Source organism: Anas platyrhynchos, chromosome 27 (assembly GCF_047663525.1).
Source record: "Anas platyrhynchos isolate ZD024472 breed Pekin duck chromosome 27, IASCAAS_PekinDuck_T2T, whole genome shotgun sequence".
NCBI classification, from domain to species: Eukaryota; Metazoa; Chordata; class Aves; order Anseriformes; family Anatidae; genus Anas; species Anas platyrhynchos.
The window spans coordinates 3,577,624-3,699,442 of record NC_092613.1 but is presented as its reverse complement, the minus strand read 5'-3'; the positions used below and the strand labels follow the sequence as shown (position 1 = coordinate 3,699,442).

At 46.4% G+C, this 121,819-nt stretch overlaps 7 protein-coding genes, 1 long non-coding RNA gene and 1 other non-coding gene across 23 annotated transcripts; 4 read left to right on the top strand and 5 right to left on the bottom strand.

Moving 5' to 3' along the window:
* Nucleotides 1–9,962: 9,962 nt before the first annotated feature.
* On the bottom strand, nucleotides 9,963–41,826 carry CEPT1 (choline/ethanolamine phosphotransferase 1). Of its 4 annotated transcripts, none has more exons than XM_072028419.1 (9): nucleotides 41,377–41,826; nucleotides 38,390–38,791; nucleotides 34,637–34,784; nucleotides 33,513–33,654; nucleotides 18,992–19,076; nucleotides 14,208–14,339; nucleotides 13,175–13,333; nucleotides 11,757–11,882; nucleotides 9,963–10,766 (listed from the first exon to the last, which is right to left on the bottom strand). In XM_072028419.1, exons 2-9 carry the CDS (start codon nucleotides 38,783–38,785, stop codon nucleotides 10,647–10,649), a joined length of 1,308 nt encoding a protein of 435 aa, XP_071884520.1. In that variant the 5' UTR covers nucleotides 38,786–38,791; nucleotides 41,377–41,826; the 3' UTR covers nucleotides 9,963–10,646. The 4 variants fall into 4 exon arrangements, with proteins under 4 accessions (XP_071884520.1, XP_005026861.1, XP_027300853.1 ...); XM_005026804.6 differs by having other exon boundaries at nucleotides 41,246–41,386; XM_027445052.3 differs by lacking the exons at nucleotides 18,992–19,076; nucleotides 41,377–41,826 and adding exons at nucleotides 26,150–26,234; nucleotides 40,235–40,330.
* TRNAE-UUC (transfer RNA glutamic acid (anticodon UUC)) lies at nucleotides 31,846–31,917 on the bottom strand. The gene has a single exon. It is a non-coding gene; the product is annotated as a tRNA-Glu (tRNA).
* DRAM2 (DNA damage regulated autophagy modulator 2) lies at nucleotides 40,320–54,861 on the top strand. Its single transcript, XM_038168185.2, has 10 exons — nucleotides 40,320–40,457; nucleotides 40,891–41,033; nucleotides 43,486–43,578; nucleotides 46,067–46,225; nucleotides 46,930–46,997; nucleotides 47,560–47,699; nucleotides 50,136–50,313; nucleotides 53,009–53,091; nucleotides 53,994–54,086; nucleotides 54,520–54,861. Exons 4-10 carry the CDS (start codon nucleotides 46,095–46,097, stop codon nucleotides 54,625–54,627), a joined length of 801 nt encoding a protein of 266 aa, XP_038024113.2. The 5' UTR covers nucleotides 40,320–40,457; nucleotides 40,891–41,033; nucleotides 43,486–43,578; nucleotides 46,067–46,094; the 3' UTR covers nucleotides 54,628–54,861.
* A 2,671-nt stretch (nucleotides 54,862–57,532) lies between these two features.
* On the top strand, nucleotides 57,533–59,878 carry LOC119713955 (uncharacterized). The gene is made up of 2 exons (XR_005261104.2): nucleotides 57,533–58,012; nucleotides 58,106–59,878. It is a non-coding gene; the product is annotated as an uncharacterized lncRNA (long non-coding RNA).
* A 4,697-nt stretch (nucleotides 59,879–64,575) lies between these two features.
* Nucleotides 64,576–75,192, bottom strand: LRIF1 (ligand dependent nuclear receptor interacting factor 1). Its single transcript, XM_027445043.3, has 4 exons — nucleotides 74,945–75,192; nucleotides 68,699–70,211; nucleotides 66,960–67,238; nucleotides 64,576–65,657 (listed from the first exon to the last, which is right to left on the bottom strand). The coding sequence occupies exons 1-4, from the start codon at nucleotides 75,007–75,009 to the stop codon at nucleotides 65,193–65,195; spliced, it is 2,322 nt and encodes a 773-aa protein (XP_027300844.3). The 5' UTR covers nucleotides 75,010–75,192; the 3' UTR covers nucleotides 64,576–65,192.
* A 10,749-nt stretch (nucleotides 75,193–85,941) lies between these two features.
* LOC101801596 (cryptochrome-1-like) lies at nucleotides 85,942–104,520 on the bottom strand. Of its 5 annotated transcripts, none has more exons than XM_027445045.3 (11): nucleotides 103,619–104,517; nucleotides 101,060–101,489; nucleotides 97,998–98,114; nucleotides 96,141–96,288; nucleotides 95,678–95,818; nucleotides 93,745–93,915; nucleotides 93,441–93,581; nucleotides 92,764–92,915; nucleotides 89,713–89,810; nucleotides 88,056–88,166; nucleotides 85,942–86,910 (listed from the first exon to the last, which is right to left on the bottom strand). In XM_027445045.3, the coding sequence occupies exons 2-11, from the start codon at nucleotides 101,470–101,472 to the stop codon at nucleotides 86,813–86,815; spliced, it is 1,590 nt and encodes a 529-aa protein (XP_027300846.2). In that variant the 5' UTR covers nucleotides 101,473–101,489; nucleotides 103,619–104,517; the 3' UTR covers nucleotides 85,942–86,812. The 5 variants fall into 5 exon arrangements, with proteins under 5 accessions (XP_027300846.2, XP_038024382.2, XP_027300847.3 ...); XM_038168454.2 differs by lacking the exon at nucleotides 103,619–104,517 and adding an exon at nucleotides 102,397–102,617; XM_027445046.3 differs by lacking the exon at nucleotides 103,619–104,517 and adding an exon at nucleotides 101,802–102,276.
* A 357-nt stretch (nucleotides 104,521–104,877) lies between these two features.
* On the top strand, nucleotides 104,878–109,664 carry UBE2T (ubiquitin conjugating enzyme E2 T). 5 transcript variants are annotated; one of them, XM_027445078.3, is made up of 7 exons: nucleotides 104,878–104,964; nucleotides 105,338–105,492; nucleotides 105,845–105,914; nucleotides 106,909–107,014; nucleotides 107,468–107,566; nucleotides 108,003–108,086; nucleotides 109,375–109,664. In XM_027445078.3, exons 2-7 carry the CDS (start codon nucleotides 105,384–105,386, stop codon nucleotides 109,498–109,500), a joined length of 594 nt encoding a protein of 197 aa, XP_027300879.1. In that variant the 5' UTR covers nucleotides 104,878–104,964; nucleotides 105,338–105,383; the 3' UTR covers nucleotides 109,501–109,664. The 5 variants fall into 5 exon arrangements, with proteins under 5 accessions (XP_027300879.1, XP_027300878.1, XP_027300877.1 ...); XM_027445077.3 differs by having other exon boundaries at nucleotides 104,883–104,940; XM_027445076.3 differs by lacking the exon at nucleotides 104,878–104,964 and adding an exon at nucleotides 104,976–105,122.
* Nucleotides 109,665–109,813: 149 nt separating this feature from the next.
* Nucleotides 109,814–114,502, bottom strand: LOC106019325 (tetraspanin-18-like). Of its 3 annotated transcripts, XM_072028414.1 has the most exons (8): nucleotides 113,760–114,502; nucleotides 113,261–113,340; nucleotides 112,860–113,054; nucleotides 112,253–112,327; nucleotides 111,875–111,973; nucleotides 111,498–111,677; nucleotides 111,123–111,206; nucleotides 109,814–110,668 (listed from the first exon to the last, which is right to left on the bottom strand). In XM_072028414.1, the coding sequence occupies exons 1-8, from the start codon at nucleotides 113,959–113,961 to the stop codon at nucleotides 110,621–110,623; spliced, it is 963 nt and encodes a 320-aa protein (XP_071884515.1). In that variant the 5' UTR covers nucleotides 113,962–114,502; the 3' UTR covers nucleotides 109,814–110,620. The 3 variants fall into 3 exon arrangements, with proteins under 3 accessions (XP_071884515.1, XP_071884516.1, XP_027300884.3); XM_072028415.1 differs by lacking the exon at nucleotides 112,860–113,054; XM_027445083.3 differs by lacking the exon at nucleotides 113,760–114,502 and having other exon boundaries at nucleotides 113,261–113,736.
* Nucleotides 114,503–114,698: 196 nt separating this feature from the next.
* Nucleotides 114,699–121,580, top strand: ADIPOR1 (adiponectin receptor 1). Of its 2 annotated transcripts, XM_027444677.3 has the most exons (8): nucleotides 114,699–114,848; nucleotides 115,027–115,244; nucleotides 115,845–115,961; nucleotides 116,554–116,725; nucleotides 117,444–117,630; nucleotides 118,754–118,941; nucleotides 120,235–120,428; nucleotides 120,734–121,580. In XM_027444677.3, the coding sequence occupies exons 2-8, from the start codon at nucleotides 115,101–115,103 to the stop codon at nucleotides 120,860–120,862; spliced, it is 1,131 nt and encodes a 376-aa protein (XP_027300478.2). In that variant the 5' UTR covers nucleotides 114,699–114,848; nucleotides 115,027–115,100; the 3' UTR covers nucleotides 120,863–121,580.
* The last annotated feature ends 239 nt before the right edge of the window (nucleotides 121,581–121,819 follow it).

Here is a 121,819-nt window from a genome sequence, read left to right as displayed (position 1 = left end):
TTATTTCCATGTGAAAAAAAGAAGTAAATGCAACTTAGAAAATTCTAACTATATTATCTCGCTGTTACATTTTTTCCCATTTACTAAGAGCTTATGGCTAGAAGCAAAATGGAGAAATCAGCAAGTGCTAAAAGGCTGGGAGGATACAAAAAGACAAAGCTTTGACCATTCTATTAAGAAAAGAGAAATACACTAAACCTACAAGTAAGAAAAGAAGGGAAGAAATATAAGAGGAAGGAACAGAAATGTGGAGAAACATTAGATGATACACTGCCAGCAGGCAATCTGGGAGGCAGAGTATGCCTGCTTAGTTATTACGGAAGACAGTGCTTTGATCAGTCACCTGTAAAGTATCTAGTGAAAGTACAGAGAAGAAAAGCAGATTTGGTATTTACAGTTAGCTGGATTTTTTAAATGAAGTTCATTCTCTTCTGAACTTCTAGCTCGGTGTTCTTATCCTTACTACATCTGACACAGTGAACTGAAACTGAGAAACTCTTCTGTGCAGGGTCATCTGCAGCTACAGGAGGAGGTAGAAGCCTAGTTCCAAATCTTTAGTTTTTAATTTTGTCTTAAATTATATTAGTAATCAACGCTCTTCTCACAAATTTTACATGAGGGCTTTTTCTAACTTCAGAAAGCATTGATGGCATCTTTGGTGCCTTTGGTTGCTTCTGCCTTAAAATACTTGGCCAGTTGGTGCTTGTTTTCTTCAGTTGGCAACTACAAAATCTGCACCTGGCATTTCTTGTGAGGTCACCCATTTCAGGTCTTTCAGTGAAGGAATGACAACTTCTGCTTTAGTTGAATTTGCAGCATTATTGTAAATACTTTTTTAGAGCATCTGTACATTTTGTCAGTAGAATATTCATGTGCTGAAGTAAGACAGCCTCTCCATAACATTTCTGCTCTTCAACTGAGAGCTGATCTCTGTCCTGGAGAGCCCCCTCAGACAGTTGGGAGTTAGAGAAGCAGAGATTATTGCTTTGACATTAATTCTTTCTCTCCCTCCCTTTTTTTTCTTTTTCTCTGTTGTGAGTAATTATATCTTTTCTTAAAGAAGTTGTAAACTTCTTCAGAACAGCTAGAACTTTTTTCCCAGTAAGCCCTTCATATATAGGTTCTCTGATCTGTTGTTGTAGGAAGTGTATTAAGGCTTACGGATTTGTGTTATTTAGGAAGTCTTACTGTTAATACTTTAAATAGCGATGTGAAAGCCTGAATGCTACTGTCAGGTTTTTCATTTGCTTTAGGTTATGTGTGTTCACTTCTAAAAGTAGTGTTTGCTTGGTCAGATTGGAGGTATCAGTCAATGTGATTGACCCGTGTTACCAGAAGAGTCTGCTTTCTTTTCCTGGGTAAACTCGTTAAATTGGAGACATCACCAAATTCAAACCTCTCTAGTAATTAAATGAGAATTCTTTGTGGATTGGCTACACTTGAGCAAAATCTCCACTTTGGGAGTGCATAGAAGTGTGGATGAGGATAAAAGAATAGGCTTGGGGAGAATATGAAATGTGGTTGATCAAGGAACACTGGAGCAGTGAACCTATCAAAAAAGAAAAAAACACTTGTGTACAAGTTCAAAGAATGAGATGTAGAAAATGGTCCTCAAGTGATGCTAAGCTAAATGGCTTCAAGGCTTTGCATGTTAAAAAGAGGGGAGGGTGGAAAAAATGTTCATGTGAATGGGTGGGGGGTGTACTGAGATTTGCGTAATGTAAGGCAAAGTTTGTATATAGTTAAAAGTTTATAATTTTTTTTATATAATGCATTTTTTCAAGTGTATTTTGGTCTTTAATAGATGCAATTGTAAGTACTGTGTACACTATCCAGCTAATAAAAATTTATAAACCAAGAACCAGCTTTGGCTCCGCTACTGCATCCTTCTGCTCCTTGCAGTCCAGTGGCAGAAGTGGCAGTGTGAGGGCAGGCAGCGGTTCTGGCACCATCGAGGCATCCTGAGGCAGCTTGGTCTTTGCCCCTGAGCCTGGCTGCTGCCCTCCTGCCCTGACAGGACTGACCCAGGCAGCTCAGCACCTTGTTTTGCTCCATCCCCATCCCACCATTGCCTGAGTGGCTGCAGGTGGAGGCCTGGAGCCCTACAGGTGGTAGAAGCCGACTGACTGAGGGAATCGGGCCTCCCACCATGGGTTCTCCTTGGGTGGGTATTGCTCTGTGACACTTCAGCTTGGGTGGTAGAGAAAGCCTCCATCTTGTCCCGCTGCTTTCCCTCACGGGCTGAGGCAGCCTCAAGATGGCGGCTGTGGGGTGGCCTGTGTGCAGGCGCTGGGTTGTGTGAGGGAGGGCTGCAGGCAGCATGGAGGGCAGGCCCAGCCCTCAGCCGTGGAGCTGGGGAAGCTGCTGAGACCCTCCTGGAGTGGCCTCGCTGGTCTGGAGGAGGGAAGGAAGACTTTGACCTGGCACCAGCGTGCCTTTTGTGCGTGCGTCGAGTGTTAGGTGAATCTCTGGGCTGTGAGCAAAGCTGCACGCTCATTAGAATGGTAATTTTTGATTGAAACAAAATAAAGGGAAATACCATCCTGCTTCTTTAGCTAGCCAGTTCCTGGGTGCCCATTGGCATAATGCTCAGGGTGACATTCCAGTCTCTTTCATGTTTGTCGCAGGAGTCATTGTACACCTTGAATAATTATCCCAGAAAGGTAGTACAGAAGAATCCAGAGGTAATACAGAAGGGATTGTCCTGCAGGTGCAGTGGTGGAATTTGTTCAATTTGTTCAGGGTTGCAGAAGTGTAAGAGATGACCGTCTAACTTTGTTACCCAAATGCTGTTCTTTCCAAGACATTCATTCCTTTATATTCTTGCTTATCTTCCAGAAAGGCGGTTTATTCTTGTCCCCAAGCTCCCTAGTATTGATATTATCTTTTTTTTTTTTTTTTTTTTTTTTTTTTGCCAAATATGACAGAATGGAGACCATTAAAAAGAGCTCTGTTTTGGTGCAAAAGGAAATTTTCCTCTTAAGAGGATTGAGCAGGCTTTCAAAGCTTTAAGAAATACTCAGCTTCCATGTCTGCCTACTACTACCTCTCAGACATACCTGCTGTTCCTTCCATATGTGCTGCTCAGGCTCTCAACAGCATTGGAACTTAAATGTAAGCAGTGAAAACATAAATACTTTTATCAAGCCTGAGGTCCTGCACTGTTAGGCAGTCTTTTTGTGTGGTATCATCAAGTAGTTGTATGTTATCATAGTGTTGTTGAAACAGTTGTTGTGTGTGTTTAGAGTTTACAAAGCTCTATGGGATAACAGCCTAATAATAAATAATATTATTATGTTCAGCCTGTTCCATTTCCTGTGTTTTGGGGATGTACTTTGTTTTAGAAGAGATACACCAAACTTTGTAGGTATTCATAGCTATATGCTGTGTTCTTGGAAGAACTGTAAGCACTCCTGTAGTTCCTGGAGCCTGGTTCTGCTCTTGCTGGTGCAGAAGCAGCTCACTGCTAGGAGAGGTTGAGAGCACACATGAGCATCGCCAGCTGGCAACAAGCAGAACAAAAAGGGCAAGTTTTGCCCCAAGCGCTGTTGTGTTTCTCTCTCCTGTGCTGGATGCCTTAACAATATTTTCCACGTGAACCAACTGTGGGTGACATTTTTATGCTGTGAAACAATGTGGGGATAGTGAATGAGTTTGTATTTAGGTATGCTGAAATGGTCCCAGAGCTCCAGCTGAAAATTAGTGTACTTCAAATGCTGGTTATAATGGGGTGTAGCCATACTGCCTGTATTAAGTGTCTAAATTGGGGGGATGGTGTCCACAGAGGTGAGGTAGGAGAGAATTAACCTCCAACAGGCAGTTCAGAGCATCCTGAACAGCAGTCCTGCTGTTTGGGAGTTTTCTTCTGAAAAATTCCTTTTTTCTCTCTCCTAAGTAAACATGATCTGGCCTCTTAGCTTGGACAGTGTTGTGTGCTGCAAAGCCCCCACGGGCAGGCACAGTGTGGGTCCTGAAGAAAGCTGGCTGGATTTCTGATACTGCATTGTTGGCAGCTCTGCAATCACAATGAAATGCAGAAATACTAGAAGTGTGATTGTTGGTAAATCGAGCAGAATCATGAATGCAGAAGAGCATGAAGGGCAGTAGCCCAAGGGACTAAGCAGACATCATGGGCCTGGAGGGAATGCCCGTAGCATGTAATAGGTTATCTGATTACAAAGCCACTCATATACTGATTTTTACAGCTTTTTGCTTTATTCTTAATTCTAAAGTCTTTTCAGTTCCTTAAAAAGAACAGGAGCAGACTAATTTAAAGCAGTCTCACACATTGGAGAGAAGTTCCTATATCTGCTAATCTTGGGCTAATCATGGTTGCCAGGATCCTGTTTATGTTGCTTAGCTTTCCTTTCTGGCATTCTATATTTTGCAGTTGCTGGGGATGGGAGAGAAGTAAGGCATGAAGCAGAAAACAATCTAACAGGTATTCTAGAGTGAATAGAATGAACAAAACTTTGTACAACTAATGTGAAGTGGATATGGTTGATGTTTCTCTATTCTTTACATTCCTCATGCAAGAACACGTTTCTGATTCTTTGTATTTTGAGGCGCTAGAGACAAACATGTTCCAAAAGTGTTCTTGTGTTTCCATGATTTCCAGAGGAAAAGGAAAGGTATGAAGGAGCCAATTTAATTTTGTCAGCAGGATACTCCTTGATCTCTGTAGTTTTGCTCCCAAGCAATATAATCCAAAAATCAGTTTGCTTTCCCATTTTTGTTTGTTTCTTTTTTTTTGTTTGTTTGTTTGTTTGTTTTTTGTGGGTCTTTCAGGACATGGAGCAGAGCTGGATGGTTTTTATAGTAGCTAATAAAACATTATGCTTTTCATCTGTCTTTTGCTCAAATCTCTGTGGCCTCTGATCCATATGGCAAATGTTACCCAATTTGTAAAACTGCTGCTGGAAGGCATCTCACTATAGTGACTGTAGCAGTATCTCTAGAGTATAATTTATTATATGATTGTTCTGTTCTTAATGTCCTCTTAGGGCAAGAGCCCTTTGCAGTGAGCAAATGAAGCTGCCCAGCTATTAGTCATATGGACATACCTTTACTGCCTATTAGAGACCAAAACACTCCTCTTACTGTTTACTGCTGTTGAAGTGGATAAAGAAGAAACAAATATTTCAGCATAGGCTGCAGAGTCTGTTCCATCTGCTGATGTGAATGTTAAATTTCATTAGTCAATGAAGCCAAACCAGACTGCCTCCCTCCCAAGAATTAGCTGCAATTTCTACCGTTAGTAAGTATCAAAAAATCCTAGAAAGGAAATTTGGGAATTATCTGTATCTCAGGAAATTTCAAGACTCAGAAGAGAGCTCTTTAACGTTGCCCTGGGGTCTTTCTTGTCAAGTACTAAGAAACTGCTGACTTTTAGAGGATCGTCATTAATTATTTGATTACCCAAAACTTTCAGCATGATCCTCTTCAGTAGTTTGTTTCTCCCCTGGAAATGGCTCTCAAGATGGTATTCACCTGAGTCATTAAGTTGATTTTTTCAGCCACACTCTAATCATTTTCCATGAGAAGTCATTCATCATTTCAGTCCTTCCTACTTTAATGATAATTTGATCAGTGTTAGCTCTGATAAGAGGTTGACATCTAACTTGGGGCAGCGCTTTGCACTACTTGAAATGTTGAAGCTTCCCAATGTTGACTGTCACAGAATAGGAGCATTGAAGGAACAGGGATTTCCCTTTCTTTGCAAATGTCATTACAGGTTCTAAAGACAACAGAGTGGTGATTCATTAGAGGGGCAAAAGACAGGAAAATGCAATCCCCACAACACATCTCACCCAACAAAGGAGCACAGCAAATGTTAGCACAAAGAGAACTAGCAGAAGATGTGGAAGTTATTGACCCTGGTTCCAGGGCTGTCGTTGCTGTCAAATCCCCCAGGTGCTGTGACATGGAGCTACCTCTGCAGTGTGTTCAAATTTAGGAGGGTGTTGCTCCACCTCACAAGTCTTTTAACACCTTTAATAAGTCAGCTACTTGGGTTATCAAAGCCTTTCTGTGTGAAAGGTCTCTGTGACTGGGAAATGCTTTTAACAAAGTAGATTTTGTACAAAAAATAAGTGTTTTTTTTAGTTTTCACCACCTTGTCTGAAATGTTTCTGTCCCAAACATAAACACAGGTTTTTGGTTTTGATGAGTATAATCCCACAAAATTGTATTCATGGTTTTTGATAGTAATTTTTTAAACAATGATTTCTTTCCCTTTGATGCTTTTAGATTTCATACAGGAAAAAAAGTAATTTCTTGGCCATTTCCACCTCTAGATACATGTACATGCAGACACATACTGTGGTTTCATATTGCCCTTGATAATCTCCGGTGGACTCTCTGTGACCAGGACGATGCCATGCATGGTTAGGATTAATCCCTTCTTCTTAAGGGAAACTCAGGTGTAAGACAATATTTTTCTGATAGCGCCTTGCACCAGAATTTCTCCTCATGTAAATGCTTGTGTACATCCTATGAATGGTTAGCTCTGCAGGAGTCTCCTTCTACTTGCAGAAACACTTGTGTGTGGCATGCCACCTGGCATGCATGATCCGTTCAAAAAAGGAAAATTCATGCTAGAACTAATCTCACCTTAGTATCACTTTTTCTTACGTTATACCACGAATATCACTGGGACTATGAGAAGAGCTATTTAACGCTGCAGATTTGCATAAACAAACATCCATGCCTAGCCTTGAAAAAAGGGTGCCACTACCCTTTTGCCATTGTTATTCAGATTGTTTCTCTCTGTGGACTTTTATTGGCAGTAAGAAAGCAAACAGCAGCTAGCCTGTCTGACATTGCTCACAGTACCTCATCCATCACGTATCTGGAGAAAGCAACAGATTTCCCTCCCCATGGGAGCACGGACACATCCAGCTGGGCCCAGGTCACATTGCAGCGTATCAGCAAAACTCACAGCGTATTTTTAAAACCTTCCTGCTCAGGATCTGCCTAACGATTGAGCTAAGTCTGCAACAGTAAATACAACAGTGCCAGGAAATGTTTCCCTGAACTGGAAAGTGCTCCTTTATTCTGCTAACCTGTTAACATAGCCCCCAGCATGGTATTAGCCAACTCGCACTCGCACAAACAACTCCTAGGCATGGTCTGGGAGTCAGCTCAGGAATCGCTCCTGATTTGCGGTTTCATTCCTGCTGCGCCACTGCCCTGCTTGGAAGGTACATTTCGTGTTATGGCATGTGTCACGCTCTGCCAGCTGGCCTCAGTGCCAGCAAATAGTCCTGGGCATATTTAACCTACCCGAGGCAATGCAGTCGTTATTTCAAAGTGCTGTCAGATTACTCCAGTACAATAAAAGACACAGCTCCTGCCTTAGAACACTGCCCACCTGGCTGTGACCTCTGAAAACTGCAGCAGCCTTCACCTCCCGCTCTTTGGAAGTGATTGAACTTCTCCATAACTCCACTCCAAAATCAAAGATGGGGCAATGGGGCAAAGCAGTGTTGGATTACCTGGTGCGTGCAGGGTAGGAAGAGGAAAACACTGGTATGAAACAACTGGCACTCAGACAAACCAGCAGCAGGGCCTCAGGGATCTCAGCCTGTCTTCTTCAGGTGCCAAACACCTTGCCAAAGCCAGGGAACTCCTTTACCAACCACTACAAGAGAGAATTCCAACACCAACCTGATTTTTTTCAGCTTATTTTTATGGTTTTAGGGGAAAACTTGTTATTTGCTTTGAAGGATGTAAGGTTTATACTCAGACAGAGGTGTTCCAGGAAGCTCAACAAGCTGCTGTTGCAAAACCTTTTCTTCCTCCGTGTCTTCTGAATGCAACAGAAAGTGAAAAAGCACGTCACAAGATCAGGCTAAGCATAAAAACTATTCCCCTTCTCAACTCCTTGAGCAGCCCTAGGTCTACAAGCATATCTAAGATAACCTATGATCACAAACAACAGGACTGTAATATACAAGTGCCAGGGTAAAGTTCACTTACTCCATTATTTATTGCAGGCATTTATACAATGCCTATATCCATAGTGATGCTTTACGTGGTTTGGATTACAAGCAGGAGCATTTTTTAAGAAGGGGAAACTATCCCCTGGTAACACAAACTTTATTGGGACAGAATTGGGAATTTTTTTCTGTCTGGCTGAAGACTGTGGGCACTCAAGTTTTCAGGTAGCTCAGGAACAGGTACCACATCACATTTCCCGGATGCTTCCTAAAAGACAGTTTGGTCCTAGACAGCCCCTTGAAGATTTGGATTCTTTACCATATCAGTTACAAGAGTCAGTGATAAGTTATTTGAAGGAGCTTAGCCTTAAAAACACTTGATGACTGACAACGTGATTCTCTTCATCTGCATCACTGGACCACTTACACACCAGGGAGGGACTTTCCAAGCTGCTGAGTTCTGTGTGCACTTCATGCTGATGAAAAGAATCACAGCCTGTGACAACAGACTCTCAGCACCTTAAAATCCTTCCAGTCCCACAGACTCTGCCGTTCTCACTACTTAAAGTGCAGCAGCAAGAGGCTGGACTATCCGGATCAAACCTTCACGCAGATGCTGCCTCACACACTGGAGGTGCTCCCAGTACCACAGCACTTGCACCACACTTCCAGGACACTTCAGCACTGTGCCCTGGGTGTGCAGTACACCATGAAGGAACCAAACTCCTCCAAGCTTCAGCATGGCAAGGGCTGGGGAGTTCATGGGCCCTCCAGGCAGCAGGAAGGCCTCTGCTCATCTCCTCTTCACCCTGAACGAGTTCCTCCCTTCTTCAGCACCCCTTCCCAAGGCACACTCCGTAGGCTCATGTGAACAAATCTCCAACTCACTTGTTAAAACAGTATCACCATACAATGAAAGCTGCCAGACTCTTCTAACCAAGAAAAGTATAAGACTGAACTTTCAGCAGCTGGATAAATCAGCAGCTCAGCTCTACCTGCTGCATCTCAAATAGGGGCCAGCTCCAGTTCTTCCCTCTCAACAAAAAACACCCCAGCTAAACTAGAGCTTTTCTTGCTCTGCATTCTCTCTCTTCAGCCCAAGCAGCCCAGCATCTCTCCAAGGATGACTTGGGAATCCTGACCCCTCTGTCACTGACACTAGGTCCTCCCCTAGGGAGATAGATGAAGGGGTTTAAAAGCTATCTAGGCTGAGGAAGGAACAGAATTTTCTCTCTACTTCCTGCAAGAGTTTTCTAATCTCCAGGGTGTCATAGGAAATACACATCACCACTTCCCATGGCCAAGGGAGGTTTTGATTTATTTTTGTTGCTTTTTATTTATTTAAGTGAGCTGTGTTCAATTCCTTCACAGAACAAAAAACTCAACTGTCTTCAGGTACTGCTGGGGCTCTACAACCCCAGTAAGCAAAGGCATTTTCCTACCATCTTCAGTAAGATACTTTGTGGTCAGAGCGCTAGGATTTCAGCCACCAGGTTCCCAGCATTTCTTCCCAACTGTCCCCAAAGCAGATCCCCAATAGCCAGAGCAGACCCTGCTCCGGAAGCATCCCTGCTCCATACAGCAAGCGTAGGCACTTTGTTCAGGGTCTGAAATTCCCCTCAGTGTCAGCGCCTCTGGCACACGTTGCAACATTTCACTTCTGCACACTTAAACCATCCATTACATCTAACTCAGTTCACCATACTGTAAATGGTATTAAAAACACCAACCAAAAAAGACCTTACTGCAGAGAAAATTATTGGGAGATCCCGGAATGACAGCACTTAACAGCTAAAGCATTAGAACAGTGCTTTCTAAAAAGCAAGCAGGATTGTACTTCACTAGTTTAAGTACTTCACCCAAGAGGACAGAGCAACACACACATCTGAAGACAACTGTTGCTCTCAGAATTCTTATTTATTAAGAGCAGAAAGGAAATTTCGCTTAAGTTTTATACATAAAAAAGTAAACAGTAAAATCTTCTTTTTAAAGTCCTTCCACTGAAGAAAATTGAGAAATAAGTTGTCTTTTAGATAACGTTTATTTAAAAAAATAAAATTAATTGACAAAGATACCACACTATTTTGCATGCCGGTCATCCCTTCTAATTGCAGAACCCTGTTCAACATAATCTTCAGCAAGAAACTGCTTTCATCAGCAATTCTTAAGCAAATGAACCACATCAGCCTGGACTCAAACCTTGACAGCTGCTTCAGCTACACAAGCTAGTGCGATATCTGTTGTTACCAGCTCAGGTCTTTAGTAAATGAATTTCAAGTGGACACTAAACAAGTATTTCACTAAGAGATGATGAAATATTAAAATTAAAAGCAAGTCATATTGCAGCTGTAATTATACTACATTAGAAACTTCAGTTGTTGGGGATCCATTCACCATATATAGATTATTTTGTAATCAAGGTAATTACAAAGAGAGCATTACTCCCTGCATGCTTTCCTGGACTTGGAACCAACAGAGTTGACTACATGTAGAGTTGACTAGGGTGTACTTGGAATTCACTCTCTCAGGCAGGAGACTAGTTAAGGAGTGTTACTGATAACAAAGAATAAAAGTTATACAACATTGATTATTATAAATTATTTTGTTCTTATCCTCTTTTTGCCTTAGTCTCCTACACATCTTGACATCTGTTCATGTAGAAAACCAACTCTTTTCTTGTTTTTCCTTACGGTGACTCCCCATTTATTAATGGTGATTAGAATGCATTGAGGAGGACTTGATTCGGAATACGTGGATGTGCAGATGGGCAGCAATCTGATTGCAAACACTGACGCAGTATCGAAGCAAATCAAAAAGAGAAAAGATCTGCCAAAGGAAAAGGTACACATTTAGATCTATGCTTTCAAGACAGCGTAACACTATTTGTTTGCTTCAGAAAAAAGCACTGGGGTCTTTTCAAGAGCTGGATCTCAAACTCTGTAGGAATAAACAATCATTGTAGGCAGTTTCTAAAGATGCTAGACTATCTTCCAGCTTTATAAAATACAGACTAACTCTACAGTCTGAGAGGGGAAAAGTTACAGTAGCTAAACAGATACTGAAATGCCCCATTAACTCCAAATGGGGATAACTATACATGAGCTGCCAATTTTACTAAAAGATTAACCCTGCATTTTGGTAGATACATTGAGTGCTTGATAAGCACATACAAGTTTAATGTTACGATATTTTCCCTACTGTGTGCTACTGGTAATGACAGATGTACATGCCTGGTGACATGATGATGGGGAATGGGCTAAAGTTGCACCAGTGAGGTTTAGGTTGGCTATTAAGAACTTCTTTACTGAAAGGGTTGTTAGGCATTGGAATGGGTTGCCCAGGGAAGTGGTGGAGTCACCATCCCTGGAGGTCTTTAAAAGACATTTAGAGCTTAGTGATATGGTTTAGTGGAGGACTTGTTAGTGTTAGGTCAGAGGTTGGACTAGGTGATCTCGGAGGTCTCTTCCAACCTCGGCCATTCTGTGATTCCATGAAGAGATGAAAGCACAGCCATCCTTGCACCACACATGATATATTCCCTTGCTAACAGTGCATCAACACAGATTTTCAAAATATCCTATTCTAAGCTCTGAATATTTTCTACATTGCTCTAACACCATTTAAACTATTCAACAAGCAAACCCTGTTTACCTCTGTTTGCATAACGATACTTAAAAATCAACTCATTAAAGCAGGTTCCCAGTCCCATCATCCTCAAGATGAGTCAGCTCGGCTCAACCAACACAAACAGAATTTAGGAGAGAACACACAAATGCTTGCAGTGATTACTGGCAAACATAGTGAGTCCACACTTACCAAGGCAATCCAGAGTACAATATACTCATCAATAAAGCTGTTAAAATACTGGTCCAGAAACAATAGTGCTGGGCCTATGAAAGCTGTGTCCTGCAGATACATTTCACTTTTGGTCATATGTGCAACCTGCATTTAAAAAAAAAAAAAAGGCAGGTTAAAAAATAAACATCCTCCAGCCAAGGTAAAATGGTTTCAAAAATGCACAAAGCCAGAAAAGTTACAGTTCAAACCACATTACTGTAATATTAGCAAATATTTAGGTAAAGTGGCAGCAGCAATACTATTTTAGCCATGGAAGTCTACAGCTAAGCGAGATGCAAGGTTTGGAGAAGTTTCCTTTCATTCAGAACAAAACATAGCTATAAAAAAAAAAAAAAAATAACTTTTCCAGCAAACAACTTCTTCCTTTGCCAGAAACAAAACAGTAAAATGGAAATAGGGTGGTAAATTTTAGGTTTAGCTCAGCCTGGAAATAAAATTTCTCAACTACAAGATCTTCAAAACCAGAGATAATCGGTGCCCATCTCACTCCACCTATTAATTTCTGTCCTGCAAGGATAACCACCTTTCTGATTATCTTTGCAGGACAAATCAATAAGTGCAGAGAGACGAGCACAAAAAGAGCAAGGCTTTTTATGATCAACTGCATTCTTCACACTTTCCCCAACATGCACACCTACACCCTGTGCAAAGGCTGTCCTACACCACATCCTCACTTCTACCAGCACAGCTGTTGGTGTAAATGCATAATACACTAGTCTTGGTTAGCAATAACCTTTTCTTCCATTGTGAGTTACACCCAACACTGACTCAGTTCATGTGGCAACACAGGGTATGCCCATGCATCTGAGATGCTGTGTGGCAGTGGTTGCTTAATCCCTCATTCACTCTGTTCAACAGGGGCTCCTATGTTCCCCAGTACATCCCTATAAATGATTTTTAACCGTTAATTCTCTCAAATTGGAGAGGTTAAACCCTGAGCAACTGTTTCAAACTTCAGTTCTGTCCCTTTCTCTCCTTTCCCCAACAAACTTCCCTCCCTTCTGCACGTGCATCTGGGGAGGGTTTCAGCCAGCTCTGTTCCAGTCCTGCTCATTGCCGATGGGCACAAACACACTGCAGAATTGCAAATGAACAGCTGGGAAAGGGGAAGAAATATCTCAGGCAACCGAAAGCTGTATGGGCACTGACTGTATAACCACTGCATCAGCTTGACATTTACCTCTTCAGTTTCAAATGGAAGACAGACTCACATTCCATTCCCTGCACCTCCAAGCTACTGAAGTAAGCGTCAAATATTGTATCACTTCACCACACAAAATATGTGCAAGTTAGTTGATGGAATAACCAGGAAACTTTAAAAGCTACAAGAAGTTTTACTGTAATAGCTAGGAACTCCAGGGTTCTGGGGTACTTACCACTAGTTTGTTTGTTATCTTAGCAGATACAAAACCAAAAGTAAGTATATATAAGCAGGGGTGCCTTTCAAAGAGCTGCACAGCAGATTTCTTGTAGATCATTGCAGCTAGTGCGATTACTGACCCAATATGAAGAAAAGGTGAAAGGACACTCGTTCCCTACAGTGAGATAAAGTTAAAGAATTAGGTTGACAAAACATGCATGTTGCCAAGAAACCCCAGTAAGCCGAACATTCATGTGGTATACAGACAGGTTTTGTTTTTTGTTTTTAACTAAAAGACACGTTAAAAACATGTCTTTCCACATACTAGTAATAACAGGAACAAAATGCGGTAAAACTTAAAACAGGCACAAGCTGACAATGTGGTTGAACCTTTCTTGTGCTGGGCAACAAAACAAGGTTTTTAGCCAGCAAGAACTGCACAGGTCTGACACTTGCCACACAGGCAACAGTGGATGCTGTTAGCAAGCAACAGGAGACAATACTTCTATCTTTTTCTGTGCCAGCTAGAAAGCAACAAAAACAGCCTTCTAAGAAGCTGGTATAGAATGGCTTTTTGGAAAACTCCTTGGACTTCAAAATCAATTTCCCGTAGTAGCAGAAGGTGCAGATACCTCTAATCATATATAATATATATATTTACAAGTAATATATTACAGATGTTCTAGAATGAGCAAAGCCATAGCCAGTCTTCTTGAACAACTTCCTTCTGCACTTGACTTCTGTGAACTCTGTGGGAGTATGTATTCACATAACCTGTTTTATATGAGTAATTGAAAAGTAAATATCAAAACACTAAAGCATTTTAATCGCTCAGTTTTAAAACTCTTGACTTCTAAAACAACTATTCTTATGCAGACAATATTAACCTTTTCCCCCATACCATCACGGAACTGAACAGAAAATATTTCACAAATTGAACAGAAAATATTTCACACATTGGAGTTATGTCAAATAACAACTGAAGTCATGGCTGGAAAGCCACACAGAGTGCTACAGAAGAACTAAAAGCAGCAGAACTAAGTACTCACTGCTATAGTGGATCCGTTTTTGCCAACTCCACCTGTGAAGATTACACCAAAGTAGTTTGTACAGGAGAAGAACGTTCCTGCGACAGTACAGAGAGCCGGGAATATTTTCACCTGAATATTCAGTATTGGAATCTTTAATGGAAGAGATGAAACAAGTTAAAAGATGCACAAGTAAACTAAAGCAGGGTTTAGTACTTCTAGCGTACTCAAGCACTCCACTTTCCAACACCACATTTGATTTTCTTTCTCTGCTACACAGAGATTGAAATTTTTATAAAGCACAGAAAAATATGTATTTTTCCAATAATACTTCCATAAAGCTTCCCACATAGTTCTTTTCAGGCAACTAAAGGTGAGTCCCACTATCAAAAGCAAAGAACTGGTAGAAACTAAAAGCTCCCTAGCTTATAATTCATCTATCAAGAGAAATGCATCAGTAATCTTTTCTGAAACTGGCTGGAAAACTCACAGCTACCACCCAAGATCACTTGGGCAAAGCAAGAGGCATCGGAGATGATTAAACAAAGACCATTAAGAAACTGGATTCTACCTTACAGGCAAGACAAGGGGAACAAACAGATCAGACAAGTCATCTTGGAGTCAAGCAAGCTATTGGGTTGCTAAAGATAAAAAAAAAAAAAAAAAGAGCACAGTCAGATCTGAAAGGCAATCGTTTTCTTCATGTAACAGCAGTCTTGTGAGCAGAACAGGGGAAACCAGAAATGAAGAAAAAGTTCAACATAAGCCACAGCAAGCACGTTATGGAAGCAGGTGCTGAGACAGAGCTACCTAACAAAGGTTTTCCAGCTTCTGTCTATGCAACCACTGAAAGTCGTCTTCTTCTCAGGCTCTAAATTGAGGATCTGCAGTTGTAGCCCTCAACTGAATGAGCACAATCAGCTCCCAAGCAACACGTCTAACTACAGCCCAAATGAGGTTAGGTTGTTTTTATTTTACTTCAGTTACACTCAGTGTAGCTTTTCGTAGATAAAGATTACTATTTTTCTATTTTTAATCATCTTCTGCTGTGCTTAAAAGCTTTCTCTCTTGATCTTCTCAGGAATATGCCTGGCACAAGAGGCAGAGCCAGCGTTAACTCTTGGTGCCTTGCTTTGGGGCAGCCTCCAGATGAGCACCCAGCCCACTCCTCCAGATCACCGCCAACTTCCAGCTGGACAGCGTGGTTTCATGACACTCCAGCATATTTCACCCTTGCTTAGGCCAAATATTCAGTATGGGATCAAAAGAAAAGCATCGAAGAAAGAATAACTATTAAGCAAAAGACAGAGGTCCAAGCTGTGGCAATCTAACCGAAATAATCCATGAATGTTACAAGGCACAGCACTTCTGAAGGTCTCACCTCCGTCTGATAAAGGAAGGCACTTAAGGAATGGGGTGAATTTGCTCATCTACAGGAAAAGGAAGGCAGTCATGAGCCTCATACAGCAATCAGGAGATTAAAGTTGAGGTTTTTCAAAGAAAAAGGGATTCGTTGGGGGAAAAGGTGTCTCCAAACTACTACTAACACAGCTGAGACTGATGCTCAGGAGAGGCAGAAGGATGAGCCCATACTGCTATAACATCCAGTTTTGCTAGTTACACCTTAACATATTTTTGTTCCATGACAGTTGCATCATTGACAGGTATTATTTCTGCCAGGTAAGTGCAGTCTAAGTAAAAGGAAACAAAGCTACATACAAATATTTGGCAACAGCAGGTCACGGGAGAATTATAAAAATGCAGTGCCTACTAAATTGCCTTGTGTACAAAACAGAAGCAGCAAGGGCAAGGAAACAGCATGGAAAAAACTGAGCAGAGGGAGGGATGGAGTCGTGCTCAGAAATTATCTTACATGCTGGCATTGCAAGCCCCTGGCTTTTTTAATAAGAGGACACCATAGGACAAACAACAGGACCTCCTTGTCTGGCATTCCATCGTTACCATCACTACTGTCCATGCAATCATTCTGATTTCACTGGTAATTATATGAGCTTCATCAGAAGTCAGAAGCAGGCAGAACTTCACAAGACGACATCCACAATGCAGGAAAGCATCACAAACCAGGTCTTCTACAGACAAGTTATGTTCTCTGTTAAATCCTTTGGAGTTGAAGAGAAATGCTACATTGCACAGAAAGCCTTTGAAACAGGGCATATGCCCTGATTTAGCAAGCACACCAAATTTTGACTGGAAAAAACCACGCGTGTTAATAAAAACAAGCAGCAGCAGGCAAAAAATAGATTAAAGAACGCTTGCTACAGAATGGATTAAAGTAAAACATCCAACAGAAAAATGAATTTGAGGCCTCTAAACTCCTTCTTGATTCTTCTAGATGCCATCAAAGTTTTCTGTAACACATGAATGGATTTAAAAAAAAAGGATAACAGAGCAAGAGCACATCTGGGCTTAGGGAAGCAGCAGTGACAAGCAGATAGGAGAGCACACATCCACACAGTGGCACTTTCTTGGTTAGCTCAGTCAGACACCACAGCCAGCTGTGCAATCACTGCCTCCTGCTGCTCCTTCACACAAAGCTGGGCTCCAGCTGCAGTTGAGCTGTAGGCATGTGTGCTTCAGTCACATCTGCAAGAGGAACAACTCAGTGGGGAAAAATCAAGCTTGCTGTATAGTTGTGAAGTTTGTATTAAGTCGTGGAATAAAGCTAAAGCAATTGCAGCACTTTTCTCACTTCAAATGAGGAAGAAACCCTTCATTTAATCAATGCATCAAAGAAGCTGCACCAAAGCTTGCTCGCTTTGCTCACATTTTACAAGTGAGGATCTCAGCTGCAGCACTACTCACCATCCACTGAAATTACCAAGCTCCAGGAGCCTTGCAAAACAGCATTTTAACACACTTTAAAGAAAACCTACACTGACAAAGAAGGAAGCCAGTACAGGTATCCACTATTTCACAGAGGAAAAAAGAAAGCTAATGAAAGCAACAATTGACAAAATACACAATTTTGCATTCAGCAAATTCAATTTTTTTTTTTCATGTTAGTATTAGAAAGTGGAATGTTTGAGTATACAAGTTTTATTCCATTAATTTCCCCCAAATAGAAACAAATCAATAATACCAAACCACCAATTTTGCTGTCACAGGAAACATTAAAGGAATACAGGCACTTTTTTCTGATATATTTTGCTCTGTAAGTAATAAAGTGTTTTATTTCTGTGAATAAAAACAAAAATCAAGTTGAATGAAAAAGGAAAAATCTTAATTGTCATAGGAAACTTGATGAAGTTTGTTCTCTAGAGAAATGCCTCCATAAAACCAACACTAGACTTCAAAATATTTTAATCATTTGGGAATTTACTTAGCCAAATGCTGCTACAACACAGAACTTCAAATATATTAAGATTTTACTGAAAAATGTTTAATAGCACAAGGGAACAATTATTAAGCTCTTGCACAAACTTCATCCTGAACTGAATTGTGCCAGAGCTTACTGTTGCAGCAATTTTTTTCCCCCTCCTCTTTTTAAAAAAGGGAAAAAAGGAAAGTAACAGCATGAATTGGGAAATCCCTTTTTGTGGTGCCTAACAATAGCTGTGTGGATGTTGGCCACACTGATCTCTTTGGAAGAGTTTGGCACCAATAAGCCAACTCGCAATCTTGTTTTTTAAGAGATAATTCTATCCAGACATACTCTTAAGGCAGGATGCACTTTGCAGCTTAGTTTGTGTGGGTAGGAGAATGTTGGTGGTTTTCAATGTTTTTTGTTGTGTTTAACCTGAAAGTACAACATGTAGCAAAATTGAGGTAACCAAGGTTAGCTTCTTATTCTAGATATTTTCTACAGCATTAGAGGGTTTGTTTCTCTAGTTTTATGAAGCAGATTAGAAATTCAGTGATTTGGGGGTGACAAGGTTCAGTAATTTTTGACCATCTCTTGGTTTTATTCTTTTACTGCAAATCAAGATTTCTTTATCCACCTTAAGAACTGGGTTCATCAAGTACACAAACAAGATTAATACTCAGGAAGCTTTCCAGGAAATGAATCATTTAGAAGCTATTTCTCAACTTCTGTTTTGTTTGTGATATATGTACAAAATGTATGTACATACATACTTTATCTCGGTAATGCTGTATTCAAATGCCCAGTGGGGCTTCATGAGTGCTAATATAACAATATATAAAATATGACAACGTTTAAGACAACATCAACTTGCAACAGCATATAAGCTGCCAGCTGATTTAGCCAGGTGAGCCTCTACAAAGTCCACAGGATCTCTAGCTTCCTTGATCTGAATGATCCTTAAAAGAGCCACATGGCTATTTGTTTTTTGTTTTTTTTTTTTTCCCCCCTCCTCCGTAAGAGCTGACTAGCACGCTCAAGCTGAATTATCTCCTGATGGTTACACCAACTGCTTGCTCTCCAAGAATCTCCCCCATACCAGCAATCCAATTTAGTATTCTTCTGTTCCCGATTTAGCTTGCTGCATGAATTCATTCAAGTTTTGGCCAGCTCACTCAAAGGAGGCTGGACGTCAGTGAAGGTATATTAAGTTTGTAAATGTTTGATAACTTTCTACCTGCAAAATAACACAAGATTTAGAATAATAGTTTGTTTGAACAGCTCCGGGAAAACCAGAATGCATGGTTATTGCCATTTGCTCCATTCTCAAAAGTATGTATTTACTATGAGGAAAAGTAAGACCCTTCCCTCATAAGTGAAACCATGCTACTGGAGGCAGGTAGTTCTTCCAGGTACATACTAGATTATTAAAAAAGGATAAATTAATTTAAAAAGGATAAAATAAGAACATGAACAAAATTACCAGAGATTGCCAAAAAGGCGGTCCTCCAATCACTGCCAGTAAATGCATGATTATTATGAAGATTTGCACTTCAGTCACATCAATTCTGATTAGGTACAAAAAGCCAAGAAAAGCAGAATTATTCAAAGCAATTTCAAGTCAATTATTTGCAAGCTTGGCAGCTCTCCTCTATCATGCACAGTACAAAAACTTGAAAACACAAGGAAAATAGAAGACATCAATACTTTGGAAAGCAAAAATATATTTTAGTTTTCTTGTTAAAAAGTAAGAGCCATGCTGTGCTATACTTTTTTCATTTTGTTTTTTTTAATTTCACAATGCAATAAAAATCCATTTTATCAAAAGGAACTGTTGGAACTTTTTACCTGGCCATTGTCAGTCACAGGAATAAGTGTTCAGTTTTAACCTTGCCCACCAAAACAAATTGATTCCAGATTGTAAAATTCATTTAATATTTTTAGTCATTATTAAATTCCCTATATTTATTTTTAAATGAATGTTCTGTCCGAAAAGCATCAAGCTTGAAAACAAAACATGAATTCCTGAAGACCTGATGCACATGTAAACTGTACAATCAGCTGCATTGCTAGAGATTACACACTTCAGTATCCAGCATGCAGCAAGAAGAGAAACCACTTCTGGTTTTAGCATAGCCAGTATCTCTTGTAGAAGGGCAGGAAGGAAAGGCTTATAGAAAAGACAGATTTTAAGGCATTGTTTAAAAGATCATACCAAGTCTGAGATAGCAAGAAGGAAAAGCAAGGCCACATGAGTCAATTCCAGAAACAGGAGTCAAAGGAAAAACATAAAATACAATGAGGATGGACACGTGGGTGTTTATCAAGCTATGTAATATTGTCTCATGCTGGAATACTGCATCAAAAATAATCCTTTGGGCCAACAGGAAATACTTCTGCACATACATTAGCTCTAATCACACAGTTCTACCTAAAAGACTCAAAATCACTTGTGAATGCATGCTTAGCTCTTTTAAGGGTACTGTTGAAATTGGTAACAGCTGCATAGGCTGAGAGTGAAAAGTTTTTTGTTTTTTTTATGTTTGTTTTAAAAGAGCAACAAGACCACATAAGCAAGTTTAATATCATGCCTGTGTGGATGATAGAGAGGTCTACAGCCTTTGTTCCAGCTTTGGAGCAGATCCTGTCACATGAAGATCTCCCAGCCTGGCTAAAACACATCTTTGTTGCAGCAGCAGCGCGCTATGCACACAGGAAATGCCCAGGAAGGACCAAGCCAGACTGAGCATATAGCAGGGTAGAGTTTGGTCAAAGCAAAAGGTAGAGAATATGCCAATAAAACATCGGATTTCCATGCTAATTCTAAAACCAATAAAACATCGGATTTCCATGCTAATTCTAAAACCTGGGAGGAAGCAATTTGCAACTAATGTGTTTGCGTGTCCAACCAAGGAAGGGCTGAAGAAGCTCAGTCAACCTGCACAGGTTAAACATGAAGCTGTTTCACTACTTCTGGCAATGACCTTAGATGAAAATAAAGCAACTGAGAAAGCTCAGACAAACAGTGGCTAGTAATTAGTGTACATAATTCAAGTTTGCAGCTTTCCTTGGACATTAAAACAGGTTTCTTTTGACTGCAGTCAGTGTAAATGAAGTACGGTCACGCATTAGAAAACATCTCAGATTACAGAGGATGAGGTCTTCCGAAGGAACTCTTAACCAAAACGGGGAGCCAGACCAAATCTGCAGAAGCAGCTCCTGAATTCAGGTTAGGGAGACAGCCCTGCCTTGCTTAGACACAGCCATGGCACAACCTTCACTCCACCGCCCTTAGGTCTGCCCCTCTCCAGCTCAAATAAAAATAGCTAGAAAGGGTTCAGCAATGAACTACAAGCCTGTTTGGTTAAAAAGTCCTCTCTGGCTTGCAGTAAGAATCTCATATTGCAGAACAAATGAGTTTTAACTTCAATTCTACATAAAGAGATAATTTTTAGCACTAGACGCCTCCTTCAGACAGAAGGCAAAGATACAAGAATCACTCAAGCTACCTCTACGAACAGTCACGAGTGTTTAAAGTGCAAGTTCTTAATGTTGAGGGTGACAAGTGACTGTGAACATCTTACCTAAAGGGGATTCTCTTATCACCTATACTAATTAAAATCACTACTGGATGACTTTTTAGAGGATACACTGTATCAATGGAGTACAAGCCTGATACTGGAATTACCCAGTTAATTATTATTAATTATTTATTTATTTTTACAGAATACCGCTGCCAGATGGCCAATACCTAGAAACCTCCAAATAGAGGAATCCAGCTGGGCAACTCCTGGAAACTCGACCACAAAATGGAACAACATTAGGAAACTGGAGCTGGGTAAAAAGGGAAAGGAGCCATGCTGTTCCTCTACTCATGTAACTAGGATTCATGCCGTAGATGCACGAAGTGAAAGCAATCCAGGCTGCTTTTAAGAGGTGCAGTCCTCCTGACATCTCCAAAGGCCAGCCACTTTCTCCCCCAAAACCCAGCTGCCCAGGTCTGCTTTCCCCTTTGTGCCAGCCCTAAGGTCTCACACACACCATTGACTGGGTCAGGAAATTGGCTCAGCTAAAGTGACCCAGCCAAAAAAAGAAAAAGGACAGAGTCCCTACCCCAGTTTCTAGCATATCAGCTTTCCTTATGCATAGTGGGTGGCCCCAGGAATGACGCAAGCAGTGCAGAGGGCAGGGGAAGGTCTGCACGGCCTCTCTTGGCAGCAGGACTGCACGCTGGGGTAGAGCACACGCACAGCTCCAACTACAAGGGAGAATAAGTGGGAATGAGTTCAGGCTTCTGAATGTAATGCAAGTGGCCTGCTACTGTTCATAAAAGCTTTAAATGTATCACAGTAGTAAAACAAATTGAAAGAAAACACTCTGCAATTTAAACTAAAGCAACAATGTTTTTTGTCAAGAAAGCTACTGAGAAAAGGCAACGCACAGCACTGCCTGGAAAACATGAGCAAATGCCAGGCAATCTGGAGGACATTCATTCCTAGACCTTAATGATTAACCTGTATTTATGAATTGCTTCAAGATAAAATGTGCCACTAAAAACCGTCCATAAACTGCCTCAGTCATCATATTGTTTTTAAGCTCTGGTAGAACTGGAAAGGTACCTAAAAGCGACAAGACAAAAGCTGTGCAGCAGGAAAAGCTGCTTGAACATAGACTAAAGCCCTTCTGAACTACCCATGCTGACCTTTTGAGTAAAACATATATGTAGTCTGCTTTGAGGGTTAGGGAAATTATCTGCAAAGCAGGGGGGTGAACAATTCCTGCCTAAGTATTCCGTAAATAGAGCCTTTTTATTTTTAGGCAAAGTTCTGTTGCACGTTGAAGTGCCTCTTCCTATGATAAAGACTGCAGAAAGTGTGAGATTGAGTTGTGGATTATTTATTGACCAACAGCAGAACAATATTTTAGCTTGAAAGTAAAAAGATAGGTGACATACCACAAGGAGAAAAAGAAGCTTTTGGCAATCAAAACCGGGGAAAAATCCTTGCACACTGCAGACCTGCAATACTATCACTGCAGCTGGGCAGATGGATGCCCCCAGTAGCCCCGTGCCATACACAGGCTGCAGGAAAGCAGAAATATTTCAAAGCAAGAAGGGAATCAGACAGTTCAACGTCTGACTCATTTTTCTCCTTGCATTTGTATTTTACTTGTTTAAATGCTACAGTGGATATCCTAAGAAAAGCAAATGGAAAAAGCAAGCAGCCTAAGTTCTGCAGCTCAAGTAAGGGGGTTCCTAAAGCCTCTGAACTGGGATATCCTCATCAGTCACTTGGGCCACACTCCCCCTAACCTGACAGCTTTTTGTCTGATGTGCCTTGATGAACTGACTCATGGCAGCACTGCCCAAACAGTTTATGTTGCTAGGATGATGCAGAGACATATCATAGCAGAGCCCTAATACCTATGAAGTGAGGAAAATGAAAGACGTTTCCTTGAGACATGCCCACACTACAACAGATGGATGTAAAGTTACTGCAACAGTTCCTCAACGCACACAAAGCAGTCTAATTCCAAAGACCACCTTTTCAAATAAACCAAGGGCCTTTTTCATCTTCTATAAAATAAACAGAAGACCCTAAACCAGGCTTTTAAAAATCAGCAGGAACATCCAGGCAAAGAACAAAGATCAGACACTGAAGCTATAACCAGACTCAGTAGTTTAACACAAACTCAAGATGCCTAGACAGAACATTTAACTGCAAGCCTGGGAAAACCATTGAAAGTGACCTGAAAAACACTGATTCCACAGCAAACTGATGTTAAGAAGGAACAACAAACAGCACCTCTGCAGAGCAGAGGACAGCAGGGACTAAGTCAAGCAATATCAACAATGGCAGCAGGTATCAGTGAGAACTAAAAGATTGTAAGTGAGAACACCCAAGTGTTTCAATTCAGATAAAGTCAAAAGCATGAAGTTGTGCATTTTTAAATGCACTTTTCATCCCTTGCTGCCTGTCTGCCCACATTCATTAAGATAGCAGGATGTAGCAGCATGCCTCTGTAGCTGCAGAAGGCGTTCTCCAACTCCTGCAGTGAGACTGCAATGAGTTTACCAGAAGTTGCAATGCATTTTACTTGTTAATCTGTCCTTCCCTGTCAGGCCAAACATAAATGTGGGTTACTTCTGTTTTCTATCATAACAGAAGATTATCAAGAATGCAATTATTTTAATATTTTCTGTAACAGGCTGAGTATTTGCCAGGTCCATCCATTCATCTTCAGCTCCCTCATTTGTGAATCCACTAGACGTAACATATGTCATGCTGAACTGTAGTATCACAGTTATAACTGCCCACTTCTGGTTCACAAAAAACACCTAAGTGTGAGGTAAAACATTACAAGCACTGAAGGATGACATTGCAGAGCTGCAAGAGGTAGGTATGCAGAGCTGAGGCTCTTCAGAGATCTGCAGCATGCTCACACTCAAATACAGCAAGTCTGTTCTAACATAATTCCCAAAGTCTTTGAGGTTTTTCCTGCTTAAAAAGCTAGGTGATAGTCTCAATAAGTTTATCCAAAGGCTAATAAAAACATAAGCAAACCTCATGAACAGTTTTCAGGATTTTGCTCCTTGATTAATTAAAACATGCTGGGTACCAAGGTTTGAAAAATACAAGGTTAATCTATGGTGCTAGAATCAGAACCTATTCACTTCGTATTTTGCCAGGTCATGTAGGCTGTATTATTAGACTTTTTCATTAAAACTAACTGCCACACGGAACAGCTCAGATGAAAAACTGTGTGAATATGTATTTCCTGTAGCTTGCTATGTTTCTGAGATGGATAACACTGAAACAAAATCTGTACCACTGACCTCAAGCTGTAAGATAATTATGATGCTTTCTGTGTTCCAGGCAAGTTACTTGGAAGCAGCATCATCTTTATTTATTAGTTAAGACTAAAAATAGAGATGCCAGAAGGCATCTGAAGCTACATATGCAAGAATTTAAGAAGATGATTAAATCTATTCTGTAATTCAGTATGCTTAATAACTGTCTAAAATTAGTGTGCCTGAGGGAAATTGTCACAAGCAAACCCTTAGCACACTGTTGCTGGAGTATAAGTGACACAACACCCTGCCTGGCTCATCCGCTACACTCACCAGTTCCACCAACCGCTGTATTTATTTGTGAAACATTTCTTCTTTCAAGGCAAAGTCATTCTTTCTGAAGAGACCACAGATGGAGTCTAGCATTTGAGATCTCGATCAGTTCCAGGTCACCTGTGGGAAAAGTTAGAACTCTCCCCGCTCCCTGCATTAGGCAGGGATTTATTGCCATCCATTTAAATTGATTCAATTTCATTACAGAATTTGAATTGCTTCCTCCCGCGTAACTATCATACAACTGGTGACCTTGGAAATCTCCACATCTTTTGAAACTTAGGAAAAAATATTTTCCTAAATGACTTCTCAGGCATGGTCATAATGCTGTTATCATAACAGGATAAAAATCCCAATTAAACTTCCTTCAAGTTATTAGTCACTAGATTGCCATTCCCTGAAACTAAGCATTTCCAGCCTTTCACAGACTGTCAAAGTATTCAAAAGTGATGTCACCCATCTGACCCTTCGGAGCACACCCAACTGACCCTGCACCTGAGGTGTCAGACATGACGCACACTGAATTGCCAGGTTTTTGCTTTTGGTGGATTTAAAGTAGAGCTGGTAATTAAAGACTCTTTAATAGCATCTTGGAAGCAGAGATGGTGATGAAACCCTGCACGGGGAAGACAGCATAAAAAATAAACAGTTTTATTTAAAACCTGCGGCAATTCTGAGAAGGCTATTAAAAACTCATCCTTTTATCCCTGAATATTTCAAAGAAACCTCCTGGCTAGTAATCCAGGAAGCACGAGAAATTTCAAGGAACTTAACTCACTGGTAACTGTACCATTTCAGCGGGGAGGCAGGGGGACCACCTGTGTATACCATATTAAACAAAGCCGAAATAAGGAACAGAAAGTTCTTTTGAAGAGTAGCAACCAAGAACAGAGAAGGGCACAGTTAGCACAGCCATAAGGAGAAGCATTTCTCAAAATCCAGACAGCCAGGAAATGAAGTTACTTAGCAAGGAGGCTACAAGCACAGTTGAGAGACTGGACTATGAGGATGAAGTGGTATCGTTCAAAACAGGCATTTTTAACCAGTAACTGGCAACTTTCAATTACTGCACAGCACACAACTCCCTCAACTAGCCAAACAAGTCTTTTTTTCCTGTGGAAAGGAATTTAAATAGAAGTCTGTATAGCTTTAAGAAGTAGTTCCAACACAATTTTACACCCACGCACATAAAGCTGCTTCCACAGCCCTCATTGTCTTTTAGGTGAAGCCAGAACTGTGACAACACAGTAAAGCTTAAAGCAAGCTCTTCTGCTTCGCAGGCAGTTTTGTTTTGTTTTCAAGTAAAAACATGATGCTTCCAAAAAAAATCATTTCCAGTTAGATTGGATTTTTACTGCTCATTCATACTTTGTAAACATTTTTTCCCTTCGTATTAAAGCACTTGTGAAATACCCTTAGAAAGATGCTCTCATATCCCAGTTACTATGTGCATGACAAAGGTGCTGTCGCTGCTTAGTCCATGCCATTTGTGCTGGGTAGCATTAACGTTCGCTTTACCGTGTAGTTCCAGAACCAGGGCCCCAGAGTTCCTGTGAGAAGCTGGATTGCTATCGTACAGAGCATAGACTCTGTAACATCAAATCTACATGCAAGGGAAAGAAACATTTCAAAACATTTTCCTGAGCACTTCAGCTAAGTGAACCCATCAGAGCAGATTTTCATTCATGTTGTAAAATAAGATCCAGAAAAATACAAAGCAGCATTACAACAGTCACTGTTGATAAAGTTTGAAGGGTGAGAGGAAGGGAATGAGCAACCTCAGAGTGAGTGTATTAATTTAAAATATTGTAACCCACGTAGTGTTTTACAGACTCAAAACTCCATTCAGAGATGATACAATTTACAGTTTTACAGTTCTACTCCAACACATGGGCAAACTCAATCATTACTGTATGGATGAGAAAATAAATTCCCTGCTTCACATCACAACAAATAAAACAATTCAAGACCTCACTCCCTATCCCATGCTCAAATGACACTGAATACATGTATTTTTCATATATGAAAATATTTTCATATTTTTCAAAGCAGAAGCAGGGACTGCAGCATCTCCAGTTCACCACCTGAGGGAGAGCCAAGCCCTTCCCCTCCCTGCTTGTGCAACTCCTTGGCTTCTCAGCAAATAATGCCGAAGATGCCAAATGAGCTCTAGATCCCCGTTCAGTGGTAACTGAACTGTTCTGTACACATTTATTTTCCACCCCTGACAAAGAGATGAAAAATAAGCTCTAGCCAGCTGAGCTACAGCCATCATAAATAATCCTTATGGTACACTACAGATTTATAGCATTTTAGAACTCAAGTATTTTGAGAGACTATCAAATTAATTACATCAAACCATCCAATCAGAAAACATTTCAGCAATAACAACTTCAGTCATAACAGGTCTTTTTCAGGGCAGTGCTTATCAAAGTTCATTAGAACAAAAACATGCAGCCTGCCATCAAGTTACATGCCAATTGACTAGCAAGGTACATCAGAGAAACAAAGTTCACTAATTGCGCTGTCAGAGCTTAACAAAAGCAGTATCTTGTGCAGTCCCATGCCTGAATCTCCATGTGATAATCATTTTCTGTTTAATTATAACAGAACATAATATAGGATATGCTTAGAAAAATATTTCTTATTTTAGGAAATACAGGAAGAGAGTTACACATACAACACAGCTAACTGGTACTTTCAGACAACTGCAGTTTCTTTTCTTTTTCTCCCTACGTTACTTAAGAGAGATTTCCAGATTAGATGTGGCTTTTTCTCTAAACATTATCTGGGAAAGCTCAAAAAGGGACCATCGACCTTGGCATGTGCTTAACTCTACTTAGATGTTGGCAGCGACAAGTCTTTTGTATGCTGTCTGCTTTGCTAGGTTCCCTTGACAAGCTGGTAAGAGCTTGTAAGAGCCAATTAACACACAACTGATTAGTCATACATAGGGAATATACACTTGTCAGTGTTGATTTATTGAGCATATTCAATGTGCAATTTTTAAAAGGTCCTGTTTGATTAAACAAGCCATTCGACTTCACAATTCCTACCCTGAATCAAGTTTCAAAGTCTAGAGACAGAACGGTGAACTGAACGGATTTAATTCAAAGCTAAGAGATTTCCCAAGAAAGTGAACCAACCAAGAACAACAGGGAACAGATACTTATGCTGTAGATTGCTCCAAAATCAAGTCAATCAGTATTAATACAGCCTTTTTAATACTGGGTAAAACTAATGGGGGGAAGCATTTATGTACCCTCCTCTTCCCCAACATACAAGATTCCTTGAGATAGCCCTGAACAAAGCAGACAAGAAAAACGCTCATGCCTCATCAGAAAATAGAACTTATGAGGCTAGGAAACTTGATGGGCTACAGTTATAATTAAATACTCCGCACAGCAGCACTCTGGTCTGAGAAGTGATGATTCTCCCAGCTGTCCTATCCATTTCTGAGTGTGCAAGTGGGATTACTCAGGCTGGGCAACGAACTACAAATCTCAGCATCAGACTAAAGATTGCTTTCTTAAGGGAAGCACTACACCAAGAAAAGAATGTTCATCATCACAGCACGAGAGAAAAAGGCTAGAAGTCACATGCTAGAATTCCAAATGCTTAGTTTTTAAAGGGTGGTATGGAGTTTAATCTTAACCCATTTCAATCTAGCATTTTCACTTGGACGTAATGAAATATAAAATCAAGCGAACTGTAAAGAAGAAATAAAAGCTTAAGTGTATTAAAACTAATGCCAGCTCAGGAAGTTCATCTTTAGGTAAAATAAAATGAAAAGTGAGCCCAAAGCTTTTCAACCCTCCCCTTCTGTAATACACTTTGACACGTCAGTTTTTCCTTTTGCCACTTGTTAATGTAGAATAAAAGCCGTGCTGTTCAAATAACAAAGTGAAGACAATGGTTATAATGCTGGAAATCAGTTTCACAGAGCAACAAGGCTGCTTCAATGGTAAGGGCAGAAAATCAGCATCAGCATCTCAGCTCTTAACTGCTTGGTTCCTGATTTATAACACTGTGAAGGGATTTGTGACAGGGAAAGGAAGAGGAAGAAGAGGATAGTGATGTGGAAAACCACCCTCACCATTAACTGCAGCCCTCAGGAATTTAAACTGTATGATCATGCTGCAGCAAGGCACTTATGCATATTTATGACACACAGAGCACTAGTGAAAGGCTGCCACAAATGGCAATGAGTAACTGAAGTACACAGAAGGCTGGCTGCAAGCAGCAAACGCCACCTACCACAACTGTACTTCAACACATACTTCCCGCAAGCATAGAGAAACAAAGTCCTCCCTGACATCAAGACCGAGCTTCAAACTCCCCTATGCAAATAACAAGTGTTGTTGTTCTTCAAGAACTGTTGGCAAAACTCAAAATTGCACGCACTGAGCACACACTGATGATGGCAATTACTGCCTTATCTCCTGGAATCCCAATATCCTGGAACCGTTCCCTACAGCAAGTACTCCATGTGCTAAGTAAGCTTCCTTGGCTTGGAAGGCTTCCATCTCTGTATTTTGACATTTGGTGTGAATTGTCTATCTGGGACAACACACTAGCTCCTTCTCTAACTGCTATAAAGAAGGTTTGATTTTAGTATTTCCTAAAATACGGCCTTATTTACTAGTCTCTCCCATCTACCTCAGTGGTAGTACTGACAGGAGGGCTCAGATTAACCAATTCAATCTTCCTCCCTTCTGAAACCATCCTGTTATCAAGTGGGCTTTTACAAGTGCTGCAGCGTCACTGAAGAAGAATGTTCCCCCAAGTTCTCCAACATTCCTCATTAATGGCTGTTTCATTAGACAGCTTGAATTCTTCTGCTTTCTCTAGGGATTGTTATTCAAGCAGCGAAGTAACATTTTTAACTTGTCAGTTCTATGAAAGCTAGTAAGAACTGTTCCTTCCTCTCAGTGTTTACTGGTAAGTCTTTATGGGCATTAGTTTCTAAGGATGTTTCATCTCGTTGTTTGTATATATAACATCTACTATTGCCAGCTTTCCATATTTCAGTTAAGAAAGGTTGGGGTAAGTCAGATAACCCACAGGAGAAATGCTGGAAGTGACGGTGCAGCAGCACCCTCTGACGGGTGCCCACTGGGTTTTTACAATATGATTTTTAGCTTTGCCCAGCCCAGCATGGCCAAGCATACAAGGCCCTCACCTGTCCTTCTGTGCCATGAGCTGTTGTTCATGCCCCTTACGGCAGCAATTGAGGTGCGTGCAGTGCAGAACCTGGCTCAGCTCTGACGGAGCCTGATAGCTCCTGCTTCACTTCCAACTACCATGGATTTGAGGCAGCTGCTGCAGTCAGACTGTCTGTGCACTGACAAGGTTAAATGCAGAACTGAACCTGTGTAACTGACATCTCCTAATACATTTCTTAAAGCCAGAGCAATGAGCAGCTGCAGAACAGAATCCAAGCAACATTAACGCTGGGTCGAGAAGAACCGGAGCCAGTAAGCAAAACAGGGCTCCAGATAATGGCATGCAAATTCCTTTCAAGGTTTGTGAACAATATCCCTGAATGCTCTTGATTTTGGCATGATGTTCCTAAAATATGAGAACTAGTTCTACCTTGACACATGGCAGTGCAATTGGACTTACCAGTTTGATTTTTGTGCAAAAATGCACTTTTTCCAAACCAGAGATGCCCCAGTTATGCTGCACCATTCAAGACTAAGCCTGAAACAAAACTCATTCTGTATTGTGCACAGCTAGTCCACAATCCAGATAAACCAGCTACTGTGCTGAAAAACAGGACAGGAAAAGCAAATGCTTGGACTGCTTCAGAACTCAATATTCTCCTGCATTCCCAAACCACTGTTTTATTTCTTCAAGAGTACAGCACACTCCTGCTCCTTCATGAGCCCATTCCCAGGTGAGATGAGATGCCTGCTTTTCAGCAAGGCTTCCACTTAACTCTATCCGGGCTGCGTCCTAATCCCTTTGCACTGCTGATGTTACTGCGGTGACTTTTACTGTTACCTACCCAGTTTGTTTTAAGAAAAAAAACAACTTCCTTACAGTGGATTTTTACACAATGCTGACCTCTAGCTATTTTTTGAGTTATTTAACCAATTCAAATTGCTCTTCGAAAAACGCATCAGCTGCCAAGATCTAATAAAAGTATAATCATCATTTAAAGATGGAGACAGACCGCTGGGAACAAGCCTAGAGCAGTCCAGGGCAGCCCTGATGCTGTTAGTAGGAAGAAAAAGAACCAGAGTAGTTGGTGTATTCAGTAATTGGGCACAATTAAACTCATGGTTTTCCTGCTCCACCTGCAATACTCTCTAGGAATTTAGCTGAAGCAATCCCATTTTCTCCTCCTTCAGGGTGAACACTCCTGCTTTACAGATGGACTTTTTCAGTAAACCAAGCCAATTATATACTTAACTGTTGAATAGCATTTAAGGAATGAAATACTAACCTGTCTTCATCAGCCTGCTGCTGTGTTGAGCCATTTATGGCTTGCCTACTGAGTTGATCTCTAATTAAAGACAGTTTCTCAGTTACTACTTAGGATACACAGATGGGAGCAAGTCACTGTGCACTAAGACCTTTGCAGCCCCTTTCAACAGCTGTCTCTGATTCCACTTACTCAGGAGCAAGAATGCCTAAGCCTGCGTTTACCTGTGGATAGAAACACAGAATCGTTAAGGTTGGAAGAGACCTCCAAGATCACCTGGGTCCAACTGTCCCCCTACCACCAATGTCACCCACTAAACCATGTCCCCAAGCACCAGCCCCAACCTCTCCTGGAGCCCCCCCAGGGACGGGGACTCCCCCACCTCCCTGGGCAACCCGTCCCAACGCCTGCCTGCTCTGTCTGAGCAGAAATGGCTCCTCATTGCCCACCTCAACCTCCCCTGGCACAACTCCAGGCCGTTCCCTCTGCTCCTGTCCCTGGTTATCTGTGAGCAGAGTACAAGGGGACCATCACCTCCCTGGCCCTGCTGGCTGCACTGTTCCTGACACAAGCCAGGATGCTGTTGGCCTTCTTGGCCACCTGGGCACACTGCTGGCTCATGTTCAGGTGAGCACTGACCAACACCCCCAGGTCCTTTTCCTCTGCACAGCTTTCCAGCCACCCTGCAGTGCTGCGTGGGGTTGTTGTGACCAAAGCACAGGACCCGGCACTGAGCCATGTTGAATCTCATCCTGTTGGCCTCTGCCCATCAAAAAAAACTCTTTTCCCTGACCGGGAATCGAACCCGGGCCACGGCGGTGAAAGCGCCGAATCCTAACCACTAGACCACCAGGGAGGGATAGGATGCACACATCAAGCCCTGGCAGGGTAGGTACAATACTGATGCATTTCCAGTTTTACATCTGGGGAGGTGGAAGTTTCAGAAAAAAATCATACCAAAGTGAGAAGTGGTTAACAGGATCTCAGATCTAATCTCAGATTTTCTTGCCACAGAAATGAACGTCAGCTTGTGGCAGTCTTAACCTTATGACACTGTGCAAATGAAGAAACAGATGTGTTTACAACATTATCTGTTATCTGAAATAATGATACATATTTGTGTGTTTATTGCCTTCTCTACATATCAATGGATCATCAGGTTTTCATAATATACAGCCATGCAGAACACAGGATTCGGTGTCTCCAAATATAAAGATTCCTCACAAAATCTAAGAACAAACATTACAGTGAACACAAGGAGCAATGCACCCATTTGTCTAGAGCACAAAGACAAATCAGGTAGACTTGCTGCTTGCATCTGTACAGTCAAGCACATGCCAAGTTTTTTTTTCCTGTTTTCAGTCAAAAAACAAGAACTTTCATTATCAGGGCCCCATAATGTTGAAAAGGAGCTAAAACGCATTCAGTATTGAGAGCTCCATTACAGCATAAAAGAAAAAAAGCCTAAAAACATACAGGTTATGAGTCAGATGTCATCAAGATCTAAGTATCAGAAACTATTGACTGAAACTACTCTGCTTTGGTACAGTCAGAATTAGAACAGCAGTTTAGAAATAAGCTTCTCAAGAGAATCTGTATTAGTATTCTGCCAATAAGAGCTGCTACAGACTAGATGTCCGTAACTGAGCTGTTTTAGCAGTATCTGAGATATGAATAACTCAGTAACAGACTAAGTAAACAGTGCACATTGTAGCATTGTTTCAAAATCCCACACTAGGAGCAAATTTCAGAAGTTTTCAGATGCAAATTCATTCTGCAGCTTGTTAACTGGAAATATATTTATTAGATTACATGACACAAGTGCAGAGGTAGAACAAACGTATGCTTCTGCATGAAGCTTGGTGAATCCCACAGCTCACCGAGTCCTTGGGAGCTGTTTGCCCACCTACCTTCATGCACAAGCAAATGAGACTTTGGCTGTTGACTTTCTAGGCATCGCATTTCTGCACCATTATTAACAGAACCAATCTTTACTAAAACAGACTCAGATTTTCAACTTTCAGCCACAATGTCAATTAATACACTGTATTTAAGAGTTATGCTTAACAGCAAAGATTAACTATACATCATCAAAAGTCAAGGAAGATCAAGAGAGAGATAGTTAAGTCAGTTTGCCACCATCTGACAAAGGCAGCCAAATATCGGGGCTGAAGCCCCATGTATTTTCCCCTATTTAGGTTTAAATCACATCATGAGCTCTTAACGTGGAAAAAAGAAACTTTACCACTCCTAGAACAAGCTAAGGAACATTCAGTATTAACTGTGCATTCAACAGCTATTGAATAATGCAATAATAGGTAATAACTATTACAAGCTTTAAGCACATAAACAGTTTACTACCACTCTAAACAATCTGAACTACAGTCACAAAGAGGAATTAGACAGAAAAGCCATTTAACTTTCAGTTTTATTTTCAGCCAAGGTACTTACATGCCAAAACGCAGCGTTCCAGAGACGTACGTCTGCCAGTGCGCGCAGTAAAACATGAACGTTCCAGCAAAACAACAAAAGAACATCCAGTCAGGGTTCGTTCCCAGCTGCACAGCAATACAAGTTCCCAAAACCACAAAGACTGCAGAAGAAAATCAGTCACATGGTAAAAACATAAAGTGTGTATGTGTGTAAAGATCCTTACCAAAAGCAAATCTAACAAAGGACCCAGACAGGAGCAACAGCGCGCAGGTATCCTGATGAGTTTTACTTCATAGACATTTATAAGAGTTGATCACTTCCATTGAAAATACAGACTGTAAAGAGCATATTAGAAGTCTTATCGGTTTTCAGAAGTCCTCAATTTCAGGGTTTCTAAGTCTCTTATATTTTCACTGAAGTTAATGAGATTAGACATCAACAGACTTGAGCAATTTATGCAGTTGGAGCCTGTGGACAGTTTGGGGGTTTTCTCTTGTATCCAAGGTTTGCTGAACGTGTTTTTCCCCATTTTCTGAAGTTTTATGCCACTAAGAAAATCCAAGGTTTACCACTTAAGATTTGTAAGGTATCTATGCATTTGTACTTATTTTAACACGCAACTTTGATAAAATACTAATAGAAATATAATTCATAAGAGCTCTCAGTTATTTAAATTCTAAAGCATCCGATCATTCTTTTGCAACGGGATTAAACTTCAGGCTGGCCCAATGAACTCTACCTACCTAGAAAGGAACTGATCTGACCGACACTAATCAAACTCAGACTTCTACTGTCCCATTGCTCAGGCTCCATACGTGCAATTGTTCTGTATAAATTAGATCTAAATTAATATAGAAGAGCACTTTAGCTTTTTTTTTTTCAGTAAATTTTCAGAACCAAGACTGATAAAGCATACACAAAAAATTGCTGGCTCAGACTGAATAAGTCACATGCTTAATTTTCAGCATAACACAAGAGAAGGCATTCAGTTGATCTATCGAAAGAAAGTTGATTGAGAAGCTAAACCACCAGAAACATCAGTGGTCCACTTCTTCAGTAAAGGAACATTTTCTTCTATTCCAGATTTGACCCCCTGAAATAGAGTCACTTAATCCTCAATACTTAAGTAAAAATGACAATACCTGTGGAAAGCGAATCACAGCCATGATCAAAAAGCTCTCCTAACGGAGTACTGCTATTTGTCCTTCTTGCTTGTTTCCCATCTATAGCATCCAGAGACTGGTAAATGAAAAGGCCACATGCACAGGCAATGTATGCCCAGGGAGGTGCCTAAGAAAGAAATTATCAGTGAGGGTAAAAGACAGTTTAAAGTTAAACTTAATCCTTCTGGTTTAAAACACCTTAAACTCATTTTACAGCTTTGCATTTGCACACAATTTCTTACCTAGAAATCTACCAAGTCGCATGCATGGGCCTTCCAGTAGCTGGCCCGTGCAGGGGCAGGCAGAGGGGGTTATGGCATGTGAAATGTTAATAAAACAGAAGTTACAGCTCAGATTAACAGGTATAGTGCATATTCTAAAGCAGGAAACCGCTCTGTACATCTGAAAAAGACAGAACTGCATATGCAAAGCGGGGCACAATTAAGCTCTTGTCTAGTTTCTATTTCCTGTAGAGGAATTTGTAAGTTGTTTTGAGTGAGGTAGAGATTTGCATGCTTTCTTAGCCCCCAAAACATGCAGCTGCCTCACAAACGCTGAGCTCATCTTCACAAGACCTCAACAAGGTGTCACGTCCCAAAACACTGCCAAATACAGGGCATTACCAGGCTGCAGAGGTATTTGAGAGCTACGTGACCGTGTAGTGCTCAAATTGTTAGACTTCAAGTTGAGCCACCGTGTTTCCTGAGACCTGTAAAGCTTCAGGGCTCCCTAGCGCAGCACCTCTACTACCAAGTATTTTATTTTTGACTACCACACATCAGCAGCTTTACCAAATCCATGTTAATAACTCTTAATACCCATATCATGTCTAGCAATTGTTACATCTGCTGAAGAAAGCAAGGTATCAAATCCCTGCTAGACCAAAGCCTACAAATCAAGCTTTTTGCTGTTCCAAGCATTCACCACCACCACAAAAGCCAGAGGGCTGCCATTAGTTACTCACTCTCAGTTTTATGGGTGTATAAACAGGTATTATTGGTTATTTTGCAATCTTCACATTGACATTTATAAAAGTGATCATTTCTGAGCAGCTGTATTTTACACCTCAACAAAGCCCAAACAGAGCTATGAGGCTTAATCAAGCTGCCTGGCCTCTCATAAAGCTCTGAGGCTTGCATTCTTTTGGTCTACACAACCTTGACTCATTTGTAGCCCATCACATTATTCTCTTGCATTGTTCCTGCTACAGTAAGCAGCAAAACAGCTCCTCCTGCCTCAGAAGCTGGCACCACGCTCTGCTTTTAGCGAGGCACCTATACAAACTAGCACAAGAACGAGAGATAAGGGGATAATGCGTGACCCAAAAAGAAAAGGAGCACGCGTGGGTACATTTCTGTTTCTCAGATGTAGACTTTTTACACAACATTCAAGTTTTCTTTGGTGTCATGCAATTTTATCTACAGATTTCAGAAGTCAGACTGCTGGCGCTTTCATCACCAGCGTAGGTATTTCTACCTAAATGATATTTGTATCTGTTTTAAGATTTCATGGTTCCCCTTTACATGAGTTTTTGTTTGTCCTGTTTTGTTGGTTCCTGTTTTGTTTTCTTAAGAAACAAAAGCGCAGGCGTCTTCCCATTGCTCAGAGCTTTGCTAGGTGAGGTCCCCCAGCTCAGCATGCAGCAGAGCAACTCGTCTCATTTCCTCTGGCTACCAGTGGAGCTGCAAGAGCTACGTTCCCATGACTCTTCCTGTTGATGAAAGGTGTAGCCAAGTTGCTTTTGAAAAAAGCAGAGCTAAGACTGAGCTACAAGGCAGACCCAATTTACATCTGAAAGCAATAGCGCTTTCAGAAGAAAACTGTTTCTGGAAGCCCGAAGTCCCATTTTCTTCCCAGACAGCTACTTGACACTTAAAAGCAGCAGCTCACAGCTCTGCCACTGAGCTGGCATCCTTCCTGTCATGCCAGCACGCAGGGCTGCAGTGCCATATGGCAAACTAGATCAGGCTGGAAGCTACCTCAGCAGAAAGTTATTTTGCAGCTAAAGTGAGAAGACAAACCCATTCAATAAGCACAAAGCAACTCTCAAGCTGTTAAACGTGCAATAACTGTAATTCAGCCAGCTAGAGCTCTATCACCTTCCGAACCGCGTAGCTGCGCATGTACTTCCAAAGTTTTATCACCAACCAGAACACAACCATACTCAGCTTTATGCTCTGGTTCTGTGGCTGATGCCTTTATCGGAGTAAGAGGCAAGTTAAAACAAAGGTGTGTGGCAATGGCACTGCCTGAACAAGGAAGGAGCTGCTCCAAGCATTCACCACTCAAACTTAGTACTCACTTAACACCGTACACCTCCTAAATTCCACAATTTTTTTTTTCCCTAAAACTACCCATTCCAATGGATCGCTAGAAGGCAAACATCCTTTTGCTATGTCATACATGAACAGGATGTGCAGGGCTGAATGCACCAGCTTGCTTTTTGTTCTTTTTTTTTTTTTTTTTTTTTTGAGAGCTCACATAGGAAGAAGCCACATGCCACTTGACTAAGAAGCATTCTCCCAACCTGAGTTATCAGCTCTGGTTACAAAGAAGCCTAGACATTTCAAAAGCTAGAACCCATGAGATCTCCTCCAGCTATTTGGTGTGTAATATATTTCCTGTATCAGATAAATCCTTTTCATTGCATTCACATATGAGTATCCTTCAAGACAATAAACATTCAAGTAACAGAACTTTTATAGTGCTCAAAAATGAAAGTCTTCTCCCATGCCTTATCAGGCAACTCTGAGTTTTCTCCCTAGTGAGGGAGAAAAAAAAAGTCTTTGAAGCTAGTAACTTGAAATCCCTTAGGAAGACTTTGTACCCTTGAAACCAGGAATTACATGAAGTTGAGACAGTTCTGACGAGGACAGGTCATGAGCTTTTAGTGCATCCAGAACAAACACAGCCCTGGCTTTCAGCCAGCCTTCTCACATCGCAGACCACAAGTGGCTCACTGCTCCAGGAGACTACTGCGCGTTCCCACACAGCGTCGTGTCTGCAGCCCTGACCTGAGCTACTCGGCAACACGGGGCCTGAGAAGGATGCAGAAGGGCACTCGCTTCATTCAGGACACGGGGTTTGGGCATGCCAGCCACAGAAGGAAGCTCTCTAACTCCTGAGCTACACCTCTCTGGTGCTCAGTCTGATCTAGGGCTGCTCGCTGTGTTGCAACTCCATCTGGGTCGGCAAACAGAGCTAACTGCCAGCCGAGTCACCTTGCATTGCTCATCGTGTGGCAACTCCGAGAGCTAAAGGTGACTAACCCAGTCACAAGCAGAGAAAGCAAACTGCCAAGAACTCCGCACGCCATGCACGCAAGAGATGTAAACCCATTTCTTCATTGTCTGCACAGGGACTCAAGCACATCCTCATAGCAGAGCTGCTATCAGAAGAGCTGCTTTGGTACCAGGCCCCGTTTCAAGTTGGGACTATTGCCCCATGGCATCCCTTCCATCAGCCCTCCGGGGAACCCAGTGAACATCACTCAGCAAGCAGCATGCTAACCCCAAATCCCCACGTGCTCCTTTTGCATGCAGGCACTCATTTAGATGCCCAGGCATTACAACCATTCACAGAGAACAGCCTGAACGTACCAGGGCCGTGGGCTAGGTAGGGAAGGAACAGGAGGAACAGCTCCCACAGACACAGGAGCCCACCAGGGAGCAGAGCCAACTGCTGCCCGATCGCAGCAGCTGCCCCAAAGGCCGACAGAAGCCCACCACTTACCTGCTCTGTAGCTGTTGGGCAGTAATATACTAATAGCAGAGTTGTAAAGATATTTATTAACAGTCCAATGATGGTGATCAGATTCGGGGCAATCCAGGCTGGAACTCTTCCAACTAACCATTCCCAGTAACCTTGCATTAGAGGTTCAAGCAGCGATCGTCCAGCGCTCTGGTATTTGTGTTCTTCTAACCGTTTTAGCTGGTGCTTTGACAGGGGAGGTGTAGGCAGCTGAACTAGTTTGCTTAACACGCAGCCAGCGGCAGGACCATGTCCACAGCCCGCGGGGGATTCCAGATGTGACTCCCCACATCGCCTCTTGAGGTTTCGATGCCCGCTCATGGATCGGGTGGCGTCAGAATTTTTATTTGGCAGATAACAGCTGTTACGGAGAATCATAAGACCCTGCAACATAAAGGGGTGAGACATACTGAAGGTGAAGAACATGGGGGTATTTAAAGGTACCAGAAGTTTCTAAGCAATGCTCCACAGAGCGTTTTATGTGCCAGCAGCAAACCAAAGAAGATTTTATAAGAGCACTCTCTTAGTTGGTGATTGCTGAGGAAAGACAGGAAGCAACTGTTCTCAACAAAGTTATAAAATAGTAAGTTGCACTTGTTCTCCTTTCCTGCTGCCTACTGAAGCAAATATCCTGCAATCACCAGCCTAAATTTCAGCAGCAGCTTACACCACACCACTGACTTGCGTTACAGACTACAGCACACTCAGCCCCGCACATCGCTCTCCTGGGAGCGTGAGCGATGTGTAACCGATGCGCCCTGCTTAGCTTATCAATTGATAGCGCTAAGAACTGAACAAATACAGAGAAATCTTAAGTTAAACAGCTCTGAAGCAGCTTTGCCTCTTTGCTGAGGAGCAGCAACCACTTAAAGGCAGTTATAGGGAACAGCGATCTGAGAAATGCTTGTATCAGTTTTGCCATGGTGGCTCTTTTCTTGTCCAAGTCCAACCTAAATCAGGTGAAAGCTCATTGTCTATTCAACACTTAAGACAGGCAAGAACATGCCGCAGCTGTGAAGCTTTAGCTGGTCAGAGGCAGCCTACAGACACCAGCTGCGAAAAGATGTGGGGCCACAAACAGCATTCCCAGCGCCAACAAGGAGCCTTGCGGTGCTGCCTCTCTCCTGGCAGCAGGTGACCAGAACCACGTAACTCCCCACAGAGACGAGCAGAGAAATAGAAGGAAGGGAGGCTACAAAGGAAGGTCTGGTATTTATCTAGTACAGTCAACCTAAATAAGTAAATAACCCTAACTGCTAAGCAGAATGAAGTCCAAGAGAGGAAGATAAGTTATCCCTGGGACTGTGAGCAAGTCACACACCGGGCAGGGAAAACAAGCTAAGTAAACCAAAGGTCAGCTGTGGCACAACACCAAGCGCTCTCGCTTCCACCCTCCGCTGCTTAATTAGGGCAATTTCCCACGGAGAAAACCGCGAGGGGAAGAGGAGAAAGCCAGCACACAGAGCCCTGCTTCGGCTGGAGCCCAATAAACCGGGGACCCGCCTCACCCGGCCCCCCGGGGGGACCGGCCCCAGGCCGAACCGGGCCGAGCCGCCCCGCGGGGCTCCCACCGGGGGCAGGGGGGGGTCGGAGGGGGCAGGGGCGGGGGGCGGGGGGCAGGGCCCAGCCTCGGGCTCAGCCCCGGCCCGGGGGAGGCGGCCCCGGTGCGGTGCGGCCCGGCCGGGGGGGGGTCGCCCAGCCCCGTGCCCACCTGCAGCACGGCCCCGAGGCCGGTCCCACCCGCCCTACACCGGGCCGAGCCCCGAGCCCCGGAGGAGCCGCGGGGAACCGGGAAGGGGAAGCGGGGAGGAGGCGGCCGGGCCTTACCTCAGCTCCTCGCCCGGGCGGCGCCTTTGCGACACCTTTTGCGACAGCCGGAAAGCGAGAGGGGGGGCGGGGGGCGGGGCGAGGGCTGGGAGGGGGCGGGGCTGGGGGCGGGGCGATGCTGAGGGGAGGGGGCGGGGCTGGGGGCGGGGCTGGGGGCGGGGCCCTGCGGGGGGGGCGGGGCTCGGGGCGGCACCGCCGCGGGGCCGGCGCGGGAGCGGCCGAGGTAAAAGCGCTGGGGGGGGGGGGGGGGAGGGAGAGCCCCCAGGGGACCCCCCAGGCCCCCCCCGTCCCGCCCAGCCCCCCTTACCCCGGGGTCTCTCCCGCCGGTGACCCCCAGCCCGGCCCCCCCCGGGTCCCCCACACCCACCCCGGGCTGCCCCCGAGACCCCCCCAGTGCCCCCATCGGGACCCCCGCGACCCCCACCTCAGCCCCCTCCTGCTGCCCCCATCCCTCTCCTTCTCCCCCCGCCCCCCCCAAGTTGCCCCCTCCCTCCTCAGCCCTCCCCTGTTGCCCCCCCAGCTGCCCCCCTCCCACCCCAGCCCTCTCACTTCACCCCCAGCCCTCCCCAAACCCCCCCCAAGTCCCCCCATTCCTCCCAGTCACCCCCAGTCCCCCCAGCGCCCCCAACCCCACCGTGTCCCCGCTCTGCCCGCAGCACTCCCGGACATCAGCGGCTGCCCCCCCGGCAGCCCCAGCCCGCTTCATCCTGGGCCCGAGTGCCCGAGGTCAGCCGGAGGGACGAGCTGCCACCGGGACGTCACGGCTCCAAAACCGGCATCGACACCGGCATCGGCATGGGTACGTCCCGGCAGCACGGTGCCCGTGCCCCCCTGCTTCTCCCCCGGCTGTGCCATGGGCTCAGCACCATGTGTGGGTCCTGGCCTCGGCCCTCTGGAAGCTCAGCCGCATGTACAGAATTAATAGCGACTTTTTTTTTTGGCATCTCTACTAAGAAAACTGCTCAAAACGAGTCACCCGTCGTTACCCTGCAAAGCCAACACGGTTCCTACCTCCTTGCTCCTAGTCCCTGGGGATTAGCGACCTTTACCCGCTGGTGCCGGGCTGACCCCGGCAGTAAGTTGCACAAATGAACGTGTCCAGGTCCCTCCGTGGCTCGTCCCCGTCCAACCTTTGTGCTCACCTGGGAGCGCACGCAGCAATTTGCTTTCTCTTTCTTCCTTCAACGCAGCCCTGGAGGGTTTTGCTGTCCCTTAGCGTGGCCTCACCTCTGCCTGTGTGCTGGGAGAGCAGGGCAGAGGCGGGCTGACAGCCGGGTTGTCAGCGTTAATGTAGAAATTCCCCAATTTCCACACATACTTTCAGCCGTCTTTTCAGCATTACGTTAACTTTCTGCCATGAATAGTCTCAGTCGCCTTTCGTTTTCATTACATCTGTAGTTTCTATTCCACATGCTGAAGTCAAGCGTGTGCAGACGCTGGTGCACACTTCCTGCATTTAAAGAAAAACCTCAGAGATACTTATTTTTAAAACGCTTGACTTGCTCTTGGTAATAATTTAATAATATCCACCACAGGAAGGACCTGTGACAGTTGATCTGGGGCTTGACCCCCTGCTTTAGGACACAGAAATGCCTGCAAATTGGGATAAACATTTAAGAAAGCATACTTGAAAAGAGAGGCCAGCCATTGCCATTATATCATCAGCTGGCAAAGGACCTAGCTGAAAAAACAAGGAGGTTGCACGTGCTTTATTTCCTACTGTTGAAAACAATAGGGCAGGATGAGGCGCTAATAATAATTTATCCTAGGGCTGTCCAGCTGACAAATTGCAAGGCAATCCCATCCTGCTGCCAGTGCTCTGAGATGCCTTTTTGTGCAGCTGTGCCCGCCCAGCCACTCCTGCTTCAGAGCCCCGTGAGCTGGCAGGGACACGACGAGGCTTCAGCTTTGTTGAGCAGGCAGCGCCGTAAGCGCATGCAGTGCTCTGCGTAGAGCAAAACCCATGCCCGGTGCATACAGTCTGCCCACATAACGGCGAGAAAAATGACTTGATTACCCTGAAAAAGCTTCAAACGTCAAAGAAGATGAAAGGAGATGAGAAGAATTCGGGACAGACCTTGACAGAGATGAGAAGGAGAATTTAGCGGACAAAATTTACAAAGCGGTTTTATCATCAGGCGGGTTTGGCAGGGGCTGTACCCACGGAAGGGCAGGAGCAGGGCACAACCCAGCTCTGATCCCCAGGCCGTTCAGGTGTGCCAGCCCACGGCTGTACGCACGGTAAGAAGTCTTCCTGGCCGCAGCTCTGAGTGCTCCTGCAGCAACCGCACTGCTCTGCACACCTGACCACATGAAAACGGTGGTAATTTGTGCCCAGGCTGTGGCTGCAGGCTGTGACGGGACGGGTTGTGATTCCCGGTCCTGACCGACGGAGGCTGGTCGGCAGCAGGGAGCAGACACTGCTGGTGAGCATGGACACCCTTCTGAGTGGGGAGAGCAACGCCCAGGGGGCACATCAGGAGCAGCGGCTCTGCTTTACTAACCTCGCCTTACCCAGATTAATTTACCTGTCTACGTGTGCAAATACTCCAACGGGCAGAGAATTTGCCTTGTGTCACTTACCCCAACCAGTCCGCATGGTGCTGGTACCCCAAAGCTGCCCAGCACCCACCAATTGCAAAGAGCTGTGCAAGCTCACAGGTATCACCAGCTATCAGGAGCACAGCGCAGTGTCTCATCTCCAACAGCATCCCTGGTGTGTGAAAACGGCAGCATGTGAAGAGAAGACGGGAGCTGTGGGATCTCTGTTTAAATGCAGGTTGTGTGCTGCCGTGCTTCAGCACCCATCCTGCCACATGCTTAGCACAGCACCAGCATCACGTCAGGACACCCATTCACAATGAAACAGGAAGACGCCACGCTCTGTCCCCTTCCTCATGTGAAAAAAAGTGATGTAGGCATTGGTTTTAGTTGCATTGGAACAGTTGCGGTCTATTTTTTTCCTGGAAGCTTCTCATTTCAAGTTAAATCGTTCTATAGGAAGGTCCTGTGAATCCAAAAGTCCTCAACACCCATTTTCGCTCATTGCTACCATCCCACCATGCACATGCTTCATTTTTTAAACCACTGGGAACATAGAAAAAACTTCTTGAGTCAGGCCAAAAGTCCATCTAATCCAGTATCCTGTCCATGGCAATGACTAATAGAAGGTGCTAAGAAAGAGAATAAACAATATAGAGTAAAATGTTTAGAAGTAACACATCTTGATTCTTTTCCTTTCTATCTCAAAGATTAAGGAAAAAAATGAAGCAAACAGAGAACTTCAGGAAGATGACTTTGGATTACTCTTGAGGTGACATTTCTTTTGACGTCCTTATTCACAGGTGTGTGGCTGGTTGGTTGGTTGGTTGGTTTCATGCAAATCTATTAGCTCAGAAATAAATCTAAGGCTATAAACATTTAAACGTTAAAGGAAAATTAAAATCCAAGCATCAGATTGACCACTTGAAGTTTTGAGTTACATACCCAGGCATGTAACATCTGTAACAGAGAATGCTGTGCAAAACACACATTTCTCTTTCATGCAAATTCCTGATTTATTCATATGAGAGATGTGATTGTGAACCTATATTGATTACTATTTTTATTGCATTACAGTCATAAAATAAAAATCAACATGAGAAGGCAAATGTTATGTTGTATTTAGTAAAAAAACGAAAGCTTAAGGGTCAGAAAGTAAGCAACTATATCACTCCATTCTTATTAACCACATCCTTTGTTTATCTGTTACCTAACATCTTCCTGACAAGCAGCTGAACCTTTAATTTTATGTAATTACATATTCTTTTCAAGGGCTTGAACCACTAATTTTGTAGGCTTAAAAGAAGCACAAACACAGGACAGCAACCAGTTTCTGGTGAATGAGCAATGTTCGTTATTCATTGTTAGGCATTGTCTGATGAATCTATTGAACTGGCCTCCTACAAACTCACCTAGACGTGCTTACTAGAGCAGGTCAGCAAAACGATACGCCCTGGAAAGACATACTTGTGATCAAATAGCAGCTGTGTGCAGTACGGCTGCATCAGCAGAGAGCTGAGGGCTACAAAGTGAGATGTAAAGAAGGTGATCGGCTCTGCTCTGGTGCAAGATTCACCCATTTTTGTTCCAACTTCCTTTTTCCTCCCATGAGACTTTCTAATCTTCATGCTTCTTACCCTTTTCTCCTTTTTTTTTCCCAGTCTCTCACACTCCAAGCAATTCACATCTCCTAAGACCTCTCAGTCCTGCACTTATTCCTGTTTTGTCTTGTAATGTTATTTTCATTTTCTCACAGTGTCTGATCTTTGGATGCCCTTGGATCTGTACTCTATTATTTGTTCTTCTCATTTTCCCTGTCTCATATTGCATTCACAGGCTTCAGTTTCACCTATGCTTAAACACTTCCTGTACTCTCTTCTCAGTGGTGTAAGTTTAAGGGAATGCTGTCAGCAGAGTATCATTCTGTGCATAAAATGCAGACCCCAGCATAGCCCATAAAATAAACCCTCTAGAGGGTTCTCATCAATCCGTACAAATACCTGAAGGGAGGGCACAGAGAAGCCAGATCCCGGCTCCTCTCTGGTGCCCAGTGCCAGGACAAGAGGCAGTGAGCACAAACTGAACCATGGGAGGCTCTGTCTGGGCATCAAGAAGCGTTTCTGTCCTGTGAAGGTGACTGAGCACTGGCACAGCTTGCCCAGAGAGGTTGTGGAGTCTCCTCCTTGGAGATCTCCTGAAGCCATCTGCACATGGTCCTGGGCACCCTGCTCTGGGTGGCCTTGCTGGAGCAGGGGCTTGGAGATGAACCCAGACATCCCCACCAACCTCAGGCATTTTGTGATTCCAAAATCAGAAAGCAATTCAGCTCAACTTCATATCTGAAGCCAGTAGGAAGCTCCTTCCCTCTAGCAGCAGTGCAGAGAGGAGCCTGGTTCTGTGAGCTCACCGGGGTGACACCGCTGCACGTCACTGCTCTGACTGCTGGTGGCAGAGGCACGGAGCTGCTCTCAGGCTGGGGCTTACAGAACTGGACAGAGGTAGCAGTGCAACACCACTGTAGATGGGCCCTTTTCTCACACCTTTAAAGACAAAGCAGCTGCTACACTTCCACCTGGAACAGGCAGTCCTCGAGGCTGAAGGCTACAGATGGTAGCAGTCAGCTTTTGCTCATTGATATCTGTGAGCTTATTTAAGTGATGCTTGTAACAGATGTTGAGTCACACATCATGACAGGTACTAAATGAATACAGATATTAAAATAATTTTGGGTCATTTTCTACCCAGTTGTTTGCTAGTGGAAATTTTAGGCTTTACAACAGCCGGTATCATTAAATTGTCACTATTGGGACACATTCTCTGTCAGCATCACTAATTCTGACATGGTGTTATGACTTGGTGATCCTGAAGGTCTTTTCCAACCTAGATGATTCTGTGATTTTATGACACAAGGGTAAGAAGAAAATAATCAGTTATTTCCAGGTATTTTATACCAGGAAAAGGTCAAGAGAGTCACTACAAATGCTACAAATGCTGAGATGCACAGTAAAGTGGCTCTACTGGTTTCTTTTCTCATGGTCTCCTAAGAATTTCAGAGTGAACACTTCCAGATATTATTTCTGCTTCTTTGTGATTGCTTCTGTACTGTGAAGTCAAATCTCACTTTTTTGCAAGACAGTTTGCAAGACAGGTCTGAGAGCAACATCAAATCCACTTCACCTTGGCATAGCCTTTGTAGAGAAGAGTCATCCTTGACAACAACGGTAGACTGTATGAATAGGCAGCTTGCCTCAAAAAAAATCTCAGTAAACCTTTTTATTCAATTCCTCACAGTGTTCAGAGGTTAGAAGTCAGCTCTGCAATGTGGTGGTTCCAGCAAGGACTCTCTTTCTTGCCTGCGTCTTTGGTTGTTTGGTCAGCTGCATCTTTTGTGTTTTCATACATCACCGCTATCGTCCTACACCACGTTGACCCTTTGGTGCCCTATATCAGGTTAGTAATGTGCAGACAATGCCCTGATAACCGTATCACAGTATTGAATTGGCCTCTCACGCTTCTGAATTCTTCCCCAACTCCAAACTTTAAATACCAGCTTTTACCCAACAGCTCCAGTTCTAAAGTTGCCTACAAATCGCTAAACGAATTTGTAAGTCTATTCAAAGCTCTCTGTCTATCTAATCTGTCCTTTATGTTGTGGTTCTATGAACGTATCCTTAAAATGATAATGAACAAGAAATCTGGGGGTGAGTCTCCAGCCCTGTTTGGAGAACAGCATCTTGCTCTCTCCAGGCTTGGTTTTGTCAGTAAAGCTGTTCTGTAATCTACAGTGCCAACTGCATACCATCAAAGCTGTACGTATGGCCTTAATTTTGGTCTTTCAGATTTCCAGGTTCTTCATTTCCCAGTTTTAATACTCTTTATTCACCTTTTATTGTGGAATCAAGATCAGAATAAAAGGAATAGCTATACCAAGCACGTTAATTTCTTGTTCTAAGGATAGCAGTTTTCACTGTGCTTACATGTATTTCTAGAGCTCTAGAAACGAGTACAGTATTGTTAGAGTAATGAAAACAGTGAAAAATAGCCGGGAGGGTTTTTACAAGCTTTCTTATGCTTTCTTTGTAGACTGAAATAACTAAAGTTGTATTGCAAGTATTTTTAATATAGATATGTATCACTCCATTTATCTCTTCCAGTGATACAGGGACAATACCTCCAGAAAGATGCTTGTTTGGGATCATGTTAAATATTTCAGCTTTCTTGGGTGAGTATAGAAAGCTGTCCATGGCAAACTGCATGTGGTTCTGGGATGCACAGCATTTGAAATGGTTTCCTTATTCAAATCATTAAAACATCCCATAATTCTCATCAAAAGCTAAATTTTAAGCAATTAATCCTAGTTCTCTTAAGTAATTCAGAGAAAATTATATTGCAGGGATTTACGCACAAAGCCAGCATGACAATTGCAGATTCCAGAAGGCCAAAAATACATTTAAAAAAGACAAACAAAGAAACTGTTATGAGAAATAGAAATGCAGAGTTAAGGCAGTCATCTTACTTGTGCTGCAGTTATGGAGAGGGGAAAAAACAATACGTTTTTCAAGTGAAAGAGATAAGGTATTTTCCAACCTTAATGATTCTATGATTCTAAGAAAAATCCAATAAGTTATTTCAGTTTTGGCTTCCAAATTCTCAACTGTCCTATTCCTAAGACAGTTTTGGTATTTTAAATAGATGCTACTGTCACTCAGCATCTTCGCAGTTCAAACAAAACAGTTTACTTGACAGCTTAAAATCTTAAACACATTTGTGATTTTCATTTGCAGGTGCGGCTACCATGTATGTCCGTTATAAGCAAGTTTATGCTTTGAATCCAGAAAAATCCAAGATCATCAAGCTTAATAAGATCGGCCTGACTCTAGGACTGATAAGCTGTTTTGGACTTTGTATTATTGCAAATTTCCAGGTTTGTGCTTTGCTTGCAATGTTTTGAACCTGTCCAGAGTTCTGTGTTTGTTTGTTTACTGAGATACCTGGTAAAACTGGGGCGTTATTAAAGGCAAAACTTTTGAGGAAAAACTTTTTTTTTTTAATCAAATTCCCTATAGAGAACTGTTAATAGTTTGGAATTTCTTTACATATTTCTTATTTGCTTTATCCACTGGAATTTGTGAGCAGACATTCACAAAATTCCAAGCCATTTAAAAACAAAAATCAGAAGTTTTGCAAGAAGCAAACTCATCTTGCATCTCCTTGTAGGAGATTTGAAAGCCTTAACTCCAGATGAGAAGACCACAATTATATCATATTTTAATACGGGAGAATCAAGTGTCAAATAGTCAAAAACTGTTAGAACTAGAAGTAAAGCCAGCAAAAACACCTAACCCCACAAGAACTCTTACTCTGAAAAATCTTCCCTCCTACGTATCTTTTCCTGCAAAACCTGTGCAATTGTTGAAAACACTGCAATGTCAACCAGCTTTTGAATTTCTCCCAGTGTCTCTATGTTTTTTCCTCAATATCTTTTTTCCCTTGCTTTTTCAAAACCAGATATTCTCACATATCACACCATCAGCAGGACTAGATTCAGGATTGCTGGCTGTTACATGCGAGACGGTTGTGTACTTGCCAGCCTCATCATATTAATTACGAGCTGGATTTTTCAGGGGTCTGTAGTAGTGCCTTTAGCCACTAGAGGCTGCAGTGGCTCCTGATGGATTAGGGCCAAGGAAAAGCGAAACAGAAAAACAGAAAAGCTCCAGGAAATCTCCACCTTTTTTTTCTCTCATCTCCTTTCCCCACAGCACAGCTCTCCCAATTTTTTCAGCATCCCATGTCGCAGAAACTTCAGTATGCTGACTTTTTTTTTTTTGAGGCCTCAATCTATATTTTTTAGCACTCTAGCCAGACTCGCTGGCCACAGCCCCTACCAACATAACCACCAAGCAAGAGCTTCCAGGTTGTGTCTAGCTGCATGATTGTCTTCCACCACTGGTCAGGAGAGGTTATATCTATGTCTTGTAGATAATCAAAATGTAGAAAGTGAGTGTTCCTTTATTATATAGTTTCTGTGACATTTAATCTTGAGCAAGAAAAAAGTGGAAATTATGTACCTGCATACCTGCATATCCAAGTGATGCTGAGGATTGTCTAGAGGCCACCCCAGAAGCAAAAGGAGCTAAGGCCTATGAAGTCCACTAGTTACTGAAGACAAATGAATTTGAAAATGTACAAAGATGCTTAAAGGGAACAGCAGAACCCCAGACAGCTTTCACTGGTTGGGAGTAAAAGTGATGGCACAAGGCTCAGAGGGGATTTGATTTATGGTGTTCAGCCAGTGCTATGGCTCAGTTGTAGCTGTGGCTATTGATTTCTCACATCGGAGAAAGATTTCTCTCTGCTGACACCTTACTGAGCAGCACTGGACACACACTTTTACAGCTTGGCTATTCACATGCAAATTGTTACACTGCTGTGGATGCAGCAGTTAAATATCATTTAATTAATCTGCGCACAGAGATTGTGAGGAAAGGGTGATTCCAATTCCTGATCTTAATAGCTATTCAGTAACATACATAGTCTCATTCATTAGAGCATAAAAGATTACTTGCAGAATTGGATTGCAGAGGGGCTGCCAATGTGTTGTACAATTGACAAGATGCTTTTTATTTGCTGTGTTTGGCTACTTTGCTCAGTCAGGGATAAGAGGAAAGGACTGAGTGTGACGTAGTTTGTAACAACATAAATTTCGAGTTTGATTGTTTTTCTTGGAATAGCTTCTAGGTTTAATGATTATTATTTGACAGTTGATTCTCCTAACGTGTTTATTACTGTTTGATTCCACCTTGTTCCCTCTGAGTATTCGAAGATTCTAATTTGACAAGCAAGGCTTGTTCAAACTGGAGTCATTCAGAGCAGCGCTAAACCTCATTATCTTTAACTTCTTTGCGGGGGACTAGAATTGTGCATCATGTTTGTCCTCTATTGCATTATCCTTCATAGATGCAGAAATTCCTGGGATAGAAATGTTCAGCAGGTAGCCTGTTGTCACTCTTGCTGCCTTCGCAGCTGCAGGGATTCCGCCATCCAGTTTCTATATTATCACCCAGTTTGGTAGTGAGGGCAGCTTTTATGAATTCCTGTAGTTAAGATATAGTTGTGGTCTCTAACTTAGCCCCAAGAACTTGCCAAAAAACAGCAATACAGAGAGCTGGCAAGTGCTGGCTTCCAGCTGACTCTGAGATTTCCAAGAAAATCCACATGCTGATGCAGTCCTGAACACTTTAGCTTGGCATATGAGAAGATGATTGAGCGGGTGGAGTGTCAAACATTTACAAAAGAAAATATTCCCCAAGTTTAAGACAAAACCAGGTTCTATACAAGCAGTGCTTTCTTTCCCTAGAAATCTGTTCTGTACTACGTACACGTGGTTGGAGCCTGCCTGACGTTCGGAGTTGGAGCCATTTACATGCTGGTTCAGACCGTCCTATCCTACCTGATGCAGCCAGAAATTCACAGCAAAGACGTCTTTTGGATCCGTCTGACCGTGTTACTCTGGTGCAGCTCAAGCATTGCAAGCAGTATCCTTTTGCTGCAAAATGCAGCAACATTTATTTAGCCTGCCAATACGACAGAGTGTGCCACAGAAGGTCTGTCATCGTTAGACACACAGCTTGTATCATAGTATTCATGTTCAGTTTTGCAACCTGGGAACTAGGAAGAGGGGAGCCATCAGGTTAAGCCAGGTAGTGAGTCACAAGCCAATAAAAACGGCAAGAGCAGTCATCATCCCCTCTCCTCTCCCTTCCTCCTGCACCTAAGATTGAAAATCGCAAAATAAGAATTCACAAAGAGGCCTGACTGTAGACTGTGATTGTTAGGGAGAAAGGGAAGTGTACTTCAGAGACTGATGGTTTTAATGGGGGGAAAAAAAGCCAGGTAAGAAATGAAAGTGTCAGCTCCCTGATGACAGGAGTGCTGCAGCAAGTTTTGTAGTTGGATATACCTAGAACGGAGAAGTACCGAATGCAGCATAGAACACCAGTAACCCAGCTGTGTGCAGCAGTAGTGCACCATGCCAGCTGGCACACGGAGCATGTTTAAAGTGCTGGCATTTATCAGAGTGACAACTCTGGAGCACACTGCCAAGGTGGAGTCAGAAGAGCCATTTGACCTCTGAGCTCCTCCCCTGCCCATCCTGGAGTTCTAGATCCAAGTTTCTGACACACATTCCTTACAAGCTTCCCTTGGCTCTGGAACCCATCCTTCCCCTTACCTTTGAATTCTGGGTGCTGGAAGCAGGAATCGATTTTGCAGAAACCAAGGCAAACCCATTCAGAAAGAGAGGCCTTTTCCTGTCCAGAGTCATTTACCACTCAGTAAACAACCCCAGCAGTTCTTCTGCTCACCCTGATGGACCTAAACGTTGTGTTTTGAAGATCGTGACTCAGTTGTGTCAAACAGGACTACAACACTTAAAGCATTAGGCTTTACATTCCAAAGACATGAGTCCAAAATCATTGCCTAAATGCTGTCCCTTCTGCAGTTGAATCAAGGCCACCTATTTAATCCCCACAATTTTACTTATTTCTAGGCTGACAGCCAAAACTAACACTGAACCATATGCCCATTTCCCACTGACAGACCATCACTGATCATTGAGTTCCCATTCCTACAGCAAGATGATATAATCTGGGCACAGGCTGGTTTTCCATAAAGAAGTGAGAAAGAGGAGGCTGGATACAGAGTAAGGAAGTCATCTGTGAAACTTCAGAGAATTGCAGTCCATAACAGAAAATGTTGGTGCCAGAGAACAGTATTTTTGACTTTGAACAGTTGAGGGACGAATACAATTGGAGAAGACTAAAATGGAACAATATGAACTGATTCAAGTTAAGAGCCTTTTACAGATGCCAAAAAATCCACAAGCCCAAAATCTTTAGAGGTTTTTAAATCAATATGGTCTAACCAAAATTAGAGGGAAGTAAAGACAGCTGTAAAAATAATGATATGTACATACATTTGTATATGGAAGGGGAATAAAAGTGAAATGGTTAGAGTAGTTCCTAAGTAATGTAATGATGTAATAAGGGAAGGATAGTAAGAAGTCTAGGGCCATAGGTAAAATAGTTGTTTGGTTGTTTCTGGTACTGAATGACAGAATGTATCTAAAAATGCTACTTATCCACTGCTGGAGTGAGACAGAACTGTTAACACAGAACAAGCAAAACAGTTAATTACCAGCTCTGTAACCAGTGGAGAACAGGAGCCAGATATTTTGTATCACAACCATTAAATTCTTTTCATTGTAGTAGTAACTCAGGCAGAAAACTAACAGCTACTAAAGCTGCACATTTTAATTAGCTGGGTATCCTGCATTCAGATCAGTAACAGAGCTCCCTTGACTATTCACATCAATGTTTTAAATAGGCTTTGAAAGTCTGAGCATTCAAAGATGTTTGTGCCAGTACGGTCAGCCTCGTTCACTGCCAAAAATAATCTTGCACATCAGGAGGCTTTTGGTGTTTAATCGCATTAAGGATTGAAGAAATTAATAGTTATGTGAAAACCAGATCTTTTGTAACTTAATGTTCTAATTTTCACTTGCAAAGGCAGTAGCACTGGTGTAGCATACTTTCCTTCTGTAAGGTATTGAAAAAGCATTATCTTATTACCCTAGAAATACCCCAGGTCTCCAATGAAATGAGGAATCATTATCATGTAGCATTTCTCCTTGGCTGCTGCACCAGACCAGTTATCGAACCCTGGGTGGACTGAAAGAGAAGCAGGAATGCTCGTAGCCTCCTTGGCACTGCTGCTAACAGTTCACTGTTCTGGCCTGTAACCCACACACCAGGGGTTCAAGGTGGTTGAGAAGCTGAAAAGCAATCAAAGAAAGGGAGGCACACACTATTAGCCTGGAAACTACCACTGCAAACCTGAAAGCACTAAGCATGGTTCACATAACACAGAAATTTTATGTTAGATCAAGGTATTACAAGGTGCAGTATACAGAGAACAGGGATGATTGACGTAGCTTAGAATTAATCTTTTCCTGTGACATTAATCCAAATCAACTGTTGGAACAACCTACAAGTTGGAGAGAATGACGTGAAGCTGTAAACATCACCATTACTATTTGTTATGCTGAGGAGACCTTGTGGAAAACACACAGAAATCTCCTTACGAACCCAGCTTGAAACAACCCAGAGCCAAGTGTGACATTTCCAAGTTGCTCAATCTTTGTCTTGAATCTTCCTTAACATATTTCTTTAGTGTTTGTTTCCTCACTTGTCTTGTATAGTGGCCTGTATGGCACAAATCTAGTGCAAAAGTTGCACTGGGACCCAGAGGAAAAAGTGAGTAGAAAAAGAAAACAAAACACAACAGAGCAAAAAAAAAATGTGTGTTTGTCACAGGGTAAATAACATATCTGGGAATTTATTGCAGTTGTAGATAGCTAGGTGCTTTCAGGACATGTACTTGGAATGGGGGAGGACAAGGGAGCCTTAGCAGTTGAGCCAGCATGCAGCTGCTTGCTGAAGTGCTGTCCTGAGCAAAGCAGTTGCAGCTTCAAGCATCACTTTAAATTAATCTCATTGATGGGCAGTAACTGAACTGCTTCAACTGGTTGTCAGGATAGCCACCTACCTGGTCCACACTGATCAGAAGTTCCCAGTTACTGTTACAGGTAACTGTGAGCAATGTGACACCAAGTGGCATGGAGAACAGGGGCTAGGGCACATAGGTCTCAGTGGCTCTGCCTCCATCCCTGGCCCTGCCCTTCCTTCTCCAGTCACTGCAGGAGGCACGGGAGGTTGCTGGAGAAAATATCATGCAGGCTGCTTTTGGAGGGCTTTTCCTCCCTCCCTCTCTGTAAAGCACAGAGTGTTCGTGAGGTTTGTTCACATCCAGGGAGACCCTCAAACTTTTTTGGAAGATGGGATTACTTCTGTAAAGGGATTTTGTTGCTGGCCACATCAAGCTTTTAATGAGCCTTCATTTTTTGCGAGGTGGATATGCATTTCCCAGTGGGAGTGATCTCAGGTGTGTGGAGCTGGTGTTTTCCTGGTTATCCTCACTCTTCTACTGAGTGAGCAGTTCATTCCGAGGGACTCCAGATACTCTAAGGAATTTTGTTTTCTGAATAGAATAGTTGTGGATTCAGGATGTCATATGTGCGAGCTATCTTTGTGCCATTACAGAGTCAAGAGGACTTTCTAATACTGACTTTTTCCCCCTCTCTCTCGCTGTTATACAGGGCTACACAGCTCACATCATCAGTACCGTCTCAGAGTGGTCACTAGCATTCTCCTTCCTCAGCTTTTTCCTCACCTATATTCGTGACTTTCAGGTAAAATGAATGTTAACATTAAGCGCTCTGCTTCTCTGAGCTCTAAATATCCTGACATGGTGCAAGGTGGGCTGTGTTCACCTGCTTCTGAGCTAACCAGTATGGGTCAGTTGTTGAGGCTGGAAGAGCCGCATGAACAGCATTAAATGGTCCTTTCATCCTCCGTAGCATCTATTCCTACTGTGTTAACACACAGATCCCAGCCCAGGCTGGCTGTACCCAGCTTCACTTGCAGGATCTGTCCCAGTCATGGGGGAGGTTTGCTATAGGCTTGCAAGGCAAACTGTGGAGGCAATCCAGGACAGTATGGGAGCCAGTTTAGTAGTTCTTGAGCTGATCTGCATTTTGTTGTTTCATCTGACTATTGAAACTGTCCATGCTGAGCAAATGACAAGCCTGGTAAGTTGTGGTTTCTTTCTTTTTTCCTGCACAGAAAATTTCCCTGCGTGCAGTTGTTAGCTTGCATGGACGAACCCTCTATAACACACCACAGAGCTTTGTGGCTGATGAACAGACACTGCTGACAGCAGGGAGCATCTAATGAAGGTGAAGAGAACATGTTCTCAGCATAACTCAGGAATTTAATAGCAATAACAGTTCGCACTTATTTTATATTTAAAAAAAATAAAAATGAAGTGATTGTATTCTACTTGACATGAAGGGCTTTGCTATTAACCCACACAGCAATGCAAATGTTATCAGTATTGTAAACGAGCCTGTAACATTTCTACACATGCCAATGTCATGAAAGAATTAAATGAAGGTTATTAAAAGACTCACGTGTCCTCATCACTTCCCTTACACCCAACAGAGAGGCAGCACAGAATTCGCCTCCCGCAGCCCCTTGCCCTCTTCTCTCCAGTGTTCCTCGGGCCAAATCCTTCGGGAAGCACAGAGCCCCCAGCCCTGCCTAGAGCTGGGCTCCAGCCCCAACTTTCTGTACCTACAGCTCCCCCACTGGGGCAGCTGGAACTGACCCATGACCAGCACACTGCACCAAAGCCACTCTTAAGGAAAGTCCTCTTGGCACCACAGCTGGACAAGAGACAGCCAGTAGCAAGAGCTTCCCCTCTTGCTACAAGCTACCTAGCAGCCGTTTGGGCTGATGGACAGGTTTGTTCAAGGGTTCACATGCAGAGCCATCCCCATTGCACAAGTCTAGGAAGATTTGGGCTATGCAGGCGGTGTCCTGCTCGCTCACAGCAGATGCACCAACTCTTAAACATGCACAGAGTACAACACGGTGTACATCCTGGTAGCACTGACGTTCCTAATGCTCCCCTGAGACAGTCCCCAACCCTAGAGCCATCTGCTCATTTCCCTTGCTGCTTCCAAATGCTGCCATACAGCACACTGCTAGTCCTCAGCCTGACCTTGTAGCGTGTCAGTGTGCTCCAGAGGCTGAGCTCCACCAAGCTTTCAGTGACAAGACACCTGAGAAGTGCCAGGGCGCATATACTGAGTGTTTTCTCACAATCACACATTGATGTCACACCCAGAAACACACACTTGATCAAGTTCTTCCAAAGCATAGCAAAGTAAAGGGTTACATGTATTTGTTTATGCACAGACGTACCATATTATCAACAGCTGTCTTTGAGACCTATTTAGCAGCAATGGCTCAGCTTCCTTCCAAAACATGTAGCTGTAGACTTAGGCAATAAGCTCTAACGTGTTTTCTCCCACACCAAAATAGCTTGTGCTGACATCCTCTGTTCCCTGGTGGGGCAGGTGAAGGACCAGGAGCAGAATTTAACCTGGAGACCTGGAAACCACAGCAGCTGCCCAGGGCAGCCTCCTTCTCCCAGATTAAAACTGCAGTTGGGCTTCATTAGCACTTGCAGCCCAGCTCAGCCTGGAGTTCAGATAGTTCGTTGTGTGAAAACAAGTTTTGCAGCCAAAAACCGGCCAAACTACTGAAGACAGTGGGGTAAGAGGTCAAGCAGACATGATTCAGCCCAGAAGGTCATCTGCATCCTGGGCGGCATCAACAGAGGTGTGACCAGGAGGTCGAGGGAGGTGACTGTCTCCCTCTGCTCTACCCTCATGTGGCCCTACCTGGAGACCTGCATCCAGGTTTGAGAAGAGAAAGCTCCAGGGAGACCTCATTGTAGCCTTTCAATACTTAAAGAGGTCTTATAAAAAGGATGGAGAAGGACTCTTTACTCAGGTAGATAATGATAGGGCAAGGGGGTATGGTTTTAAACTAAAAGGAGATGGATTTAGATTAGACAGTAGGAGAAAATTCTTCACTGTAAAGGTAGCGAGGCACTGAACAGGCTGCCCAGAGAAGCTGTGGATGCCCCCTCCCAGGAGATGCTCAAGGCCAGGCTGGACGGGCCCTTGTCCAACCTGATCTGGTGGGTGGCATCTCTGCCTGTGGCAGAGGTGGGGAACCGGATGAGCTTTAAGGTCCCTTCCAACCCAAGCTATTCTATGATTAACAGTGAGTCACTGAGGCCCAAAGGGCTCTACAGCTTAGGGGAGATTTCCCCAAGTATTATAATTTAGTTGCTGATAAATTCCTAGGGATCGAGGCCTCCCTGGAGAGTGGCACACTTGGCTACATGCTCCCTAATGAGGCAATACATAAACCCTAGTGTCTGGTCAACTGCTACAACCCAGAAAACATTAAGTTCGAGCTAGCAGAAAGCACTTTTCTATACCTTATTTAAGTCTTATTAGGTGAACAGTTTAACCAGATCATCATAACATGATGTCCTGCCCTGCCCTGCCCTGGGTGTGCAGAGCCCTGCTGGGAAGGAAGAAGAGAGCCCCTTTCCTAGTGCTGAAGGCAGAGAGGCAAAACCACAGGTCATTCATGCAGCTTCTAAAGGCAGCTTCAGTAGGGCCCTGCCTGCTCATGGGGCTTTTCTCCTCTTTCCCTTGAGGTCTGGCATCACTCTCCTTTCTCCGCTCTCCCATGGATCACCATTAGGCACAGAGGTTATTTGACATGAAGACCCAGACAAGCTGCCTGCCAGGAGCAATACCTCCAGAAAGCCCCACATTTCTCTGTGGTGGCACCACTCGGATGACCTGCCAAGGACAGACCAGCACTTGAGCAATTAGCAGTGGCAAATTAAAAGCTCAGCAAATCTCACACCTCTGGTCTCAGCCACTAACACCTTACTAAGTCCCCTCCTGAGCGTGCATCACATCATTTTCTAACCCATCAAACAGGACGAGATCCCCACAGCTTCAGAGTCTGAGTGCTCAAAAATGTTTGAGTTCTACCTAAAACATCACAATCTTCAGTGTGGGGAAAAAAAAAATGGGGAAGAAAAACAAAAAAACAAAAAACAAAAACATCTCCTCTCCCAAACCACCCTCAGGTTCCCTAAGTACTTCCTAGATTTCTTGTTTGCAGAAACTTCTCCTCTTCCTGTCTCTCTGCTTACTAAAGGCGTGGGGATCGGTAACACCCAGACACACCTGACCGAGTGCTCTACTTACACCTCTCCATTGTACCCCCACCTCTTTCTGCATCTCCCACAAGTTGCTGCCAAGGTGGCTGCTCAGTCCCCGGAGGCTGGGCTGGGTCCTGTCCCCTTTAGCGAGGATTGTGGCAGCTGGTGTCCCTGCAGGGAAGTCAGCCTGTGCTGGCTGAGGATAGAAGATGAGGAAAGTCTGAATGCTTAAGCAGCCAACCCAAGGCCCCTTAGAACCTGCTTCCCTTTCTACAGCACTAATAGGGCCCTGAGGGCATTAGTGTGCTTTAATTGCCCTGAGCGACCTCACCTGGGACCTCCTCCCACCTCCTCTGAACATGGCCCCTGAGCTCTGCTTCATGTCAGGCCTGAGCACCCAGTCATGGTGTGAGCAGCTGGGTTTGTCTTCAGTTCTGCCTCCAGCTTTATTTCTCGGCTGTGTCTCAGATTGTAGGTGACTTTCCCCCAGTCTTACATCCTCCATGCACATCTGGTGTAAGTTTCATCCTGTCTCTGTTCACATCTCCTGCTGCTCCCAAGTACTCTGGGATGGACCCAGAACTGGATTCATCATCTCATCTTGCTTAGGATTACCTATGGGTCCTGCCATCAGCACCCTGCCCTGGCCCAGCTCCCTGGACAGCGAGGGCACTGCCTGGGCTGCAGCAGCCCCACTCCCACTGCTCCCTACACGGCGAGATGTTTCTGACCATGCCTGGGGAGTTCCTCAGCATTTCCTTAAGGAGCAGCTGCGTTGGTGCTTCTTGTCCTTGCCAGTTCTTGTGAACTTGTTCTTTCTCAGCTCCTGGCTGGCTGTGGTACACTACAAGCTTGGGCTGGAGAAACTGCTAGTTTGGTGACCCCAGTGTCTTCTTGTGAGGCCGTAGCTGAAAAAGTTCTCATCTGTCTGCTGGTGTGCAAGGTGGCTCTAAAGCTTACTCCTGATACAAGAACCACAACCTGCTGCAAGGACAGAGAGGATGGTGGCATCTGCCAGCAGCTAACCATGGGAGATGGAGCATGCCAAGGAGTCACAGCCCAGCTAAGATCCACAGGGATGCCAACACAGGGCATCCATCAGAGATAGAAAAGCCTGCTAAGCTGGTAACATCCAGCAACTGCTCGAATTCTCGGCAAATCCACTTGGATTCTTGGGCTTCAGTTATTGGCCCTGCAACTTGGACAGCCCAGATTTGTCAGACTGTTGAGCTTAAACACCACTTCTCATGCGTGATACCTGGAGTACAAAAATCAGCATGTATTTCTGCTCAAAGCCAAATTGGTGGCTGCTGACTGGCTTTGGTGAGAGAATAATATTGGAAAGATGAAAAGGTGGTGGATGTATTGGGGAAATGGCAGGTATTGTGCATTAATTTTAGAGAAGCTTGACAAGGAGATGGGGCAAGAGCTAGCTCGGAGTTTGGAGTGGGATGGAGTAAAACTGTTCTAGGTGGTTCATCCTTTATGCATTGAAACAAGGTTTTCTATGTTCTTAGTCTTCCATTTGAAAAATAAAAAAAGACCAGAAACTGAGGCTACAATCAATTAAATAAATAAATAAAAAGAGTATTCCAAAGGACAAAATGTTTGCAGGTCACTGGAGACTGTTTAAAGAGTAAATGTGTGCCACCAAGCCCAAAAAGCCTTGGAGAGGGAGGAGAACTGGGTTAAGACAGTCATTAGATGCTAGAAAAAAGCCTTGAATAAACTGAATTTACATCCAAATGGGCAGGCAATATAAGGGACAACAAACTTGTTTGCAAACATCAGGGTGCGGGGGAAGTGTGCTAGAAGGCTTTTAAGATCAAAGCATAAAATGAGTCTTCCAAGATAAGGCTATCAGAAGTTAGATACTGATATATATAAGCATCACAAAAGAGCCTAAGAGCTTCCTACCCTGGGAGCTTTTGCCGCTGGGAACTCAGATTTGACTGAAGCTGAGATGCAGGTAGAAGAAGTTTCAAAACAGTAATGAGTGTGTGAATTAATCGGATTATGTCCCCATGTTCAAGCAAAAACCCTGAAGGAGTAAAAGATGAAACAGCTGGAATAAGTTCTTACGGAGAACTGTTTTGGTTCTGGAGGACAGGAAAGTGGCCAATATGCCAACAAATTTTCAGAGGATTCCCAGCGACATCTGTGGAGCCATAGGATCAGTGCTTTCCTGTCCATACCAGTAGAGTAGGTAGAATTACAATAAGAAGGGAGTGGCAATGCTCAACTGTATAGGAAAACATGACATTGTAGCAGCAGCATAGCAGATGTCAGCATGAGATCTTGGTGGAGATGATCTTGTTCCGAGTTAAAACTCTTCTTTTCCACACCCACAGGCAGGTACCAAGGAGATGTCCTTGGTCTGGTCAGTGGCTGGGCACCAGGACACCTGTACCCACCTGCTTGTCTGGGTTTGCTTGCTGTGACACGGAGGACAACACTGGCTTCCAAGTCCTCCTCACAGCTCCTGGGTGGGTATGACTTGGCTCTGAAGGTACCTTTTTGTACCCTGTAGGTGCTGACAGATCGACCTTTTTGTCTGTCCATCCAGCCCCACTTGTGTGAGCCATCAGGAATTACATCTCTCCATACGCACTGTCTTGTGATTCCTATCCTATCTTCCCTTCTTAAAGGTTTGAATTTTCATTTTAAGCTGTTGCCTCTTTCTGACTGTCCATTTCCTGGTTGGAGGTCCTCAGTAGCTGCAGATAGACATGCTGTGATGGTGACAACCTGTTAATCTCCATGCCATTGACCCCTGCCACTCTCACAGCCCTCCTGCTGCTCGTTTCTTTTGCTGTTCCGATGGCTGTTTGCTCTCTTTCCAGACAAGTCTTCTCTTTCCAACCACGATTCCCTACAACTGAAGAAAGGTCTCTGTGGGTTCAGCGAAGACGAGAGCTGCCTTGCAATTCCAGTAGCATTTACCAAAGGAAATGGTAAATGTGTCCCTCCAAACAAAGATCTATGGTTGATAATCTACATGGACAACTTCCACCATAGATTTACAGAAACCAGGCTGCTGTAGCAAAAAAAAAAAAAAAAAAAATTAAAAAAAAAAAAAAAAAACAAAAAAAAAACAAACAGTCCTCAGCTTAATAAATAGCTGGTTTAAAGAGAAAAAAAAGAAAGGCTGATTCGATCTGTTTCTCAATGAAAGGAAGAAGTCCTGGATATTCTCGTTGGAGCCTGTGCATGTCAACATTCACAGATTATTTAGAAAAGGGGTAAAGAGCAAGATGACAAAGCTGGCAAGTGGCACAGGTCTCAGGCCATGACAAAATGCTGGAGAATGGTCCTCATAGTACCAATAACTGAGCAATAAAACAAATGATAAAATTCTATATAGATGAATGAAAACTCTTGTGTTTCCATATAGAGTAACGTGTACTGAACGAGTTATGTTCAAAGAGATCAGCAAATTCATTAGATCATAAAAATATCAGGTCAATTTTGAAGAGCTCTGGAATATAAGTTACTAGGTAGGTGTAGAAAGCAAAACAAAACAAAAATCCAAAATGCCATTGGAACTCCATGATGCAATTATATTTCTATCTGTACGGAAGTCCTGGTCCATCCATCTGAAAAAGCCTCTCATCAGTGCTGCTCTCAGTCCACTCTGTGCCTGGCCTGTATTTGTGCTCATTTCTCTTCAAAGGCTATTTATGCAGCATTTCCCAGTACAGGAAAAGAAAGACTGAAGAGGAATTTGAAAAAAAGCCCACAAAATGGCTTTTTGTTGGTGATATAAGGACTGGTTATATTCATCTTAAAAAGTTAATAGAAAATATTACAGGCACAAAAAGTATAAATCAAGGGGTACTAAACACGAAGATATCATGTATAAGAACTATCGTTGCTGGAAATATTGAAAACACCAATGAAGTCTTGCATGTGATCGTTACATCTTTGGATGCTTTTCTAGGCATCCACTACCAGTTCCCCATTCTGATTTCCTTCTCCATGTTGGTCTCTGCGATAATGGGCTGGATGAATCTTAAGTGTTCCAGTGCTGACTATTTACACTTTCACATCTTGGTTTGGAAAGTCAATCTCCCTCCCCACCTGCCAGAAGCGCTCACCGAACTGCACTGTAACTGTTCTGTGCCACATCCACCAGAGTCGGGCTCTGCCAAATTCAGCCTTGGCATCTGCTCCCGCTGCCGACCGTGCCACTGGAAATCAGTCACAACTTGTCCACTCTAATCCCATATGTAGGAAACTCAGGATCACTTCCACGCTGTCCAACACGGTTTGAAAGGTGAGTCTGCACATCCCTGGTGATAGCTCTCGACAGGTTAACTCATTTTCCACCATTTCTGCACATTTCCATCCCCAGCAGCTGACTGCTGGCTTGCTGGTGAGAAGCTGGATCTGATGCACAGCTTCCAGGCAGCCTCTCACGCTAAATAACCTCCACAAGATGTGTGTCCTCAATTGGAAATGCCAGTGCTCTGATGGTTTGACCTCTGGTTGCAAAGTGACACCTTTGCATGTGGATAGTTCTTCTGTTCAAACATCCCAAATCTCCAGATTAGGTTGATGCCAGCAGCTGGTCCGGTACCATCTTTCCTTCCCAACCTGCTTTGTGCAGTACTCTCTGCCACTTTCACTATTTCAACCCAGTAACTCTTAAAAGACCTTTCACTGTCTCTTCCTTGAAAGTGATAATTTCAATTCATAGCCTAAATCCATGATTTTCGTATTCCTATGTGTTAACACAGCAAGCAGTGTGTAACTTGCAATGCCTTCTGCCAACCGAGGCTGCCAAGAACTTTCACTCCTGGGCTGCAGCCAGTGTTCCCAGCTTCTGTTTCACAAAGCGACTCGTAACAGATCACAGATGTTAACAGATGAACAGTGCAGAAAAACCTAATCTGTGCTACAGACGCTGTGGCTGGATGAGGAGCAGTTCCAACAACGTGCAATGTTCCTGGCAGTTGACAGTCCCTTTGCTGCTGCTGGTGGCGCAACTTCCCCACACCAGCACACCGAGGTCTCTCTCAGCTCTGTGATCCTCTCAACTTTGCGTTGATGCTGTTCCAGGAAAGACATCTTCTCTTCCACAGATGGCTTGGCAATGTTCTTCTGAATTGCGTCACATTTTCCATTACTTGATCACAGGGAAACAGCCTATTCACTTCTTTTTCTACTAAACCCTACTGGTCATGTTTCTTCAAAACCTTGCAGTGAGGATTCTTCAAATTTTCAGTATTTTATCGGTGTATATAGAAAATCCAGGCATAACTGACCACTTTGCCAGGGATAAAGAGGTTCTGGAAGAAAGGTGGTGTGCTGTAGGACTTCAAACCCAGAGTCCTTCCAGCAAAAGCACAGGGGAAACAAACTCAGCTTCATTCATTTCTTTGTAGATCATTGGAAAACAAAGACTTTTGTCAGAAGACAGGAAAGATTAGAGATGTTTGTTGGAAGAGTATCACAACTGGTGAGCACAGCACCAGATAAGACACAAGGTTGCCTACCTTTCTTGTCTGATTGCTGTCCCATCGCAGTGGTCTGGCTGGGCTGGATGCTTCATAGCAGCCCGTGTGGTGCTGCAATCTGGATTTGTGACCCACAGCGTTGATAACACATCAGTGTTTTGGCTGTCACAGAACATGCTTGCACAGTACCAAGGCTTTTTCTTTTTTCACTTTGTGGGCAAGATGGGAGCAGACAGAGCCAGGACAGCTGACCCAAAATGCCCAAAGGGATGTTCCATACCATATGATAGCATGCTCAGCAAATAAACGGAGGATGAAAGGAGGATTTTGAGTACATTTGTGATTATCATGTTTGCCTTCCCAAGCACCCATGTATGCTGAGGCCCTGTTTAGCCAGGAAGTTGCTAAATATCTGCCTGCTGATGATAGATGTTAAATTATTATTTTACTTTGCCTGCACATGCAGCTTTTGCTTCCCCTATTAAATTGTCTTTATCTCAATCCACAAGTCTTCTCACCTTCCTTCTTTTCTCCCCATGCTGCAGGAAAGGTGAGTGAGCAAGCAGCTGTGCTTGGCTGTTGGTCAAGGCCAACCTACCACACCAATGTATGTGCAGGGAATATTCCCACTTCTCACCAAGAAAAAAAAATAATGAAAAAAAATGAGAACAGAACCAACTGTCTCCTCATTACTGCTTACAACTGCCAGGCAGGCTTAGACAAACTTAAGACTTCAACTTGGACTTCTTCCAAGCTTTCTGGAAGAAGCATGGATGAGACAACAAACTGATCTCTTCCCCACTGTTGTCATTAACTGCTCAAAAACAATAAATAAATAAATCTCCCATAACTTAGCCTCTTTGCTTTGCACATTTACAAAGAAATTACATATGACCTGCTTGCTCTGTCTTATAGACTAAGGTATACAGGGATCAGTAATGTTCAGTACAGCCATACATGGACAAGAAAAAAAAGGGCAGGTTTTGTTGGCAGTACAGTTAATCATAATTAACCATAATTAATCAAGTTAATCATAGCTGCAGCAATGAAACCTAACTTTGAAGAACTGCAGGAGAACCTAACAAAATTAAGTGACATGAAAAAATTAAATGTGGCACAAAGGGACATCTTCTAGTGATGGGCTTGGTAGTTCAGGTTCACGGTTGGACTTGAAAACGCTGAAGGCATTTTCCAACTTATTGGAGTCTATGACACAGCCAAGAGAAAGTAGCAAAAGGCCTCCATCCAACACCCGACAAAACATGCTGGGGAAATATGCTACAAAGATCTATAAAAATCATGGTGGCAAAGACAGCCTGAGTGCTCATTCTCTCCTACAATGCAAAACTTAAGTAGCATCAAATGTAGGTAGCAGGAGATATGCAAATAAAGACTGATCAAGTTAATGGAAGAGACATTCATCGAGAATTATTAAAGATACATTAAAGATACCACTCACAGATAAAGAAATGTGCCTTTTTTGCTTCAATAAGTAATGATTCAATAGAATTCTTTAAAAAAAATCTCATCCCTCAAAAAAAATAATCACAACTAATCTTCTACATTGCACTGCTGGCAAAAGCCTTATAAAGGCTTACAACAATAACAGTGAGAGACACATATCTATATAGCTTTACTGGCATACTTCAGATGTTAGTACCGGTTCCATCTTCACATCTGTATTTTTATTTGTTTTTTTATAAATATCAGTATTATTACTGCCTGAAGTCTAACCCCCAGACCACTTAAATAGCATTTATTAACCACTGACCATTGACCTTTTATGACAACTGACAGTTCTCAACGATTCACAAAAGTTGTCATGCATTATAAAATATTATGAAAACAAAAAATATTTACAACTGGGGTTTACAATTTGTGTTCAGATTCTAAGAGAGAAGCCACAGATTTCCAATATGGGAAAGTTTATTCTCTAGGGCTAATACAGAAACCCCTTCAATTCAAAATATAGAGCATATACTAAAAATAATAAAAACACTTTTCTTCTGCATTCTTCAATATGTGTTCATGTCCCAGAAGCAGAATATGATGTCCACGTCTTTTATTTCTGGTCTTTAACTGGAACCCTGTACTTTACTAAATATATATAGTAAATTTTTTAAAGAAATCTTAAAGGATCCTCTGTCTACCAGAAATATTCACGTTCATTTAAACACTTTCTTCTTTAAATCACTGAAATGAAGATGAATATGGTCTAGATCAACACCTACAGTATTTCAGGTTTGCTGCATTTTTCTACGCATCTCTTCAAGTGCTGCTTCTCGTTCTCTTAAGAGCTGTTTAAGTCGTTTTATCTTTTCATCCCGGATTGTTTCATCCAAGTCTGGCGGAGTCAAAGGGAAAGCATCATCTCTGAAAGAACCTTCGAAAACTGAAGTATGATCTTCACAGGACACTAAAACTGGAATATGTGAGTCTATAACATCACTATTTTGAGAGCACGTCTCTTGCTCGGAGTCCCTCCCAACAGAGGATGTAACAAAGTCTGTGGAAATACTTTGCTGCAGTAAGACTGGTGGAGGGGAAGCACTTCTGTTAAGCAGGATGGAACTTGGGCCAGCATCTTCTGAATTTGAACTTGTGGTTGATTTGACTGATGTTTTCCTTCTCTTTCCACTGTCTGACACCGATGAGGATTTTATTTTTCTTTTCTTAGATGTATCTTCCAGATCCACAATTATCTGTATAATCAAGAAACACACAAAACATCCTTCTGTTAAATTGAGCATCATTCTACCTTATTCACAGCTCATTAGGCACATATTACACATATTGCTGTATGCTTCTTAGAATTACTGTATGGAAGATGTTTCTTTTAGCAATTTGAGCAAACATACTTCTATGTTCAGTAATGTTTTCTAGCAAAGATTCCTGGTTAACAACTCCAGAACGTTAACTTTCTTCCTCACCCAATAGTCCATTTCTGCCTATCATTTCATGCTATCACCTCTTTAACTGTAGCGTAAGCCAAATATTTTGTATCTAACTTGGTGGAAAAATGCAAAACATTCTTCAGGCTGACATTTCCAGAAAGCTTAAATGTTAGAGTTGGAGTCCATTACAAAACCACATTCCTCTTAACTACCTTGCTATTTAAATTTTCATGTACCTTACTATGAGCAGGCAGTAGATCTGCCTAAAGCTAGGCTCTCAAAATAGAATTATTAAAATCTGAGAAAGCTTTTGACTGGGTAGAGTAGGATTATACAAAAGAAAGTTTAGAACACTAAAGCTGAACAGGACTACTTTGGATGGCTAAAATCAATTTCATGCGTTAAGACAGAAGTTCTTACATTAAGGGCAACCTTTCCAGAAGCACTCAAGAACATCCATAGCCAACGACAAAGGGCTACATTTATAAAGACATTCACAGCTCTAATGACCAGACAGGTACATGAGTCAATTTTTTTCAATAACACTGCACGCGACCAAGTGGATGCTTTTCTTTGGAAGTCACACATTTTGTCATGTGAATGTCTGAAGTGCCTTGAAATAACAGTACTTGCCCTGATTTTGAATTCACGGGTAAAGCTTCACAAGAAATCATTCCTCTATTATTCTGCGTGTATTCACTGCACTACTGGATATACATAACGGTTTGCAGAAGGCTAAATATAAATCAGAATCACAGAGGTATAGTTCCTATTCCAATAAAGGCTATCCTTTTGACTGTTCATCCACCACTAGAGGGTGCTTCAAAGCATTTGTTCTTTTTATTTCCTCCAGCTGAACACAGAAATGAGGATTAAAGAAAAAAAAAAAGAGCACTCGAGTCATACTGAAATCATACAGCTCTATAGCTGCACAAAACCAAGTTCTAGGAACAATTCCCACAGGGACTGTAACAATTACTGGCTTCCCCCGATGAATCCCAAGGTGGGAGGGTCCAAACAAAAATCATAGCCCTGTACTGATCATACACATGCTGCTTTCTGAATGTGTTTGCGGTACACATACTTTAGTGCCAAAAACATTCAAGATACCTTTTCCTCTGTAACACATTCCTGATGTTGATTTGTTATTGTCACATCTAATGATGATGAAACGCAAGAGTCATTTCTCGTTTTCAAGTTGTTACTGGAACACACCCTTTCATCTGGTTTCTCACTGGAGGTTATCAATGGTATTCTCTTAAGGTAGACTCTCTCCTCCTTGGTGAGACCAAATTTTCTCCTTAATTCCAAGTATTGTTTCCAATGTGGCTTCTCTTGGTGTTTGATTTGATTAACTTTTCCCTGTGAATCCATCTTTTCATGCTGGACCTGAAATACAGAAACAGGGTGGGAACCATGAATCTCTCTCCCTCTCCTTCCATGTATACAGAAGCCTTAGTTTACTAGAAACACTGGGAAAATAACAAATTTTCACAAGAGTTGCATTTAACATGCGTAAGCCAATTTTGAGGAATTATGACGTATTATCATAGGTCTAACATTATTTGAGTTACCTAAAACACCAAGTGTCTTGTAAAACATCCAGACAATGCAAAGTCCAACTAGTAAGCCATATAAAGTAACCTACTCTAAAGCTTAGAAGTAAAAAAGGAAGATGATGAAAGATCAGACGGTGTCCTTTACAGAGTCACTTTCAGGCTGTTGAAAACACTCCACTTTGATAATACCAACAAAGCACTATTAACCAGCCTTCCTACCTAATCTCACTGTAACCTGAACTGTTCCTCAACTGCAAGGCCAAGGTGACACTATGTCTGGCACCCATAGCCTTGCAAATGTATGGACTATAAACAACTAAGGCAAATGAGAATGCTACCACTTGGCATCACACAGCACTCAAGAAAAAATGTTTGTCTGAACAGTTTTGTCAGGTGAGGAACAATCAAAAAAGAGGCCCTACTGCAACGATTAAATGCCTCAAACGTGCATAAATATGCTTAGCTGACATTCCTCTTCGGCCTGGTCAACATAAGCAAATACATACTTGCTTCAGACCAATTTTTCATCTGCAGACAAATTCATTCTGTCCTCCTGGGCAACTGAAAGCTTGACTTGCAATCCTTCACGGGCACAGAGTTCGTGCAATTTTCAGCTAAGTTCTCTCTTCGATATTTCCTACATTACAATTTTAGAAGAACACGTAGACAGCCTGAAGGGGGAAAGCACCACTGCCATTAAAGCTCCCGAGAGTTCCATCTGCCTGACATCAGCCATGACACAAAGGAAGAAAACCCCTCTACATGAACGGAAGGGAACGCAGCTCCTGCCTTAAGCTCTCTCAGACAGCAGAAACTGGAGCTGTAATGCCTTCGTCCTAGCATGACAACCCCTGCTTGTCCGCCTTGTCCTCCTCTCACGTAGCTCTAAGCTTCTCTACTTGACATCACGCCTACAGCACCGTCAACTGCTGGGAAAACGCAGCATCAGTGTTTGAGAGCAGAGAGCTACCAGATGAACAGCTTTCCTGTACTTTCCACTTGCTGTACATAACTTTTATTTCTTCACAAGATAAATTGTCTTCTCCTTGCCCTTTTCTTTATGCCTTTTCTCACTTGCACTCACTCCAGTGCAATTTTGCAGGGAAAACAAAACAAAAAAGTATTTTCCATTTTTGAACCAACGAACTACACTTCAGACCAGCATTTCTGGTGACCGGAACGGTCACAACAATCTGTGAACTTACTATCAGCTATTTTATTCCAACAGAACCAGGAGCATATAATAATTTAGCAGACACTGAGATTGGCATGTTTATTGGAGAGAATTACCTTTTGCCAGTCTTCACTGAAAGCACATTCTTGTTTAGATTGAGGTAAAACAGCACTTGCTGCTCTGGGGGAATGAATCATTTCTTTGCCACCTTGGCATACATTTTCCTGTGTCCCTACTGCTGTAATAGGGGTCGCTCCACTTGAAATGCTCATGGTCAGGGGCAAACTCTTTCCTTGGATTACAGTAGAACTGCGCTGCTTAACACTTGGTGTCACCAGAGCTGCAGGTGCGGATTTTAAGTCACTTCTTAAACCAGCTGATGGAGAAACTTTTGCATTTGCACCCATTTTTGAATCTTTCTGAGACAGCACCATTCCTTTGCTCTTTGACAATACCAGATTCACCACTTTATTGGTTATTTTAGTGACTTCAGTAGAAGCAATTAGCTTGGATGTCTCCTTTTTAAGTGAAGCATCAGAAGAGGAAGATGCTTGTTTGTCAACATGGGCTGACAGAACATCAGAACCTCTTTTGGTCAACAAATAGACTTTCCCACTGTACATGACCAGAGCGTTATCTTTAAAAGGTGTGATTTTTGTTTGGCTTCCACCGGGACCACTAGAACAGAGCGGTAAAATATTTGCAGAGTTAACTTCGACATTCTTCATATCTGACAAAGTTTTCAAGATCTTAGTAGCCACGTTATTTGATGACTTCACAGGAATAAGGCAAGGCGATGATAACTGCGGACTTTCTTGCACAATCCATTTCATTGGTGTTTGCTGGCACTTCTGATCATCAGATTTTACTGTCTCAGAAGAACAGTTTGCCATTTGTGTAGCTGTCATTATTAATGTTTTTGAAACATCTGTGGCGGCTTTGGGGCAAATGGTTTGCAACCGCTTGGGAAGTACTGTTTTTACCGCGTTCACAGGTGACACATAAATAACAGTTGGTATTTTTGTACTGTCAGCTCCTCCAGACACATTTGTTGCTGCAGCTGCAAGTATTTTTTGCTGTATTGCAGGCGGTAAAAAAGAAGCTGGGACAGATTTCACTTCTGCATCAGCTGGTATCTGTAGGTGGTGGTCAGAGGGCAGTACTGGAGACTTCATAGTAGCGGGAAGATTCTTTGTGTTTACAAACATGTACGCAGAGTTACTCTGGTTAGATGAACTTGTTACAGCAATGTTCTGCAAAGACAGTCTATCAACTGAAACACAACTGCTCTGGATGTTAGCAGCTGATTTTGCAGTTAAGCTTTCTGTTTCAGAACCTGCTCTAACGCTTTCCTGTTTGTCTGATGTCCTTGTAAGAATTATCTTTCCAGGATTAGGAGACTGAAAAACAGGTATCTTAACAGATGAAGGTGCAGTAGTATTGGCAAGCTGTGTCTTAAAAGTAAGATGAACCGGACTAGAAATATTCCCTTTAGGATTATTTGACATGGCTGAAGACTGAACTATTGGCACAAAGTTTCCAGAAGATTTAGAAATTGGAAGTAATTTCAGAAGGTTTTTTCCATCTGGTCCCGTCGTCTGAACTACTCGGTACATACAGCCTGCAATGCTTAACAAAACAAAGAAAAGAGACAAGAAAAAGAAAAAAGAAAGAAAGTGTAAGTGAACACAGCACAGATATTTTAATTAATGTGCATCAGTGAATTGTACACCCAATGCTGCTATGCCTTAGAAACAGATTAACTACTGAAATATTCCAGACCTAATCTTCAGGAACTTCAGGGCAAAAATAACTCTGATCTATTTACTGTACATTTTGGGTTAGCATTTCAGAGTACCACAGACTGTCTAAAAATAACATCCAACTATTACACATCAGAAAGGCAAGAAACAGCATCCTTTTCAGACTGAAAAAATATATACTTAAAAGAACCAAGAAAACACCTGAAATATTCTCTTCTGCTTAGAGAGCCCTTTCTTTTCCTTCTAAATGGAAGAAACATAATCGACAAATTTCACAGAGGAGCCATATTTTTTGCCACCTGCTGCTTTTAATACCCCTACTTAGCACTAAGAAGTATGAATTTCAGGAAAGCTTTTCAGGAAAGCTTTGGGAAAATATAGGCAGATTAATTGCATGGCAAGGTGGAAACAGAAATTACCTCTGACACATACACAAGAAAAAAAATAAGATGCAGAATACATTCCCTTGGTGGAACAGGACGAACAGTGACCAAGCCATTTGCCTACATCTCACCTGCTTGATCATTCTTTAGACAGATACAGACTACAAAGGTGGTCATCTCCAAGGAGAGAACACAACTAAATGTGGTCAAGGAACGTACAGAAGCTCTGTGCGATTGATGAAAACAGAACTCATCAATCTAGGAAGAAAAGGGCCTCAAGAACTATAAGGAATACACAGAGTCCAAACCAGGGAAATCTGAAGAGCAGATGCAGTTGCAAAGACAAAAATTCTAAACAGCAGACAGACAGAGAGAACCTTGTCCATCCAAAAGTCAGCTCTGACTGCTTCAAATGCCAAGATAGGAATGACAAAAGACTTAGGTCCGTTCCAGGACGGAGAGGCTCTTCCCCACTTGGAGCGAGTTTGCCTGAAGGCAGGCATCTTCCCAAAGACCTCCTGGACTCAGCAGAACCTGAGGCCCCGCAGAGGTGACATGGCAGGCTGAGACACACGAACAAACCAGGATCCCTCCCTAGATGAAGCAGGATTCACGGTCTTGACATCAGATCCAGAATGATTAAAAGGCAGAGCTGCCAGCATCACTTTTGGTCACCAAAAGCATTCTGGCTCTGTCCTATTGACTTTCTACATGGATAAATCCATTGCTAACATGGCCGTGAGGGTGCTTCCCATTGCTGGGATCTGTTTATTGCCAAGTAGCATGGGGAACACCGGCAGCTTTTCTGGCAGCAAAGCGATAGTTTGGGCCTCCAGTTCAGCTCGGAACAGAGCGATTCGGATACCGTTCACGCATCCAACCGTAGCATCTGCTCAAGAAGTCAGCCAAGACATTGTCTTTTTCCAGCAAGTAAGAAGCCACAAAGATGCTCTTCACGCCCCGAGTAGGACAGTTCCTGGCACAGTCTGAGGTTGCGTTCTCCTTGACAGCTGATATAAAAACTATGGTACTGCTTGTCTAAAGGCTGTAGACACGCATGACTTTCCTTGCTGTAACCTTAAAATTAACTCTCACGTCCAATACTTGGGTACAGTGCCTCATTCCCAAGCATACGATGTGAAAAATAAGAGGCTTATGTGATTTGTCAGTGCAGTGGGCAGGAAATTCTGCAATATGTTTTAAAAATAATCGTGTACTGGAAAGGACAACATGGGCAACACACTACGTAGTTCTGGATGGATGCTGCTGTCTGAGGTTTTAGTGGTAAAATGGAGTTGGATGCTTTGGAATCTGAAAGGACAGCTGAGAAAAACTAGCACTGAAGAGAAACGAAGCTTTTTTATCTTCACATGCTATGCAAAAAGAGCAGGAAACCCCCAAAAAACTGCTTTCTAGAAAACAGCATTTGTTTGCCTGAAACAAGTAGCAGGTATTCACAGGACTGCAGAAATAGAAAAAGGTAAAACACAGATAAGAAAGAAGGAAGGGAACCATTCAGATGAGATACTAAGAAGCCTTATTCACACGTATTTACTCCAGCACCTATGAACAGGAAGGGAAGATGACTTCAATGACTTCAGACACTGTTGTCTGGAGGGGACTACAACACTTTCCCCATTTCAGATGCAAGTTGAAAATTCTTCATGGTATTTATCTCACTTCACTAAAGACTCTTCCAGGAGAAACAAAGAAACAGCCAGGACTGACACTTTGTATATTACCAGTACAAAGCATTTCCAGCTTGTTTGTATACATGGTTGGGTAACGAAGACGAGATCTAGAACCTACTTGTCTGCTTTCTGTAGCCCTTTTTTTTCCGAAGAATATGTTTTGAGATTTCCTTAAGCAGAATGAGAAATCCACTAGTTTCCCCCTTTAAGGATGTCAGATTAATTTTGTTAAGGAAATGGGTAAATTTTCCTTAAATTATATAAATACAGGAAGTGTACTGAATTGTAGTTGGGGAGTTTTTTCCATAATAGCTGAAGTAGAACTTTCTTCCTCCATTTTGTCCTCCTCCGCTTCCCTACTCTTCACAAATATAGAACTTCCCAAATCTCCCACATTAACACTTAGAAATACTTCTGTTCTTGCACATCAGATTTTAGTTCAGCCCAAGGCCTGAACGTTAAAGCAGACCCCTGAACAGTATTTCAGGACAATAAACTAGAAGAAATAATAGTGGTGGATGGTAATCTTCTCTCCACAGAAACTTTGTTTCAGAAAAATCAAAACAGAAAAATCAAAACAGAAAAATCAAAACAGAAAAATCAAAACAGAAATGTAGGTAGCCAGCTTTCCTTTAAAAAAATAAAAAAATCTGTGATATTCAGAGAAAACTGATGTCTACATGCCATTTTTCTTGAACAAAACCAGTCATTATTTCCTTACATAGACAGTCTACATGGCGATACCAACTTCCTACTCAACTAGTAGCGTGGCGTTAAACAACCTACGAAGCAGAGACAGCAGAAGGAAGTAGGAAGTTGTTGGTTTTTAAATTACTGTTTTTCCGTTAAGCTAGAAAAACAAAAAGAATTCCCCACATCCTTCCTCTGTTGAAACAGAATTCCTGTTGTATTCACTCATACAATCAGCCACATCAATCTGATGTCCAAGACTGCCTCAAGTTCTCATCCCATATTGTTTGTTACTCTTACTAAGCACCAGACTCAAAGAACAAAATGACAATGATTCGTTTTCTGTCCCTGATTTTTGCCATACCAATACAGCCTTAGCACATTTTCAGTGAATAAAGCCATTTGCTGAATCCACTGTAACCACTAGGGCAACAAAAATCATGATCTTGCCACCTAAAAAATATATTGGTGGAGATAAAAAGAAAGATTTGCTCAAGCTTCAGTTCCACTTCAGAGTTGTTGGAAGAAACATTCTCTTTCAACTCCAGTCAGCTACTTTCCAGATCGCATTTACTCCCAGATAATGCTTTAGAGACAGCTTTCACCTCCTCTGAACATCAATAAATCAACCAGGGACCACAAGCACTACAAATGTCAGAGAACCAACTTCATTTATTTTAATGGGTACAGCCAAATCCTGGAAGCGGCAAAATAACATTGAATTGGAAGCATGCACCTAGAGACAAGTTAAAATAGACTGCGTTTTATGTAGCCATATCTTTTGTCTATGTGCTACAATAAAGTAATTTTGTTATTATCTGAGCAAAATCTAGAAACTGATGCTGAGTTTGCACACAACACCAGGAATCCCACCCAGAATTTAGGTTGCTAAAGGCATGGGGTTTTCCTGTAATCCAGCAGCTCTCAGTAATGGCTGAAGGAACATTTTATGCTTGGCACAAAAACGCTTCCACCCTCTGCAGAATATTCCCTATAGTAGGAATAATTACTGCAGGGCACGCTAATGGCCGGGGAGCAGACCACAGGCTGTGAAGCGCCACTCTGCCCATCAGTGCCCGCTGCCCTCCAGCCACAAACCCCATGGCCGCAGCCTCCGAGGAGCCCAGCGGGAACACCTCGCTGCACCGACACCTCCAGAGAAGCCACGCGATGTGTGGGGAGCTCAAGCGCAGCTGGAGCCCGCGGCGTACAAGCGTGGCTGCACCTCGCGGTTCCCCCAGCACGGCCGGACAGCCGCGTGCTGTTACGGGCTGGGAGCGTGGCAGGAGGACGACGACCCTCAGCCTCCAACGCTCGGTGTCTGCCCGCTGTCCGCCGCAGCACTGCCTCACGGGAGGGCGTCGAGCGGGGCAGGCGGAGGTGTGAAGGCTTGGTCAGGGCGGCGGCGGCCCCGCTCCCATCCTCAGCACCCCGCTGCCCCGCTCCCGGAGTCACAACCGGCGCCACTCCCGTCCCCAACGCCCCGGTTCCCCGCTTCCAGCCTCGCCGCCCCAGCATCGTGCTCGCGGCCTCGACGCCCCGCTGCCCGCTCCCGGCCCCGCCGCTCCTTCCGGCGGCCTCCCCTCCCTCCCCCCTCCCCGCACCGCCGCCTCGCCCCACACCGGGCCGGGCCCCTCAGGGGGCGGCTGGAGGGCGGCGGGACCGTACCTGCCGGGTCGCTCCCTGCTCGGCCGGGCCCTGCCGAGCCGCCCGGGAACACGGCTGCGGCGGCGGCGGCTGCGGCAGCGCTGCGCTGCCCGCCCCCCTCCGCCCTCCGCCGGGAGGGGGCGAGCGCCGGGCCGGCCCGCGCCGCTCCGCCCGGGCCCGGTACTCACAACTGCGCGGCGCTGCCCGGCCGCTCCTCTCGGCTCCGCGGGGCCCCCAGCGGGCGGCGGGACATGGCGGCGGCGGCGGACAACGCTCGGCGGCGGCGGCGGAGCGGAGGGAGGCAGGGGCGGGCCGAGGCGCCGCGTGCGTCACTTCCGGCCGCCCCGCCTACCGCAACCACCACCGCCACCGCCGCCGCCCGGCGCCCATTTCCGTCCGCCGCCGCTTCCGGTAGGGAGCGGAAGTGGGGCCTGGCGCCGCCCGGCGGCCGCTATGGGTACGGCGGGAGGTGGCGGCGCTTCCGGCGGTCGCCGGAAGTAGATGGAATGGAGGAAGGCGCGCTTCCGGTGGCCGTTATTTAGGCGGGAAGCGGCTCCCGGCAGCCTTGAGACGGGGCCGCGGGGGGGGGGGGCTGGGGGCGCCTCACGGAGCGCCCGGCACCGAGCCCCGGCGGGGCAGGGAGGCCTCGCCCTAGGCCAGGCTGCCCACAGCCCCGGCCAGCCCGGCCTCGAGCACCGCCAGGGATGGGGCAGCCGCAGCCTCGCTGGGCAGCCTGTGTTGTGCCTCACCACGTTCTGATTAAAGAATTTCCATCTAATGTCTAATTCGAGTCTCCCCTCTTTGTGTTTAAGACCATTTCAGCTTCTCCTGTCATTATCTACCCAAGTAAAGAGCCCCTCTCCACCCTTTCATAAGCCCCCGTTAAGTGTTGCAGGACCCCATTGAGCTCTCCCCAGAGCCTTCAGGCTGAACGACCCCAGCTCTCTCACAGGACATCTCCCTGATAAGGTGAACATCTGCTCTCCTTAATTCTGGGGTTATCATGCTGGTTTTGCCCCGCTCTGAGCACTGTGTATGCCACGTCCAGGCCACTGACCCCCCGGCATGGCTGTTCTGGCCCAAGAGAGTGATTCAGATGTTGCCGTGTCCTTCGGTGGAGTCCTTGTGCTGTAGGCACAAACACCATCTGTGCTGAGCTGGATTCTTGACGTATTTTATGAAGGCAGAACTGAGCTGCCCATGCTCCGATGTATTTTCCCCCCGATTCTGCTGGCATGGGGACACCATCTAAACAGCTGCCCCCAGCAAGCGTCCACTTGGCTTGCTCGCACAGCCCACCTTGCTGCGGGAGGCACAATGGCGGAACAAAGCTTGTGAAGCACTCACAGCTCCATGGCGCTTCTGCGTCCTGCCAGGGGTGGCAGCGTGCAGAGGACAGCCTGGCTCCGCTTTCCTCGGCTCTCTCACGAGCTCCATCTATCTGCCCGTGCCTTTTCATCACCAGGAATTCTCTGCTGTGTATGAATCTTACTGCTCCTGAAGCTCTGCTTGTGCCTCGGTGCTTACAACCCCATGTACCTTGCTCTGATTTTCTTTAACTGCCTCAAAACTACATCTTCTAGCTCATACTGAAACTGCTTCTCAGTCATCTCATTGCCAGGCATCCTTCAGCCACTGCCCACTTACGTCTGCTCTGCCTCTGCCACTGACTAGACTTTGCCAGTTCCCCCCCTTCAGAAGGGGTTTGAGGCGAGACCAGGTAAGCACTTGGCACCCCTGAACAAAGAACCTACAGCATTCTCAGGAAATTCCTGATCCACAGATCATTAAAATCTGGGAGAGCAGTACAGCAGATGAGTAACACTCATGGCAAATGTGACTTCCTGGTTTTCTTTGGATCTCAGTAGTCCTTTCTTCTTCCCCATGTAGTCATCCCATCATACACAGTCTTTTCCCTTCTTCCCCACACTCATCCCCACTCAAAGTCTACAGCCATGGGTCACCATTATCGACCTGGACTTTCCCTTCATCCCATCAACAGACTTCTTCAGCTCACAACATCACTGAGCAATACTTACTCTGATTTTCCAGCCTCCTCCTGCTAATGAGTCTTCACAGGTTCACCAGCATCCCTCCCCTATGCTCACAACTTCCCTAGGTACTGTCTACCTTTTCATTTGTGCTACATTTTCTCCAACGGGAGGCACTGCTTTATCCAATTAGCTCACCCAAATAAACGTACACACTGGGTTACTTCTCAGTCCTTCATCCACCCACCAATCCCTTCACTCCTTTTCACTCCACCTTACCCACAGCACTCACTTCTCTCATCTTTTTTGTTCAATCACCTCCCCTTCAATTCCTTAGAGGTATCCTGCCACACAAATGCCTTTCTATGACATGTCCTAATAAATAAATTCATACAACTTCCAAGATTTGCAGAGACAGTCGTTGTATTTCATGTATTTCATGAAAACTTTCAAAAAAGGGAAAACTTTCAAAATACAATTTTGCTTTTACCAACCATAGGTTGTCAAAGCAATGTGAAACCTGGAGCACATGTTGGATTCCTTGTTCTGTGTGGGAGAACAGCTTGGTAGAATTCTGTTCTCTCTCTTTGATGGGGCCTTAACTTGTATGACTAGTACATAGAAAACTGTGAGCAACATTCCACCTCTCTCCAGATACCTGCAGGGTAGATGGCCCTGTCTGTGCTAATTATCCTTTGCAGCCAGAATATAAAAACTGACTGTTTTCAAGGATGGTTCTTCTGATCTATTTTAGACACCCATTTTGAGATGAACTCAGTCACTCCCAAGACTTTAGTTCCCTTTATGGTCAGCAGAAGCCTTGGGTGAGACAGAGGCTGACCTCTAATTTAGGACCTCAGAGCCAGGAATCTGCATTTAGTCAGATTTTAAGACACCTCTTGAGTACAGACTAAATCTCTCAGTGGCATGAAGTACAACCTGCTTGGCATCAACCCAAATCCCATCTTCACAATGCTTTGTTCACTTCATCAACCAAAAAGTTGGTAATTACCAATGTTGCCAAATATGGTATATGGTACTCGACCTCATACAATCAATGAAGATTTAAAATCTATATTTGAAAGAGTCTTGTTATTGAGTTTGAAGTTCTTCTTTAGGAACAGGTTGACACATCCTCTTACGTTCCTTCCTCTCTCTCTCTTGCTTCATGACCATTATCTCTCATTAATTCCACCCCTCCCAAGCAATAGAATGAGTCAAAAGTGTCAGGATTGGTGAATCTGAAAGCAAAATTCCACTACCACTAATGTATTGGGTGTACATGTCCCATTTTGGAAGCAGGGGCACTGCAGGGGCAGAGGAGCCCATGCTGGAGCAGGTGGGTATTTCCTGAAGGAACCACAGCCCATGGGGGACCCACAGTGGAGCAGGAGAAAGGTGTAAGAAGGAAGGAGTGACAGAGAGGAGCTGTTGTGGACTGACCACAGCCCCCATTTCCACCCTACAAACTGCCTTGGGATGAGGATAGGTAGAGAAGTTGGGAATGAAGAACTGAAGTTGAGCCTAGGAAGAAAAAAAAGGGAGGGAGAGAAGTATTTTAATTCTTGTCTTTCTTTCTCATCACCCAAATCTATTTTATTTGGCAATATTTTAAATTAATCTTCCTCAAGTCAAGTCTGGTTTGCTTGTAATGGTAACTGGTAAGCGATCTTCCTGTCTTTAGCTTGATGAATGAGCTTTTTCTTATTTTCTTTATTGAAGAGAAGGAGTGAGAGAGTGGCTGGTTGGGTGTCTGACAGCCAGCCAAGGAATTCCCACCACAACCACATTTACAAGAGTTCACCTGCAGCACTTCATCAACTTTTGCACTCCTACCGGCGCCCAGTATAAAAAGGCATCGGCAAACTGGGACGAGTCCAAAGGAGAGCCACTAAGGCTGTTGGGGCTGGAGCACGTGGTTTACACTGGGTACAGGGGCCCGAGGAGATTTTGAGATCTCCTTCCTTGTAAATACTAAAATTTAACTCAATAAAGCTCCAACAAGCTGTCCTACCTTTGGTGTTGGCTGTGCTTTGGGGGAGGGTTGGACATTTAACTTAAACTATTCCATTATTTTGTTAGAATGACCATGAGCAGCATCCCCTTCAGGTCAGAACAGAAAATTCCCTTCTCTGACTAACTCAGAGCAGTAAAAAGAACCTGACAAGGGGTTGGAAAATGGCAGAAATATCCTTTGCGGTAACATCTAAAGTCAAATTATGAACAGACGGTCTGTTCCTCCCTACCTCTTATCTAGGATAGCTCAAGGCATGTTGCTACAGAGATCTAGACCATCTCCCGATCTGTGCAGCTCCTGCTAGACCTGAGAAACCATAATCTTTAAGAACTACTATTTCTTTACAACATGCCAAACCAGTAAGAAGACTGACTTTGGAACCTGCCATGCTGCCATGTACAGCATGAAACCAGCGACATCTCCATGGATGGACGTGGCATGAAGACACTTGAAGACAGAGACTTTCTGGAACAGCAGTGCAGGTGAAGCCAGACAGAGGCACCATGGTTGGTCAGAGGCCATCTGTGTCACCTCTCTGAGAAGGACCAGGGCCAACCTAACCCTGCACTGCTTCAGGATATTGTCTGGAAAATGACCTCATAATTTCAGCCCAGAAGGGAGCCTGTGTCATCTCCCATGTATACTTCTTGCCCAGCAGCTTAGAACTCGTGAACAGCTTGCTTGTACCATGGCTAGCACTTCTGAATCTCTTGGAATTCTTCTGCGAGGCCTGTAATCTCTATTGATTTTATCTTTAAAGCTCCATAAGCCATATAATTTTAGCTGATTTTCCACTTCAAAATATAGTTTTATATGGGAGCTCAGTTTGGAAGCCAGTGGAACCTGCTAGACACAGAAATAAAGTAGATAGTAGAAAAATGCAAGATAAGGTACAAAACAAGTAGCACAAAGTCAAAGAAGTAACAATTGAGGAGTTGAGAAAATCACCAGCATGAGCGGTCCGCATGACAACAAATCAACGAGCAGAATAAGAGCGTGATAGTCGCGTGAATACTAGTATAGCCACCAATGAGCAAGCTTGCCAAGTAGCACAACTGGCACATGCAGAGGTGCTAAGGGTATAAATGCAAGAATGTATACTCAGTAAACACTTCAGTTGCACACCAGCCTGAAGTCATGTGATAAATTCCCTTCAGTTTTGAGTCTTCCTGTTTTCTGAAGATGACCTGAGAATATAAACCATGATTGTTAAAATCATATAATGTATTGTATACTTGAAACAAAAACAAGAAATAACTTTATTGCTATTGGGGGATTTTTTGTTTGTTTGTGTTGTTTGTGTTGTGGTTTTGTTTTGTTTTGTTTTGTTTGTTTGTTTTGTTTTTTAATATTGATGACTAGCAATGCAGTTCCTTCACTGCTTGGAGATAGTGAAATAACAATCAGCTCAGGATCCCAAAGAGATGATGTAGAGAACAAACTTTCTAGTTCCAAAGTCATTAGCAATGTTATTTAATGGAGGCTAGGAGCTAGAAGAAGAAGGAAGGTGAAATGAAGTTGTCATGGAGGTTTCCAGGGGCTAGCTTGTGAACATTTGAGAAGGAACTTGGTCTTCTTAACAAAACAAGAACCACTGCACAATTCTTCCAAATTAATGCAGGTGCCATCTTGGAAGTCACCTAACCCATGAAGTTGTTTTTCTACTCTAATGAAAATACGTCCAATAAGTTCCAAACCTGCATTAATCCATTCAGGCTAAAGTGGAGATAATCCCCACATTTCAATATCCTTAAAGGGAAGGACATATTTAACTCAAATAAAGGGCAAACTTTATAGCTCTTCCTGTCCTTCCATGCCATACCAATAGCAGGAATTCACCTGAAGCTACTTGCAATGATTTCTGTGTGTCCCCAGATAGGAATTAGGTCAATACCTAATCACCAATGGGTTCACCAAAAATCACCACTCTACCCGGTCAAAAGCTTTTTTCCCTCTTTTCCTTCCCTTCCCACATGGATGTCACAATAAGCGAGGGACAGCATCTGACTGAATTGTGAATGCTGCATCTGACACATTCCAGACACATCCCTGTTCCAGGGCAGCCAGGTAAAAGGTCTGTGGATAAATTTTCCCTATTTCACAGCAGCCTGCAATGTTCTGGCCGCTACGCTGAAATCAGAAGTTGTTTTTTAATCTAGAATACCTCAGAGACCCATATCTTTAGGACTCTAACTCATTTTTTCATTTCTTAAAAGCCAAGGAAGCTTGTCTCTCAAAAGTGATCTAAAATTTAGTTATCAACCCAGTGGCTTGCCTTCCCTGCAGACTTTTTCCAGTTAGATGGGAGCTGGTCTGAGGCACTTGTTTTCTCTGCAGTGCAGTTCTGGCCACAGCAGGATCACCATTTCCAAGTGATATTTACTGTACAGCTCTTGCTGCAAGAAGATGCCAGCTAGGCTTCTGGAAAATTAACAGTTCCTTCAGATTTGAGCAATTCTTGTTAAATCTTTCAAGCTCCCTTTGAATTGGCAAGATATTCCAGCCTCTGTTAACTCTGAGAAACATTTTTACTTTTTTTTTTTTTATTTACAGGAAGCCAGATTTAAAAAAATCCTTCAAAGACTTTTTCATAGTTGTAACTGTTTCCTCAGGTTAATTTCACATGTGTCATGTAAGGTCTAACTCAGGTTCCTCCAAACTGGAAAACAGACACACAGATTTTGCCAAAACATCAGTTTTGGTGCAGTCTTTAGCAGATACCAGTTCAACTGTTTGTATTCTTTTCCTGCCTGCTCATACAGTATCATTTATTTTTGACTTTGAGTTTACAACACACCTAATTAAAGCACATATTTGTGCACAAAACTGCCAAGTTGTTTATTTCCTGAACGTTTGCCCAGTCTTCTCTTCAAAAGGATTATTTGGCTTGTAGGTCTAACACCTCAATTACCATATCATAAGACTTGCTTTTGCCAAACTTGATGCCACTGAGATATCACAAGATGGCAGATTTTTGTAACGACTGATTCCCTAATAAATCTGGAGTCTTGTAACACTTGTGACAGCACGAGATGATGCTACCAGAGAGTTTGCCATGTGCTCCCTATTCGGTCCATGCTACATAAATTGCAAAATCTTTTCTACTTCTCAATGGAATTTTTAGTGGCAAGTCGAAACTGTGCATGTCCTACAAAGGCTCAGTTCCACTCTATATAGCGCATGCCAAATTAATATTTTCAACCATGAAAAGCAAATTTGCAAGTATAAAGCGGTAAGCATCTAAATTCACTGCCAGTTATACAGCTTGGAAAAGTAAATGGCATTAGATACGGCAAAAAGTAATTTTAATAAAAACAGGGCTTCATGAGGGTTCACAAGAATTTCTTCAGCTCTTCTGATTTCTAGACATTAAACAAATGCCTGAAATTCTACAAATTTTACACATTGATTTTGGTCCACCAAATCTTCACTAATAGATTTTGTTAAAGAGTTTGTGCTGTTCTGTTGTTGTTTTGTACAATTACAACCGCAAAGAATTAAAATTCAAAATTCGAAGTTTGAAACACCAGTGAGCTGTTTGAGAATCCATTACCATCATTTTTATAAGCAGCGGATTTTTTAGAACAGGTGAATGGTTTGTTAAAAACTCGATTCATTTAAACAGCAATATTTTCTAATGAGACCAACTGTAGAAAGTTTCAAGATTAATAAATAGATATATAGGTGAGTAAGAAAGAAGAGAGGGGCAAACTACAATTTTGTCAGGAGAATTCAGAGCTTGGGAGGAGTAAATATTGCATAAAAGCCATGTTTTCTACATTTGAGTGGGCACTCCACTGCCTTCCACCAGTGGTTACAACACACAGGAAAATAACGATTGATCCTGATAACAAACCCCATAAAATATTCAAGAAGTAAATAAGAACTCTAAATCAGATTTTAAAAAGCGACTGATTACTTACCAATTTAAAATAATGAAAGGCGTTAGGTGACAGATTTCTGTGTTCTGGGGGTCTGGTTCTGCAAAGGCACTTTGACTAAACTCAGACACCAAAATCCAAAATTATGAGAATGACGTAAAGCTTATTTATTAATATTTAATTATTAATTAATTTATTTATTATTATTTAATTAATATTATTTAATTTATTTAATATTAATTTATTTGTTTATTAATATTTAATATATTTATATATTATATTTCAACTTAATATCCAGAACTTCCCCAGCTAGCAGAAGCTTGAGAAATCATAGCCTAGCTAACCAGGAAAACCCAGCCACAGTCTAGAAACCTGGTGTTTCTCCTCTACGCCATCTCCAAGCTCGGACTGTCAGCCTGGACCTTGTCTGCAGCAGCCTGCTTGGTCCTTCATCCACCACCCAACGTCTGGGCCCCGGCTGTGTTTTGGGAGTCAGACAGTGGCATCCACGACACAGACAGCATTGTCCAGGGAAGGGGCACATCGCTCTTCCCACTCTGCAGCCTGTGAAGATGCATGGCCCAAAGAGCCCAGACCTCAGCTCCCTGACAGGCTTAGCTGTGACACAGGACCTGCAGCGAAACTAAAACACATTGTGGGATCCACAGCAAATACCTCCCATCCCAAAAGCATCAGCCATTGGAAGCACAAACAGGGGACTCCACATTCAGGGTGAGCTCTAGGCTTGTGTTCAACATGCGTGTGGTGGTTCTTTCCTGCAACAAAGCCCTCGGCCAGCTAGATTTATAGACTAGAATCACAGAATCATTAAGGTTGGAAGAGACTTCCATGATCACCTGGTCCAACCACCCCCTACTACCAATGTCACCCAACTAAACCATGTCCCCAGGCACCACGTCCAACCTCTCCTTGAACACCCCCTGGGACGGTGACTCCACCTGGGCAACCCATCCCAACGCCTGCCCGCTCTGGCTGAGCAGAAATGGCTCCTCATTGCCCACCTCAACCTCCCCAGCACAACTTGCAGCCACTCCCTCTGGTCCTATCACTGGTTAACTATGAGAAGAGACTGACCCCCAGCTCCCCACAGCTTCCTTTCAGGCAGTTGCAGAGAGCAATGAGGTCTGCCCTGAGCCTCCTCTTCTCCAGCCCAAACACTAAAGCTAGGAATGTTTGTTCTTGCTGCTTTGTTTCAGTAAAGACGTTGGAATGCAAATGCTTCATCACCAAAAACACAGGACAAACTGGGTCAGTCACAACAATGCTCCCCATGCCCATTGACCGCATGCCTTGGGGATGACCTTGGTGAGATGAGGCAGGGACCTGCCCTCTGCTGCCACTCCTTGCAAACCCAGGAGAGGGAAACTCCCACTCAGCACCACCCGGGGCTGGGTCCTCTGGGATTAGGTTCATGAGCCTCCTGTTTTCAGCACGAGTGGCTGCAGTCCTTCAAGCCAACCAGCAAAGCTGGTTGAACTGGTGAACAGCATTAGCAGGTGAAGGTTTCTTCAACAGCAAGGAAGGAAGCTGGCGTATCAACACCCATAAGGCTAAAGCAGCTCTAAAAAAAACCTCTGCCTCTGGTTTGGAAAGGTGCCCCTTGAAGTGGAAACCACCAGAGGCAATCAGATGACCTACTTTGGCCACCTACCCGTGGCATGACTCACCACAGCGTAGGTGCCTGCTTCTGCCAGCTGTGGTGCAAACCAGAGGAAGTGAGCTAAGAAAAGACAACTTCAGCCCTCACTCACAACCCCTGAAACATAAGCCACCTAAAAGTTAAGCCTCAAATAAGGAAAAGGGAGAAAGAAATGTCACCTGGAAATACAGAGCAGGTTTTCTACATGTTGGAGAGGAATGAAGGAGCCAAGGGAGGGACAGGAGTGGCAAAAACTCTAGCAAGATCAATCACCATCAGGTTTAAGGAACCTCTCCCTACAGTAGTAACTGCACTGAAGATGACCTAAATTCAGACATTACCACTGCCAAGCTGCAGCACCTATGCCTAACCCCAGGCACAAACAGCAGAGATACCACCACTCATCACCATGCCATTTCCACACCTCAAAATCTGACCAATTCCACCTGCAAATACAGTTGACTCCAAGGTCAGGTTCCCAACAGCAGAGAAGATGCACACAAATATTTTCTTCCAGCAAATCATTTTTACTGAGCAAATCTTTTTACTGTGAGGTCATAAGCTAGACCTTGGTCCTTCTGTTCCACAGGAGCTTCCTCATTGCTACTTTGCTACCCAGAAAGAGATGTCTTAGAGCTCAGCTGCCCTTGAAGTTTCCTGCTCAAGCTCCTACTCAGCTTCTTTACAGGCACAAAGCTGACTCCTTCCAGTCAAAAGACAGGTCTTGCAGCTGCCTTGCAACAAAAGGAGTCCCAAAGAGGCCTTGAACCTCCATGGTTGGGAGTCTCTTCTAGGGAGGCCACCACTCTGGCTGCATGCACATTCATGACCAATGAGCACCCAAAATCATCGCCTGCACTGCAATGTTAGAGGTGATACTGAACAGCGAAAGACCTTTGATGGCTGCTGACAGCTCTGTCTTTTGCTGCACCAGAGAGCTCCCAAGGCTGACGGTGAACCTTAGGTGGCAAAAAGCACCCCAAGGTAGAGTTGGTTTAGGTAACCACAGCTCAGCCCATTTAGGGCTTGAAGGCAATGACTATGTCTTAAAATGCGAGGCAGAAACCAGTTCTGCATTCCTGTGGCCACCTGCACAGGGCTATAATGCTTCAAACACTGATGCAATAAATCCCTTTGAGCACAGCAAAAAAAATAAATAAAAAATTACAGATGCCAGGAAGGCTCCAGAGCAGCAGTCATCCTGCCTAAGCAACAAGCACTACTTTGGCCTTCTTCCCCTCATCAAGGGTTTGGGTAACTGCCTTTCATGCCGGTCATCCTTGCAGTCAGTAGGGTCTGCTGAAGAAGAGCATCCCAAGTATCATCTGCACCTCCAGGAGCTCAGTGCAGGCTTGGCACAACAGGAGGACATGACCAGTCTCTCAAATCCATCTGACAGTCACTGTGATTGTAAATGCAGCAGGTAATGGCGCAGGGTCCTGCAGGTCGTCAGCAGCACTGGAAGATGCTGTTAGGAGCAGCGTTTGGCCTCCTTCTGGTTCATGTGGTTCATGTGCTGCTTCTGCACTGGGTCATGGGATGCCTTCAAAGCAAGGGAGTCTGGGCGCACTGGATTGATGCAAGGGTTGTCTTGCTGTCAGAGTTCCAAAGAGGACAGATGGATGCCAATTGTCACAATAGATTGCTCTACAGACCTTACATTTTCATGTCAGAAAGTTTTTATTTCTTTTAAAAACAAAAGTAGTACCCACAGTGGTTAAAAGCCCATTCCACTTCTCTCACGTCCACTAAAACCCCAACCATAACAAAGAAAACTGACTAATCCAGCTTTGTGAAACACAAGGAGGCATTTCAAGGGATGGGTGAATTATGACATGCAGTATGTGATAGATATAATACCTATCCTACAGTTCTAGAGGAATTAGCCAGGAAGGACAGTTATGGTGAAGTTGTACATCAGCCTTAATCCACTGAGAAACTTAGCAATAATGAGTTTAAAATGCAGAAGTCTTATTTAAGTCTTAAGAACTACACACAATTTTACAATGGGCTACATTCCCCTGTATCTCCCCAGACGGGGGACTGCAAGCAAAAACTGTACCTGAAATCCCTCGATCTCTGTCTATATAAGACAAGAAAATCTTGCTTTTAACACGAGTATGTGAACACACAGTGTACATATATTCCTTAACTGGCACATCTGTCACATTGGAAAGACTAGTATTTATCATTAAAACTATTTATACAGATGCATGAACATCAAATGGATTTGAACAACGCTAAAGCATCGTCCTGTCAAAATCACTTGAATTTATCTAACAGCTGCAACAAAGGACTTCTAAGCCACTTACAGAGAGACAACTTAATTTGAAATAGCTGCACTAACAAATACATTGAAGATAGAAAACTTTTGCTGGAGGTCACTTCACAATCAAGAAGCACCACTCGCAGGGCAAAGTACTGAGTACAGTTTGTCCTGTTCAGCTGCTCTCTGGCTCTCCCCTTTTGTCATTCTTCAACACCCAGAGGATAATCCCCAGTGGTATCTAGGTTTGCTCTGTCATCCTGGCTGTTTTTGCCTTTGTTACATTTTCTTCAGAGTGATCACGCTTCAGCTTCATTTCCATTGGGTCATCTGTGTCATCTATGTCAAGAAGGAAAGAAAAATAAAAGTTTGCAGCCTTAATGACCTCAGTAGAACAAGAGCCAACAATGACAGTAACATGTGAAGTTACAAAGCATGCTAGAAAATACTTCTGTGTACAGTCAACAGAAGCAATACCAGAAGCAGGGAACTCTGGTTCCCAGACTTTGGCTTTCCACATCTCCAAGAATAATCTCAAGACCATTCACTCCCCTATGTCATCAGATTGCAGGGGGAACTGTCAGCATAGCTGTATTTGAAAGGTACCAACGTGCAACCTCCTGGATACATTAATAAGCACAGGATTGGAATAATTAATTCCATCTGACACTAGAAATTGATGTAGGAATACTTAAGACTCCCGTCAGCTGCTTCATGTTGGATTTTTGTACTACATATGCAGACTGCTATAGAATACTATTAAATACAAAGCACTGCTTCACTTTTCTTCTTGCAAATGATTCCTCTGAGGTTAAGAGCTCTTCACAGGCCCTAGGATTTCAATTTTAAGAGCGCTGATGCTCTTAAGCAGTGGAACATCTCTTAAACGGTGGAACATCTGTGTAATTGGAAATAACTAATTCAGGCTGACCCAAAGCTGGAGTGTTCCAGCCTTAGCTGATAACTACCAGAGTGTCATGCATGTGCTTCACCTATTTAGAAAACAAGGTCAAAAGGTAAATTTCTTAGATCAGCTCTCCAGGGCTTTTCTCTCATTCGTAGCCAGTGGGAACCTCAAATATTTCCTTCTACGAGGCAAGGCAGATCATGGTAAAAAGAACAAACTGTGATGCTCTTGTTCACCAGAGGCGTGGACAGCACTGCAAAGACTTCTATGTCTTGGAAATAAACCTGGGGGCCACTGGGGTGTTTGTGCAGACCTACAGAAGGCAAAGGTGGTCTGCTTTTGGGAAGGTGTTCCTCCAGCAGGCACAAGCAAGCTCCCATCCTGCACAGGCAGGCAGAAGGGAAGGAACTGCTCAGAGTTTGTGTGTGCCAGCAGGGGAAACGTTTCAACAGTAACAGGGAGAACAGCACATGGTATTGGTAGCCAAGAGGACACCACATGGAACCAACCCCAAAGCCATCAGCAACAGGCTAAGTATCACAGCAAGCTGAACACACTGTGCTGCAGCACCTCTTACCTCTTGTGAGCTGGGCTGTTCTGTACTGTTCTTCTCTGACGTGTTTCATCAGCTGCAGGTTGTGATTGCTGGCTTCCTTGTGGTCCACCATTGGGAAGGGGTAGTCTTTACCTGGTAGAACAGACAGCTATGGGACTAAAAAGGATGTTTCACTGGATTTGCACCAAAGCAAATTGTTGCAGGTCTTCCTAAAGTCAGCAGTATCTTAAACCATGTGATTTACCCTTTAGAAGTGCCTATTTCTCTTCATGAACTCTAAGAGCCAGGGCCAACTACTTCCATTTAGAGATGAGACAGTAACAGACACACCCTTACATTGGATGCTCTGGGCCTTGGTTTCCCGTCTATTAACAGGGATGGCAGCCCTGCCCCATCTTTAAAGATGCATGAGAGTAAGTGTAAAAGTACAAGATGTTCACATACTATTTACAGACAACCAAGCATCTGAACAGATGTACAAGCAACAACTTCGAGTGATCCAATAGTCTTAGGATATAAAGTAGAGGCTAAAGCGTGTACTCAGAGATCAGACTCCAGCAAAAACCTTTAAAGGAGAGCTGACAGAAGGCAGGCTGCTGGATGAATCGATTTTCAAAAGATAAATGTGTGATTTGCATTGGAAGTGTGACACTTCCATCTCATATAGTTGTATTGGGTTTACATGGCAAGGTTTTGGTAGCAGGGGACTGCAGGGGGGGCCTCTGTGAGAAGAGTCCAGAAGCTGCCCCATGTTAGATAAGGGCTAGCTCCAAAGGGACCCACTGCTGGCCAGAGCTGAGGCAATAAGTGATGTTGTTTGCACCTCTGTGAGAGTAGATTTAAGAAAAAGGGGGAGAAAAAAAATGCTGCACCACAGCATCTGGGAGATGGAGGAGTGAGACCCAGCCCCATAGCCCCCAAGGTGAGTGCAGAAGGAGGGCAGGAGGTGCTCCAGGCGTCAGAGCTGAAGTTCTCCTGTGGCTTGTGGAGAGGCCCCTGGTGGAGCAGGCTGTCCCCCTGCAGCCCATGGGGCCCATGGCAGAGCAAATCTCCACACGGCAGCTCATGGAGGAGCCCACACAGGAGCAGAGGATATGGGGGGATCTGGTAAAGGTGGGGAACCCAGCTTGGAGCAGTGTGCTCCTGATGGATGGACTCTGTGGTACAGACCCGTATCTGGAGCAGTTCTTGAAGAAGTGCTGCCTGTGGGCAGCCCCTGCAGTCTCAGCTCAGGAAGGACGGCATCCTGTGGGAGGGACCCCATGGGGAGCAGGGGCAGAGAGGGACCAAGAAGGAGCAAAAGAGAAAAAGTGCTATGGACTGACTGCAGCTCCCATTCCCCTGTTCCCCTGCACTTCTTGGGGGGAGAATGTAGAAGAGGGTGCATGGCAGGAAGGTATTTTTTGTTTGTTTTTAGTTTCTCACTGCTCTAGTTTGTTAGTAATAGGTAACAAATTACATTAATCTCCCTATGCTGAGTCTGTTTTGCCAGTGACAATAATTGTTGAGTGATCTCCCCCTCCTTATCTCAACCCTTGAGCCCTTTCCCTTTGAGGAGGAAGAGTGAAGGAGTGGTTGTGGTGGATCTCTGCTGCTCAGCTGAGTAAAACCACCACACACACGTAATTATTTTTGACAATTTTCAGTAGCAAAATCCCTAGCAGGGTGTTCATATTACCTATGATACATCCTGCTTGCTTCTGCTCTTCTTCAGAGGCTGTCCAGGGCTCATAGATGTATTTGGAGGGAAAGTTCTTTAGGACAGGTAAGTATTTCCTACCAAAGAGTAATAATATCACGTTTTTATAATCCTGAAGACAAATACTCATACATTTAAGAGAAGTGTAATCCAACCTACACCAATGTTAATTTTAGGTGGTCGTATTGACGCTGCAATCTACAGGAAAGTTCCAATTTGTTTTGCACAAAATAGCTGTTTCTGTGTTCTGAAACCTCTGTACAGTGACATCTTCCACAAGTTCACCTTGCAGCAAGGAATAAAGGGATTGATTTAAATATTATTGCAGTTTTGACTTCATCCAAAATATTTGTTTTTAACATTTTGTCTAAAATTTTACTAAATTAGAACAGCTAAGAAAATATAAAAAATCTTACAGAATGGGAAAGTCATTTTCTGTGCAACTGTCAGGTACATCAGTATGAGCTTCACCATGACAAGGCACAGAGCTAGAAGGGATGCGAGGAAGAGGAGTGTGGTGCAATTGCCTAAGGTAACTAGGAAAATAAAACTAACATTCATTTTTAAAGAAAATGTACAGCACTGAAGAGTCTTTCAGGGTAGGGCATAGCTGTATTACCTGAGCGTTCCCTAGGCTTCCAAACTTAGATGCTATTGCGCCGGGGGAACCTGGTGTGCTAGCTCTAAGGGAACAGTACAGAGTGTAGAGTGGAGTGGAGACACCATGGCTAGGCTCTGTGACCAGGTGGGGACTCGATTGTTCTTGTGCACAACAAGACCAATAAGCCGCACTTTTTGCTACCCTGAGCCAGGGACCTGTCATGTTTTGACAAATGCTGTACCATAGCATACTTTTGCTCATTATAATAACATTATAATACCAAAACACACCTCCATCCCTAAAGCTACCCGCCTCCAAGATGCGACCACACCTTACTGAGCATGCGCTCTGAATTTCTCGGACGAGAAATCAGTCGACAGGCTGAACCTCTCTTCCCCCCCACATTGGGACACCTTTGGGTGAGATTTGAACACTTGATTATACTGTGTGTCTCCACAGAAACTTAGAAATCTCTATAGAGTCTTTGTGCCTTTTAACGTGTTAATTTCCAGGCTGCACACCTGTGTCACCTGAGCATTTCATGCATGCTAGCTTGCTTTTGCAGACAGACACTATCGCCGTAATCCACAGACCCTGTGTACCTGTTGCTGTAATAAATTGCATTTGATTGCATTGTTCGTAGTCGTGACGGTTCTCATTTAACGTATAACAACCCTTACTCTAGTTGCGTTTTTGGTGAATCCGTGACCGTGGTAGTTCAGTGCTCTGAATCCGACCGAACCTCTAACGGTTAATGCATTATTGGTGAATCTGTGACTGTGATGGTTCAGTACCCTGAATCTGACCGGATCCATAATGGTTATTCGGCTACACCCCAAGGAGATGTGGGGAAAAGGAGCTGTTTCCACAGACATCAACACAGCTTGGTCCTACTGAAATCAGCTGTCACCCACTACTTTCCAGGAAAGTCAAGCAGAACCTTCACCAACAACAAGGAGGTAAAGGAGAATATCAGGACTACAGGTGCGCAATAGCACAAGTACAGTCTAGGACAGGTCAGACAGAAGCTTTATTAACTGTGACCACAGTGAGAGAGCATTCAGGCAGCATTTCCCCCTCTGTTCCCCTGTTCTCTGCCAAGTGGTTGCAGAGAACCCACTTGTATCTGTTTCTTTGAAACACCATATAATGAGGAAAAACATTGTAATGTTAGCAAAGACAGGTGTGCGTTCTTGGAAGAGACAGACTCCAGACAATCACTTCTATATCATAAAATCATAAAGGTTGGAAAATACCTCCAAGATCACCTGGTCCAACTACCCCCTACCACCAATGTCACCCACTAAACCATGTCCCCAAGCACCAGCCCCAACCTTTCCTTGAACACCCCCTGGGATGGGGACTCCCCCACCTCCCTGGGCAACCCGTCCCAACGCCTGCCCGCTCTGTCTGAGCAGAAATGGCTCCTCATTGCCCACCTCAACCTCCCCTGGCACAACTTGAGGCCATTCCCTCTGGTCCTGTCACTGGTTATCTGCGAGAATTGGCCAACCCCCAGCTCCCCACAGCTTCCTTTCAGGGAGCTGCAGAGAGCAATGAGGTCTCCCCTGAGCCTCCCCTTCTCCAGACCAAACACCCCCAGTTCCCTCAGCTGCTCCTCAGAGGGCTTGTGTCCCAGGCCCTTCACCAGTTTCACCATGACATATATGTTAATAAGGGTAAGTACACATGCCTGAGGGAGATGAACTCCTTAAGTAGCTTGCTTGTTAACTGCCACAACTGACCAAATGGAGTGATGGCTCTTGGTGGAACACAACCTGTGTTATTTTAGCTCAGAAGTAGGGTTGGAGACTATCACAGACTGTTAGCTTTTAGTCAAAAGGAGTGTTCCTTCTGTTAGGATAAAATTCTTAGCCAGACCTCTCAAATCTTAAATATTAATCGTATTGCCATCACAGACATAACTGCAAAGGTGTCTGATACAGCATGCTACCAACAGAGCTGTTGCTTCCCAAACAGACCAGCATTACTCCTGCTCTAGAGAAGAGAGAAAATTGAGACTTCGAAGCAAATGGCACTTGCTCAAAGTAGAATGGGAAATAAAACTTGGGTGTCCAAAGTTATTCAGACTGCACACAAAACAATGAAATACAGCACAGACTGGAGGGGGAGAGCTGTGAGATGTTTTACAGAACATCGCTATTACTCCTTCAGAAAGAGGAGTCATCCCAGTGACTGGACACTGCTGGAGCCTACGGGTGCTCACAGCTCAACACAGTTCCATGCTTGATCATCTCCTGTGCAACCACAGGTACATCTCTGCCTTTCTGTGCCATGGTTTTCTAGTCTGCTAAACACATCACTGCTACAAGCCCTGTTTCACAGGGGCACGTGCTTTATGAAGACTGAGTTCTCCAGCTGTTGCTGCCAGGGGAGCCAGGGAAGAGCCAGGCCATGCATTGCCCTACCTTATGTACTGCCCCTCAGGGTCCGTGCGCTTCCCAAAGCGGACGGGGCAGAAGATACGTGTGTACTGGTGGAAGAATGCGCTGGCCGACAGCCACATCCAGTTCCCTGCATTGATGCTGTAGTCAGCATCTAAAAGCAGCTCTTCAAACACCTGCATTTTGATGACAGGAAAAGAAAGAGAGAAACACCCCTGAAATGGCTGCCTGTACTGCAAAACCAAAACAGCACAACAGGCTGGGAGATAAAGAATGAAGCTTGCTGTTAGAAGCACAGCACTGTTCTGGTCCAGGGTACCCTTTGCACATTACTCTCCAGTAAGATAGTTTGCCAGAAGGAAGCTAGAGCGAAACCCCATGAGAGAGCAACTCAAAGCTTAAAGGTCTGGCTTTGAAGACTGCTGCAAACTGGGAAGGTCTCCAATATCATCATCATCATCCAAAATCATCAGATCTTGGGGATGGGAATGACTTTTCACTGCTGTACACTACACAGCAGGGCTCAGACTCAAGCAGAAGATAAGGAGATTTTATAAACCGTGAGATTTCTATGGAGGCTCAGTAATAAAGCACTGTTCTCCAGAGCCACCTCCATGCTCGTATTTTGCAGAGCTTTCTGAAGATCAGCCAGAACAGAGAAGCACCAAATGAAAACAGAAAAATTAAAACCAGAAGTCAACCTTCATGCCCTCTTCCCAGCTGATCCAAAGGTCCCCCCGTGTCAGGAAGCAAGCAGCAGCATGCCGGGCAAGGTGATGGATCCAGCCCTCCTGGCGCAGCTGGGTCATAATCGCATCGATCCAAGGGAAGCCTGTCTGTGCCTGAGGCAGAAAGAAAAATCAGCCTTCTATCACTGTGCTTCATTGCACTTGTGTCCTACACACTGCTATAAACTCCTCCTCAAATAGCCAGCAGGGAGCAGTCCTGGGGCCATTGAAAAAGTCTAGGCTGAAACACAGCAGTTGTGGAAATGCATCTTGTTACCGTTTTCCATTTGTGGAGCCTCTCTGCATCCTCATACCAACTGATCTGAAGGCAGATGGGGTTCCCAGCCATTTTGGTGAAGTTTGGTGTCGCTGATGCTACCGTATAGAAGAACTCCCTCCACAGAAGCTGCCCTTGGAGTGACACCGGGGGCAGGGAGTGATGCTTGGCCTGCAAAAGACAGAAGTTCAAAGCTTCAGTTCATATGTACCATCATGTTTTCACTCATTTTGTGAGGTCCATAAAATAAAGATTAATCTAACTATACAACCGGCTTTGATGCATTTTACCATGAAAGCCAATGAAATCAAAGATCTGAAGCAATGTTTTTTGCACTAGAGCAGAGAAAGCTGAACTCTGTTAGACCCTGCATTACCTTGAATTCATGGAGTCATAGAATGGTTTGGGTTGGAAGGGACCTGCCATGGGCAGGGACAACTTCCACTAGACCAGGTTGCTCAAAGTCTCATCCAGCCTGGCCTTGAGCAGTCCCAGGGACAGGGCATCCACAGCTTCTCTGGGCAGCCCGTGCCAGTGTCTCACCGCACTCCAAGTAAATAATTGCTTCCTTATATCCAACCTAAACATACCGTCTTTTAGTTTAAAGCCATTCCCCCTTATCCTGTCGCTACACTCCCTGACAAAATGTCCCTCCCCAGCTTTCCTACAGCCCCCTTTCGGTAGTGGAATGTCACTGTAAGGTCTCCCTGGAGCCTTCTCTTCTGAGGCTGCACAACTCCAATCCTCTCGGCCTGACTCCATCAGAGAGGTGCTCCAGCCCCTCATCATCTTCATGACATCCTCTAGACTTGTTCTATAGGTCCATGTCCTTCTTGTGCTGGGGGCCCCAGAGCTGAAAGCAGGACTCCAGGTGAGGTCTCATGAGAGCAGAGCAGAGGGGGAGAATCCACTTCCTTACCCTGCTGCCCACGCTGCTTTTGATGCAGGGTATGGCTGGCTTTCTGGGCTGCAAGCGCATGTTGCTGGCTCATGCTGAGCTTCTCGTCAACCAACACCCCCAGGTCCTTCTCCTCAGGGCTGCTTTCAATCCATTCTCCACCCAGCCTGTATTTGTGCTTGGGATTTCCCAGGCCTAGATGCAGGCCCTTGCACTTGGCCTTGTTGAACCTCATGAGGTTTGCCCAGCCCCACCTCTCAGTCCTGTCCAGGTCTCTCTGGATGGCATCCCTTCCCTCCAGTGTGTTGACCACACCATGCAGCTTGGTCTCCTCAGCAAACTTGCTGAGGGTGCACTCAATGCCACTGGCCATGTCACAAAGATGTTAAATGGCACTGGTCCCAATACTGACCTCTGTAGGACACCACTTGTCACTGGTCTCCACCTGGACATGAGCTGTTGACCACAACTCTTTGAGTGTGGCCATCCAGCTGATTCCTTACTCACTGAGTGGTCCATCTGCCAAATTCACATCTCTCTGATTTAGAGACAAGGATGCTGTGTGGGACGCTGTCAAAAGCTCTGCACAAGTCCAGGTAGGTGATGTCAGTTGCTCTTCCCTTATCCACCACTGTTTAATCCCATCATAGAAGACCACCAGATTTGTCAGGCAGAATTCTCTCCATTTACCTTCCAAAATGGTATCACATGGGGATTTCTTAAAATAAACATACATTTACTGACATATTAACTGCCCAGCTAGCTGAATGCAGGTAGCTCAGCCATGTCTCAGATAGACTCTAAGCAGGAGGTTCAGGATACATTTTCTTGGATTGGTTTCAGCCATAGTTTTTCTTAAGAAACAAGTTTTCAGAACCTGGTTTTGGCTTACGCTGTAATTAAAACTTACCTAAGATGAAAATAGATACTTTCTAAAAACAAAACTGCTTGAGCAGGCTAAACTGCTCAAAAACTTCACTTAAAAACCAGGCCTGGTTAGATTTGCTGGACTATGATCATTTTTTTTTTCCTTACCTGAGCGTAAATGTTTGACAACCTATAAAAAAAGGTGCGAACTGACACACAGCCCATGCTGAAATAGGGACTCAGGCCTGTGGTGCTTGGAAGCAGTGAATTTGGTATTGTTCTTGGTTTAGTAAAACTTGCCACCCAGCCCTAAAATGAAAACAGAAATCAAGGGTTAGGCAGTACAAGGTGACGCGTGTCCAGCTAATGGAACAGGAAAAAGCTCTTGGCAACCGGCTTCTGCCTGTTCAACATCCCACTGCAATACCCCCACAAATACTGCCATCCAGGATAGCAACATCTTAAGATCAGGCTGCCTGGAGGGGAAATCCTCAGCAAGAGCTGGAACAGAACTCCGTGGCTGAGCGGTTTCTTGAGGTCCAGAGACAACCACACACAAAAGGAGGGAGGACAGCACTGACCTCAGCCCACCCACAGCCACCAGCATCACCCACATTAAATCAAGACTGACCTGGTCAGCCAGGTGTTGCTCCAGGCGCTGCAGCCCTTCGGTCTCCCCTCCTCTCCAGGGGGAGATGCTCTCAGGGGGGATCTTCAAATCCGCGGGGAGAGGCACCCTGTAACACTCAGCCAGGTCCAGGTCAGGGGGCCTACACCTCCTAATGCAAGAGACAGGCCTCTTTCAGAGAGGGAACTGGAGCCAGAAGAGGGTGGAAGACCTCTGCTCATTTCACACGCCAAGATCTCCTCTGTTGCAGCACAAGGCAACAAAAGCACAGCCAGAAACCCCAGGCTCTACTCCTTAGGGAAGGAAAATCTCATCCTGAAACTGCTCCAGGTAGTTCCAGTCTGAACTCAGTCTGAACTGGGGGAAGAGGCTCAGACCCACCAAATGACAATGCTCAGAGCAGCCAGCTGTGACCACAGCTCAGACCTCCCTCTTGTTTGGCATCTGCTACATAAGGTTCGGAGGCACCTCCTCTCCTGCAGCCTCCCCGGCTGCCTCATCCATCTCTGGGAGGGAGCTAAGAGCCTCCTCAGACTTTAAATTTAACTGGGGTCACTGGCACTGCCTCCAAAGGCCCCTCCATGCCTCTGAGGAGAGGTTGCTCTGGGAGGTTTCATAGGGAAGGATGCAGAGCAGCTCTCTGGGCCACCTCCTCAGCTGCTTCTTCCTAAGCAAGGGGCTAGGATGCCCTGAGCAGTCTCACAAGGATACCCCGAGGAGTCACACTCCTCTTGTGTGGCCTCAGCTTTTGAGGTTCTTCCAATGCCTCCGACCCCCACAAGGCTGGAATAGTACCAGGATATGTCATGTGTCCACCCCAACCCCTACCCCATCCCACTATAAAACACAAACAAAGCTGTTTAGGGAAGTATCAGTGGTATGCAGACTTCCCAGCAAAACCCTGAATGAGGTCAGAGATGGAGAGAGATCTTCCCACTCACCTGGAAACACTGAGCTCAGCTCTGTTGCAAACACCTACAGCAGAAGGAGCCAGTGCAGCTCTCAGAGCACTGGCACAACACAGGCCTGCTGGGAAGCATGTGAACTACTTATCGTTCATCATCAATTAAAAAGATGTGTGAATAAACAAATTATGAGGGGTGGGGGGGAAGGGGAGGAAGCACTGTGAGAAAAGCCCTAAGAACTGGTTCATCCCAATACTTACATGGGTCTCATCACTGGGGTATCTGGGGACAACATTCAGTAATTAATGGGATTCCCCAAGATGGAAGAACTAAGCCTAGGTTACTAACACAGAGCTGAGGTCACGCAGGAGGTGCCCGACAAGTCCCAAGTATCTGCAGTCCCATCTCAAGTGGCCAGACCTCCCCTACCCCAATCTTAACTCCCTTTGGACCACTAACCTCTATGAGGCAGAGCTAAACATAAGACATCCATGACTCTGAGCTTCTCAAGTCCTGGGAGACACGAGCTTGGTCCCTCCTTCCCATACAACAGAGGGGAGGAGAGAAAAGTTTTGAAGCCAGAAGGGAACATTATGGTTGTTCCACTGGATTTCTTGCATAAACATGCTATAGTGGTTCATCCAATTTCCCCCTTGAATCTTGGTTTGTAAGGAAGCTAGAGCATGTCTTTGAGAAAGAGACATGCAGTTCCTTAGTCACTCCTCTGCTAACCTTTTACATACATTCAAAGGTTGTCTCAACGTATCTTGCAGAAGCTTAAAGCCTTTGGACTGTGCCACCTCTCATCTGCATCCCCTCTGCATACAGTCTGTAGCCCTCCATGCACAGAGGTAACAAAACAGTGCCCATAGCACCCTGGTATCACTTGACCTTGGCTGTTCTTTCGGGCAGACAGAAAGGACCTGCAATTTCTTGCCATCTAGGCGTTACTTACTGGAAGTCTTCAGCTGTAAGGTTTCGGACGGGCACCTCAGGGTCCCCAAGAAGAGACAGAATGTGAAGGAACCTCTTGTATGTTAATGGAGGAGTCCCATCATTCAGGTCCAAAATCCTAAATAAAATAAGGTCAGTTTTCACCACAGTATAAATGAAGAAGGAAACTGGAGCTGCCAGTGAATAGGAATCACAGAATCATCTAGGTTGGAAGAGACCTTCAAGATCACCTAGTCCAACCTCTGACCTAGCACTAACAAGTCCTTCACTAAACCATATCCCTAAGCTCTACATCTAAATGTCTTTTAAAGACCTCCAGGGATGGTGACTCCACCACTTCCCTGGGCAGCCCATTCCAATGCCTAACAACCCTTTCAGTAAATAAGTTTCTCCTTACATCCAACCTAAAACTCCCCTGGTTCAACTTTAGCCCATTTCCCCTCGTCCTGTCACCAGGCACGTGGGAGAACAGGCCAACCCCCACCTCGCTACAGCCTCCTTTAATGTATTTATAAAGAGCGATAAGGTCGCCCCTGAGCCTCCCCTTCTCCAGGCTGAACAAGCCCAGCTCCTTCAGCCACTCCTCATAGGACTTGTTCTCCAGGCCTCTCACCAGCTTCGTCGCCCTTCTCTGGACTCTCTCAAGCACCTCGATGTCCTTCTTGTAGCGAGGGGCCCAAAACTGAACACAGTACTCGAGGTGCAGCCTCACCAGAGCCGAGTACAGGGGGACGATCACCTCCCTAGCCCTGCTGGCCACACTGCTTCTTATGCAAGCCAGGATGCTGTTGGCCTTCTTGGCCACCTGAGCACACTGCTGGCTCATATTCAGCCGACTATCCACCATCACTCCCAGGTCCTTCTCCAGCCAGGCAGCTTTCCAACCACTCCTCTCCCAGCCTGTAGCTCTGCTTGGGGTTGTTGCGTCCCAGGTGCAGGACCCGGCACTTGGCCTTGTTGAACCTCATACAGTTGGCCTCAGCCCATCGGTCCAGCCTTTCCAGATCCTCCTGCAGAGCCTTCCTACCCTTGAGCGGATCAACACATGCACCTAGCTTGGTGTCATCTGCAAACTTACTGAGGGTACACTCGATCCCCTCTTCCAGATCATCGATAAAGATATTAAAGAGGACTGGCCCCCGTACTGAGCCCTGGGGGACGCCACTAGTGACCAGCCTCCAGCTGGATTTGACTCCATTCACCACTACTCTTTGGACCCAGCTATCCAGCCAGTTTTTAACCTAACAAAGCGTGCGCCAGTCCAAGCCACGAGTAGTTTCTTGAGGAGAACGCGGTGGGAAACAGTGTCAAAAGCCTTACTGAAGTCAAGGTAGACCACATCCATGACCTTTCCCTCATCCACCAAGCGTGTCACTTTGTCATAGAAGGAGATCAGGTTCGTCAAGCAGGACCTGCCTTTCATAAACCCATGCTGACTGGGCCTGATCGCCTGCTTGCCCTGTAAGTGCCGCGTGATGACACTCAAGATAGTCTGCTCCATGAGTTTCCCTGGCACTGAGGTCAAACTGACAGGCCTATAGTTCCCCAGGTCTACCCTCTGGCCCTTCTTGTAGATGGGCATGACGTTTGCTAGCCGCCAGTCGACTGGGACCTCCCGGTAGCCAGGTCTGTTGATAAATGAGGGAAAGCGGCTTGTCCAGCTCCTCCGCCAGTTCTCTCAGTACTCTTGGGTGGATCCCATCCAGCCCCATCGACTTGTGTACATCCAAGTGCTGTAGCAGGTTGCAAACTATTTCCTGGTGGATTATGAGGGCCACATTCTGCACCCCATCCTCTTGCACCAGCTCAGGGTACTGAGTATCCAGAGAACAACCAGTATTGCCGCCAAAGACTGAGGCAAAGAAGGCATTAAGCACCTCCGCCTTTTCCTCATCTCTTGTAACTAAGTTTCCCCCCGCATCCAGTAAAGGATGGAAATTCTCCTTAGTCCTCCTTTTTGTGTTGATGTATTTACAAAAACATTTTCTGTTGTCTTTGACGGCAGTAGCCAGATTGAGCTCCAGATGAGCTTTGGCCTTTCTAATTTTGTCCCTGCACTGCCTCGCAACATCCTTATAGTCCCTGAGTGGCCCGCCCTCTTTTCCAAAGATTATAAACCCTCTTTTTTCTCCTAAACTCAAGCCACAACTCTGTTCAGCCAAGGAAGGTGACAGCACAGGCTGGAAAAGCACCAGTTTGCAGGGCTGACTGTGGAAGTTACAGATTTTACAAGTAAAACTTCCCTGGGTGAACCTCCATCCATCCTGAGAGCAGGTTCTTGGGACTTGAGAGAGCAAAATTGAAACCAGGATGCCAGCCACAGCTTCAGCTGGTGTAGTTCCAGACTGCCAGACATAGCTAGGACAGCAGCCGGCAAGGTGCTGGCCACCTCTGGGGCTTCCAGAGACAGTCGGACCACAAAAAAACAGGTTCAGGACTGTAAAGAACTCTTCCCTGCCAGCAACCACCTATACAAACTGATGGCTTGAATTTAAGATGGCAAGTCACATACATCAACTCGTTCACACAAATGTAGGGTTTTTCAGGAGCAGAGCGTTAAGGCTGTTTTAACTGCTAATGATTTCCTCCCTATTATTATTAATTTAAATACCTGCAGTCATTCAGCTCTGAATAACTGCTTGGATCCAAGTGTATCCAGACACCATTAAAAGTTGATTAGAAAGATTTAAAAAAAAAAAAAAAAAGCACAAGAATGTATAAATAAGTCCTATTAAATGTGTTAAAGAATTTCTCCATCTGTGTAAAAGAGTAGCTAACATAATGGCTTAAAGTGAATTAAACTGCCCAAAGGGAAAAAAATAAACTGTTTAGGCTCTAACTACAGCCCAACATCCTAACACCTGTGCAACCCACCAAAATTTCTTCTGTTGCTTCCAGTAAACCAACACAAAAATTCTCCAGCAAGCAGTGCCGCTATCTCAAATAGTCCAATTTTCTGAAAAGGAAAAGGAACCAGAAGGACCAAAGTACTTGACTTTTTCTCCCTGATGCTTGCTAAACCCGCCTGGAGACACCTCGCTGGTCTTTAAGGCAATCACATACCGTTTGGTGTCATAAAGGCTGTGGCCCACCACAGAAAGCACCTCAAACCCCAGCTCTTCTCCCAGACACCGTATGTTGGCTTCCATCTCCTTGTAAAATGGCTCCATCTCCGCATCCAGAGTCACTTGCGTGATGTTCCACTTCTGGATGTGATCTCTAAGAACGGGCTCATACTCTCCTTGAATAACCAGCAAGTGAGAGCCCAGCTGACATAAGTTTTTCTGCAAATCCTCCAGGGACTGCAGCAGAAAGTGCCATCGCAGGGCCCCTATGTGCATCACGGACGTCATGAACTTTCTGTCGAGGATGTAGACGGGGTAGACGACCTCCGAAGACTCAAGCGCAGCCAGCAGCGCCGGGTGGTCGTGCAGCCGCAGCCCCTTCCGGAAGAGATGGATGGTGCGGTGTGGCATCCTGGCTGCTCTCAGACCTGTTAGAAGAGGAAAAAAGCTGTTGGCTTTGTGGATATAACATCCCTATTAAGGAACAAGGCCAATTAATACTAGAAATAGAGCTCCAAACATGGCTCAGCTCTTTTTGCCACAAATCTTTGCTTTTTTTAATGAGCTTTCACAGGCTAGAAGAGCAGAGACGGGACCAAACCACTCCTCCCTGTGCCAGGTCCCACCATTTGGCAGCTGCTTTAGCACCTAGCTCCACAGAGAACGGCTGCTTCCCCAAAAGAGTCACTCAAGTCCTCAAATTAAATTCCTAAATTAAATTATATCCCAACAGTGCTCACCAGAAGGAAGGAAAACAGAGTTGTCAGAGCTCCATCTACTACAGAACCATTCTGCAGCCCCATGCACAGATGCAGCCTGCAGCACCCAGCATCCAGCCCTCTGTAAATCAGCAGTGAGAAGGTGGCTCAGGGAGCTCTGCCTATGTTTGCAGGGATGCCAGCTCCGCAGGAGCCCTCATCTCATCAGAGACCTGATACATGGCTCACGCTAGCAGTGAAAAGCCCTCCTGGGCTTCAGTAGAAGATGTATAAAAGACACGGCATGTTTGCTCACTAACAAGGCTCTTAAGACTGTAAGGAAAAAGGAAGGAGAGCAAAGCACAGCACAACACCAACACAAGAGCATGCAGGGCTATTCTGACAGCGCTGACTTTGTAAAGTCTGGATTCATCAGTTCACTACAGTTCTTAATCCACCTTTCCTATCCCCAGGAGATCCTTTGTGCCTCCAAGCATCAGGAGAAAAGCCCTCCTCTCCCAGTGGAGGACCTAGGTGGTGACCTAGGTGGTGACCTGAGGCTGATACAGGGATTAACATGCAGTCACTTCCCTTTGAACTGTTTCATCTGGCTTTGGGGACTTGCAGGAGGGTTCACCTTGGTGCTAGCTCAGGGCAGAGCCTGAGGAACTGCCCCATGGCTGCTGCTTGCTCTACTCAGGGGGGACGGACTCAGCAGCAAGCCGAAGCGCTAAGCCCAGCTGCCCCTGGTGTCTGTGCCCACCTGGTGACAGCCCCCAACCAGCCCACCTCCACCTGCTTCTAATTTCAAGGGTTACTACCCAAAGAATTCAGAGGTTGTGGATTGGCATGGGACCAATCTCTAACCCAGTTCAACCCCTCAAACAAACTTCCCCCCTTATACCCTCCCAAATGGCTGCAGGAGGTCTCTGCCCCTTGTCCCTGCTCAGCCCACACTCAACAGCATTACCAGCCTCATATAATGATCTGACTTGCACTCTTCCCTAAAACACTCATCAGCATCACTGAGGCACCCAACTGTGCCCCCAGGCCACGACACAGCCCGCTGAGCCCCCAGTAACCTAACCCTGAAACGGGTTAGGGCACAGAAGAGCTCGGAGCCAAGCCTGGGGCTTTGCAGGTGTGCAGCACCTTGGCTCAGGGAACGGAGCTACAAGGGAGGAGAGGACGGCACCAACCTGCCCACACGCCATGGAGGAACAGGAAAAACAGGGCGGCTCTGGCACCTGGGAGCACCCAGCTGGCATTTTTGGGCAGCAAAGCATCTAAAACGTGCTGGAACTCTCACCCAGTCCACGCTAGCAGGGGCTGGGGGGTAGAGAGTGCCGGGGTAGGGACAGCCCTAGGCATCCAGCACAGGGGGAAGCAGGGGCCTGAATGAAGCGGGGGGAGCAAGCCCAGAGCTGAAGGAGTGCCAGGGTTGGGTGGGGAGCTGGGACCCGCGGCTGGGTGGAAACACGCAGGAAGGGGTCACTGATGTGGGCCCGGTGGCACCAAGGTGGCATCAGGAGGATGTGGTGGGTCAGCACCAAAGGGCTGCACCCTCGGGTGCTCCAGCCCTGCCAGGAGGAAGGGGACGATCCTCAGCGATGATGGGGGAAGGAGGAGCAGGCACCATCTGTTGGTTGACTTTGTGGCAGGATTTATCCAGAGGTACTGCTTGAACTCTCCACAAACCAACGCTGTCAGCAAGGCCAGGCAGGCCTCCTGCCACGTCTGGCTGACTGCAGCTCATCACAGATCAGCCACATCAGGCAGAAAACACGCCTTGCGCCACTTTGGGATGTATGCCACAACACAAGGCAGGGAAAACCCTAAATGAGGTGACTGGACCTTACCTTGGGGTTACCTGGCAGGTGCTCCAGGCTCTTCACAGCCGGCTGTCCTGAGGAGAGGGTGGCCCCCGAGTGCTGACCGCAGCTCTGCCACTCGTGGGCATTTCTCTCCACGTGCAGGCTTCCACTGGAGGGGTGCGATGGTGGTCACCTGGACCTGGCCTTGGTGCTCCCGTTCCTACAGGCACTGGCAAGGCAGGTGCCCAGGTTTAACACCCCAGCTGCGATCACACAAACACACACCGGGGTGGAATCGACAGGCTGAAGGACTTGGGGTTTTGCGTAACTCCTGCCGGAGGAGGCTGGCAGCGCGCTCACCGCCCGCTCATGGCACAGCAAGACCCAGCACGTTCGGACCGAGGCCCGACGGAAATTTTTAGCAGCTCAATTTCCTCCGCGGACACGTGGATTGCCCGGCGCAGTCAAGGCACAGCCGCTCGCCTTGGCTGTCCCGATAGGAAGCGATGACAACGCGGTTATGGAGCCTTCAGCACGCACACACACAGCCAGCTGCACGAGCAGCCCCACAGCTGCGTTTTGGGCTCTTAAAAGTGCTTGGCCCCAGCCCTACAGCCCCTGACCCTACAACCCCCAGCCCCACAGCCCTCGGACCCTACAGCCCCCAACCCCGCAGCCCCTGACCCCCACCCCCTACTCCCAGCCCCACAGCCCCCGACCCCACAGCCCTGACCCCCAGCCCCACGCTCCCCGCCCTCCCCAGGGCCCCGGGCGGTGCGGGGCCGGCCCGACCCGATGCCCCCCTTTATGGGGGGGTCGCGCAGCGGGTCCCCAGCTCTGTCCCCAGCCGCCGGCACCAGTGCCCAGGCCACGGGGCCGGTTATGCAACGCCCGGCAGCGGGGGGGGGGGGGACGGGACACGGGGACTGGGGGCACGGCCGGGGCTGGGGCTGGGGCCGGAGCCGCCCCGCTCCGGTTGCTGGCGGGGCACGGAGCGGGGGCACCGCACTGGGGGGGGGGGGGAACAAGGGGAAGGGGGCAGCAGGACCCCGGCCCCCCCAGTGCAGAGCCAGTGGGCGGGGCATCTGCGAGACACGCCCACTTCGCGTCTTTCCCCGCCCCCTAGGGGCGTGGCTTGCGCTCCCGCCCTCGGGGCTCCTCCAATCGCAGCGCTCCTCCCCTTCGAATTCGAACGGGCGCCGCGGGAGGGGGCGTGGCCAGGCGGCGCCCAATCAGCGCCCGCGGTTTGGGCCGAGGGGCGGGGCCAACGGGCGGCGTCTCCCCGCGTTGCTAAGCGACGGGGATGCCCCGCCCCCCCGCCTCACCCCCCCTCCCCCCCCCCGCGCCGCGCGCTGCTTCCCGCCGAGGTGAGCGGGGGGGGGCGGGTCACGGTGAGGCCCCCCCCGCCCTAACGGCAGCACGGGAGGGGGCTGAGGGGGGGCCGGGAGGAGCCTGGGGGGGTTTGGGCTGGGGAAGGGGAGGCTCAGGGCAGAGCTCATGGCTCTGGGACCAGAGGGAACGGCCTGGAGCTGTGCCAGGGGAGGTTGAGGTGGGCAATGAGGAGCCATTTCTGCTCAGACAGAGCGGGCAGGCGTTGGGACGGGTTGCCCAGGGAGGTGGGGGAGTCCCCGTCCCTGGGGGGGCTCCAGGAGAGGTTGGGGCTGGTGCTTGGGGACACGGCTCGGTGGTGGCAGGGGGTGGCTGGACCAGGTGCTCCTGGAGGTCTCTTCCCACCCTAACGATTCCGTGGTTCTCTTCCCGAAGTTCCAGCTTTGGCAGCGATAAAATTCGCCCTCGGGATCTCAGCACAATGCAGCGAGCATCGCGGCTGAAGAGGGAGCTCTCCCTCCTGAGCACAGAGCCCCCTCCTGGCATCACCTGCTGGCAAAGTGGGAGCCGCCTGGACGACCTCCGAGCACGTAGGTACCCGCTGCTGGGGCTGCTTCTTAAGGGAGGGATGCGTTAGAATCTGCTGCTAGGCCTGGATTCACTGAGTGGCACGTACGTACCTGTGGAATTCCAGGAAAAAAGCTTAGGTTCTTCTTCTGGTGTTCCTTTAGCTTATATCTATTACTTGTTGGATCTGGCGACTGGATTGCTGTGGGGTGGAACAGGTCTCGGGTATCGTGGCAGATTTTTATTCATGAATTTTAATTCATGGGTTTGAGCAGTGCTATAGTTATATAATTGTGGGTGATCTGTGGAGTTTGCTGGATAAATTCAAGTGATTTTTAATGTAATGCTTATGTTTTGATATTCATTTTCCTAAAGAAATTTTAGGAGCTGCAGACACACCATATGAGAAAGGAATATTCAACCTGGAGATAGTTGTTCCTGAAAGGTAAGTGAGCAATGGCATCTAGCTGGTGAGGCATTTCAGATATGGTTTAATTGATATGGTTGATAGAATCACAGAATTACAGAATTGTCTAGGTTGGAAGAGACCTCAAGATCATTGAGTCCAACCTCTGACCTAACACTAACAAGTCCTCCACTAAACGATATTGCAAAGTTCAACATCTAAATGTCTTTTAAAGACCTCCAGGGATGGTGACTCCACCACCTCCCTTGGCAGCCTATTCCAATGCCTCACAATCCTCTCAGTAAAGAAGTTCTTTGTAATATCCAACCTAAAACACCCCTGGCACAACTTTAGCCCGTTCCCATTTGTCCTGTCACTGGGCACGTGGGAGAACAGACCAAACCCCACCTCACTACAGCCTCCTTTAATGTACTTATAAAGAGCAATAAGGTCACCCCTGAGCCTCCTCTTCTCCAGGCTGAACAAACCCAGCTCCCTCAGCCGCTCCTCACAGGGCTTGTTTTCCAGACCCCTCACCAGCTTTGTTGCCCTTCTCTGGACTCTTTTGAGTACCTCCATGTCCTTCTTGTAGCGAGGTCTTTCATTTAGCCTCCCCATGAAGAATGTTGTTGATTATCTTTAAACAAACCCTTCATTTATGGAACATAATTGTTATTTCTGCTGGCTGAATCACTGATTTCATACAGGACATCCTGAGATGCATGATAAACAACCTAAAAGCACTTTAACAGGATTTCTATGTTTGTCTCAAATCTTTCTGGAAAGTAGCTCATTCTGATTAGAAAGCTTCCTATCATGTTTGCTTCTTTGTGGGAAGCTGTTCAGGGAAGTCCTAATCAAACATAGCTGAAAGCATAAAAGGTAGGGCACTGCTTGCCCCCAAAATTGTTGGGAAAGATTGTCACTTAGTAAATGGCTGGGAGGAGGGAATAATGATATTTCTTGGGTGATGAAGCAACTGGAGTACAAATATAAAAACAGCTTTTTGTTTCTTAATGCTTATCTCTTAAAGATACCCATTCGAGCCCCCAAAGATTCGCTTTCTGACCCCTATCTATCATCCTAACATTGACTCTGCTGGAAGGATTTGCCTGGATGTTCTTAAGTTACCACCAAAGGTAAGGTAGCACTGCTTGGACATGGGTAAGCCGAGCCTGAGGAGAATAATGAACTCCTTATCTTTTTCTTGTAAAAGCCTTATTGGATGTCTGTTTGCTGATGACTTATTTACACAGGAGCACAGCAGTAGAGGTTTTTGTGTGGCCTGTCCTTTGTTTAGAGACTAGAACGTGACCTTCTTTGTTCTGTATAAGCTTCCAAGGCTTTAAGGATTGGAGCCAAAAGGCATTAGGCAGCCCTCTGAAAGCGGGCTACCCAGCGCTGTCCCAGCAGAGGTGTGTGGGATGCAGCCTTTGGTTGTCTGTCAGGCTTCCTCAGAGGGGCCGCAGCCTGTGTGTGAGAATGCATCGGGTGTTTTCCACGTGGATCTGAACGCTCTAAGTCCTGAGCTTTTTCTAGGCTGCCTGTGTGTAGCTTTCTTTAACTGCTTCCTTCACCCTCTTCCCTTGAAGGGCGCATGGAGGCCTTCCCTCAACATCTCCACGCTGCTCACCTCCATACAGCTGCTGATGGCGGAGCCCAACCCTGACGACCCTCTCATGGCAGACATAGTACGTGAGCTCCTCTGACCCTCTTGTGGCCGTGGGCACAGGCTGGGGTGGAACAGAGCATTAGGTTCAGGCTGTGCTTCCACTTCACTCGCTCAGGATTAACACGCTGGGGGATTACACAGCAATACAGCTGGGGATCAGGCCTGGGGCATGGCTGTGTTTCTCTGGAGCAGCTGGGGCATGCTGTATGGGGTTCATGGCAGCAGTGGAAAAGAGATGGAGAAGGTCTTGTCTTCAGGCCTGCCCACACAAACAGAAGTGTGCATTCTTCAAGCAAAACGAGTTTATGCTTTATGCCACATGCTTGTAGCAGGTTGGGTCTGGTGTGAGGAGTCAGAATGCCAGGACTCCTAGAGGAGTTAACAAACCCCTAGTGTTTAGTCTCAGCTTCTCAGTGTTAATGTTAAATCAAATCTGTCTTTCTCATTACATTTAGTCCTCGGAGTACAAGTACAATAAGCAGCTGTTCTTGATAAATGCCAAGGAGTGGACTGAGAAATATGCAAGCCAGCAAAAGAGGGTGAGAAATGTGCTCTCTTCTTTCAGTTGCGTAGCTTGGTTTTTGTGAACAGTCCTTCTCGTCTCAATTTGCCTTTCACAATTACTTGGCAAGGCTTGCTTTCTTTCCTCCCCTTTTGTTCTGTCTTGGAAAACTATTTAATTATAATCTCTTTATTATATTCACTTTGTAATATCTGCTGTGGTTAGTGAAAATATCAGCCCTGAAGTCTGTGGATGGTGGAAAGGGCAGGTAGAGTCTCACTTCTACCCCTTGCTCTCTGCTGGGAGGGATCCTTGCTTATGACTGGATTAGAGAAGGGTGGCGTTTTTACAATGTCTTCTTTGTATCAGTCTTTCAGGAAGTTTGAGTAACCAAAGGCAGCTCTCTCTATTGCTGTGTGATGTTACCTTCTGTGACCAGTCAGATACCCAACAAGCTGAGAATAGCTGAGGTGCAGCACCTGTAAGCACAGCAGGTGGAGCTGCTGCCTTTGGCCACTAAGAGGTGAAGCGGTGTTTGTTCCCCAGACCTGCCAGCTGGGGTTTGTCACCCTGGGAGAACCCAGTCCTCTGACAGGCATTTGGACAACCACAACTTAAAGGTGGACAGGTTGTGTGGAGGAAAAACTATCACTCCTTCGAAGTTAATGATGTGTTTGGTCACAAATAATTGCTTTGTTTCTCAAGAAGTAAGAAGGAGGAGTAAAACTGATTAAAAAAATAATAATCTGGGATTCTGCTGCCCCGTTTCTGCCTCAGCTCTGTTCCTACCAAACTCCATGTTCTGCCATGGCTGTGCCTTATGCTCAGCTAAGCCTGTTCTATCTTCTGCACATGTTCTCTGGCTCTGACTGGTCTCCCAAACCCTTGGTGGAGCATTTTTCTGCCATCACATTTCCTATCTTCCTGCCTCTGGTCTGCACCCTGACATATCTCACAGATGAGATGTGTAAAAAGGAATTTAATTTAAGCAGATTAAACCTGCTCCAAAAAATCAGTTACATATCCCTTACCTGGCTCCATAGAGAGCTCATGCATGCTTATGCGTGTATGTGGCACTTCTGGGTACAGTTGTTATTCTGTTCTCCTGTCACTCCCCTCTTCATACAGTTCCCAGCAACAGGAACAGTACAGCTGAGGGTCAGTGTGTAAAAGCAGGGAGCAGTCAGTTCTGATCTTGGAGGGCAGGGTGTTCCAAGGTGTGTACGTGAATACACACACATGGGGCTGGGAACATGCAACAGTGCTAAGAGTTTATATAACTTAATTATTCACAGCTGTTACTTTTATTTCTTGTGTAATCACAGGCTTCCAAGGCTTTAGAAGAGAAAACAAATCAGAGTGAAACAAGTACCACCAGTGAATCTATCATGCTGAAAAGAAAAGGGAGTGATATCACCAAAAAAGAGAAGAAATCTCGCCTGGAGTCCTAAGTGATTTTTGTTCCTGGTGTGGCTGTCAGCTTTGTTTTTGCTGTCCTTTTTTCTTTACACAGATATAACTAAATATTTTAATATTAATAGTAGTAGGCTTTGTTTTTCTATTTCCTAGGTGCTTTTCTGTCAGAAGTTCTATTAAATAAAAGCTTTATATTTTATTTATAAACTTTTTTTTTCCCTGAGGTTTACATTTTGTTTGGGGGTTTCAGAGTATTCTGAAAAAAATGACAATTGGAAGTACCAGTGCTGCTTCTGACTACCAGCTTTCTCTCAAAGGAATGCAAACAGCACTAAAGACTGATGTTTCTATTTGTGTCCTTGCCTCAAAATGTACAGTGAACAAAAGCTGAGTGACAGACATACTAGAACTAGTTTGCAGTGTTAAACTGTCGAAATCCTTCTCTAGTGAAGGCTTCATTTGCCTTGTAAAATAAAGGTTACTTCAGGATACCTCAGTAATTTAAGTTCTAAACTTCTGTGTCTTAAAACTCTGTCTCTGGAGCAGCATGCTATGTTCCAGTTGCAGCTTACAGCATTTAACACAAGCTCGGATGTGGAATGAGTCTAGGTGCTGTTGTGTTTCCAGGGGCTGGATAGCGAAAAGCACCAGCTGAGTGCTGAGGATGGAGAAAACCCCAAAGGGGGACCCAGAGGTGTGGGAGGGGGCAGGATGTGGAAGAAAGGCATGTGGGAGTGTGGGACAGGGCAGTAAGGCTGAGAGCATTGAGAGGAAGGAGGACGCTGATAGCCTGACCCATGCTGTAACTGTTGGTGGTACAGCAGGCCAGAAGATGTTGGGGGCAGGACTCCGTGTCATCACAGCTATGTTACTGGCAGATTGCAGCGTGACCAAGTCCAGAGCTCAGGCTCCTGCTCTGCGTGTTTGGGTGTAAAGAATTTGACCCATGTCCTGTCCCTGCTCCAGGACAAGTGAGCCAGGTCATTCTTATTTGCCCCCTGGAGCGGACACAGGACTCAGAAAAACTCCTGAACTACGGAGCTGGGCTGCGATATGCAAGAAAATGGAGCATCCTTGCCTGCTGCTGTTTCCAATGCCCTCAGCTCATCTCTGCTGCACTGGCAGTGGCCCCGAGCACTGCTCCCAGTGTCCTGCTCAGTCGAAGTTGTAGTAAAGGCAAAAGGCAAAGAACATGGCAAAGATCTGCAATGAAAAGAGATGGAGCAGGTTAGCTCCCTGCCGCAGCAGCAACTGGGTGGAATCTGAGTGCCTGGACAGTAAAGGGGTCAGTGCCCTGCTCCCAGTCCAGCCAGGCACCAGGGTAGCTGTGACCTGCAAGGGGCTGCCCCATGCTGCACGGAGGAAGCTGCTGAGCAGTGCTCCTCCTCCCCTGGGCCTGCAGGAGCAAAATAAACCTCGCTCCCTCAGTCCCTCAACCTCAGCCACAGTGGGTGGGAGGTTGGCTTTACACCCCTGAGACAGACCTGCTCTGTGCGCGCCTTTCTGAGTGCGATCGTGACAACCAGAGGCCAGGGGGACAGACAGAGCCTGTCTGTGGTCCCTTCACACAAAGCCCCATCCCCTTCCCTCCTAGCAAAGAGCGCCCGTGAGAGGTGCCCCGCTGCCTGCCTTGTCCCCTCCAGCCCCTGCTCCGTACCTCGATGCCCAGCACGGCCAAGCTGCAGGTCCCGGGGACGGAGATGTAATTCTGCAAGGTCCTGCCGAAGGTGGGGAAGCAGCCCTGGGCAGGAGGGGAGATGTTGGAGGTGTCCTTCAGGCTTCACTGCAGGGAGCTCAAAGGGAGACTGAGGGCTGGGGAGGTTGGGGTGGGTCAGGGGCACCATGAGCGGTGGGTTTGGGGAGGTACCACGGTGCAGAACCACGGTACAGCAGTGCCTCAGGTCCTGTCCCCACTTCAGTGCTTGGGGCAGAGGATGCTGCTCCCCATAGGCAGGAGCCTGAGACGTGCTGGGGACACGGCAGGGACGTGGCAGGGCCTGGCAGTGCAGGGCGGGTGCCCGTGCAGCCCTACCTGCTCGTGGATGTAGCCAGGGCTCCTCTCCCGGCACTGCTCCCAGCCCAGCAGCTCGCCTGCCTGCAGGAGCCCATCCCGGGCACAGCACGCCCGTGGCCAGGGTGTCCCCGGATGCAGCTCCTGGAACCGGGAGCCATTCCCAAAGTCTTCAGGCCCTAAAACGCCGCAACAGGAGAACTGAAATGGAAAGGAAACGCTGTCAACATGCTGTCAAAATGCAGGGACTTTGCTTGGGGATGCAGTAGAGGGAGGGGAACAGCCCAGCATGCTGCTTGGAGTCTGACTGGGGTCCATGAGAACTCCCCCTGTGGTCACAGTCACCCTGAGCAGGACCCATAGGTGCTCCATGTCCCAGAAGGAGCCTCCCTGCTCACCATGACCATGAGGGTGTTCCAGGCCACAGAGAAGACCTCGGCGTCCTCATCCCCACGGTAGTTCCTCCGCAGCTCAGACAGGAAGAGCTCTGGGCGGATCTGTGGGGTCAGTGCCACCTGTGAGCACCCGGGGAACCAGTCCCAGGCACGGAGTCACCGCACACCCATCAACCACCCAGTGCCACCAGCTCACGGGGGCAGAGGGACACAGCTGGGCTCAGGCTTGCTCAGCGTGCTGGTGGTGAAGGTGAGGGTGAGGAGGGCGTCCCTGCACCGTCCCAGTCTCCAGCTGGTTGCTGAGGGACCCAGGGCCATGATCAGTGGCATGATGGAGGGAGGAGAGCGGCTGGGCGCCACAGCAGGGCGCAGGGATGATACCTGTTTCCAGTGCACCAGGAAGAGCACAGCCCCGACCAGCTGTGTGACAAAGACGAGGCTCACGAGGACAAAGAACTGGAAGGCAGCAGAACAGAGGAGTCAGAGAGCAGCCTGGGTCTGTGTGCAGCTCACTCCTGCTGCTCCTCCCTCCCCTGCAGCTCTCCCTGCCCACGCACATCCCTGGTACCAGGGGACAGGGGGGATACAGGAGACAAGCATGCAGCAATTTGGGACGGGCACGACATCTCCGAGCACCACAGCTGTCAGGCAGAACATTAAAAATAAGCACTGCCTGCCAGGGGATCCTGGGGATGCCAAAGAAATTGTCACGCCTGTGCTCAGAAAGGGGTTTCTAGCTCTTGCCATTGAGGGAAGAGGCTCAGAAAGGCCACGTGGGACAAGCCACTGGCTTCAGGGAGAAAAGATCCCACCCAGTGCTTCATTAAACCCTCTGGCCTTTAAATTCAAAGTCTCACAATGTGGCAACGGGATTGGGGTGTGTGTTGAGGGCTGACAGGGCCAGGATGGGTCTTCTGTCTCCTCTGGGGACACCCCGCATCCCACAGCCCTGCATCCCCCAGCTCTTCCCACCTCTCCCCTCACTCACCACCAGCAGCAGGAGCCGGCTCCGGCGCAGGGCCCCGCAGCAGCCCAGGAAGCCCAGCAGCGAGAGGGCGATGCCCACGGCCAGCAGCAGGTAGGCGCCGGCCCTCAGCACAGGCTTGGTGGCCACGATGTCCTGGAAACCAGCCGGGTCCACAGCCACCCAGACCCCAACACCCACCAGGCACGTCCCCCCGGCCTGTGGGACACACCGCGGTCACAGGGCACAGGGACCAGCCCCGGAGGTCACAGGGACTGAGGATGCTCCAAACCCTGCTGGGGTCCCATCCCTCGGACCGGTGCCACCCCTCCCCTGAGCCTGTCGGTGACCACAGCCTCACATCACGGGTGGGACTGGCCGGCTCCCCTGCACCCCTCCATCCCGCTGGGCCCAGGGGGACTCACAAACACCAGCACGTTGAAGATGAACATCAGGTACTTCACACAGCTCAAGACACCCATGGGGACGCCGAGGGGACGGGGTTCTGCAGGCAGACGGCAGCGTTTGTCCCTGCAGAGGGGGGAGCTGAGCCCTGGCCCCAGCCAGCCCCGACCTGTCCCACACCTTGGTTGCAGTGGGACACGGGGTGGTCCAGCACACGGCCACAGAAGGGACAAACAGGGACTGGTGCTGAGAGAGGAAACCAGTTCCTGGTGGGTTCCCCCACGCCCTCCAGCTCAGGTCAGGGATTGCTCTGCCCGTGGGGCAGCAGCAGCCAAGTGCCGCAAGGAGCTGGGACAGCCCTACACGTGGAGAGGGTTTGCCCTTCCCCAGCTGGTGCCGGGAGCCTGAGGGCCCTTGAGCCCCTGTGGGGCTGCAGTGGATGAGGTCTGGAGCCCAAAAACCCCACCCCACAGCCCCCAGCAGGCATCCCGTGTCCCCTCCAAACCCAGCACCACTCACCCCACGGGGACAGCGGTGGCCCCAGCACCTCCAACCAGCTCCAGGACCAGCAGCAGCTGCTTAACGCCGGAAAAGTTGGAAAATCCCCCCCGAGCAGCCCCGAGAAACCCCTTCCCAGAGCGGAGCCGTGAATAATTGATGGGGAACAGGAGCCGCTGGTGTGGCGGCGGGCCGAGGGGAGTCTCCGGTCCCGGGCTGCCATTAGCGGGGGTAATTAAACCTGGCCCTGGCCGGCAGGGAAAGACGAGCCGGCCGCGACAGGCAGGGGACGACCTCGGCGTCAATTAGTGCTGGGGCCATGAGCCCTTGACGCCTTTTGGTGCTTGGGGACAGAGGGACAGCGAGGGTGGGAGCACGGACGGGGCCTGTCCCCGTGCCTGGGCACCCCTCAGGGCTGCATCGTGTGGTAACGGGGCAGAGCTTGTGGAACGATGGAATATATGGAAAGGTGTGGAGGGGTGAAAATAGAGAATGCCTGAATGTACGATTCCATGAGCTTTTTGTGAATTCCTTCCAGCCCCATGAGGCCTGAGAGGGCTTGGGGACAGGTGTGGAGGACGTCGCCTTGTCGGTGACACCGGGTAGGGGGAACTGCCTGAAGGAGCAGCCATTTGTGCTCAGCCAGAGCGGGCAGGCGTTGGGACGGGTTGCCCAGGGAGGTGGGGGAGTCCCCGTCCCTGGGGGGACTCCAGGAGAGGTTGGGGCTGGTGCTTGGGGACACGGCTCAGTGGGGACAGTGGGGGGGGGGGGGTGCAGCCCTGACCCCACGGGCCCTGAGGGGGACATTGCCTCCCCCCCCCCCCCCCCCCCGAGGCCTCCCGGGGCTGGCACCGCCCCCGCCCCTCCCGCAGGGGGCAGTCGAGACGCGCCGCCGGCCTAGAGCGCCCCCCTCCCTGCTGGGCGCCTCGCCCAATCACAGCAGCCGGCGGGGCCGGGCGGGATGCAGACGGACAGCCGCGACAGCCAATCACAGAGCGGGAACCGCGCCGCTCCCGGCGGGGCGGGGCGACGCTGCCGGAAGCGGCCCGGTCCCTCAGCGTCGCTTCCGGTGCCGCCGCCGCCGCCGCCCTGCGCGGGCTGTCGCGGCCGGTGAGTGCGGGCGGGGGGCGGCGCCGCGGGGCCGGCGGTGTCCGGGCCCTGAGCCCGGCCCGGCCCGGTGCCTCCCCGGCCTCCCCCAGTCCCCCCCCGGTTCCCCCCGGTCCCCCCCCGGTGCCGCCGGTCTCAGCCCCGGCGCGGTGCCGTTGACTCCGCTCCGTTCCCTCCGCAGCGCGGCGGCACGAGGACGCCGAGGGACCCGCACCGGCCCCCAGGAGCTTCGCCGCCGCCGCCGCCGCCACCGCCATGGCGTCCCGCAAAGCCGCCGCCACCGGGCCGGGCACGGGGCTGGCCGCCGCCGCCAACCGGGAGAGAGCGCACCTGGAGCTGGCCGAGCTGGGGCCGCTGCTGGAGGAGAAGGGGGAGCAGGGCGCCGCCGGCCCGCCCAGCGTAAGCCGCCCGTCCCCGCCTGGCCGCGCTGGGCGCTCACCGGAGGCAGCCCCGGGCCCTGCGGGGGGTTTGGGCCTCGTCCCGTGAGCAGCTCGGAGGGCGCGGGGAGCCGCGGGGCGCTTCGTCACCTGGAGGGTGCCCGGGCTGTGCCCCGGCGTGCCCAGGAGCTGCCCTCGCCCTTTGGTTTGGTGGCGCTTTGGGCCGGGAATCGCAGCCCCAAAATGCGAAGGGGGAGGAGGAGGGAAGGGACCGGGACCGGGACAGGACGGGCAGTGCGTCCCGGCAGCCTGTCCCAGCTGGGGTGGGCGCCCAGCTCCAGGGCTTGGCGACCCGGCTGGGCCCAGGGGCTCTTGGTTGTAAGGATGAAAATCCCCCCTGGTAATCCCGCCTTTAAAAAAGGATAAAGCGGGGATTAGTCTGCCTGAGACGGTTAAGGCAGGGGGTGTTGCGTAAGCAGCGGTGACCGGTGGGTCCTGCCCGTCCCCTCAGCAGGGGACGAAGCCCCAGGTGCGTGCAAAAGGAGAAGGGACTCGCTGCTCTCCTTGTGCCTGCGTGCCTCCCGTGGCAGGAATGGTTCCCTCCCGGCGTTTCTCCTCCTAGGCTGAGGACCCGCCGTGCCCAGCAGCCCGTGAGGAAGAGGAGGAGGTGGTTCGTGTGCTGACTCTGCCCCTGCAGGCTCACCACGCCATGGAGAAGATGGAAGAGTTTGTGTATAAGGTACGAGAGCTGCTGGGGACCCTGGTGGGCAGCTGGGGCTGCCCCCAGCCCTGTTGGACTGGCAGCGACTTCAGGAGCATCCCCGATGTCTCCAGCTGGGACTGGGATCACAAATTCTGTCGCTGGCTTTGCCGGATGCCTCCACTCAGCCCTGAGCAGAGCAGTGCCTGTGCTCGTGGTCACCGCGTTTCGGTGAGCAGTGGCAAATGGCTGAGACTCGGCACGGTTCTGTGCCAGCCAGGCTTCCTTTTCCCTGACCAGAACGGAAGGGAATTCCTGCCACAGAGAACAGCTCCTGCCTCAGGGGACCGAAGGGTTAAAGGCAGGGGTAGGAACTGTCTCCAGCTCCCCGGGGATGTGGGGAGCGCTCTGCAGGATGTGGGTGGCGGAAGGGAAGGGATCCCACAGGGTGCTGGGTGTTGCAAAGACCCAACTTCCCCTCCCGGGGGAGAGTTACGGGGCCTTCACGGCCCTGGCTGCAGGGAAGGCTCGCTGGTTTGTTCCGCATGCGACCCAAGCTCCCGGGCTGAGTAAAGGCAGCAAAGGTGACCCGTTGGCTGTGGTGGTACCAGCGCAGGTCACTGTGTTGCAGGTGTGGGAAGGGCGCTGGCGCGTGATCCCCTACGACGTGCTGCCCGACTGGCTGAAGGACAACGATTACCTCCTGCACGGGCACCGGCCCCCGATGCCGTCCTTCCGAGCCTGCTTCAAGAGCATCTTCCGGATACACACCGAGACGGGCAACATCTGGACGCACCTCCTGGGTGACTGCAGCAGCTGTGGGGCTGCGTGGCGCTTCCATGGGGCTGGAGCCGTTTGGGGTGGCCTTTGGGGGGCAGGTTGGCGTGCAGGCCAGCCACATCAAGCCTTGGGATTTGCTCTGTGTTCTCTCTGTGCCAGAAATCTCTGGTTTAGGCTCACGTACCCCTGCTGGTCCTGGGCACACAGGCTGTGAGGTTTCCTGGAGCTCAGGGTGAAGGGAGCACAGGGCACTTCCTTTCATTGAGGCCACGGCCTGAGCTTGGTGGCTTTGTCCATGCTCGTTAGGGGCTGACAACTGCATCGGGTGGCCTCAGGCTGTGGGAGGGGCTTGGCCAGGTGCTCTGCGGAGGGTCCTGGCCTGCACAGGGCGCTCTGAGGCCTTCAGGTTGTGTCTGGGTTGCTGCTGCTGCGTGGTGGCTCCGCCTGAGCTCTGCAAGCGAGCTGTTCTGCTCCTGGGATGGAGAAACATGTCCTGGGCAAAATAATGTCCCCAAAACCTTTCCCTGGGAACCCAGGACATGTCCAGGTTCTGCCTTGCAGAGCGCAGCCAGGCCAGAGACTGCCCCGGACGAACAGGGCGCAGGGTCTGTAAGGGAGGAACCCCGGAACCGACTGAGTGTGGGAAGGGAACTTGTCCTGCCCCATGTCCCTTGTGGGGACCCTCTGTGGGGTGTTCTGGGTCACCCTGCTCCTGCCTGACATTCGGTGTGTTTCCTGCAGGTTTTGTGTTGTTCCTCTGCCTGGGGATCCTGACCATGCTGCGGCCCAACATGTATTTCATGGCTCCTCTCCAGGAGAAGGTGGTGTTTGGGATGTTCTTCCTTGGTGCGGTGCTGTGCCTCAGCTTCTCCTGGCTTTTCCACACTGTCTACTGTCACTCCGAGAAGGTCTCGCGGACTTTTTCAAAGTGAGTCAGCGCAAGTGGGGTCGTGTGGTCTCGTGGGAGGCTTTCACTTCTCCCAGCGCTTCCTCTTGGGAAGTGCCGTGCTCCAAAAGGTTTTGTTCTTGGGGGAAAGGAGCATTCACTGGATCCAGCGTGGGGCTCAGGAGCAGGATCCTGGAGGCTCTGCCCTGTGCCTGAGCACCGTCAGTGTGGCAGCTCCTCGGGAACTGTGGTCTGTGAGGACAGGGACCCTGGGGGCTGTGGCTCTCGAGGGACTTTGTGCTTCTTGGAGCAGTGCGGTGAGGGGTCCTGGTCTCACTGGGCAGCCGTGGGACCCAGCAGTTTCCAGTTTGCTGGATGTTTTCAAAAACTCCGTTGGATCCAATTTGGATTGAAACCAAATTGAAAGAAGCAAAACAAACACGATTCCCGGCAGAGTGGAAATGCTGGGCAGTAGCCAGTGCTTCCCTCTGAGATCAGTGCTGCTCTTAGAGCTGAGCTCACATCAGCCTTCGCGGCACAGGGAGGGCAGCAGCAAGGCTTTCAAATGAGATCTTGCTCATGCAAGTCTATCAAGGGCGTTTACTTGGGCATTTACTTGCCAAGCTCCTTTGCACAAACACCAGAGCTCCCATGGGCTCGCGGCTCCAGAACAAACTGTGCTGCAGCGCCCCGAGCAGCAGCGTCCTCGTGTACCCGGGAAGGCTCTCGCACAGCTGCTGCACTTTGGCAGCTGAACGGTTCTGGGGTCGACAGATCGAAAGCACTTTGCAGGGGAGGGTAACAGTCGAATCCATACGCACAAGAACTAATGCCCACTGCATCCTGTCGTGGTGGTTTGAGTGCACAGCACCTCCGGGCCGTTTCTGCCTATCCAGCAAGCTGCTGTTTGTCCTTTGTGCTCCTGCCAGCTCTGCTCGCATCCCCAGAAGTCCCAGGTCCTTCCTCCTGTCCCATGTTGTGCTGATGAGACTTGAACATCTCCCGTCTGGGCGCAGCTTCACCCACGGGGCCTTGGCTGCCTCTTTGGCAGCGGTGGCTCCGTTTGGGCACAGGCAGCCTGGGTGGCACCGAGTGCCAAGAGGAGGCGGGACGGGGTGGATTCTGGGGGCTCACCTGTGTGTGTCTCATTGCTCCCCGGCTGCAGGTTGGATTATTCAGGAATTGCACTGCTGATCATGGGGAGCTTCGTCCCCTGGCTCTATTACTCGTTCTACTGCTCCCCGCAGCCAAGACTCATCTACCTCTCCATCGTCTGCGTCCTGGGCATCTCCGCCATCATCGTGGCTCAGTGGGACCGGTTTGCCACCCCCAAGCACCGGCAGACAAGAGCAGGTAGGAGCGCTCTGTGTTCATCCCAAGCCCTCAGCCCCAGGAGGGAGCTCCGGGGAGGCACTTTGGGAAGAAGCCGTTGTGTTGTGCCGCGGGCTCTGTGCTAGGGCAGGGCTCCAGGGTACCCCGAGGAACTCTAACCATCTGCAGAATGAATTCCCCTGGAGTCTGCCCTGCTCTGCAGCAGGGAGGTCTCCCTCTGCCTCTTGTTGTGCTGGGGATTTGGAGCCTCCACGGAGCAGGGCCCAGCTGCTGGCTGGTCTGAGCTCCTCCTGGCACTCAGCAAGCCTGAGGTTTGGAGCAGGCAGACGGCGTTGTAAAAATAGCCCCGTAAGTGGCGGCCGGGCAGCCTGGGGCTGTGCTGTGTGAAGCCGCCTTCTCCGGGAAGCGGTTTGGCAACGTGGAGCTGCAGCTCACCCAGAGAGGCAGAGATTCCCTCCCGTCCCCTGCCAGGTGCGTGCTGGCACCTCCTGCCTTCCTGGAGGCCCCAGGGCAAGGCTGCCTCCACGCTCACACCCTGCAGGGCCCCTTCTGAGCCTCTGAAACCGATCCCTCCAGATTAAAGCAGCCTCACTGAGCACCAGCGAGCGTGGAGGAACGGCCCTGCCCGTGCTTCTCTCCCAGGGGGTCCTGCAGCAGAACCCCTCCCGTAGCAGTGCCCCCGCTACGTGACGAGGGAGGGACGGTGCCGAGCTGGGGGCTGAGCAGCACCGCTGCCGCGCGGCCCCCTCAGCACAACATGCTGAGATCCTTGTCAGGGGACAGGGTGCGAGTGCCAGCCCCACCGTTACCCCACGGCAGTGCTGGTGTCAGTGCAGTGGCACAGATCACTGCTGCCTGCTCCAGGACAGGGCTGCGTTGCTCCCCCAGCACAAAATGAGCACTGGCTGTGCCAAACCTCCCCGCTGCCAGGGGAGCTCCCTCCTCCTGCCACTACAAGCTGCAGCCTCTCCACACGGGTGTCTTGCTGCAGTGCCATTTGCTCTCTGCCGAACTAATTAGATGTGAGATCTGAAAATTCCAGCACTGCTAATTAGCACTTTTCCCCCGGGCTCTGAGCAGCTTCACTGAATAAATGACTCCGGCGGCATTGCTCCTGGAAGGGCTGGCGGGGCCACGCTCCTCGTGCTCATGTCACTGTGGTGTGACCCGTGGGACCAGCCCTGTCCAGAGGGGCCCCCCCAGCCTTGCAGGGCGAGCTCTGCCCAGCGGGCACTGGGGGCCAGCACTGGTTTTGACTGGGAGGTAGCATTACAGATCAGTAGTGTCCTTCCTTTTGCCTCCTCTCTGCCACAGGTGTCTTTCTGGGGCTGGGGCTGAGCGGCGTGGTGCCCACCATGCACTTCACCATCGCCGAAGGGTTTGTGAAGGCCACCACCGTCGGCCAGATGGGCTGGTTCTTCCTCATGGCCGTGATGTACATCACGGGCGCGGGGCTCTACGCTGCCCGCATTCCTGAGCGCTTCTTCCCGGGCAAGTTTGACATCTGGGTGAGTGGAGCAGGGGCTTCGGGGGCAGCTGTGAAGCTGGGGAGTGGGGTCAAGGGTGGGGATCCTCGAGAACGTGGCTGGGGGTGTCCCGGTGCGTGCTGGCAGCCAGCCCTTAGATGGCTGCTGAAGGCAGGGCAAGGCTAAAGTACAGAGCAGAAAACGCTGCCTGTGAGCAGCGAGGGGGAAAAGTGCGGCCTGGGACAGTCCTGGGGTGGTGCCCGAGCACTGTGGAGGAGGAGGAGTTCTTGCTGGCATTGCTTTGTCCCCTTCGGGCTGGCTCAGAGAGCTTTCTCACTTCCCCGCAGTTCCAGTCGCATCAGATCTTCCACGTGCTCGTGGTGGCTGCAGCCTTCGTCCACTTCTACGGGGTGTCGAACCTGCAGGAGTTTCGCTACGGACTTGAAGGGGGGTGCACAGACGACTCTCTCCTCTGAGAGCGCCTGGTTTTAGTACAAGCTTCCTAAGTGCTTTTTAAACTCTGTCTTTGCTAAAATCAAAGGAAGACTCAAAACTGGGTTGTTGTTTTTTTTTTTTAAAGAAAAAAAAAGAAACATTCTTTAGCAGAGTTCTGTCGACCAAATCCTCACCCCCTTCCCCGTGCACTTCGTTGGGGCTGAGGGGAGGCAGCGCCAGCCCTGGCAGCCCCCCAGCCGCAGTGTTACGGCCTCGCCTCCTCCAGGCCGTGTTCTGGCAGCACCGCGGCCATCCGACCTTTCCAGGCATGCTGATTTCTGAAAGCAGAGGGTGCGGGTGCCCCGCTCCCGGCACAGCCGAGCACCCCCTTCCCGAGCTCACCGCCGGAGCGAGCTGTCACGCACTACCAGGCCCAGGGCCGGAGATTTTGCATTACCCCTCGCAGCAGAGCTGCCTTCCTGGGGGCAGCTCTGCGGCCCTCAGTGCTGCTGCCCAGGGCACAGGCACAGATTCACGTAAATTAAGTTTTAATGGTCTTTTTTTTTTCCTTGACAAAATAATGTAAACATAAATGAGAGAATATTTAATATTTAATACTAAGCTTTAAAAAGACTTGCTGCCACCGCAGTGTACTCGGCTCCCTCGCTGTCTGTGGTAGTGAAGGAAGGACAGTGTTTTAGGGGAATGTAGAGCTGCTGTAGCTGATTGAAATAAAAAGGTCAATAGTTCAGTGTCGTGCGAGCGGTGTCAGTCTCGTTTTTTTGGGGTGGTTGCAGCAAAAAACCTGCTCAGGCTGTCAGCTGCTTCTGGGGAGAGCACCCCCGAGGAGCGCAGCCCCTCACCGGCAGCCAGGGCCAAGTGCCAGGAGTGCCCACGCTGCGGGATCCTGCCTGTGGTGAGTCAGGACAGCCCCGGCGGAAAGAAAACAGGAAACTGGGGTGCTGGGGGCAGGAAACCCTTCCCTGGGCACGTGGTGC

What these genes read in the sequence shown, in the direction of transcription:
- CEPT1 (XM_072028419.1), bottom strand. Translation starts at nt 38,785, where the DNA reads ATGATTCTCCGTAACAGCTGTTATCTGCCAAATAAAAATTCTGACGCC. An exon ending in CTGTGATTCGCTTTCCACAG is followed by an intron (nt 33,655 to 34,636) that starts GTATTGTCATTT and finishes TTTCTTCTGCAG; the next exon opens with TCTTTGTGGTTTTGGGAACT. An exon ending in GGAACGCTGCGTTTTGGCAT is followed by an intron (nt 19,077 to 33,512) that starts GTAAGTACCTTG and finishes GTACCTAATCAG; the next exon opens with AATTGATGTGACTGAAGTGC.
- DRAM2 (XM_038168185.2), top strand. Translation starts at nt 46,095, where the DNA reads ATGTGGTGGTTCCAGCAAGGACTCTCTTTCTTGCCTGCGTCTTTGGTT. An exon ending in GTATTATTGCAAATTTCCAG is followed by an intron (nt 47,700 to 50,135) that starts GTTTGTGCTTTG and finishes TTCTTTCCCTAG; the next exon opens with AAATCTGTTCTGTACTACGT. An exon ending in ACTGGGACCCAGAGGAAAAA is followed by an intron (nt 53,092 to 53,993) that starts GTGAGTAGAAAA and finishes GCTGTTATACAG; the next exon opens with GGCTACACAGCTCACATCAT.
- LRIF1 (XM_027445043.3), bottom strand. Translation starts at nt 75,009, where the DNA reads ATGTCCCGCCGCCCGCTGGGGGCCCCGCGGAGCCGAGAGGAGCGGCCG. An exon ending in TCAGTGAAGACTGGCAAAAG is followed by an intron (nt 67,239 to 68,698) that starts GTAATTCTCTCC and finishes TCTGTATTTCAG; the next exon opens with GTCCAGCATGAAAAGATGGA. An exon ending in AATGTGTTACAGAGGAAAAG is followed by an intron (nt 65,658 to 66,959) that starts GTATCTTGAATG and finishes TTGATTATACAG; the next exon opens with ATAATTGTGGATCTGGAAGA.
- LOC101801596 (XM_027445045.3), bottom strand. Translation starts at nt 101,472, where the DNA reads ATGCCACACCGCACCATCCATCTCTTCCGGAAGGGGCTGCGGCTGCAC. An exon ending in AGCCTTTATGACACCAAACG is followed by an intron (nt 98,115 to 101,059) that starts GTATGTGATTGC and finishes TATTTTATTTAG; the next exon opens with GATTTTGGACCTGAATGATG. An exon ending in CTTACAGCTGAAGACTTCCA is followed by an intron (nt 96,289 to 97,997) that starts GTAAGTAACGCC and finishes CTCTTGCATTAG; the next exon opens with GAGGTGTAGGCCCCCTGACC.
- UBE2T (XM_027445078.3), top strand. Translation starts at nt 105,384, where the DNA reads ATGCAGCGAGCATCGCGGCTGAAGAGGGAGCTCTCCCTCCTGAGCACA. An exon ending in ACCCTCTCATGGCAGACATA is followed by an intron (nt 107,567 to 108,002) that starts GTACGTGAGCTC and finishes CATTACATTTAG; the next exon opens with TCCTCGGAGTACAAGTACAA. An exon ending in ATGCAAGCCAGCAAAAGAGG is followed by an intron (nt 108,087 to 109,374) that starts GTGAGAAATGTG and finishes GTGTAATCACAG; the next exon opens with GCTTCCAAGGCTTTAGAAGA.
- LOC106019325 (XM_072028414.1), bottom strand. Translation starts at nt 113,961, where the DNA reads ATGGCAGCCCGGGACCGGAGACTCCCCTCGGCCCGCCGCCACACCAGC. An exon ending in TCTTCAACGTGCTGGTGTTT is followed by an intron (nt 113,055 to 113,260) that starts GTGAGTCCCCCT and finishes TGTGTCCCACAG; the next exon opens with GCCGGGGGGACGTGCCTGGT. An exon ending in GGAACACCCTCATGGTCATG is followed by an intron (nt 111,678 to 111,874) that starts GTGAGCAGGGAG and finishes TTTCCATTTCAG; the next exon opens with TTCTCCTGTTGCGGCGTTTT.
- ADIPOR1 (XM_027444677.3), top strand. Translation starts at nt 115,101, where the DNA reads ATGGCGTCCCGCAAAGCCGCCGCCACCGGGCCGGGCACGGGGCTGGCC. An exon ending in GCGCCGCCGGCCCGCCCAGC is followed by an intron (nt 115,245 to 115,844) that starts GTAAGCCGCCCG and finishes TTCTCCTCCTAG; the next exon opens with GCTGAGGACCCGCCGTGCCC. An exon ending in TGGAAGAGTTTGTGTATAAG is followed by an intron (nt 115,962 to 116,553) that starts GTACGAGAGCTG and finishes ACTGTGTTGCAG; the next exon opens with GTGTGGGAAGGGCGCTGGCG.